Source organism: Lepidochelys kempii, chromosome 2 (assembly GCF_965140265.1).
Source record: "Lepidochelys kempii isolate rLepKem1 chromosome 2, rLepKem1.hap2, whole genome shotgun sequence".
Taxonomy (NCBI): domain Eukaryota; kingdom Metazoa; phylum Chordata; order Testudines; family Cheloniidae; genus Lepidochelys; species Lepidochelys kempii.
In genome coordinates this window covers 31,356,095-31,500,273 of record NC_133257.1, presented here as the reverse complement: position 1 = coordinate 31,500,273, position 144,179 = coordinate 31,356,095, and positions in this window count along the sequence as shown.

The window sequence follows — 144,179 nt, the reverse complement described above, 5'->3', positions numbered from 1 at the left end:
ACTCTCAGTGGTGGCAGATGACAGAACAAGGAGCAATGGTCTCAAGTTACAGTGGGGGAGGTCTAGGTTGGATATTAGGAAAAACTTTTTCACTAGGAGGGTGGTGAAGCACTGGAATGGGTTACCTAGGGAGGTGTTGGAATCTCCAGCCTTAGAGGTTTTTGGGGCCCGGCTTGACAAAGCCCTGGCTGGGATGATTTAATTGGGGTTGGTCCTGCTTTGAGCAGGGGTTTAGACTAGATGACCTCCTAAGGTCTCTTCCAACCCTGATATTCTATGATTCTATGATTCTAAGACAGGATGCAGGACTAGATGGACTATTGGTCTGACCCTGTACGGTTGTTATCTTGTTTTTATGTACCAGTGCTTCTACTACATTTAGAACATTCCAGGCTCAGTACCTGGAGAACAGAATTTGGCCCCGTTTTCTTCTGTTCTCAAAGTTGCTTTTTCACATAAAACAAAATTCCAAATATCCTAAAGAGGCCCCTGAGAGGTCCTTCTCTTGCTGAGGGAGTCCAGAAAGCAGCTACATGATAAGCATGTGAGGCTATCTGAGTCACTCAGTGGAAGCCTCAGAACTTCAGGACATTTTTCAAGAGATAGCTATGGATTTTCTTTTTAATGCTTTTCATTATCTGAATTGTCTATTGCCCTCAACTAGTCACATGCATTGCTTCAGGTGACTCTGCTTGCCTCTGTTATGTTGTTTCACAAGGTTTTCACTTCAAGGTATGTTAAGTATTGGAAGAGTGGGGAACAACTTGGTGGTAGGCCTCGGACCTAATCAACCACATTAAAACAGCATTGGATGAAACTCAGGGAGATCACCACTAAAATTTAAAAAAAAAAAATAATGTTCTGCTCCTAATAAAGCACCCCCGCCTAACAAGAGTAATTACTACAGAGGTATGTAAAGTAAAGACACCCAGGTGCTCGGAAGTTTTAGGAAGAATACAAAAAGACTCAACAAATGATAAATAAATAAAATAAACTCTGATCAGCGAATTTGTGCTATCTGTACAAACACAGAAGGTCACAAATAAGTTACAATTCTAGCATAAAAAATAAAATGTAAAAAAATACTTGGGCAGGAAGGAAGACACATAGGTTCCAGTGTGTAATTGATTTAAAAATTGTGGCATAATATGATAGTTTTAGGAAATTTAAAAAAGGTAGTTCTTTTTACTTATATAATGGAAATAAAAAGCAAAGCTTTTTGGACATCAACTCTGGACTGCAGTACAACAACAAGCTACTAGACATCATACAATGCATAACTGTGATGTATAAGCGTGCTGGGCAAAGCCCCAAATGAGTAGATCCTGACTGGCCATTGGGTGAAATTTGTCTATGTATTGAAAGTGGTGAGCATAATCGATTTACTTGTTACATGTATTCTCTGTGTGTTGCTAATAAATAGATGTTTAAAGCATAGCTGTATAAGGTTCTTTCACTGGGAAAATGTCCTGCAGACCCATAGAGCCCTGAGCCCCATGGTTAAGGATGGGTACTTAAATTAACCAAGTTTCTACCTGAGCCTTATAAGTAAGTGCCTTATGCCCTGATCCCTTTGAAGAGAAAGGATGGGGGTGCCTAAATTGACCAGGTTGTGCCTTGAGCCCTCGGTAGGGTATAGCTGGGATGCCCCAGATTTTGTGGGTAGCAAATTTGGTGGAGAACACGGGTAACCTAGGTCATTTGGACCGAACAGATTGAGCCTAATACAGCAGTCAGACAGAATATTGGTGTCCTTATGTAAACAAGGACTTAAATACTCTCTACAAAGTACTGCTGCATTAAAAGAAAAGGCAGTGAACACAATGGAAGAGAAAGACAGAAGGATCAAGTGAGGAAATAGGGATATTAAGCTTGAAATTGAGGGATGCCCGGGTAGCTGTCAGAACGATCCTGCAAGAAAAAACAGGATCGGGCCAGGCAAACGGCGATCACTCCATCTGCATACAGCAGATTAAAGAATTGAAATATAAGATGGGAATCTGGTGGGGTATGGTGGCTGCTGTATTGGGGAGAGGGGAAGAGAGGCTCAGTACAATATGGATTTATACAGGGAAATGGGGGAAAGGAGCATTTCGAGTAACCTCAAGCAGGGAGACTCTGAATGGCCTGATTTCCCCCCTTCCCGCCACCCCCCACATGTTTCCCAGTAGAGCCCTTGTGACAGGAATTATACGCACTGGAGCTAGAGACTCCACGAGCGCACCCTGTGGACCCCCATTGTAAGTGAGGAAGTCGTAAAGAGGGAATTAGCCCCAATGGATGCAGACCCCAGAGCTAAAACGCAGGTTCAGGAAGAGGTAAAAATTACAACACAGCTGAGCCCTGCGCAAATATGAGCAGCTGAAAAAGGTCTGGGACCCTTAAACCAGGATACATGCCTGGATTGAATGGCAATGGCTATTCAGAGACTTGGGTGGAGGGTAAAAGATTATATAGCAGTGGCCCAGGCCTATACTAGCATCTTGGACTGGGCTGTTATTGCCAATGCCCTGAACACATACAGGACCAGAGGGATAGGTGGGACTGGATCAAGGAAGCTTTGAAGTTTATAATGTCTGCAAAGCAATTGAGGAAGTTATTTTATTTAAACGAACAGGGCCCCACAGAATATCCCGAGTTGTATCTTACTAAAAAGGAAACGTTAGCTATAGCAGCTGGCACCATCCAACCCCCAGGAGTTGCGGACAATGGATTTAATGTACTAAGCTTTAAGACTGCCCCAGTGGATGGATTAAATGAAGGCGATTTTAGAACCAATTAATACTACCCAAGATTATGCTGAATTAAAACAAACAATTTTGGGGGGAGGGGCAGTGCTATTTTCCAGAAGGGCCCAAACAAACAAACACACAAAACACAAATAACAAGCTGAAACTGGTCAGGCAGTAACTTTTCCTAATAACAGACCACCCGGTTACCAGGGTTACCAGGAGGAAAAACAGGGACAAAAATGTGTATAAAAAGCATATATATATTCAACCCCAAAATAAAAAATAGTAAAAATAAATTGAAAGCCAAAGCATTAAAAACGCTAAAAAGGGCAAAAAAAGCCATACAACAAATAAAACAAGAAGCCTACAAACTATTACAGCAAGTCTCAAAGCTAAAAAGCTAAAAAAGGGGGGAAAAAAAAGCCAAAAAAGCCCCTTTAAATCTGGTTAGCCCTATAGTAAATCAAGTACCTTTGACACCTCCCCCATCTCCCATAAAATGCCCACCTCGCCAGACTAAGATCCCTCTGGTAATAACCCAACTGCTTTATAATAAATAGGGGAATCCAATTGTAGGGAGTATTATAAATATAATTTAAAAGAATATTGCCCCACCATATTAATTAACACTGGCACTTCAATGTGTATATTAAAAAAGCAGTGGCTGCCCAAAAGTGCCAACAAAACAAAAACCAATTAGTTATTGAAATAATTAAAAATATGTTTAAAACTACCACTAAAAATTAAAAATGATATACAATATCACTATAACAATTAATGTCCGAGGAAAAATTAGTAAATTTTACTTTTTATAAAAACGAATAGCCTTCAAGCATATGTTATAACTATTTACCCTAGCCACATCATTAACATATACCCAATACTACCTATAAAAATTCAAGTAACCAAAAATTTAGTAATGTATTCAGTAAACCACTTTCCAAGGGTATACCAAAAACATAAGCAATAAAAACCCATAAATGCATCCCAACGTACAGCTCATAAAAATTGAAAATATATATGTAAAAAACAAAACTTGCAAACAAAAAATACGTGCTTTTACACTAAAACCAATGACATGCAGAGGTGCATGTTTAATGTATTTACAAAACAAAAATTGTCGATAATGTACGCAAGCAAAATCTGTATGTGTTAAAACTCCTTATCCAAACTTATTTTGAATAATAATGTTTTATAGTATATATATTTCATAATTATTTTTATAATATTAATAAAATTTAAACAAATAATTTTAAATATGTACCATTTTAAATTATAAAACATGTGCAGCACAATATCCCTGTGTTTAATAAACTGTTAATGTAAATATAAATATACATTTAGTTCAACAATTGCAAATTCACACTATACTGCAAAATCATTTGCAATACATAAAACGCACTAAAAACCAAATTAAAGTACAGCACAGCAATTTACAAGTAACTAAACGTTTAAAAAAACAAAAATCACTCTTGGTAAAAAACATTACTAAAATGTTTATGGCGACTAAAGCTTAAATATAATAATTCACCCCATTGTAATAATAATTAAAATCCCATTGTGTTTACTTTTGGGCATGATAATACTAGTGGTGTAACTAAAAAAAATCATCCAAAAATACAAACAGCCAACATGCAAAATCAAGTAATACCATTGCTGACCATACCCAAAATAAATAAATCCCCAATCGCTCCTATTGAACTGCACACACAATCTTTCAAAGTCTAATACAATGGACCCTGTGGATGCCATTTAAAAGTAAGCTTTTAAAGTCTAATTCACTGTCCTGGGTATCTGAGGTACATTTAGAAACTCCAGTGTCTTTCTAGACTTGGACCAGGAGAAACGGTATGGTACCATAACAGCTGAGGAATAGCAAATGTTTAGTTTTTCATGATGACCACTGTCAGTCTTACACTGACTCCTAAATCTGACTAACCTGTAGTTTTCATGGGACACTGGAATGAGCAAATTCTAGAAATGTGAGCCTTCCATTGAGAATACCCTGTCACCAGTCAGGCAGAGTGTAATTGTAGGAACCAGTAGGTGAGAGTGACCAAGACGGGAACAGATGATCTCTCAGAAAACTGATGCCAGCCCTACTGGGGATGTTTACATAGACTCAAACAGTATTACAAAATCAAATCAAAATAGCTGTCAGCTAATTGAAGCTGTCTTCTGAAACTAGCAAAACATTTTTATTTAAATCTAAAGACTTCTATATTTATTTTTATATTTATTTTATCATAGTGGTAATAACTAATAGTATAAAATAGTGATATAAAAATAAGTAAAAAGTAAATATGAAATTATTAAATAGCATCTTCATTACATAGCAATTTAATATTTGATATCTGATAGCTGCTCACTTAAGAAATTGAGTGAGCCTTGCTATAATTGTTATCATTCATTTTCAAAAATGGTGTATCAATAGGGAGCAAGTGAGGTTGTAGCTTTCTCTTGGTTTGCTACAGCAAAGTATTGAGAGCATCAGACTAATGGGACCCATCATCATCCTGTCATGTTTCTTTTTGCATTATGACTCCTGCCATCTCAAGTGTATTCCTGACAAAGTCCTGCATTATAACATGCAGCTTGCTGAAACATATGAGGTGTTTGTCTTCTAAAATACAGCTAGAAGCACAACTTGCCTACAGCAGCATTCAAAAGAGCGTTTCAAAAGAGAGAGAAAACTATTTAGTAAAAATGTTATTTAGTTAATGTGTTAACTTTTTTCTCTTAATCATCCACATTTAAATTATGTGCATTCATTTTTATTACAAATTTAATACCAGTTCTTTTTTTTATTTAATTCAGACTTCTTCCAGGAAAAAAATGTGTTTGTGGGAGACAGAATGTTGACAAATATAACCTTGTCTTCTCTATAGGAGGGCAGGCGTGCCAGCTTCCATTAAGGAAACACTTGTTAGGCCCCTGCTCAAGAAAACCACCTTTTGACATAGACTCTTCTCACCACTTCTTAAGTAATAATTTCTGCTCCTGTTAGAAAAACTCATAGCACAATGTCATCGCTAATATATAAATTATTAGAAATAAATAAATAACTACTTATTTTGAACTTTTTTTATACAGGTCTTTGAAAGATTCTGACAAGACATTTTTGATAATGTATGGAATGCTTAGATTTCCTTTACTCTAGTCAGTTGGGGCTCAGGCCTGGGTATGGTCCAGAAAGTGTGACATGCATTATTGTTTAAACTCCTACTGTTGCTGAATTATGGTAAAGTATCCATTGAGATTCTAAGTAGCTTATTTCCATTCCCCAGAGATAGAAAAAGTCCTCTTTGGAATATCTTTTCTCCTTTCTGCCTGAAAGGACACAGAGTGGTGGTAGGTGACTTCTCCCAGGATACTATGGGTGGGGACAGGTTGATGTGCGGTGACGGAATGTTCCATCTTGTAACCATTCCTCTTCTGCTCAATTTGTACATGAGGTCAGTAGTGGAATTATAGTGAGGAGATGAGGGCTGCTGTGTCTGCAAATCTCCTGACCTAGGTGATGCAGTTGATCAACTTAATATCTGATTATGACGGGGATTGACTGAGGGATAGGTCACTGATATTCAACTTGGAAAAGACTGAGGTAATGCTTGTATTTTGTGGAAAGCATCCAGAAGAATCAGTGGAGATTGTATCAACCTTTTAAAATTTGTTTGATAGTTAGCTCAACATTAAAATGATTGAACTTGTTGAAGCAATTAGTTTGGAACCTGGGTAAAACCATGAGGGCCAAAATGTTCTTATATAGTGCTTCTTATAGAAGAAGAAGACAAGGGGAATGGCAGGCATTTTAAGATCCATTATGGACTAAACTTAATATGGTGTGTAGTTGATAACTGGTATAAGTATCACTTAAACATCATTCTGGGATGTATTAGCAGGAGTGTTGTAAGCAAGACACAAGAAGTAATTCTTCCACTCTATTCTGTGCTGATAAGGCCTCAGCTGAAGTATTGTGTCAGTTCTGGGTGCCACATTTTTTGAAAGATGTGGACCAATTTGAGAAAGAAGAGAGTAATAAAAAAAGAGTAAAGGTCTAGAAAACATGACCTATGATGAAACATTGAAAAAAATGGGTTTGTTTAGTCTGGAGAAGAGAAGACTGATGGGGGACAGGGTAACAGTTTTCAAGTACATAAAAAGCTGTTACAAGGAGGAGCGAGAATAATTATTCTCTGAAACCTCTGAGGAGTGAACAAGAAGCAATGGGCTTAAATTGCAGCCAGGGAGGTTTAGGCTGGACATTAGGAAAAAAATTCCTATCAGGGGAGTTAAGCACTGAAACAAATTGCCTAGGGAGGTTGTGGTATCTCTGTCATTGGAGGTTTTTAAGAACAGGTTAGACAAACACCTGTCAAGAATGGTCTAGTTATTATTTACTCCTGCCTTGATTGCCGGGGACTGGACTAGATGACCTACAAAGGTCCCTTCCAGTCCTACACCTCTATGATTACATATAAATTTGGATGTTTTTGCCCTGATTTGGTTCAGTTAATAAGAGTTCTGGTAAAAACATAAATGAAACATATGACTCAAAATCAAATTGTTAAACTAGGGGGATGGAGAACATATTCTGTCTAAAGTCAGACCCGGTCTTCTTATTGGGCTAAGATGATGATATAAACACTGGGTCACTGTGAAAACTGGCACACAGGGTACGCTCATAGTGCAAGAACTGAAGATGGCTAGCCTCTGACAAGGGATCCAAGCCCCAACTCTCCTTGTATTTGGCAAAAGGAGCTGGCTAGATAAAAGGGAGTGTGCAGTGTTCCTTCTTTTGTAGTGGCATGGCTACTCTGATACCTGGGAGATCAAGGAGACACTGTTCCTATTTGAGGAAGAATATCTCTCAAAGCTCTCACTGAAGCACATCCCCAGTGCAGAGTTATGCATCTGCCTATTTAGTCCTAGCCACGCCAAAACTAGTTTTCTAAATGCCAACATAATATATTTTTCTGGCCTGGTTATTTATTAAACACCATGTGACAGGGTGTATCTGGCCTTTCATGGTCCTCTTCTTAAAGACTTGTGGTCCTACTATGCCCACCGTAGGAAAAGAGCAGCAAAGGTGGTTCCCCCAGGCCTGCCTAGAAAGGTTACATTGAAGCAGTCAATCAGAGCACAGCAGGCTCAGCTAAAAGGAGCAGCAGGGCCTGAGCAGGTCAGTTTGTGGCTGGGACCAGAGAGGTGAAGAAGGATGCTCATCTCTGGACAAAGAAGGTCAATGGACAGTATTTTCCAGACCTAAGAACGCTAACCCTAAGATAATCGGACCAGGTAGGAAGAGGACCAGGAAATGCAGTGGTTACTAATTAAAGGAAGCAGTATATGGCTGCTGTATACAGGCTTCCTGGGTTGGAATGCAGAGTAGTGGGCAGGCCTGCGTTCCCCCACCAGACACTAGCGAAGTGGCCCAAGCCCTGAGAAGGGCACAAGGATCCTTTTGTAATTCATACAAAGCGCTGGATTTAAAATGCCCAGAGATGGGGCTAAAGACACTGCTGAGGGCGGACAGTTTAGTGAACTCTTTGCTACCCCATAAGGCATTCATTTTTCATTGTGTGACTTGGCCAGAAGGCTGAACCATTGAAGACTTGCCTAGAGATGTTGCAAACCTACAGGGGAGCCAGGAACAGGAAAAGGATTGTAGTACCATACCGAGATTCAAGAGGTGAGTGCCCCCCGCTACAGACTATTTATGGCTTCTTAACTTCCTTGTTGTTATAATTGTTTTATGATGCTGTATGGGTTTTCAAATATCTTGTCTTATCAAACTTCAACGTCATATAATAGTGAGACTACTAGGCCACTGCAAGTATATCTGAATATTTTAAGCTCTAGGTTAAAATCTACAGTATAGCTGCTGGGGCAGTAGTTCCACATGTGTTTTATAACTACAAATGAGGCTGAGGCTTTTAGAATTACAGGCCCTGCTCTCAGAGGACTATGGGGGGCTGTTCCCTAACTAGTACCCAGAGTGGCATGACAAACCAAAGGGGCTTGGAAGAGCAGAGAGTAGGAAGACCTGTGGTTCTACCCCTGTATATGTGCTGCATCTCTGAAGGGAAGTGGTGTGAGGACTTTCCTTGAGACAGAATGCCAGCTATATGTTCCCTGGGACAGTGTGACTCCACACCACCCCAGCACAGGGCGGTGCTCAACAGGCGCCATCCAGGCTGAATTTGTATGGCTAGCACCATTACTTCCTTGCCCAGCAGTTCTTCTGGCTGCTCCCCAGCTGCCCTGATCCCCACACATTCCTCCTCAAACCTTAGCTTTGCTGTCTCTTGGTGAGTGGCAGTTGAGTTGGTGATCGCCTTTTCTCCCTCCTCAGTTCTCTCTTGTGGCCTGGTGACCATCTCTCCCTAAGTTACCTTCAGTGATGCTGGATTATCACAAAACTGTGTCTGGGGGAGGGAGAAAGGGGAAGGCAACGAGACACTATTCTCAATATTAGAGGGTTTTGTGGTGGCAGGAAATGATCTGGTCTCATCCCCTGACAGCACATGTGGAAGAACACTACTCCTCCTTCTGCTGGGGTACAGGCACCCTAGCCTCAGCTAGCGGTACTGCCTCCATTTCAGATTAGTGCTTTCCCTGTAAGACATTGTTGCTTGGGAACTGAAGGGGGTGCTTTGTCTACAGTGCTGATGCTTATGGACTGCTTTCGGCCCTGAAGTCAGTGTAAAAGCTGGCTGCAGGACAGAAGTGAGATTTGTCTCTCCTCATATCTAATGGCTATTATATGTGTCATGGCCACTTTTCAACATCTCAGGTCCTTTGGCTTGGAGGCAACTTCCCCTTATCTGGCAGACTGCCATCCCCCAAAGACACAAGAGAAGGGTGTGGCCTCTGGCTCCCCTACATGAAGGAGTCACATGGCTTCAGGAAAGTGCAAGGAAGCATACACAAGTAAGGAGGTCCCTGGTCATACAGAATGGAAGAAGTTGAGGGCTAGGGAAGGAGGAAGCTGTAGGGGTAGAGGGAGGTTTGGGGTTTCTTTTGTAAAAGATCTGGGTTCTGAAGAGACATGAGATGTTTGCTATGCCTATTTGTGTGATAATTTGCAGATGATACAAAACTACTCAAGGTAGTTAAGTCCCAAGCAGACTGCGAAAAGCTACACAGGGATTTCACAAAACTGGATGACAGGGCAACAAAATGGCAGATGAAATTCAATGTTGATAAATGCAAAGTAATGCAAATTGGAAAACACAATCCCAGCTACACATATAAAATGCTGGGGTCTAAATTAGCTGTTACCACTCAAGAAAGAGATCTTGGAGTCAGTGTGGATAGTTCTCTGCAAACATCCCCTCAATGTGCAGCGGTTGTCAAAAAAGTGAACACAATGTTGAGAATAATTAAGAAAGGGATAAATAATATGACATCAAATATCATGTGGTCTCTACCACATCCATGGTATGCCCACATATTGAATACTACGTGCAGATGTGGTTGCCCCATCTCAAAAAAGATATATTGGAATTGGAAAAGGTTCAGAAAAGGGCAATAAAAATGATTTGGGGTATGGAACAGCTTCCATATGAGATTAATAAGACTGGGTCTTTTCAGCTTGGAAAAGAGATGACTCAGGGGGGATATGATAGAGGTCTATAAAATCATGACTGGTGTGGGGAAAGTAAATAAGGAAGTTTTATTTACTCCTTCTCATAACTCAAGAACTAGGGATCACAAAATGAAATTAATAGGCAGCAGTTTTAAAACAAAGAAAAGGAAGTATTTTTTCACACAACGCACAGTCAACCTGTGGAACTCCTTGCTAGAAGATATTGTGAAGGCCAAGACTATAACAGGGTTCAAAAAAGAACTAGATAAGTTCATGGAGGATAGGTCCATCTATGGCTATTAGCCAAGATGGGTAGGGATGGTGTCCCTAGCCTCTGTTTAAAGAAGCTGGGAATGGGCGACAGGGGATGGGTGGATCACTTGATGATTACCTGTTCTGTTCTTTCCCTCTGGAGCAACTGGCATTGGCCACTGTCAGAAGACTGGGCTAGATGGACCTTTGATATGACCCAGTATGGCTATTCTTATGTTCTTAATACTCTGAACACTCTTGCAGTTCACTGCTATTTCAAAAATGTGGTAAGTCTGAGGAGGTCAAAGCCTTTTTGCTGGTTTCCAGAGTCAGGCTTACCTTCTCTGTGAAATACCAATGTGCTGCAAAAGCATTCCAGCTAGATATAGCATGCAGGGTTCTCACAATTACCTCACCTCATAGAGAGCACTATGTTAATACTGTGAATAACACTGCAAAAGGTGCTTGGTTGTATTTCAAATTTCAATTACAGATACTTTAGCTAAGGGCCTCAAAGTCTGTGTTTTATTTGCATTCTTTTCTGAAAGTCCCGATTAAGGGAAATATAGTACAAAGAATACAAACTGATTCCTTTTCATGAGGTAGTATATTACTAAAATATGTTAGTTGGAAGCATAAATCTGTGCTTTTTCCTTCTGTTTTATTTGAATATTCCATTTTTATACAATATTCTATTATGCAATAAAGATAGCTGAAAAGCAAAATCCCTGGAAAGAGAGATGTATGAAAGACTCTGTAAGGCACATGAAGGAACTCTGCATTGTAATAAAATGCTTCCTGCAGAAGAGGTGGTCTCAAAATCTGAAACCATCCTTTTTCAGTGGTCTGACTAGTGACAAAATGCCACAGAGGTTTTTACTGTTTATCGGTTGACTGTTTGCCTATTTAAAAAAATACTCTAATAAATTACATTGTTAATCATTATGGCTTGAGTATGGGATTGATTTCTAAAATAATATTTTAGCTTTTTATTTTCTGGAAATTACCATAGTGTCATTATGGGAGGATCTTTCAGTAAAAATTAGAGAGCAGATATGATTTAGCTGTTGTGATGATGGTATCCTCATTATATACATGATAGTTTATTGAAGGTTCCATAATTAACTAATAGACATTTTTTTGGAGTGGCTTTAATTTTGTATGCACAGTCAACTGTATCCCTAGTGATAGAATGTAGATAACTCTCTGTGTAAGGCAATTAGACATCTAAATTCTTCATATCTAATCCCATGATTGTGGATGCAAAAGTTGAAAGCTGTTTACACAAGATAGCCCATAGTATTTAAGCTCCTGTTTGCCTCTTAACCTCTCCATTCTTTTTTCCTTGAATAGAAAGATCAGACTTTCTAATGGTGAAAATGAGTGTAACTCCACTGAAATCAGCAGAGCTGCAGTCATTTACACCAAGACATCATTTACACCAAATCTATTAGCATTCTCCTAAACGATACTGCAATGTACAACAGTAATTAGCAGACTATTAAGTTTAAGTGTTTTTCATCCTTGTACTGACACTTTGGGTGAAATATAAGAAAATCCTACGGGACAAATGCACTAATTGCATTCGATATCTTCAGTCAGAAGTTCTGTGGCTTTGCACGCTAGGAATTATCCAAATTTAGGATTCTATTCATCTTAGATTCTCAACTAAATTTTAACTACACAAAGAAGTGAACTGCCTTTCTACCAGTGGCAGAACCACCCCATAAATCAAGAGCTTAAAAATATTTCTCCTGTGTGTGTGTTTCCCTCTCTCACACACACACACAGACACATACATACTTTCAGTGTTGTTCTGAGGAATATTCCTATAACATTGACAAAATAAATTTATTAGAAGGTGTCAAAATCCATAACTGAGCATGTAGTATCACCATCCAGATCTGGGACTCGCTTCAGCTTGCTGAAAGGAGTGAGAGGATCAATTCTGACAAATCTTTAGATTCCAATAAATCATATCACTGCCATGAGATCAATGGGACCTAATGATGCTCTGCACTTCTGAAGGAGGCCTATAGTGAACCAGAGTGGCTTCACTCCAGTACAGAGGGTACTCTTGGGGGTAGCTAACCCTGCCCCACCACCTCTTCAGGAAGTGCCAAGTTGGGGCAGGAAGTATAAAAGCAAAGTCATGGAGCTCAGTTGCGGCCTGACCAGAGAAGGAGGCAGATGTCCCTCCCAGGGAGCTGTGCCACCAGCAGAGCCCACATCCGGCAGTGGGGAAAAAAGGCAAACCACCACTCTCAGAGGTGGACAACTCCATGGAAGAAGAAGGAGAAGGGCTGCCCGACAGCAACACTGGGAGCCAGGCTCCAGCGATGACAGAGCAGCCCCGCCAAGAAACAGTAGGAAGAATGCCAGGGAAATGAAACTTTGGTCCTGTTGTGCTACCAGGGAGTGAGGCAGTGACCCCATGTTTTTTCCGCTGATCCAAAGATGGAACTGCCCATCCAATGTTTTTCCCGCTGATCCAAAGATGGAACTTCAAGAGCCCTCGGCTGGTACCTGGTGGACCAGAGTGGACCTGGGTCCCCCCACCTCCAGCCCTTTAGGCAAGAAGGCCAGAGATACTGACTTTATTTGCTCAGCCTTCAACCAAGTGGCCCAAGCCATTGACTGTGAGCAGCTCAGGCCTCATCCTAGAAGGCCTGAATCATAGACTATTGTTTGTTCCAGCCAGGAGGCTGGAACTATAGACCATTTCATTGCTCAGCCTATCCAGGAGGCCTAAGCCCCAGATGGTGTTGCTTTTATTCACCTTTCCCTGGGAGGTCTGAGCTAATTAACTGTTTAACTGTGTAGCTCTGTACCCGGAGGCTGGAGCCATAAACTATAGTTGTTTACTCCAGCCAGAAGGCCTGAGAGACTGTTTAATCTCTCAGCACCCCCCCCCACCTAGAATCCAAGAGCCACAGACATCTTGACTGCACAGTCCATGAGCAGGCTGGAGCTATAAACTGCCTTCCTGTTTATTTGTTGAACCCTCATCCAGGAGGTTTGAACTGTCATTTGTGCAGGTGCATAACCCTCAGCCAGGCTGCCTGATGGCTTAATCCAGCAGATGTACTGATCGCCGAATGCTACCACAGGGGGTGCCATGGCCCTGAGCTAGAGAAGGTTACACGGCCACTTTTATTTAGGTGCCTAACTATAGATTTTGGTACCTTACATTAGGTATCCAAAGTAAAAAATAATACATAGTAATTGATGGAGATTTAGGAAGAAACTTTCCTGGTAAATAGATAATTCATAAATCATTTGCTACAGGCTGCTGCCAGAGGTGGGATATTTGAATTAGATAGACTACTGGTCTGATCCAGTATGGCATTTGCTAGGTTCATATGGTGATACCTGCTGGTATTCAGGGAGGGATGTGAGGTCATGACTGTACCCAGCCACAACTCTGTTGGGGCTGCAAATGATCCAGCTAGTACTGCTGCAAAAAACCTCTTTCTACTCCCTACTGCTTCTAGGTATATTATAGGCACCTCATTTTAGGAGTGCACTGATAGAAGGATAGAGCCCCCTTTTCCCTTTGTGTTCTCTACCGTTCTAACACACCAGCCCAGAGCTACTCTTCATTTGTCTTTTTGAAGGCCTGGTTGTGTACATCTCTTGTCTGGTGAGCTCTTAATTACACAAGCAGTGGCATTAAAAGTCAGTGGAACCCACTCACCAATGTGAATAAGGGTTGCATGATTGGCATCCAAATGTGCATAAAGTGGCAATTTTTTTAATCTTCAAATGGTTTCTACATATTTCCATGAGATCAGGTATTGAATGTATTGCAGCTTATTTGATTTATGGTGAGCGGTCATTAAGGTGCCACCAATGTAGACAATGTCAGTGCTTTCAACATCTGTGTAAATGTTTTTTTTTTCCTTTTTAAGAACATTAGTATAACAGAGCACAGTTTTCCAAAGTATTAAATCTATGTCCTTCTGTACTGTGATTGAGAACGTCATTTTGATTTGCAGTAGCTAATGTGGCACTGCAATAGTGTTAGGAAACAGTATACAAATGAGAATTTTTGTGACAAATGGGCCTACAAATTTACCTTAATTAAGAATTTAATTAGAAAAATTGACTGTAAATTCATAAAGTGTCATACTCAATAATGGAAACAGGTGCAAAAAAACCAGACAGAAGAACTGGATTACTCTAAACAAAGAAAGCCATGTTGATCTAAAAAACAGATGTAAAACTGAAATTGATATGTCAGATATTAAAACCATTAGTGCTGGGACTAGCAGTCCTGGGGATGCTGCTGCACCCCCTGGCTTGGCGTGGTTTCCATCATATACAGGGTGCACAGTTTGGTTCAATGGCTCTCAGCACCCCCACTATAAACATTATTCCAGCACCCCTAATTAAGCCTAATTTCTGGGCAAAATAATGAGGATGGGCTATTCCACCCATCACTCCCTTTTGGGGTCCTTAACAGAGGTTTTGGGGAATGGGGGAACAAAAAAAAACAAAAACAAAAACCCAGACACTACTGGAGTAAGCTCCACTTTTTCTAAAATTTGACTTTAACAACAACATCAGCAGCGACATCTCCAGTCCATAACTTCTCTCGTCCCCCAAAGGACAGTATTACCATCTCTGATACCATCAAAGAGACTGTCAAACGGGAAATCCTTCTAAACTGTTTACAGCTAGAGGGAAAGGGAACAAGAGATGTTGTTAAAATGAGCCTCTTTTAATACTCTACATTTCAAATGTTTTAACTGTTTTTCTTTGCTGTTACTTTAATTAAAAAAGTTTTAAAAAGGATTCATAATGGTGTATTTGCCAAGGTGCTAAGCAGACTCAGGTCTCTGTTTTCCAGGACCTGCACCTTATTTAACACTGTTAGTGTTAGACAGCAAGTGAGTTATGTTAACACCTCGGGCCCATTTTTTTCATCTAAAGAAAACAGTTGACGGGATACTTTTCACTCTCTGAAACTTTGTCTATCCATGGGAAAAAATGATTTTGACCAGGTAAATCAGCTTAATGTCCAAACATGTAAAAAAAGTTTTGCATCTGTTATTCTGAAGCTACTGGTTACATGTAAAAGCAGCAGTAACGTCAATGAAGGTAGCACAGCTAGCTGATTTGAGAGCAGAATGGCCTTCAGTGAATGATACACTACAGAGTGGTGTGTTTAAGGACTAACTGTTACCCACACAAACAGGAAAGCTATCAAAACGGGTGTGAACGGTTATCATCCATTGTACAGTTAAGAATATTTTTAGTGCACACTGAAGGCTAAAAACAGAAAAACACCTCAGCAGAATATGTCTGATGAATGGTCATACCAAGAGATATAAAAAGTGATCTTAGACAAGGTTATCAATATATTTTCTGAAAACAGTGTTTACAACTGGCTTTAGTGTTGTAAGCATAAAGACAACAACCATGACCATATATAATATTAATTATGCCTGTCTGATTTCCACTTTTTCTTATGTGGGTAATGCCCTTGTCATCAATATGAATTATATCACACCATGTTGCTGAAGTTATTTAAAAGTGACACTAAAGTAGAATCTGACTCCAGTTGAGATATGGTTAATGCCGTACATCATAATTGTGACAAGTTTACCATAGCTGTTATAAAACATGAAAAATACTTGTCAGTTACTGATACTTCTGTATTCTAAAGTAATTAGGTTTGTGAACTGGGAAATACAAGACTTTGGGACAACATGATCTATGCCATGCCTTGATTTGGAATTTCAGGGAATTACAAATTAATCCTTTCTGAGTTTGAGATTGATTTATTGCTACTGTATAATAGTTAGGTGGAAGAGTTTAGGACAAGATGTGGGCAGTAATATGAATGATTTTGGATCAGGAAGTCTAACTTTGCTATTTTTTTCTTTCCTCTATTTTCCTTGAGGTAGACCCTTAATCATATTACCACAGGATATGTGGCTTCTATGAAAGACAATCCTAATTACTAAAAAAAGTATCCTTCACACCTCTTACCGGTTACAACTGGTGACAGCAGTTATACTAACATTACTAGACTATCTGTTAAAAGTAGTTGTTATGCCTGCTATAATTTGAACACTATGTGTTCAACATAGTAGTATAGGCTAACACAGCCATCTTTCCAAGTCCTTTGCATAATATATATCTTTCCTCTTCACCATCCGCACAACCAAGAGACTTGCACTGAAAATATATTGAGCCTGATATTTCTTTCCTGTACTTAAAATTCCAACCTCTGTCACCAGTCTACCTAACAAGAACATTGTAACTAACTCTGCATCGTGAAATGTCATTTATCTTGTTCAAGAAATAGATTATTTTCAAACTTCCTCCCTTTATGAACCTGTGCCTGCATCCACAATGATTTTCAGTCTTCTCTAGCCAATGCCTTGGGCCGAATTACAAGTTATCCCATTCAACTCACTGAATTAACTTCAGTGAAATGCATGTGATGTAAGTCGGGGCAGAATTTGGCCACAAAGGTATATCTTTTTCTGTGCTGTACATCAGAAAGAAAATTAAAAGACTGAGGATCCTTGTTTAATTGTTCATGACTTATTTCCTCTGTCCACTACATAGTCTGTTTTCTATTTCTCTTCCACAGCTATGACACAGAGGCTCTTTTTGGTGATGTTTTTTGTTTTTACTATTTTCATTTGCCTGCACTCCAATTAGAGAAAAAAATCCTTTCCTTCTCCTGTCAATGGATCATTCCACATTTTTATTTATTATAACTTAATTATTTTCTTATTTGTTATGTACCAACAATGCACTTGGACTTCTACAAGAAAGAAATCAAGACGGGTCCCTATCCCACACAGCTTGCAATCTAAATAAAGCAACTCAGCCAGCCAGGAAGGCTTCTTGCTGTCATAGAGTTTACTACTATGTTTTCTAGAACAGCTGCCCAGCTCCCTTCCATTGCTGGAGTTGCACTCTGCTAATGTACTTTCTGATGGTGTGAGCAGAAAGCTGAGTATTTGAAGAGAAGGGTGGGTTGAGAGGAACATGTAGGCACAAAAACACTTACATGAAGACTTGAACCTTTATTGGAATAGGATGGAAGCAGTCACTTTAAAGAATTTCTGCTGCTCCTTAACGTCTCTGGGGAGTGATTGTGATTCTGCATAGAGCTCTTATGAACTTTCATTTGGCTGAACCCGCTTTAGATTGGGGTTTGACTATCCAACATTTTCCCAGTCATGCTGAACAGGCCACTTGTCTTCAGACAGCAGTGCTAGACCGCAGTCTCACTCCCTATCATACATGACTAAGTGAAGATGCTGACCTGCCCATTTTGATCAGCTCTCTTTGGTGGTCTGGGTTGCAGCTATATTAGGGTTGCCAGGCATCTGGTTTTCTACCAGAATGCCAGGTCGAAAAGGGACCCTGGCGGCTCCAGTCAGCACCACCAACCGGGCCATTAAAAGTCTGGTCAGTGATGCGACAGCTCTAAAGCAGGCTAGTCCCTACCTATCCTGGCACCGCGCTACACCCCAGAAGAGGCTACAGGTCTGGCTTCTAGGTGGTGGGCGGGGGCACGGGGCTCCATGTGCTGCCCCCACCCTGAGCACCGGCTCTGCATTCCCATTGGCCAGGAACCACAGCCAATGGGAGCTGGGGGGATGGTGCTGTGGGCAAGAGCAGTGTGCAGAGTCCTGTGCGCCCCCCCCCCCCCCCGCCTAGGAGCTGGACATGCTGGCCACTTCCAGGGCGCAATGCAGAGCCAGGACAGGCAGGGAGCCTGCCTTAGCCCTGCTGGGCCTCTGACCAGGAGCCATCCAAGGTAAGCCTGTGCCCCAACCCCGTGCCCCAGCCCTGAGTCTCTCCAAACCCAGAGCCCCCTCCTGCACCCCAAACATCTCATCCCCAGCCCCAGCCCAGAGCCCGCACCCCCAACCCAGAGCCCACTCCTCCCACATCCCAACCCCCTGCCTCAACCTGTGGTCCCCTCCCATATTCTGAGTCTCTCAGCCCCACCCTCCCAGCCTGGAGCCCTCTCCTGCACTCCAAACCCCTCATCCCAGCCCTACCCCAGAGCTTGCACCCCCAACCGGAGCCCTCACCCCCTCCCGCACTCCCACTTTCTGCCCCAGCCCTGTGAAAGTGAGTGAGGGTGGGGGAGAGTGAGCCACTGAGGGAGGGGGAATGTAGTGAGCAGGGGCAGAGCCTTGGGGCCGGGGCAGGGTAGTGGTAGGGCCCTGGGGAAGGGCCAGGGCTAGGGTGTTCAGTTTTGTACAATTAGAAAGTTGGCAACCCTAAGCTATACCTTCTCCCTACGTTTTCTCTGTGAACAAAACACAATCACTGTTTTCAACAGTCTTCTACAATAAACATTTCTTACTCTACGTATATAAACATAAGTATAAAAAAACCTGTGGCCTTGTTTTTCCACAACCCTGCTCTGTCGTCCATTCTGCTGTGCCAATACTGGCTCCTTTGCCATGGTTTCATTAAACTTAAATGTCACTTCTTTTTTTGCTTAACATGTTCTCCTTTCTCACTTGCACTCAGAATTTTATCTGTCTTATCTCAAGAAAAGACTAACCAGCTTTATCAAGGCATCTATATACTCTTTAGTTTATCCCAAAGCAGCAGTGGATTGAGTTCCACCTATTCCTTTGCAGAAGAATATCTTACAATGCTAATGGCAAAGCAACTTCTCAGTTTCCTAGGTTGATCAGTTGGAGGATGTATAAGTCAACTCTCATTTAGTCTCTTCATCTCCTATTGCTAATTTTCCTGGATAAAATGAGTCATGGCCGAGACCAGCTTGGAAATTGGTGTCAATAAATGGAAGAGAAATACGAAGCAACTGCCATGTTATATCAGCTTCTCCCCTTCAGTCCTCTGGGATATACTCTCAATAATTAGTCCGTAATCAGTTCATGTTCTTAATTAAATAGCAGCCAAGTCTCATGGGGAAAATTACTTTTTCTTGCTCTGGACAAATAAAAGATGGAGAGAAGTATCCATATAGGCATGGTACCTCCTTTAATAGAAGTCACTGAAAGCTTTGGGAAAAATCAAGACTTTCAGGGTTTTTTTCCAGGTAGAATCCACTTTCCATTTTTTTAAAGTTCAATTTTTAAAAGTTCAGCACTTATCCACAAGAACTGCCAGTAGCTCTATTTAAAAAAAAAAAGGGACACAATTTTAAATACAATGATTTTTACTAGGGATAGAAAGGCAGAGCTTGTCACCAGATATGAGGCTCTAGCAGTGCAGGGAAGAAAGCGCTAAAAACAACCTCTGAAGACAAAGTCAGTCATGTGGATATTTTATTATCTGTCCCAAGCAGTTTAGGAATAGCTGCCGTGTCTGCTCTATAAGTCAGTCAACATTATTAAAAACTGAGTTTCTACCCCTGGTCTTTAAACTGTATGGGATTAAAACTATAGATGGAATGCCATCCAAACAAAGGAATGCCAGTCTGCCAGTCTAAAGTGTATCACCAATTTATTAGGGAACTTTTGCCTCCATATAGTTACATGTTTTAGTCCTTATTTTCATCCAGCTCAAGTACTGGGATTTTGAGGAAAGAGCTCCAAAGCTAGAACATGTTGTTGTTTTGATATAAATAAGAACATATCACTCTTTCCCCCCCCAAATCATGACAATTGATCATCACAGAAGCTATATTAAAAAGATAAAACATTTTTGTTGCAAAATCTTTTAGTGGTTTTTCTCAGCAGAATTTTTCATGTTCAGTATTATGAAAGTGTCAGTAGATGTCTCTGTTGCTCTATTTTCACAAAGAGTGTTAAAAAAACAACAACAGTCCTTTAATATTTGTGGAACTGTCAGCAAAGAGGAGCCGATGCCTTTTTTCATTCTATTTTTTTCAAGTGAAAGTAACCAGATCACTATACTCCTTGTCACTTTTAGTGCACAACTCGTAAATCAGATCCTCTGTAAAAAAACAATTTGTAAAAGATCAAATATTTGAATTAGGACTATTTTTATTAATCTAATGATCATCACATGTTCTCTAGTGCTTTGATCACAGGATATGGCATCAGCAGTGCCTGCAATCTGATGCCATTTCTCACAGTAATTCGGTCTCTGAACGTGAACAAGTCACATACCCATCTCTATTTCAGTTTCTATATAGTATAATATTTACCTACATCGCAGGGTGTTGTGACGATAAATATTGATATTTTAAAATATTTCGAAGTTCAAGAATGTTATGTCAGTGCTTAGAATTATTATTCATGTATACAAGTCCCATTATAATGAGTGGAACCACTTATTTTATTTTCCTGATAACTTTGTGTTAGTGTTTTACTGGAGGGGTATAGGGAAAACTGTTTTGAGAACTTGTCTATATGAAAGGTGCAGGATAGACAAATGATCCTCAATAGCACACTAATACTAAAGATGGTCACCCTTAGGAAATTAAAATCTCAGACTCGACCCTCTTAACTTGTTCAACCTGCAAGAGGTTATCTAGTACTGAATAGGAAAGGGAAACATGATGAAATGGGAGAAAATCGAAAGATTCATTTAATAAAGAACCATAAGCCTGTAACAATGAGCTAAAGTGTAGCTTATTGCACTCTAGATTCTGCATTCATCATTGTCCTCCAATTTTGGGATTTGTTCACAAATCTTGGGTAGGTGTCTCCATGAACAAAATTATTTTTTATTAACTATTCTTTACATGCAAACATGAGTTTGATTTTTCTAATACTGTACTGCATTAAACAGGAATAGTCCATTGTAATTTCCAAATGCAAAGAAAGAGGAGAAGAGAGCCAGATGTTATCAAACAGCTTCCAAAGATTCCTATCTGTTTGTCTTATTTTTATATGGATGTGTTTCTGTGTATCTCTTGCCATGTAATTTTCTTTCCTTGCAGAAGATATTGTACTGATACAAATAAAATGTCTAGTCCAAATTCTGCCCTACCATATAGATTGTGCAGCTCTACTGAAGTCAATACTTGTAAAAACTTATATGATCGAGCATACAATTTTCAAAAGTGTTTTGAAAACACATTTTCAGAACACATTGTCAGTGAGGAGAACCATAACAACACAAATGAAATAAAGTGAAAACAACACATACCCCTTACTTTGACATCTATGCTCTAACTTGAAGTACCACAGCTAGTGGGTACATCTACACTGCAGTTATACACCTATGGCTGGCCCATGCCAGCTGACTCAGACTGAGTCTATGGGGTTGTAAAATTGCAGTGTAGATGTTTAGGCTGGAACCTGGGCTTTGGAACCCTGCAAGTGAGGAGGGTTCCAGAGCCCAGGCTCCAGCCTGAGCTTGACCATCTATACTGCAATTTTACAACCCAGCAGCCTGAGTCAGCTGACATGGGAATTTTCAAATATCAAGGCTTAAGTCCAAGATTTGTGGTGTCAAAGTATTAGCTGACTTGTCCTTCTGCCTCCGCTCCAGTTTTTCCCTTTTCCATTTTTACCAGCTTTTTAATGTTTTTTTAAAGACGTTCAATAATTCTGAAACCAGCCTATGATCCCAGAGTAGGTTTCCGATAGGGGCAGTACTACAGGCAGGTGAGCAGATGGCTGAGGCAGCATAGGTGAGGCCAGCAGAAAGTTTGAATTTTGTACCGTCCACTGAATCTCGCGGGTCATGTAGGAAAATAGTGGGCAGGACCACTGGGTGTAGGGGTGTGTGTGGTGGGGTGTCCTCTCTTCTCTCTTCTTCCCTTATTGCCTTCCCATATTTCTATTCCTCCTCTTTCACTCTTTACCACTCAACCTTCAAAACCTGCCCTCTCCAACACACCATCACCATCTCTCAGCACATACCTCTTTGCACAGGCTAGTGGAAGAGAGTGGCATCTTCTTGTGGGTGTGTGAGTGTTCTCCACAGAGCTATGGTTTCTCCTCCTCTGTTAGCAGTCTGAGTGAAGGATTCTTTTTCTTCTTCTCTTCTGACTGTTTAGGCCTGAGAGGGGTCTCAAGAAGTATAGTTTAGCATTTTAGGCTTCTGTCGTGCTGAACTTGGGCCAACTTTTCCAATTCCTTCCTCTGTCCACTCTAAGCGCAGGTCCCACCCCTACAAGGGCTCACAAAAAAAGGGTGACACAGGGGCCTGTTCCGGGGGAGGAAAGGGGGGAGGAGGGAATGAAGTGCCTGAAGCTGCAGCATAAATTTACAAACAGCAGTTTAAAAATATTCCCAGAAAACTATACAGACTCAGGACCTGGGGCAATATTACACCTTCACCTTCCTTTCCTTGCATATACCTTCTCTCCTCCCGGTTATGGCCCCGGTCCTGAAATACTTGGCCACTTTACTCGGGAAAAGATAGAAGGGCACCCAAAACACCCATAAGGTAGCCTGAAACTCCTTGTTTTCCCCACAATATATGGGTCTGGCTTGTGTTACTCAAATATATCATTTGAAAGAATAGTGCTATAGTGCTTGGTAATGCTATTGAATTCAAAGGGAGTTTTCCCTTGGAGTGGATTGAAGATGAAATCTTCATAGAGTTATTGTCCTTGCCATTATGTATCACTTCCATCGCTTGAGAAGAGGGGGAAAAGTCAAACAATCGGAGGGGAGAACAGCAAAAGAGTCAGAAGAAGAAAAAATCACTTAATCCCCCTTTTATGCTCCACTATACCCTGAATTCATTGAAATATCTGCTTTTATTTTAATGAAATATGGCTTATTCTTTCTCTTTTGTTCATGAATCCATTTAACAGGTTCCTCTTTTTTCCCCAAAAATGTTTTTATTTTAGAACTAAAATGTAGGCAGAAGGCATTGGGGGAAGGGGCACAGAAAAGAATATACACATTGAAGAAAAAAATCTATGTACTGACTTACCACTAAATTCAAGAAAATGCTTAGAGGAACTACAAGTGGAGTACTTTTTTTTTAAAGCCAAAATAAGATTCATGGCCAATTAATCACACATTTCTAGGAACAAGGACTGTGTCACATTAAAGTTTACTCCCCTTTTTAATTCAGAATACCATTATCAAGGAACAGGATAGTCTAGTGCCATTTCTCCCCAAAGTGTCAAGTGCTCTGAGCTCACGGTTAGAAAGACGGCTCCCTTGCGTTTAGAGCTATCAATTTATCCTTTGGTATAGAGTTATGTTCTTTAGCTACAGCGAGCAGAGCTGGGATTTAATTCTGACCTACTGTATGGTCAACGCATACAGAACATACTGTCGTGTTGACAGGATTTGCTATTTTTATGCACAATGTTTACAATGAAGAATATTGTTGGTAACAAATAACGATCTAATTTTAAAATTAGGAATATTTTCCCTAGCTATTCAGGACCAAATTTCTGTTCTCTGCTGCACTTATGCAACCTCCCTAATATTAATAGGATTTAAATCATTTGCTTGTATGGAACTCAGATGCCACGGTGACAAACCTAATATGAATACCTAACGAGGTATACAGACTCCATGGGAAGAACTCAGTGCAAAACAGAGCCTATGATCTCAGTTACTCCATTCCCCCACCCAATTTAACTATAAGTATTCCTTTCCTTTTTGTGCACACAAAAAACAGTCTGGGAACTTTTCAAATACAATTCCTTTGTGATAATCCACTTCACAGTATGAAACATATTGCTGGTAGAATTATATGCAATAATCTTATTTTCACTGTGAAAGGAAATATAATATGGTCACGAAGCAGCTGAACAGTCCTTATGAGTCCTTTTTGGCATTCCAAATAAAGCCGCAGGCAGAAATTCTTTTCTTCTCAGCTTTTATTTAAAACTAATTAAAGCATGCAAGCAGTCAAATAAACACCCAAGGCTGAGGAACCTTTCTGGACTTTCAAACTGATAGGGTCACAAGTACATATGTCTCTGGTTATTTATACAAGCACATCAAGTGAATTAGACTTACAGTAGTGTCAGCATTTAAGTACTCTCTAGGCCTTTAATGTAATCTAGCATGCTTTGCCTGTTTTTTTCCTTGAGGGGAAAAAAAAAAGAACAAAAACTGTGAAATTCAAAAATACCACAATGGCTGAATAGACCTGGTATACTCTTCTCTTAAAAGGATATTGCCATATATCTGCAAAGTAACATTCTAGATTATTCCCAAATGGGAGAATTATATGGAATTTAATAGAAAAATATATTTTTTATAGGTTATTGGAAACATTCTATAGAATTTAATAGTTATACTCCTGCTATAGAATTATTCTATTGTTTGCTTCAAAACACCTACAGACAGATATAAATCTATATTACATTCAGTAAGTTTTAATATATTTTCTATAGAAATGTGTTCAGTTGTTATAGAAATGTTCCTATTATATCCTATAGGATATTATTCCCCAGGAATGGTTGAAGCAAAATATGTTTTTTTAAAATCCAATTTACAAGCTTTTCACAATTTCTGCTATTTGTTCCTTCTTTATACTTCTCTTAGCCAGGACAATAAAAACAGATTAAACTATTTTAGTTATGTTTCTGATCAGTTTCTAGTAAATTTCATTTTCAAGTTCTCAGGCATTAACTTTCACAACACTCTATCATTTGGGTTACAAATTTTATAAAGCAATGTTTTGGGACAGATTTTTTTTTTAACCCTCCCCCCTACAGGTTTACAACCTATTTCTATGGGAATCTCAAGAAATTAATAATGGAAACATTTCCTTTGGTCTTAACATTTTGTGAAAGTTATATATTTTTTTAAAATCCAAGCTCTAGAGCAAATTTTATCTGATAGTGTCCTTTTAACAACATAATGATATAGTAAACTGTGAAGCTTTAGATGTTCACAGCTGCAGACAAACTGGATGATGTCTTTCAACTATCTGCATTTCAATGTGCGAATGTTCTGATGCAAAAACATTTGTTTACATTTACCATTGGACACATGGTACTGGACCTGGGGTTGTTTCTAGACATCATGCAGTACATTTATGAGTATTCTGAATAATTTGTGACTTATTTATGCTGAGCACAGCTCAAAACCCTCTTTCTTTAACACAGACCAAGCTCTATAATTCATAATATTTTAAAATCACATAATAAGAAGCATATTCATATAATGATTTTGCAACAATGCGTGCTTTTGTGGGTTGAATACATTATAGGAATTACAGTAATTTGCCACTGATGAGGTTGGGTACTTGAAAGAGGATGAGTTTCCAATGAAGCTGTATTCTCAAAGCTTCGTCAGCCTGCCACTGCCCTTAATATTTCCCTTAGAGATGTTTCACGGTGCAGGATGTCTCTGCAGAACTGTTAAGACAGAATCAGTCTGCAATAATTTTTGGACTGGGTTGGTGGGGATCCCCAGCTCAGGTCCCAGTCCTGGCCCTGGCTTGCTCCGCCACATGGTTGGATTTCAGACCCAGGAGACAGCCCTTTTCTGGAGATTAGGGACAGTAGGAGGTCCCACAGCAGGAATCAGGAAGGTCCTCCATTGCATTTAGGGAAATGGGAAAAGAGTCCAATGGAAGTAACTGATTTATCCTTCTTCTTCATTGAAACAGGAAACTCATGCAAGTATTATCCCCAACACATGTGGATCTGTGGGTTAGGAGCAACGCTATATTTCACTTGTTCTTAAATGTGACAGGCATGACTGCTCTTTATTTTATACTACATTTTATTGTAGGTAGTGAAATAGTGGTATTACTATGCACATGACTGAGTTTGACACCTGATGCAGTTATATAATTCCCGAGAGCTTCAGTGAATACAGTAATAACAACAAGTTAATTCCTCAGCTATATCACTGTGAGATGTGATTTTTGGCAGATCTCAGAAGCTAAGTAAAAATGGGCTTAGTTAGTACATGGATAAGAGACCTACATGAATAGCATTTGCTATTTATTTTCCTCTATAATCTGTCTCTGGTCATCTGCTTACACTTTCCCCTTCACCTTAATGTATTTTTTAGAAATATATACTCTTCCAATATTTTCAATTTTGTTTTAATTAAAAAAAAAGTAGGGATGATGGGTAGTTGGCTCAGAAACTCTTTCCCCTGCTGGTCACTGAGGTTAGCAAAGGATAAGTTGTTACAATGTTATAATTAATTGGTTACTTTACAACAGGTTACATTGGAGTTTGTAAGGAACAGGTGTCAGTCCCCAAAACAGTCGCAACAATTGGAAACTCTGATAATGAGTTAAATTGAGAGGCCAAAGAGTAGGTGTTAGAATTGGTTCATTCAGCCCAGCTCAAATGCACATTGGGATGGTGGTGTAAAGAAGCTGGTGGTACTACTTGTGGTGTTATGTTATACGGCTTGAGACAACTTCAGCTACTGGGGACATTGATAGAGCATTTGTCACAAACAGTCTGGTATTTTAAAATGTGGATCCCTATACTTAGGCATCTAAATCCCTTTTTAGAGCCTTGGGCCCCAATTCATGTATGTGCTGAAGTCTATGGACCTTAAGTACATGCTTAAGTTCTTTTCTGAATCAGGTTCCTAAATAGAAGTTGCCAGGCTTTCAGAGCAGTTGTGCAGTCACGTGCAGAGCCAGTTGAAAAATGAAAAATTACCGTGGAGAAAAAAATTCACAAAGTTGATTTTGTTTCAAAAGGTTTGAAATGGACAATTTTCATTTTTAGAGACTTGTATTTTTTTCAATGTTTTATTAAAAGTGAGATAGAAAGCATTGTGGTGCTTATAGACAGTTGTCGTATACTGAAAACCATTGTTAGTTAAAACCAATTCTTAAGATTTGGGAGGGAGAAGTTTGAGGAAGAGAAAAGGCATGATACTTATGGAAAACAAATTATATTTATAAAAGGCCATTTTTCAAAAAAGTTGTGTGTTTGTTTGTTTTTGCCTATTACTTTCACTGAAGACAACAGGACCTCTGAGGGCTCTACAACCCTCATCTTATCTAAGTACCTATTTCTGGATTTAGGTTCTTAGCTTTAGACCCTGATGTTTAAAAAAATAGCCTTACATTTTGTGGAAAATATGACTGAATTATGTTCCCTTCTCCCACCCCATCTCCCAAAAGCCCTACAACAGCTTGCTTCTCTTGCAATTTCATTTAAATTATTCATGTCATATGACTAATGAGCTCATACTCATAGGAGCTCCAGACAAAAGGACTATAGCAAGCAGGTCCTAACATAGTAAAGCAGCTGAGAAACTACCCAAAGTCTGGGAGGGACAGAGCGGCCAACTGGGATGCCCCGGGACAGGAGCCAGGATGAGCACTGTGCCAGCGAGGAATTGCCCAAGAAGAATAAACCAGAGCTGGACCTAGTATCACTGTTGCCCAGAGCTGTATGGGTCTGTGAGTGCGGGGGCTTGTGACCTTTCATTGGGAGTAAGGAGGGAAGCTCTAGCTAGCTAAATCGGAGAGGTTGTCATTCTGTGGGGTTGTCAGAGAACAACCAAAGAGGGTACCAGAGGGGTTTGTTGGGAAAGCTTACTGACACTGAAGACCAGGAGCATCCAAGACTCATGTTTGGACTGGAACTTTGCCCAGAACTCCTGAACTCGAAGTGTAGATGCATTGCCCGGTGTCTGCCGTTTCGCATTATGGTACCACTAAGCCTGTGAGGCCTGGTGTTGGCTGTAACTCTATTTTACCACTCCCACTATTTCTTCCCCTGTTGTTTTTCTCCGTTCGTCCCTCTTTAAATAAATATTTCCCTTTCCTGTATTCATTGTACTGTTCCAGAGTGTGTGTGTTTATTCCAGGGAATGTGGAACAGGTGCCCCTGGGGTAGAAGGAGTTTCTCTGCTGTATGTTCCTGTCTATGCCTTTTCTTGGCTAAAACTGCCTGCAGAGAAGACTCCCTCTTGGCAACAAGAGCACTAAAGTTACATTTATAAAGCAAAAAGGTGAAGTGCTGTAAACAAATATCAGTGATACATCTTATTTACCTTGGAAAGACAGCTGAATGGAGCATCTGGTTTTCAGCAAGGCTCTAATTTTGAAGCTAAATTGATATATCACAAGTATTTCAAATGATTTGTCTAAAGTTACATTTAACCCAGGATGTTAAGAGTTTTCAGCCCTTTAATCTGAATACCAGATGAGCTCTTCGATCTAAATAGAGGATCATCTCACTGCTTTCCTGCATGATTGGCCTGTAAAAGAGCTCATTTTTTGGAATTGTTACCTTCTGTGAGACAACTGTTTTTAGATCACTATAGCAGCTGCATTGTTTAAAATAAACAAACAAGAACCCACCGTAATGTTTTAATCGTGTCTCTCCTGTCTGTGTTGGATCATGTTTTCCCAAGAGAACAACCATGAGATTTTTACAGTCTGAATTGCTACCTTCATATATGTGTGGCATTTGTTGTAACTGTCATTTCTCATTAATTTTGGGCTGTTTATTTCCTAAAGTAACCAGACATTTTTTTTTAGATAGAAGCTCAAATCTTCGACTGAACAATCATGAGCAATAAATGAACATTCCTTGCATTCTACCGCATACACACACACTTACTTTCAAGGGATTTCAAGAAGACAACAGTGGGGTAATAGGAGATAACACATGAACAATGCTGTTCGAAGAACAGTAGATGGATGAAGTGAATACCTTCCAGAAGGTCAGTTGATGAGAAAAGAAGATTCATCCTATCCTGTCTTACATTCATGTAACTTCCCTTTGTAATTATTTTTTATCTATAACCACAGAATTCTTTTTTCTCTGTAGGGTTTTCTCAGTCCATTTTAGCATCTTTAGGTTTCCATCCCATTTTCTCTCTCTCTCTCTGTCTTCCTTTTTTTTTTTTAACCTTCCAGTATCCTCAGTGCGCCACATCTTGAAAAAACCTTCCTTAGGAGGAAATAAATATTCTGACAGTTTCTTTAAAAAAATTTCATTTGAATGTATATATCCAGATTTTTTAAACTCTTCATAGGCCCAATTGTGTGAGGCTGTGGACATCACCAACTCCCATTTGGGGCCTGTGTGAACTGAAGGTTGGTACTACCTTTCTGGTTTTTGAGGTACTAATGCTAAATTTCTATGGAGTTCCTGGGGATTATGTAATTCATGCACATAATCCAATATAAAAAACCATGATCAGTGCTCCTGCAAGAATAGCATAGGAACTAATTGCACAGACAATCCAGGGAGTTTTTGGAAAGTGTAGGGGACAATTTCCTGGTGCAAGTGCTGGAGGAACCAACTAGAGGCAGAGCTCTTCTTGACCTGCTGCTCACAAACTGTGAAGAATTAGTAGGGGAAGCAAAAGTGGATGGGAACCTGGGTGGCAGTGACCATGAGATGGTCTAGTTCAGGATCCTGACACAGGGAAGAAAGGAGAGCAGCAGAATACAGACCCTGGACTTCAGAAAAGCAGACTTTGACAACCTCAGGGAACTGATTTGCAGGATCCCCTGGGAGAATAACATGAGGGGGAAAGGAGTCCAGGAGAGCTGGCTGTATTTTAAAGAATCCTTATTGAGGTTACAGGGACAAACCATCCCAATGTGTAGAAAGAATAGTAAATATGGCAGGCGACCAGCTTGGCTTAACAGTTAATTCCTTGCTGATCTTAAACAGAAAAAAGAAGCTTACAAGAAGTGGAAGATTGGACAGATGACCAGGAAAGAGTATAAAAATATTGCCTGGGCATGCAGGAGTGAAATCAGGAAGGCCAAATCACACATGGAGGTGCAGCTAGCAAGAGATGTAAGAGTAACATGAAGGGTTTCTTCAGGTATGTTAGCAACAAGAAGAAAGTCAAGGAAAGTGTGGGCCCCTTACTGAATGAGGGAGGCAACCTAGTGACAGAGGATGTGGAAAAAGCTAACGTACTCAATGCTTTTTTTGCCTCTGTCTTCACGAACAAGGTCAGCTCCCAGACTGCTGCACTGGGCAGCACAGCATGGGGAGGAGGTGACCAGCCCTCTGTGGAGAAAGAAGTGGTTTGGGACTATTTAGAAAGGCTGGACGTGCACAAGTCCATGGGGCCAGATGTGTTGCATCCGAGAGTGCTAAAGGAGTTGGCGGCTGTGTCAAGGTTCCTCCCCCACCTGCATGAAAAACCTCCTAAGCTTATCTTTAGCAGCTTAGGTCAAAACTTCCCCAAGGTACAAAATATTCCACCCGTCGTCCTTGGATTGGCCGCTACCACCACCAAACTAATACTGGTTACTGGGGAAGAGCTGTTTGGACGTATCTTTCCCCCCAAAATACTTCCCAAAACCTTGCACCCCACTTCCTGGACAAGGTTTGGTAAAAAGCCTCACCAATTTGCCTAGGTGACTACAGACCCAGACCCTTGGATCTTAAGAACAATGAACAATCCTCCCAACACTTGCACCCCCCCTTTCCTGGGAAATGTTGGATAAAAAGCCTCACCAATTTGCATAGGTGACCACAGACCCAAACCCTTGGATCTGAGAACAATGAAAAAGCATTCAGTTTCTTACAAGAAGACTTTTAATAAAAATAGAAGTAAATAGAAATAAAGAAATCCCCCCTGTAAAATCAGGATGGTAGATATCTTACAGGGTAATTAGATTCAAAAACATAGAGAACCCCTCTAGGCCAAAACCTTAAGTTACAAAAAAGATACACCGACAGAAATAGTTATTCTATTCAGCACAATTCTTTTCTCAGCCATTTAAAGAAATCATAATCTAACACATACCTAGCTAGATTACTTACTAAAAGTTCTAAGACTCCATTCCTGGTCTATTCCTGGCAGAAAACCCCAGCATAAAGACAGACACACAGACCCTTTGTTTCTGTCCCTCCTCCCAGCTTTTGAAAGTATCTTGTCTCCTCATTGGTCATTTTGGTCAGGTGCCAGTGAGGTTACCTTTAGCTTCTTAACCCTTTACAGGTGAGAGGAGCTTTCCCCTGGCCAGGAGGGATTTCAAAGGGGTTTACCCTTCCCTTTATATTTATGACAGGCTGTGATTGCAGAGCCATTGGCCATTATCTTTGAAAACTCATGGTGATCGGGGGAGGTCCCAGATGACTGGAAAAAGGCTAAAGTAGTGCCCATCTTTTAAAAAGGGAAGAAGGAGGATCCTGGGAACTACAGGCCAGTCAGCCTCACCTCAGTCCCTGGAAAAATCATGGAGCAGGTCCTCAAGGAATCAATTCTGAAGCACTTAGAGGAGAGGAAAGAGATCAGGAACAGTCAGCATGGATTCACCAAGGGCAAGTCATGCCTGACTAATCTAATTGCCTTCTATGATGAGATAACTGGCTCTGTGGATGAGGGAAAAGCGGTGGATGTGTTGTTCCTTGACTTTAGCAAAGCTTTTGACATGGTCTCCCACAGTATTCTTGCCAATAAGTTAAAGAAGTATGGGCTGGATGAATGGACGATAAGGTGGATAGAAAGCTGGTTAGATTATTGGGCTCAAACGGTAGTGATCAATGGCTCCATGTCTAGTTGGCAGCCAGTATCAAGTGGAGTGCCCCAAGGGTCAGTCCTCGGGCCGGTTTTGTTCAATATCTTCATTAATGATCTGGAGGATGGTGTTGATTGCACCCTCAGGAAGTTTGCAGATGACACTAAACTGGGAGGAGAAGTAGATACACTGGAGGGTAGGGATAGGATACAGAGGGACCTAGACAAATTAGAGGATCGGGCCAAAATAAATCTGATGAGGTTCAACAAGGACAAGTGCAGAGTCCTGCACTTAGGACGGAAGAATCCCATGCACTGCTACAGGCTGGGGACCGAATGGCCAGGCAGCAGTTCTGCAGAAAAGGACCGAGGGGTTACAGTGGACGAGAAGGTGGATATCAGTCAACAGTGTGCCGTTGTTGCCAAGAAGGCCAACGGCATTTTGGGATGTATAAGTAGGGGCATTGCCAGCAGATCGAGGGATGTGATTGTTTCCCTCTATTCGACATTGGTGAGGCCTCATCTGGAGTACTGTGTCCAATTTTGGGCCCCACACTAGAAGAAGGATGTGGAAAAATAGGAAAACGTCCAGTGGAGGGCAACAAAAATGCTTAGGGGACTGGAGCACATGACTTATGAGGAGAGGCTGAGGGAACTGGGATTGTTTAATCTACGGAAGAGAAGACTGTGGGGGGGGGGTATTTGATAGCTGCTTTCAAGTACCTGAAAGGGGGTTCCAAAGAGGATGGATCTATACTGATCTCAGTGGTAGTGGATAACATAACGAGGAGTAATGGTCTCAAGTTGCAGTGGGGGAGGTTTAGGTTGGATATTAGGAAAAACTTTTTCACTAGGAGGGTGGTAAAACACTGGAATGTGTTACCTAGGGAGGTGGTGGAATCTCCTTCCTTAGAAGTTTTTAAGGTCAGGCTTGACAAAGCCCTGGCTGGGATGTTTTAGTTGGGGATTGGTCCTGCTTTGAGCAGGGGGTTGGACTAGATGACCTCCTGAGGTCCCTTCCAACCCTGATAGTCTATGATTCTATGATTAGAAAGTGTTATTCACAAGTGTTAAACCATTTGGTTATGTACTTTTTGAGCTAGCTTAACTGAATCCCATTGTGATTATTTTATTTACATTTTACCATCTACAAAGTGCAAACACTTGATCATCATTCCGGATTATTTAGGTTTAGGTTTAAATGAAACAGCCTTGTGTTGATTTTTGACCATTCTCCCCAGACCACTTGTAGTCCATAGGCCACAGTTTGAGGACTGCAGCCTTACAGCCTCAAGCATTTCCGTTCCAATTCTTCTCAGCATTGAAAAATCATTAGACCGGTAAGATGTGGAGTAGAGCTAGTCAATTTAAAAAAATGATAAAAAAATAAACTTTTCTCCCCTATTTTTTTCACAGTGTACCAATTTTACAACAAAACCTTGGAAACCAAAAATTCAGTTTTTGGTTTGTGTGGGTGTTTTTCCTCTCACTACTTTCGCTTCCTTTCCCCCACTTTTTGTGGAAAGTTGAAAATGAGGGGGTGAAAGGGGAGGACAAAGGTTAAAAATGAGAACCAAAAGTTTGGCAAACTGGAAAATTAAAAGATAATGGAAAAATTTAAATTTAATAATTGCTCCTTTTCAATACCTGAATAATTAATTTGTTTTTGAATTTTTGAATTCTTTAAAAAATCATTAGAGAAAAAAATTACAGACCTCTACAGAAGCATGAACCTGTGGTTAGAGTGCTTAGGAAAAACGACAGTGCACACATTTGATGACCGCAACTAAACAAAACAGTTGAAATAGAGAGGGACATTCTGCTCACTAGCAACATCCTTTTGAGAATCTTAGGTTTCCAAATATTTTCACTTCTACATTCCACAGGTTGGTTTTGGTTGGTTCTTCCACAGTCAGACAGCAACATGGTAACCCCTTATCATAGCACTTGGATGATACTATTTCCACAGATTTCCGCTTGGCATTACTATTGCATCTGAGATCTTATAGAGGAAAATGACAGAGCTATGAAAGAGGTGCTTTCTTACATGAACAATATCCTTATGGCATATGGTCATGCAGAAATGAAATATGTCAAAAGTCTGTCTAGTATATTGGAAACAATCAAGTCTTCAGATATAAAGCTCAACAAAAAAGAAATTCTTGCTTGGCAGAAACAATTAGACTTCCCAGGACAACATATAAATAAGCAAAGTAGAAGCCCTGATCTGAAGAAATTAAAAACTGTGAAGGAAATGCAGCCTCTTGAGATGATTCACTATCTAGGCAGTTGTGCATCCAACCTGTCAGAAACACAAAATTTTGGGCAGAGGGTAGGCTATGGGTAGACTGAATTTTGAGCCTGCTGCTGCCAATTTCTGTGTATGGGTTAGCATGAAGCAGGTGTAGAACCAGTCTGGGGCCTTTTCCAGAAGTCTAAATGTTAATCTGAGGTCAGCTGCATTTAAACTTTTTGCTTCTTTCTTCATATTGGTGATAGAAAAGCAGTTTTCTAGATCATAGCTGCTTATGCCACACTGATGGTCTGTCACAGAAAGAGAGAGGCTCAGGGAAATAAGGAGGAACTCATGGACTTGTGACTTGACAAGGAATGACTTGACAAGGGGCCCACCAAGGAATGTGTGGGCCCCTTACTGAATGAGGGAGGCAACCTAGTGACAGAGGATGTGGAAAAAGCTAATGTACTCAATGCTTTTTTTGCCTCTGTTTTCACTAACAAGGTCAGCTCCCAGACTGCTGCGCTGGGCATCACAAAATGCGGAAGAGATGGCCAGCCCTCTGTGGAGATAGAGGCGGTTAGGGACTATTTAGAAAAGCTGGACGTGCACAAGTCCATGGGGCCGGACGAGTTGCATCCGAGAGTGCTGAAGGAATTGGCGGCTGTGATTGCAGAGCCACTGGCCATTATCTTTGAAAACTCGTGGCGAACCGGGGAAGTCCCGGATGACTGGAAAAAGGCTAATGTAGTGCCAATCTTTAAAAAAGGGAAGAAGGAAGATCCTGGGAACTACAGGCCAGTCAGCCTCACCTCAGTCCCTGGAAAAATCATGGAGCAGGTCCTCAAAGAATCAATCCTGAAGCACTTGCATGAGAGGAAAGTGATCAGGAACAGCCAGCATGGATTCACCAAGGGAAGGTCATGCCTGACTAATCTAATCGCCTTTTATGATGAGATTACTGGTTCTGTGGATGAAGGGAAAGCAGTGGATGTATTGTTTCTTGACTTTAGCAAAGCTTTTGACACGGTCTCCCATAGTATTCTTGTCAGCAAGTTAAGGAAGTATGGGCTGGATGAATGCACCATAAGGTGGGTAGAAAGCTGGCTAAATTGTCGGGCTCAACGGGTAGTGATCAATGGCTCCATGTCTAGTTGGCAGCCGGTATCAAGTGGAGTGCCCCAGGGGTCGGTCCTGGGGCCGGTTTTATTCAATATCTTCATAAATGATCTGGAGGATGGTGTGGATTGCACTCTCAGCAAATTTGCGGATGATACTAACCTGGGAGGAGTGGTAGATACGCTGGAGGGGAGGGATAGGATACAGAAGGACCTAGACCAATTGGAAGATTGGGCCAAAAGGAATCTGATGAGGTTCAATAAGGATAAGTGCAGGGTCCTGCACTTAGGACGGAAGAACCCAATGCACAGCTACAGACTAGGGACCGAATGGCTAGGCAGCAGTTCTGCAGAAAAGGACCTAGGGGTGACAGTGGACGAGAAGCTGGATATGAGTCAGCAGTGTGCCCTTGTTGCCAAGAAGGCCAATGGCATTTTGGGATGTATAAGTAGGGGCATAGCGAGCAGATCGAGGGACGTGATCGTTCCCCTCTATTCAACATTGGTGAGGCCTCATCTGGAGTACTGTGTCCAGTTTTGGGCCCCACACTTCAAGAAGGATGTGGATAAATTGGAGAGAGTCCAGCGAAGGGCAACAAAAATGATTAGGGGACTGGAACACATGAGTTATGAGGAGAGGCTGAGGGAGCTGGGATTGTTTAGCCTGCAGAAGAGAAGAATGAGGGGGGATTTGATAGCTGCTTTCAACTACCTGAAAGGGGGTTCCAAAGAGGATGGCTCTAGACTGTTCTCAATGGTAGCAGATGACAGAACGAGGAGTAATGGTCTCAAGTTGCAGTGGGGGAGGTTTAGATTGGATATTAGGAAAAACTTTTTCACTAAGAGGGTGGTGAAACACTGGAATGCGTTACCTAGGGAGGTGGTAGAATCTCCTTCCTTAGAGGTTTTTAAGGTCAGGCTTGACAAAGCCCTGGCTGGGATGATTTAACTGGGAATTGGTCCTGCTTTGAGCAGGGGGTTGGACTAGATGACCTTCTGGGGTCCCTTCCAACCCTGATATTCTATGATTCTATGATTCTATGACTTCATCCTAGTTGTTTTCTGTCCAGTGCCTTCACAGACAACCTCTTAGCTCCCACCTAATGTTATTGGCTGTGAGAATAGATAATCTATTTCCCCATGTTAAGTATCCTCATACCTTCTCGTCAACTGTCTAAATGGGCCATGTTGATTATCACTACAAAAGTTTTTTTCTCCTGCTAATAGCTCACCTTAATTAATTAGTCTCTTACACCACTTTTTCATGTTCTCTGTATGTATGTATATATATATATATATATATATATATATATATATATATATATATATATATATATATATTCTTACTATATGTTCCATTCTATGCATCCGATGAAGTGGGCTGTAGCCAGGAAAGCTTATGCTCTAATAAATTTGTTAGTCTCTAAGGTGCCACAAGTACTCCTGTTCTTTTTAGTGAAAGTTTAGCAACTGATTCCAACATTTCACTAGCTATACAATTTGACAAATTCTGTTAATAAAATGGAAAAGATTACTCTGGATTATTTGTAAGATTCCTTTTTAATTAGGCTTGCATTTAGGCACAGTGGAGGTATCGTTTGACATCTTGAAAAAAATGGACTAATAGTGATGGGATCATTAGAACGGAAGAAAGCAGAGAACATTAGAAGTGGCAGTAGAAATGCTTCTTAAAAACCGTATTTAGCTATGAAGGAATGGAAAGTCAAAACACATTTAAGACTATAAATATATCAGGGAAACTAAGAATTCATAAATCATTGTCAGTGTCCTTAGATTTTGTTAGAAAAATATCTGCAGGAAGCGTAGGTATTCAAGAGGAATTTACTTCCTCTAATAAAAGTTGTATCTCTTGTCAAAGGTTTGTAGGATATCAGTGCCCTCTGTCACCACTGAATCCTTTCTTTCCAGATTAATCTTTGGAGCAGACCTTGAGTGTAACTTTGTTTGTTTTCATTCTTTCAAGGATAAACAAATGTTGTCCTTACTGGCAGTATCAAAATATACTTTTATGTGGTGAATATTTGCTAATGTTGCTCATATTTTTGAGGCAACACAACTCCATAGGTATTATTTTTATTAGATTATTAGGAAATCATATATCTTGGTACAGAATTTTCCCTCTGTACATGTCACAAAAGGATTCAAAGCAATCTGCATGTTTTCTATGATTCTGGTCAATTGGAATCATTTATTAAAAGTAAAGCAAATCAAATTCGATTGGATAATCCCTCTGTTCTCACTACAGAGGAAATCTTCTGATCAAAATGATAATTAATGTTGTGACACATGCAACTTTAAGTGCTTTATTTTGGTGGTTAATTCAATAAGATATTTGTACTCGGTAGTATTTTGAAGTGTTGCTGAAAGTTACTGAATATTTTTATTTGAATTTCCCTAGCTATGTATCCACTTGTGAGTTTGAGTTCATGTAGAACTAAGTCTATTTAGAATTAATGGATTTCAATGCATATATTATTCAACACATTTTAATGTTTTTCATTTAACATTTTTTTGCTAAATATGTCCTGGTAATCAATTAGTTTTATAGTTGGCCAGACATCATTTGGCAAATATATTATTTAAGAAATGCAAGTGAAATTAATCAAATAATAAATTGATAAATATTTTACTACTATTCAAGAAGCTTTAATTTTTATAACAACATTTTGCTTTTAAGAGGTTGCGCTATGAAAGTATTCTTGTTGTATCTAAAAGATTGCTTACTTGCTTCAAACTTCCTTTCCTTTCTTTTTTATGGTTAATTCATTTGATAACATTTTCTAAAAGGTTGGATCATTTTATCTTTTTTAAATCATAGAAGTGTAGGTCTAGAAGAGACCTTAAGTGGCCTTCTAATCCAGTACCATGCTGAGGCAGGACCAAGTATACCTACACCATCCCTGGCAGATGTTTGCGTAACCTGTTCTTAAAAACCTCCAATGACTCCCTTGGAAGTTTATTCTAGTGCTTAAATTATCCTCAGAGTTTTTCTTCAAATCTAACCTAAATCTCCCTTGCTGCAGATTAAAGGATTACTTCTTGTTCTACCGTCCGTGTGCATGGAGAACACTTGATCTCTCCTCATTATAACCATCTTTTACGTATTTGAAGAATAAGTCCTTCCCTCAGTCTACTTTTTCTTAAAATTAAACATGCCCAGTTTTTATAACCTTTTCTCATAGGTCATGTTTTCCAAATAGGTCATGTTTTAGAGTGTGTTCAGTAAAAGAAGAATACTACCCTTGAATCAACTCATGAAAGTATCATCAGGTACACATGGAACACATTGCAAGAACAGGCATTCAGATAAGGATTCATACCTGCAGCATAATTTCTTATCTTCAATTGTACCAGTTAGCCAACTAGAATAAGCACAAATGCCATTCACTAAATACTAGAGGCAGTATTACTGGAAGGTCATGATAGTCAGCTGAAGCCAGTTGCCTATTGTTCCAGAACAATGATTGCTGCTGAGGATAGTTATGTGCAGAGTGAGATGGGGGTCTCACTGCAGGATGGCCATGTAAAACATTGGTAAAATACATATATGAGCTAGATTCTTTTAAATTTTGACTGATCACTACTAATTAGACCCCTGATGTAAAGATGTAATACCATATGAATTAGTAACGACTACTGTTTACTGCCGCTATAAAATGAAGCACAATCTGCAAACAGACAATTTCCCTGGCAAGGCCCTGGTTGGTTGCTGATACATCATATCAGCTGTTATGAATGTGACTAATGCAGAACATTGCAAATGGTTCAGGAAATTGACGTTTCTGAAAGGACTGCAGTCTTTAAAAAACAAAGTCTGATTTACTGTTGTCACAAATCACATAGGGCACTTCTGGAATTCCAGATAATGTTACTTTAGTGAAAAGTAGTAGGCCTAAATATTTAGAATTGTACTTAACTGTATAATGACTCTTTTCCTGGAGAGGAGTAGCATTATAGAATTTGATGGAATGTTACTTCATGAAGAAGGTAGAGTTATCCCAGTATCTTCATGAGACTCAGTGATGCACTTAGGAATTTAAAGAGGTTGTGAAAGAGGAAATATAACTATTTGATGACCTAGAATTTAAATAGCATCCAAATGATTGTAGCTAATTATGTTATGTCAAGAAACCAAGTTTATCCAGTTTGCAGTACCATTACTAATTACTCAGCTGCCAAGGAAACTCTGGAAAATTATTGGGGCTGACATCTGAGTTACAGGAATAGAAGAATTTGGCTTCAGTTGACCACTTTTCTAGATTCTCAGAAACTTCATGCTTGTTACATTTACCAGTTTGAGCGTCATGATTTGCCTGAAGATATGTTTGCCCACAAGTTGTGAGGAAAGAATTAATAAAACTTATGGACAAGTAAAACTTGATGTGATGGGATTTTCACCCCACAATAGTCCTTGAAGGGGTTAAAGTGACTAGGTGGGGCAATTAACCCCTTGTGCTGCAACTGGAGGGGGAGCCAGGGAATAACGAGGACTGATTAAAGGCTGGAGCTCACCTGGACGGGAAAAGGTGAGGCTTGTATAAAGCCAAGTAGCTGAGGGCAGAATGGGGCTTCAGGGAGGAGGTCTGCAGTTATTCTCTCTGAGGCTAGGGAGAGAAGGAAGCTTGGCCCAGAGGAGAGTGGGGAAGGAACCTTATAGGGACAACATAGGAAAGAGACCAGGGAAACAGCAGCAATGTGTGGCACAGTGTAGACATTAGCTGCTGATAGTATGGTCCCTGGGCTGGAACCTGGAGAAGAAGGCAGGCCTGTGTTCCCCTACCAGCCACTCGGGAAGTGGCACCAGTGGGGGGCACTGAATTGGAAGACTTCCTAGGACAGTTGGCAAAGAGAGACTTTGCTACACAATTCTTCCCCCCTCCCACCACAGAAGGGGAAAACTACAGGGACCAGCTACAAAGAGAAAACCATCAAGTTCTGAGAAAGAGAGGGAGAGCGAGCGAGAGTGCATCTGCAGGAAGTGGTGTCAGACTGGCAGAGCTGATCCCCAGCTGTGGACGCAAGAAGGTGCTCAGGTAGTGAGTAGAGCACCCCATGACACTTCTATCGCATTATAAACATCCCATGTTCTCCTCAAGCTAATGTCAAAACTGAAAGGGACATGCAAACTGCAGAGTGGATTTTCAAAAAAAAATTGGATTGGAAGAGAGACTGTGCCTTTCTATGTCCTCTGAAATGCCTAACACACTTTTGGACACTTTTACAATAATAATACATGTGTAACTTTATTCTGTCACTAGCTGGTAGCCATCTGCCATTGATGTGGGCGTGGCTATCAGTATCGGTACCTGTAGCCTTGGTACTCATTCTTTGACAACACTGCTATTGTAGTGCTGCAACATTATTTAGTTATTTTATAATAGGCAGTGCAGGTAGCATGGCCTGTACTTGAGGTTGCCCAACACTTTTCATTATGAGACCCCGTCTTCAGTTATTTATAACTTTGCCAAACGTTATCTGTTCATTTTTACATATGTTACATATCTATATTGCAGAGAGCAATCTTCAGCAGAGACTGGGGGCGGGGGGAGGGTAGCAGAGCTGAGGCAACCTCGTGAGTCCCTCCCTACTCGGCACTTAAACTGAGCTGAATCACAAAGCTGGGTCAGGTAAAGGTGTCTCGGGGTGGGACTGGCTTAGCAGCAGGGTGGAAGCCAGATCTGCAGAAAGCACCTTTAACACCTGGACTACCATTATTCACTGACCTGCACCATGAGTGGTGTTTGCAGTGGGTAAAGTGAAGTGTCCAAGGCACTTTTGCCTGTTGGCAATGACAATGATTGACTGTGAGGGAGCTGAATGGACTATTGCAGATATATCGAGTATAAAGAATTATACTATATTGTTTTAAACCCACTGAATGATCTCACCGGGGATACCAGTCAACAAATTAAAAGGAACCATAAGGCAGAAGTTAAGAAGTCCAAAAGCCTTCTGAACAGAAACATTATGATCCCTTAAAAGTCTGTAGGAATTGATGGGAAAACAAAATGTGAAAAAGGCCATTAGGGAGATCATTAATTGCTTAACTCATATCTCAGTCTTAGTCTTTGCTAAGCAAGCCTCTTATTCTATACCGATGCCAGTTTGGAAGGTTGGAGTGCACTGTTGTACCAAGAAGTTGAAGGAAAATGGAAACCTGTGGCCTTTGCTAGCCAAGGACTCTCTGACAGTGAGATTTGCTACCCTGTACACAAACTGGAGTTCTTGGCCTTAAAGGGTATGTCTACACAGCTGCCAGGATCATCAGTATGGGAAGTTAGAAGCATCTAGGGCCTGGGGGCAGAGTCCTTGCTGCTTGGAGATGAGTTTCTCTCAACAAGAAGAGATATCTTTCCCCTTCTCCCTCTCAAGGTTCAAACTTCACCAGAATGGAAGTTTGGTACCATTAGGTTAATTTCCAAATACAACTGGTCGATTTAGGGATATACAACATATGTAAGAGAGGTTCCCTGTAGCTGGTACCTTTGTACTCACAGGGAGAAGAGAGTTTCTGCCACTCAGAAGCTTCTGAATATCGTCTAACATTCTCTTTCCAACCAGAAATTTGTCATCCTGGCAAATCATATCACATAATTACACTACTTCAGTTATACCCCCCCACCTTTCCATTGGTCTTAGGATGCCAACCATTGCTGCCACAAAGCTTCAAGCTATATATACAGATTTTTCCACTTACAACCTCTGATTAATTGTATATTAGGGTGATTAGTCGGTAAAATAGTTATCACACCTATTAACTATAGGTATCATAGGTGGAGGTTGGATTGCTCGTTGGTCTAATGTCCTGATGGGTCCCAAGAATTCTTTGGATACCAACATTGATTACTCTGTGTCTTGCTTTAGTGAAAAAGGTTCCAAGACTCTACAGGTACTCTATGCATGTGTGTCAGAGCTATCCAAACAAACAGAAATTTAATCAAAGTCCTTCCTTTCCTCAGGGGGATCTGGAGTAGAACTGGTTCCTTATGCACAGGCCCTGCTGGAAGCATTGGCAGGATAGCCAATGGCATGTATGTTTCCACCTCTAGGTTTAAAATGTTAGGAGCTGGGCTCTCTTCACTTCTCATGGGTTTTGATTACCAAGGTTGGAAGCTTGTGGCCTGATTAGGATCACATAGTAATCAGGACTGAGTCCCTAACTCTACTAGTTTCTTCTTCCTTGGATTCACTACTATAGCCATCTGTGCAAGGCAGTGACTGATTGTCTCCCGGGGGCTACTGCGAACCTTAGCTTGATGTTCCTGGCCATGGCCTTCTTGATGCTCAGGCACATCTATTAATACTCCTACAAGTAAAAGACGATTCCTATGTACTGTTTTTATTTGACCAGACCCAATCTCATATTTTATATTATAAATCAGCAGGCTTCCTAAATTTTCCACTACAAGGTAAGATGAAGCCTTCCAGCCATCAGTTATTTTGTGTTTGCCAGTCACACCCAGATTTTGTAGCAAAATTCTATCCCCCAGCAGGAGTTCTCGAGAACACACCTTATTGTCATACCAATGCTTGTTCCTATCTGAGTTCTCATGGGCTGCTGCTATGGAAAGTTATTTCTAAATTTCTCTCTCAATTTTGCAATATATTGAGGGTAAGTCTCATGGTTGTCTCCATTCTCCAATACACCAAAACAAAAGTCTATGGGTAATCAGAGTTCTCACACAACCATCAGACAATATCATGTAACTCCCATAGCATTGTTCTTCGTGGCATTGCATGCATGAGCCAAAAATGCAATGCGCTGGGTCCAATCTGAAGTCTCCTTTGGACATAAAGTCCCCAGCATGTTCAGAAGTTCTGATTAAATCTTTCTGGCTGAGGATCATCTTGTGGCTGATAAGTCCTGGACTTATTTCTAGTCATTCTCAGCACTGCTGACTTTCAAAGTTTTTTTTTTGTTCCCCTGGTCTAAGTGTATCTGAACCATAAATCCATACATTAAAAAGTATTTCTCTCACAGCACTTGTGCAACTGTAGTGTTCCCAACATTCTGTCTATATGTTTCTAGGGACAGGAAATCAATGCATATCAGCTCCAAAGGTTTGCTGCTGGTGATGTTCTGATGAGTAAGGCTTTCCTCTGAACACACTCACATTTCTTTGAAATGTCCTCAGTCATTATTGAGCCAATAGAATTGACTCTGAATGACTTCCTGGGTTCTCTCAATTCCCAAATATCTGAAACTATCATTCAAGCATGTCATGGTGAGGACTTTGTAGTTCCTTGGTAGCACTAATTGCTTCAGATTTTGTAAAGTGTCTGCTGTTATTCTGTGCAACATGCCATTAATCAGCTTCCATTTACTCCAGTCCCTTAATAGCAGTTTAGCCTCTGAAAAGTGGAATAATCCTTGCCGGATTTCACTCCTTTCTTTTTGTAATCACAGTGTCATGGATATCACTATCCTGCAGTAGGGCCCCTTGCCAGTCAGCGGCATTGAGACAGGGCAGTGGAGACTGATCCAATACAATATGATTTACCAAGGCTAAAGGAACACTTTCAGCGTGCAGGCCTAAAGTGCAACACAGCTAGGATGCCTTAGAAGAGGGAGACTGGTGGGGCGGTAGCAGAGCTGAGGTGACTTCAGTGAATACCTTTCATTGAGCTGAATCACAAAGCTGAGTCAGGTGATGGTGCCTCAAAGTCAGACTGGGCAAGTCAGCTTCAGATCTGCTGAGAACATTACCCTCATATTCCCAGACTCCTGCTACTCACGGACCCAAAGTGTAAGTGGGCTTGGGGTGTGTGGAGTGATATGGCTAGGTGTTGAAATGCCCCTAGGATTAAGCCCCAGCATTACTCACACTGAGGAGTGGGGACCTGAGACTGCCTGTGGGACGTTAGATTCTGCTTTCCACTTGCTTGCATGAGAAAGGAAGTTGGGGAAGTATTTTCCTTTTGTTTGGACTGCTTTATATCCCCTAAAAGTGGGTGGACTCATTAAAAGGCACAGCTGAAGGACTGTATATCATACTTCAGAACTGGACCACAGAGTTGCAGCTGCCCAGAGAACAATACAGGAGGTAAATGAGGTACCTGCTCTCACTCCAATGGGGTTACCTTGAGACATTAGCCTTTGACAAGACTACTGCAGATTTACAGAGTGCTTTAATCTTTATTTTAATGTGATTTTATTTCTGAGTTTTTCCAGATTCTATGTCCCGTTTTTTCCCCAAACTCCCTCATTTTTCATATAGACTTGGAGTGCTTGTGAAAGAGGAAGTTCTAGCTACTAAGGGCAACCTCGGGAGAATTTATTTATTTTCCCCTGTATTCTGGGTGGAGGCTCAAGCCAGATTTTTTGTTCTTCAAGAGGTATGCTAGATAGATTTAACCCAGTCCTTACTGCTGCTGGGAACCATGTGGCAGATGGGATTACATTTATGTATCTTATTGATTTCTCAGAGTGTGTAGTTTTTTCTTGATGGCGCTCACACAAACCTTTTAGTTTAACAATCCATGTGACAAATGTATACATTTTCATTTCCAAACAGTTGATAGCAGATGATATCATTTAAAAGACACTTTCATAGACATTTCTTTCATTATATAGGATTATAGGGCTAAGATGAAGAAAGAGGAGACATGGTGGGGATATGGGGGAGGATAAAATAGAGATGGTGTGATTCCTTTCTGCAAAAAATGTTCACGGCAGAATTTAGGAATTAAATAACTATTTCTCTGGAATATTCTGCCTTGGTGTCAAACACCTTAAAAAAATCTTCAGACAGGCAAAGACAGCCAAAGTAATCTCTAAAAATATCCCCAGTTCACCAGTAGGCAGAGTTCTGGTAACTTTAATCAGGAGAATAAAGCAGAACAGAAGCAACAAACTCAAACTTCCATCATCCTGGTAGCTCCTTTCCTCCGTTGTTTAGAGGGAAATATTCCTCTCTGTTCTTTCCCCAGGGGATTCTGACCATCAAACTTCACAAACAAAACCACTGTGTTATTTAATTAGGAGACTTCCAAAGGAGCCCTAGGGAGATAGGGACTCAACTCCTTTAGACCACTTTGAAACTTCCACCCTTTTTTGTCCTCTACTATCTGTGCAGTTCGTTACCACCACCACCATATTATTAGCTCCAGGTGCTATTAGTCTAGAAACATAACATGAATATAAGAAACTGCAAACACAATATAATCAACTGTGAGAATATCTGACTCATCTAAAAGAGATGTATGTTAACTGTTGACAATTCTAGGCTTCAGGTTCCCTGGTTTATATTTATCTATATTCAAAACTATACCCCAAAACTTGTGTTTAACAAGTCCCTGAACCTGCAAAATCTTTCACACATGCTTATCTTCAAGCAATATTGAAATCAGCAGAACTGTTCCCCTTTAATGATAGATTGTGGAACTATTTTATGTAGCCTTATCAAATATTATCCTTAAATTAGTGAAATGGACACAAATATGAGATACAATTGTAAATAAGGAAACAGGAGACCAATCTGTGATTGTATCTAAAAGTGCAAGAATAATCTGGAATCAAACTCTATTCTAAAGTTGGTAGAGTTTCAAATGGCTTTTACAGTAGTATGCACTTGGCAGGAACTGTGCATAATTTTCATATTGTACTTGCATATAATTTCAAATTTTGGCAGGAAATCAAATTCTGGGAAACCATCACTTCTTTCCTATTGAAACCAGTGCCCTAATGATTATCTAATAAAAAATCAGAACAGCAGTTGGAAATTAGAGAGACATTTGTCAAACTGTTATTTGAAAAATAAAATATTGTGGCCTGAAGTTTTCAGATGTGGGTGCCCAAAATTAGACTCTTAAATCCATATTCAGACTCTTAAATATCAGTGGCCTTCTACACAGGAGGGCTCAGTCCTACAAATTTGATTGTATTCAATGGGAGTTTCTGCTGCCATTGCTTTTATTTACATGCCTGAACATGGATTTAGGAGCCTAGCTTTAAGCAGCCAGGTTTGAAAAATCTTTAAAATGTATATTTTTGATTTCTCAAAAATCCTCAAACAAAGATTTGCCATAGCAGATAAAAGATGTGATGAGGTTGTATATATTATTATCTCAAGATTTGCTTAGGGAGTAGAGTCCTCAGATGAACAATATCCTACAGATGATAAAATGATGCATTGCCAACAAACACCAGATGGTTGTTAAATGACAGATGAGGATCTACATTCAACAGAGTCAACAAACCCGTCTGTAGCATATAGAAAACTATAATTTGTACGTGCATTTCAGAGACCATGTGCCAACTGCTGGTTAAACAAAGTTAGTTTAAAAAAAGTTTATCACTCTAAATTTAGTTGGTCTCAAGATTTTCCTAGTTGAAACTAGATCATGATTAGAGCTGTAGAGAACTGTTTAACTGTTTAAGTGGTGTAACTCAGCCTCATAATTGATGTGACGTTGCACCCCATAATGCTTTATAGAAATATGTTTATAAGTGTATATATGACATAACTGGAATATATTTTATGCTAGATATGCCATGTAACATATCCTTGCAAAGATTATGTTCTACTGCATGTATTCATCCTATTCATATGCATGTATCATTTTTATATCTGAAGTTATGAACGTTGGCTCAATGCTTGTATATAAAACATTTGCTGTAGAAAGCACCTAAAGCAGATTTGGTCAACATAGTGTGAAGGGGTTATTCAAGTAAGTGGAAGTACTTGGTAACAATGGACCTTGATAGACTCTAATCCACATCTGAGCTTTCCTGGGAACATTTGGGCTAACATGTGGGGCATGTTAAGAACTGTAAAGAACTGAGTCATGTATGGACATGTGACTTGCCCATGTGACTCCAAAACTCCATCTTGTAGCTATGATTCTACACAGGGGGAGAGAGGGGTTTCCACCCACAAGAGAGAGACTATATAATCCCCTGGAAACCCCTCTATTTGGTCTTCAACTGGCTCAAGGGATAGTCTTTTCACCCCAAAGAGATTCCTGAAAGAAACTGGAACAAGGGACAGTAACTACAGAGCTGTGAGTGATTTCTGGACCCAGACTAGGAGGAAGTCTAGTCTGTAAAAGAAGCTTATTGGAACATCTCTGAGGGTGAGATTTACCTGCATTTAGTTTTTTACTGTATTAGGCTTAGACTTGCATGCTTTACTTTATTTTGTTTAGTAGTTTTATTTATTTATTTATTTATTTGTTTGTTTAGTTTATTATTTAATAGTTTTATTTATTTATTTATTTGTTTATTTAGTTTTATTTTGTTTAGTAGTTGTTTAGACTTGCATGCTTTACTTTATTTTGTTTAGTAGTTCACTTTGTTCTGTCTGTTATTACTTAAATGCTAATTTTTATATTTAATAAAATCACTTTTTACTTATTAATTAATCCAGAGCAAGCAGTTAATTCCTGGGGGAGCAAGTAGTTGTTCATATCTCTCTATCAGTATTACAGAGGGCAAACAATTTGAGTTTACCCTGTATAAGCTTTATACAAAATAAAGAAGATTTGTTTGGAGTTTGGATCTATTGGGAACTGGGTATCTGGGTGTTGCAGCCAGAAGCACTTCTTAAGCTGTTTTCAGTTAAGCCTGCAGCTTTTGCGGGGTGTGGTTCAGACCTGGGTCTGTGTTTGTAGCAGGCTAGCATGTCTGGCACAAGCAGGCAAGGTAATGAAGTCTCAAGCTGCCAGGGAAAACGGGCTCAGAGGTAGTTCCAGCACATCAGGTGGCAGTCCCAGGAGGGTTTCTGTGACCCAACCCTTCATGATCTGTCACCCAAGAAGGCTCATTCTTCATGGTGAGTATTAGGTCTCAATAAAGGGACAAATTCTGTTCTTCTAATTCAAGTGGGAGTTATAACCCAAATTAATTAGTTGACTAAGGTGAGCAGGATTCCAGTGGGACTGCTTTTGTGAAAAAGGAAAATATGGTCTGATCCAAACAATATGACAACAACAAAATCATGTTACCCAAGTGATGTGTTGTGAATTTTAGACAGCTCCAAGCAACAGGGAGGCCAGAAATAAAACTAACATTATGAAAGGAGTATTGCCATGCACATGCATGGATTGGAGACCTGAGTCTATGGTTAGGTTCTCCAGCAAAACTAGCAAAAATATGTAATAGTAGTGCAATGGTCTTAAGTAATGTCCAATAGATATTATCTACTATGATTCATCTTTGTTTCTATAGAGAAAGGAGTGTAGGGGTAGATTTTTGCTCCTTGCTCCGGCCCATCAATGACAATTCAGCAGCATATGGGTGCTATAAATGAGCTGCAAGGGGTCAGGGGAGAATTACCTTAGTATAGGGAACTAACATAAGTGGATCTATGTTGCCCTCACTCACAAGCCTCAGCTCACGAGTTGTGCCAGGGTGAGTGAGATCAGGGACAGGAAGTGGTGTGTTGGAGACAGGATGGTGGGTACCCATAAATCTCAGGGATGCTCATAAATCTAGAATCTTGTCCTGAGGAAGTGATGGCAGTGCGGTGACGAGAGTGATGAGGACATGGACACAGACTTCTCTCAAAGCACGGGCCCGGCAATTTGGACATCCTGTTGGCAATGAGGCAGGCTCATACAGTGGAATGCCAATTCTGGGCCTGAGAAACAAGCACAGACTGGTGAGACTGCATAGTGTTGCAGGTCTGGGATGATTCCCAGTGGCTACAAAACTTTCACATTGGTAAGGGCACTTTAATGGAACTTTGTGACTTGCTTTCCTCTGCCCTGAAGTGCAAGAATACCAAGATGAGAGCAGCCCTGACAGTTCACAAGTGAGTGGTGATAGCCCTCTGGAAGCTTGCAATGCCAGACAGCTACCAGTCAGTTAGTAATCAATTTGGAGTGGGGCTGCTGTGATGCAAGTAGCCAACACTATCACTGAGCTGCTGATATTAAGGGTAGTGACTCTGGGAAATGTGCAGGTCATAGTGGATGGCTTTGCACTAATGGGATTCCCTAACTGTGGTGGGGCAATACATGGAATGCATATCCCTATCTTGGGAACGGACCACCTTGGCAGCCAGTACATAAACTGCAAGGCATACTTTTCAATGGTGCTGCAAGCACTGGTGGATCACAAAGGACGTTTCACCAACATCAACGTGGGATGGCCGGGAAGGGTACATGGTGCTCGCATCTTCAGGAACTCTGGTCTGTTTGAACAGCTGCAGGAAGGGACTTACTTCCCAGATCAGAAAATAACTGTTGGGGATGTTGAAATGCCTATAGTTATCCTTGGAGACCCAGCCTACCCCTTAATGCCATGGCTCATGAAGCCATACACAGGCACCCTGGACAGTAGTAAGGAGCTGTTCAACTATAGGCTGAGCAAGTGCAGAATGGTGGTAGAATGTGCATTTGGACATTTAAATGCATGCTGGTGCAATTTACTAACTTGGTTGGACCTCAGCGAAACCAATATTCCCATTTTATTGCTGCTTGCTGTGTGCTCCACAATATCTGTGAGAATAAGGGGGAGACGTTTATGGCGGGGTGGGAGGTTGAGGCCAATTGCCCGGCCACTGATTACACACCGCCAGACACCATGGTGGTTAGAACACAGGAGGGCGTGGTGCGCATCAGAGAAGCTTTGAAAAACAGTTTCATGACTGGCCAGGCTACGGTGTGATAGTTCTGTTTGTTTCTCCTGATGAAAACCCGCCCCCTTGGTTTGCTCTACTTCCCTGTAAGCCAACCGCACTCCCCCCTTCGATCACCACTAGCAGAGGCAATAAAGTAATTGTTGTTTCAAAATCATGCATTCTTTATTAATTCATCACACAAATAGGGGGATAACTGCCAAGGTAGCCCGGGAGGGGTGGGGGAGGAAGGAAGCACCTGGTGGGGTGGTGGATGAGGGGAGAAGGGAAGGACAAGGCCACACTGCACTTCAAAACTTATTGAATGCCAGCCTTCTGTTGCTTGGGCAGTGGGCAGTTGAAAACTTCAAAACTTATTGAATGCCAGTCTTCTGTTGCTCGGGCAGTGGTTGGGTTCCCAGAACCCTCCCCTCATTCTTGGGCATTTGGGTGAGGAGGCTATGGAACTTGGGGAGGACGGCGGGCAGTTACACAGGGGAAGCAGCGGCGGTCTGGACTCCTGTTGTATTTCCTGTAGCTCCACCAAACGCCAGAGCATATCATTTTGATCCCTCCATAGCCTCAGCATTGCATCCTGCCTCCTCTCATCACGCTGCCGCCACCTCTCCTCTTGATCCCTCAGCCTCTCATCTTGCTCGTCCCTCCTGTCCTCACGTTCATTTTCTGCTTTCCTGGACTCTGCCATTGTTTGCCTCCATACATTCTGCTGAGCTCTTTCAGTGAGGGAGGACTGCATGAGCTCAGAGAACATTTCATCGCGAGTGCGGTTTTTTCACCTTCTTATCTACGCTAGCCTCTGGGGTGGAGATGATGGGAAAGCATTGAAACATTTGCAGCTGCAGGAGGAAAAAATGGGAGAGTAGTAGTAAAAGACACATTTTAATAGACTCTTTCACCGTGAACCAAGCTGTTAACATTTCATAGCACATGTGCTTTCGGTACAAGGTCGCATTTTCCCTCTTATATTGAGGGCCTGCCGGTTTGGTGTGAGATCACACACGCAGGGCTGGGCAACAGAATTCAGCTTGCAGGCAGCCATGGTAAGCCACAGTCTTCTGGCTTCTTCAACCTTCATGACGTGGGAATGGTTTCAAACAGCAGCACCCTCCTTTCCCATACCAAGGACCCATTGGGTTGGCCATTTAAAAGGAGGGGCTGCGGTTTTTGGGTTAACGCACAGCGCAAACCCAACTAAACCCCATCCCAATTCTCTGGGATGATTGCTTTACCCCTTCTCCCACTGAGTGACTAGTATCGGGAAAATTCCGGCCAGCCAAACGTGAACAGCTCAGCGTGAACGGCCTCCATACCACGTGGCTAAAAGTGGGGATGATTTCTTTTCAGCCACAGGCAAACAGCCCAGCAGGAACGGCCACCTCTGAATGTCCCCTTAATAATGTCCCTGGAGGATTTCCACTCAATCCCCAGACACGTTAACAGACTTTTCCAGTAGCTGTACTGGCTTCAAATGCACCCCAAGTCTTCACAGCAAAATAATCATTAAACACGCTTGCTTTTAAACCATGTATTATATTTACAAAGGTACACTCACCAGAGGTGCCTTCTCTGGCTTCATGGTCTGGGAGCCCACCTTGGGAGGGTTGGGAGGGTATTGGCTCCAGGGTGATAAACAGTTCCTGGCTGTCAGAGAAAACAGTTTCTCCGCTTGCCTGTTGTGCGCTATCCTCCTCCTCATCTTCCTCGTCCCCCAAATCCTCATCCTTGTGTGAGACTCCCCCCTTGCAGGTGTCCATGGACAAGGGTGGGATAGTGGTAGGGGCACCCCCTAGAATTGCATGCAGCTTATAGTAGAAGCGGTGTGTCTGGGGCTCTGACCCGGAGCGGCTGTTTGCCTCTTTGTTTTTTTTGGTAGGCTTGCCTGAGCTCTTTAATTTTCACGCGGCACTGCTGCGGGTCCCTGTTATAGCCTCTGTCCATCATGCCCTTGGAGATTTTTTCAAATATATTGGCATTTTGTCTTTTGTAACGGAGTTCTGATTGCACAGATTCATCTCCCCATAAAGTGATCAGATCCAGTACCTCCTGTTCAGTCCATGCTGGAGCTTTTTTGCGATTCTGGGACTCCATGGTCACTTCTGCTGATGAGCTCACCGAGCTGGCCAAACAGGAAATGAAATTCAAAAGTTCCCGGTGCTTTTCCTGTGTACCTGGCTAGTGCATCTGCGTTGAAAGTGCTGTCTAGAGCAGTCACAATGGAGTACTCTGGGATAGCTCCCGTAGGCCAATACCGTTGAATTGCATACACATTACCCCAAATTCAACCCGGCGATGTTGATTTCAGCACTAATCCCCTCATCGGGGAGGAGTACAGAAATCAATTTTAAGAGCCCTTGAAATCAACAAAAATGGCTTCATCATGTGGATGGGTGCAGGGTTAAATCCATCTAGCACTGCTAAATTCGACCTAAACTCGTAGTGTAGACCAGGGCTAAGTATTAATTGTCTCAAAGACTCATGCTTCTCTGCAAGAGGTCACACAATTTCAACACAGTCCTTAAGGGCTTTTTGACTTCCACATATACTTGTGGGACATGGCAGCCTTATGATTTTTTCCCGATCAGACTTTACTTCTTCCACTGTCAAATGTGTGATGTATGGCACTTCTTTCTTTTCTTAAGACAAAGACAATGCAGTTCCAGACTATCCAGGTTCAATTTGATATTTCTCTGCCTATATCTTTCCCAAAATGTTACTTTCTGCCCATGATCTCTTCACATAGCCTTCTTCTCCAATAATGAAAGCATCTACAGCTATGATGATAATAGGCAGGCACGCCTTCAGGACCTTAGTTTAGTTTTGGTTAAGTCTCCTCTGGAGCCAAATGTATTCTTATTAATATGCACCTGAGTCCCTTCAAAGTGTCCCCCAGTGGTGTCCAGCCCAGGACACCATATATCCATAGAAATCCCAGATCCTCTGTTCCCAAAGGAACAGTGTACTACAGTTTACCAGTTTCACTTTAGACCACTGCGCATGTATCACACACAGCAGTTGAGTTCAATTATAAAACAAAAGGACATTTGTTTAAGAAAGAATAGTTTTTCAAATAAAAATACTAGTGTGAGAGCTGTGAACAAAGGGCTACATATAAAACAATGTCATAACACGTTTTTGAGAGACTAAACTAATAAGGTGTTCCCCTATGTCCTATAAAATAGCTTACCGCAAGTTTTTTCTCCAGCATTTTCAATCTGCTGGTTGAGACCCCTTCTTATAAGATCACACCTCCTGACAGCTTGTCCTCACAGACTGAAGGAATACCTAGGGGTTCATCAATACCGCAGATATAGTTCCAAAAATTCATTCTTACACCTAAACAGGATAGCTTCTGCTGTTTACTTCTTTCTGTTAACTGCTTCTCTCTCAAAATTTCATAATCTTTCATTAGCATTCAGCTAAGACTTGTGAGTGGATGCTCACTGTGAACCATACAATACTCAGGTTTCAGAGTAGCAGCCACGTTAGTCTGTATCCGCAAAAAGAAAAGGAGGACTTGTGGCACCTTGGAGACTAACAAATTAAATTTGTTAGTCTCCAAGGTGCCACAAGTCCTCCTTTTCTTTATACAATGCTTAGTTTGCATATGACCAGCAAGAGTAAGATAAGCATCTCTTTCTCTCTTCCTGACTTAACTCACAGACCTAGAGAACATATTTTTAGTACATATACATAACTCCTTACATATTACTTGAACATACATCTCACTGTGATTAAGAGGACCAAAATGTCACAGGTTTTCATGAGAGACTTTATATGACAATCTTTGGTGAACTAGACTGTAAATATCGAAGGGATTCCTGTAACCCCTTAAGGCCTCTGCCAGTTGGCATCCAAAAGTCCCCAGGTCTCACCCCTTATTAACCAAGCTATGCAGCTCTTCCTTTTTAAAGCTTAACTACAGGCACTCTCATTTTGAGGCATTGGGTGGGCTCCACACTTGTATACACTTCCAATTTGTATTTTTCATCTAAATATCCTTCATCCTGAAACACATCAACATACCTCTGTAGGATGGCATCCACACTCAAAAGTATTCCAATACAAACCTCATCCTTCAGGTCATTGCTCATAATCAAGATATGCTGAAATTTCACTCTCACCGTAACCTTTTCCTACAATGCTTTTCTCACTAAAAGTGGTACTGTATGTGTAAATCATCTACAACTACCACATATTCCAGTCTGTATGACTTCTAATGCCCGGAATTCTTTTTTTATAATTATTATTTTTGCATTTACTCACTCGTAACATTGTACTTTTATTATACATTACCAGTACTTAGTTTGTTTCCATTCTTTTTGTTCCTCTTTTCAGTGAAATTACCAGGATTATACTGCAGCCAAACCTACAATCCATCTGAAACGTTATTAAATATCACTATTTTAACCTTAACAGCTAGTTTATTGACTTGCATTCACCTTTTCTTCTGGATGTAGATACATCCACAAGATATCCTCACATTTCTTTCCTTTGTCACCATGTGTGCCTTTGACTTCCAGCCTATTTTATTTTTTTTAATCTTGAACTGTAAGAAGAAGTAATTGTACTTCATACTAGCCTTCTACTTTTGTCCACATATTAGCCCCCACAGATTTCCTCCTGCTAAATTTGCCACCATATTAACCGTCTCTCCTTGACAGTTCTGTCTTTATGCCAATATAATATATGGATGCAGTTCTAATATAAGAACAAGAAAGGTAAATTTAGGTCCAAATTTTTAAAGGTATTTAGGCTTCGTAAATACGATTTAGGCTCCTAAGTGCCTAAATGCCCTTTTAAATTCAGATTTAGGCTCCTAAATTAGTTAGGCATTGCAATGCTGAGTGCAGCAACGTCTAAATACCTTTAAAACTCTGGACCTTAGTGTCCTGATATTCACAGATCATGCCTCAGGTTTCCCTGAGTGACGAGCAACTTGAAGAACTAGTATTAAACCAAATGGCTTAAGATGCCTGATGCTGTTGACTTGATGTTCACGAGCACTAAATACACAGTTATGAGATGTTGTTGTCTATATAGTGCAAATATCATACTTCATAATACATAATATCAGGAGAGCTAATTCTGACTTAAAGGTGATGGTGACTTTATCTTCTGAGCACCTTATTATATCAGCTGTTTAATCGTCAGACATAGACAGTGGTTACAGGAATATTTATTTCATTTGCCCATGTATTAAAAGAACAATTGAGGTGAGATTGCCCATGGCAGTGTTTCACTGGTCCTTCAGCACTGCTGGGAGTTTCCCATTGGTTTATTTTGATTTCTTCCCTGAGCCATCATCAATGTGTTATTGCATTTTACCCTTCTTACTATGCTTATGGGGGAAAAAAATTCCAGGAATCTTTAATAATTTTATCTTTTGGCATTCTGTTTCTTCAGCCGATGGTTAGAACTCTGAAAGGAACTTTGTTGCAACTTTCTTTTTATTTAATATCGTTTATATATCTGAATATAGACAGCACAAAAAGGTTCTTTTTGTGGTGTTTCTGACGGCAATTTTGATTATAGTTTATCTCACTAGCTTGGGATAATCATTGGAAATTTTTTTTTGTATAGATGAACTTATCTTTTGATAAGATAAGATAAGATAAACTGATACTGTTCCATAGGCCTGCTTTAGAAATCAACCCAGTTAAAGCATTTACAACATTGGAGTGAACATGGAAAAAATGAGACACGGACACCATAAAAAATAAAACATCATAAAATCTGGCAGCAACAGTAGGTGGCACAGGTCCCAGATGCAGCATGTGACATCTGCTAGGGGAGGAGGAGAAACTGGAGGGGAGGTTACAGTTCAGAGGTGCTGGGGGGTATGTATTACTAAGAGGGTGTATGGGGGGGTTCCAAAGCGGGTATTTGGGGGGTACTGGAGCGGTGTCTGTGTATTAGGAGCAGTGGCAGATTAGCCATTGTGCTCATGGGACCCAGTGGCTAAGGGGCCCTAGTCAATTGCAGCCCCTGGAAAAATGGGCATCCCTGTGCCTCATCCGCTCTGCCCACCTAGCACTCCTGCCAGGGAGTGGGTCTCAGGGCACAGAGGGTTGCCCTGCTCAGCCTCCCAGACACCCATTAGAGGTGGGAGCAGTGTCATGCTCCCTGTCACAGTGGCAGGGCCAGCCCATCAGTCAGTACTTCCCGGTGGGAGCTGGTGAAACTCAGTGTCCTGCCCATCTGCTGCCATGGTCCTAGCACTATGGGGAGAGCTTGCTCCGGCTGGGCTCATTGGTTCTGCGATCCTGTGGGGAAGAGGGGTTCTGAGCAGCCTGGGCTCCACCTGATCATCCTGGGCCCAACTCTGCAGGGGTTTGGGGCCTATGCAGCTGGGCCGACACTGCTAGGCCTGATCCTGCTCCACCCCATTTTTTTGACCCCCTCTGGCTTTGTGCGCTGGGCAGCTGTCCTGCTTGCCCCGCCTTAGTTATGACCCTGATTTGTAGTACACCTAGTTCAACTGCAAATGGTTCAGTTCTCTAAAGTAGGAAAAGCTTTTAGCATGGATGTTGACACAGTTAAACGTTATCCCAATATACAGAGAAATTGTAATGGCTAATCTTGAGAAATGTCTCCAGAAGTAATTGAGAGGAGTAAGTGACAATTCCAAACACTGGTGTCTGGGTTTTTTTTCTGCCTGCAATTTGTGGGCTTTAGATATCAAAGTACATGATAGGTGGGTACGATGACATTAATTGTTCCCACAAATCACTATGGGTGTAAAAGAGTGCCTGCGGAGTTACAAGTGCAAAACTGGATGACTGGTTAAAGCTAGCATGGTATATAATTCGGCAATTCATCTTGCATTTTATGTATTGTGTAGGAAGACCTTTAACACTATTGCAAACAATGGTACCGGAACAAATTCATGACCTTGAAGTATCAAAATTGTGATTGGGGATGTGTCTACAAGGGAAATATTGTGTTACCTTTGCAACAGGTAAATGTTGATGGCAACAAGAAATGTCTTAATGACCTAAATCTCCAGTTTAAAATACCTAGACTCCCTGGAATCACAAGTTCAAATCCAAGAACAGAGCTCACCCCTTTGTCCTTCCTATACTACTATTTCCATGCAATTTAACGTGTGAGGCTCTTTCAAACTGGCACACAGGTAGTTAAATGAACAATATAATGGGCTGGTCAAACTCTCCATGATTATGATCTTGCATATATATATATATATATATGCAATACTTGGTGATAAGAGGTCACAACATTTCAAGTCTTCCAAACAGTGAATGAATCTGGTTTATATCTTTTTCTCTCAATCAGTCAGAAAGCAACCCAGCTATTTTAAAGTCAATTCATTGAACAAACACGATTGATTATATTCTTCAGAAAAGATAAGGGAGATATATTAATTTAAGTACTAGTGACAAATTCTTTGTCCATCTCCAGTAAAAGTATCTTGCCACCAGGAACTAAACTGTTTGCAGCATCCCTTCATTGCTATTCTAACTTTTTTATTGTTCTATATTAAATAACTCCTAGTTCTGCTAATTGCTAGGGCCAAAATCCAATATGTACATTAGAATAGCTCCCCATTTGCACCAACTAAGGATCTGGCCCTTTGAGTATAACACTTCAAATTTGGAATGTGATCAAATTCTAGTAGGATCTGATTTTCAAAAGTGCTGAGCAACCACGGCTCCTGTTATGGCTTGAAAATCAATGGGAGCTGTGGTCCCTCGGCATCTCTCAACTTTGGTGTAATTGTTTCAAATCTGTAGGCCAAATTCTGCGTTGGTGTAAGCTTTTTGTTTTTTTAAATGTCCTCATTCCAGGCCTGAATTTATTCCACTCTGTTCCTGTGATAATCCAGTACTGGCTGGCCTCTCTTTATCTAGCAATCCTCACAGCAAATTTGTCAGCTCCTCCCCATACACTCAGCTCTCCTAGTCAGAAGAATCAGTATAATTATCTCAGTTCACATTCCAATTCAGAGCACAAATAGCTGCACCAATTTCATAGGCTGAGCACACACATGAACTGAGGACCAGTTGTAACATTGCTATCAGAGTTTCTATTCTAGATAAGAATAAAAGACAGACTTTTGAGAGCAGAAAGATGGGAAAGCAGAAAACCAAAAACTATCAATAAATGATCCAACTCTGCAAAATTAGTATATTCTATTAAATCTGTTCATTTTTATGACGCAAGAAATAAGCTATTCACAATCAAAAAACTTTTAGTTAAATGCTAAGGTTGAGAAGTGCTACTCTCAACAATGCAAATTATGATAACACACTTTTTTAAAAAGTGTGTAAAGTGTGGTGTGAGAACTGTATACAGTAGGACCTCAAAGTTATGAACACCTCAGGATTGTATATTTCCGGTTCCAAATGACGTGTGTGGTTGACCAGTGAGTTCCTAACTCTGGTGTTCATAACTCTGAGGGTCTACAGTATTAAATCTTAGTTGGTGGTTTCCATGGTTCTAATTTTTTGTATATATAGCTCCCCTGCTTCTCTGTTTGAGGTTATTCAAGATAAGGGAAGTCCACCTTGACTTTTGCACAACTTTGGGAAACTGGGCCTGAGGCTCCTCTATGTGCTCTGCGTTGTGTGTCAGTGTGTATTCACCTCAGACCAGACCCACTCAGACAAACCACCAGGAGCAAGGTTTTAGAATCATAGAATAGAATCATAGAATCATAGAATATCAGGGTTGGAAGGGACCCCTGAAGGTCTTCTAGTCCAACCCCCTGCTCAAAGCAGGACCAATTCTCAGTTAAATCATCCCAGCCAGGGCTTTGTCAAGCCTGACCTTAAAAACCTCTAAGGAAGGAGATTCTACCACCTCCCTAGGTAACGCATTCCAGTGTTTCACCACCCTCTTAGTGAAAAAGTTTTTCCTAATATCCAATCTAAACCTCCCCCACTGCAACTTGAGACCATTACTCCTCGTTCTGTCATCTGCTACCATTGAGAACAGTCTAGAGCCATCCTCTTTGGAACCCCCTTTCAGGTAGTTGAAAGCAGCTATCAAATCCCCCCTCATTCTTCTCTTCTGCAGGCTAAACAATCCCAGCTCCCTCAGCCTCTCCTCATAAATCATGTGTTCTAGACCTCTAATAATTTTTGTTGCCCTTCGCTGGACTCTCTCCAATTTATCCACATCCTTCTTGTAGTGTGGGGCCCAAAACTGGACACAGTACTCCAGATGAGGCCTCACCAATGTCGAATAGAGGGGAACGATCACGTCCCTCGATCTGCTCGCTATGCCCCTACTTATACATCCCAAAATGCCATTGGCCTTCTTGGCAACAAGGGCACACTGCTGACTCATATCCAGCTTCTCGTCCACTGTCACCCCTAGGTCCTTTTCCGCAGAACTGCTGCCTAGCCATTCGGTCCCTAGTCTGTAGCGGTGCATTGGATTCTTCCATCCTAAGTGCAGGACCCTGCACTTTTTTATTTTTTTTTATTTTATTTTATTTTTTTTATTCCATAAGGAAGCATAGAACAGGATTACAGTCCAGCAGCCTCCTCTCTGCTTGCCTGCTTATGCTCCCAGCTTCAGTCAGTGCTGAAACTTCCTGCTGGGAGGGGCAGAAGGTACATCCTGGCAAGAACCAGGACGTTCTCCCAACATGCCACAGCTTGTAGTCCACAACTTGTAACTCCCATGGCTGCTGTTGAAGCACACTGTACCTTGGGCTACATATATTTATTAATATAAGGTGCACTATTACATGTTCAAAGTTGTAGTTCTCAATCCTAAGTGTTCAGTTAGATTTCTTCTCTTTCCCCTCCTTTTGTTTATTTTTTTACATCTTGTCTCTTCATGTTCACCCTGCCTCTCCCCTTACCTCCTAAAAACTACATTACCCTCTCTAATCCCCCTCCCACTCAATGCACTTTTGTCCATCATCACGTCTCATTTTACTCCCCTGTAACCTCATCTTGTAACCCTTGATTCCTTTCGCCAGTCCCCATCTTCCCCCCACTTAACTTTGGTTTCTGTTCTCTAGTCCCTAAGTTCTTATTGTTTGTATTATAGTAGTGTCTAGCGGGTCTGCTGTGATGGATATTATACAAATATCTAGTAAGAGATAGGCCTTGCTCCTACAAGCTTTCCCTGTATAGACAAAAGAGAAAAAGAGAAGAGAAAACTATTACCTTCATTTTACCAACATAAACTGAGGTACATCAAGGTTAAGTGACTTGCAAAAGTCACCCAGGAAGTCTGTGGCAGAACCAGGAATAGACTCTCTTTTCCTGAGACCTGCTCTAATGCAACAGCTACAAAACCATCTAACAGGTTTCAGAGTAGCAGCCGTGTTAGTCTGTATCCACAGAAAGAAAAGAAGAACTTTTGGCACCTTAGAGACTAACAAATTTATTTGAGCATAAGCTTTCATGAGCTACAGCTCACTTCATCAGATGCATTCAGTGGAAAATACAGGGGGAGATTAATATACATAGAGAACATGAAACAATGGGTGTTACCATACACAATGTAACGAGAGTGATCAGGTAAGGTAAGCTATTACCAGCAGGAGAACCATCTAACATCTCATTCATTTAGTTCCCAATGAGAATGTCTCTCATTCTCTAATTCTGGAAGACCCTATCATCCTCAAGAGTCATAGAGAATAGTGGCTAAGAGGCATCATGCTTCTCGGGCTAATGAAACTGTCTTGTCTAACCTGATCCCATCCTATCTCCAGTCAGTAAGGCTGAAGATGTCTAAATGTCTCTCTCCTGGAAAATGTCCCATGTATGAATATCACACTGTTCAAAATGTGTAAATAGCTGACTCTGTGGGACATTGGGAGGTGTGAAAACCTGCTGCTGCTGAGAGTTTACAGAATGAAAAGCATGAGCTGAGGGAAAATATTTTGATTAATCAAATTAATATAAGTACTTTTGAATAAATAGCATATAAACATCATTAAATCTATTTCTTCCCAGTCTCAAACCTTTCTACCCTATTTGAACTAAACAAATATGCCCAAGAGAAGTTAGAGGGAGTTGAAAAATGAGGTTTATAACAGAAATTTGAAGACAATCTGCATTATATATGTGAATGACACACAGTTCTGTTTAGTTTTTTAGTTGCCATTCTTGCTTTTAAACCCCTGTGTTTTTTTCCAGCCAAATAATTCAGGCATTGTGAAATTTTCTTTATTGTGAACTTCTTGTCAAACTATAATATTGTTTCTTCTTACATTTTGCTTCAGTTCTGTTTGCCTGTGATGAACCAGGTTTTTGCATCTGTGTTTACTTTATGACCTGTGGCTAAGAGATATTTTCCCCTTGGCTTAGGATTTAGCCTCTAGATGCCTGCCCTGTGTGTTTATTCACTCCGATATGAACATCTTTCTTGGTTTCAGCAACATATTCAGAATTAGAAACCCTATGTTATTTTTAAAACGCATCTCTAAGCTGCAGCTCAGCCTTTATATCCAAATAACATGAAGTTAACCAGGTTTCATGAGCTTCAAACTTTGTCATAGCCTCCGATCCTTTAGACAGAACATCTTCGGCAGCATTAACTCCCCATTATTTCACTACAGACAGGCGGATTGTGTAACTGGGATTATCTGTTCAAACTCTAGAATGTGTCTGAATGATATAAAACACTTTTCCTTACCTCCAAAGTCAGCCCATCTGAGCTCACTGTGACTGTCACTGCCAGCAGCACTACAGGGCGTGTGACTCTGAGACAAGCTACGTCAGTGCCACATCAATGGGATATATAATATTATTTATATTCGATTCAAATTTGTGTTTAACAATAGCTTTGAAGAGTGCATCCTCAAAGAGATGCCAATGTCACAGATACTGTGCAGGTGTTTTAATGAGAATTTGAAAGGGATCTAAGGATTTTCTTGATGCGGGGGAGGGGATGCAGTGCTGCTTTCCAAAACTAAGCTGACTGCCTCTTGATGTGGGAATGAAGAACAGAAACATATAAATAGCAAAGGGGGGGAGGGGACTTTCACAACCTGCCCCCTGCCTTTTAGCCGCGGTTCTGCTAGTTCTTGTGGAGAGTGTAGGGAGAGAAGTTTCAGAGTAACAGCCGTGTTAGTCTGTATTCGCAAAAAGAAAAGGAGTACTTGTGGCACCTTAGAGACTAACCCATTTCTTTGAGCATAAGTTTTCATGAGCTACAACTCACTTCATTGGATGCATACTGTGGAAAGTACAGAAAATCTGGAGCTGTAGCTCACGAAAGCTCATGCTCAAATAAATTGGTTAGTCTCTAAGGTGCCACAAGTACTCCTTTCTTTTTAGGGAGAGAAGGTACACTGCTTTGCCTCTCTTTCAGGATCCCTAAAGAATTAGGAGCCTGATCCTGCCAGATGATGAATGCCTTTTGAACTCACTGAGTGCCTGCAACACCTTTTGTGACCAGTCCTTCTCAGGCCTGCACCCTCTTTCTACATTTCTGTCCTGGGTGGTGCTCATCGCTGTTCAGAAGGTGCTCAGCACTTTGCAGAATCAGGCCTTAGTAGCACAACTGGCATTAATAAAAGCAAAGATGCTTGGCTGCTTCTCCATTTATCCCATAATATCTAAACAAATAATATCTTGAGGGAGAGGTGGACTGGTTCAGAAGCAACCCAAGCCTTCACCCAAAACCTAAATTCCGATCTGAGGCTCAAACAAGTTCAGTTGACTTTTTTTTAATTTGCACTTCTGTGTAATTCTTTATCATTTCCCTCTACTTGGGAGTCTTAGGCACATAACTAGGGGCTGAACAACAAGCTGAAATTGCATTGATTTGTTGTCAAGCTAAGCTGCATCAATATCTGCTATTCTTAAACCAAGTTCAATAATGGCTGGGCAAGGGAGTTGTGTCACTTTAACTCAATCCAATTAGAAAGCAATTTAGATAAACTGATTTAATTTCTGGATGTAACATGGGCTTAGGCTGTAGCAGTCACTCAGCCATAGTGTACAAGTACCAGCCCAGAAGGGTCATGTATGACTGGACTGCTATGTAACTCTTAATAAAGGGAACTTCTGTGGAAACCTCTGCCTCTGTGTCTAAGTAAAGGAACTGTAAGTAGGTAGGGGCCTTGACTAATACCTAAATCTTCACCATGTAGCTGCTTAGATGAGTCAATAGGAAGAATAAAGGGGACCAATAAGGGCTTGAATTGATTGAGCTGGTTGGGACTTTTCACTAGAAAATGCTAATTGGTCAAAACTGAAAGTTTTTGTGCAAGCATATCAGTTTTTTTTTTAAATTAAACTTTCATCATTGGGAAGGTTTCTCATTTCCAGGATTTTTCTTTGGAGGGAGGTGGAGTGAGGAGGAGAAACTGCCCCCCTCACCCGAAGTTACCCAATGTTCTGGGGTTAGGGCACTGGCCTGGGATGTGAAAGCCCCTGTGTGGCGGTTCAATACAAGACAGGACACGGCTTTAGGTAAGCAAGCAGGCTGGTCTGCTGATGGGATTACCCCTGTCAGCTTTTCCACCTCTTTTATTTCTCTCCCTCCTGCGCATCACATACCCCAACCGACCGCAAAAGGCATCAACAAAGGAAATAATATGACTTCTATTAATATTCCTATTTACTAGCCTCTATCTACTACAATCTTTATTCTCAGGCCTTGAGCTTCGGCCGAGGAAGCTTCCCACAGCTGATGTCCTTATTTTGAGTTCCCAGATGGTCCATGTTTTCATGGTCCATGCCCTTGGATAGAACAGAGCAATGTGTGCATTGCTCCTACACAACAGTCAGGGTGTGCCCTGACTGTTTCCAGGTGCATGAACGCTACATGAACCCTTCATCCCCCCTTTTGTTATTATTATGCTCGGCCATCTCATGGTAGCCATCAATTTGCTTTTGTAAGTGATTCAACTCCCGGACAGACAAGGACATAACTCGGGGAGCCTACCAGGGCAGATCTCTGCAAAGCCTTAGCAAGGAGGGAATACATTGTATACAGCAGCAGCAAAATATAAGCCCAACAATTACAAACACAGCATAACCGAAAAGTTGTCGCAGCCATCCTGTAAGCCAATTCCAAAAGCCCTCAAACCCCAGATCTTGGCGTATGTGTGCTGTAAGATTGGCCAATTCGGCCAGTCTAGTTTCTATGGAGTGACTATTATCAGTTAAATTAAAGCAACACGTGCTGAAACGTGGAGCAGCCTAGATGGTGTTTCAGGAGCAAAAAATCAATGGCTGCTCTGTTATCCAAAATTGCATCCCTTAATTCGTGTTGCTCTGTGTTAAGTAGGGCAATTGCCTGGGATGTTGTATTAATTGCCTTTGCCGCAAAGCATGCCAGGTTATTTAAAGTTCTGGCTATATAAATGGCAAGCGCGGTGACCCCAACAATAGAGGCTGCTAAAGCAGTATATTCAGCACGACTAAAAAGCTCAACATCTGCAATGCAATCATCTGAAAGGGGTACACTTCTTCTACTACGTTTTTGACCAGCAAAAGGCAATATAAGTGTCATTCTGCTAAGACAGCAAAGGGTGCCATCACTTAAATTTGCAGGAAAATAATTAAAGGTGCATGAACCACAGGTAAAAAACCATCCTGATGGTAGGATGATATGGCCATAATTGTATGAAACATTTACGGCGTGGGAACAATTTAAAAAGGGTTGAGAAACTTGCCGACAGCCCAAGGGCACCCTTGTAATAGTGCAGTTAACCACACGTGCACAGGTGACATTGTTGGCCCCGGCCGGGTACGGTGTGTGGAGGGATATGGCCGTGTGAGACAAAGTATAATTGGCCGGGCCCCAATTAGCCATACCAGAGAATTGGGAAGAGAGATTCGCGTAAGCAGCGAGCATCGTCTCATTCCCTATTTCTTCAGGGTGATGACATACTGGGATAAGGCATGTACCCAACAATTCTCCAGCTTCTACAGAATTAGATAAACAAAAGTGGGTAACATTTGCTATTGAAGCCAATCTTTCCCATAGGTTATATGTCATTCGGGCTCGTAACGGAGAAAGCGCTCCTGAGCCAACCCCTACAGGAAATAGCAGGCACAAAAGGCATACAATCAATACAGAATTAGCAGTAATTTCGGCAAGAATTGCCACAAACAAAGTCTCAGGAGTTTCTGGCTGTTGGTTTGCTGCCAGCCGTCGTTGAGCCGCGGCGACCAATGCTTTTACTGCTCCCCATGTCACGGGCTGGCTTGGGACACTACGCATCTTCCGTTTCCGTCCCTTCGTTGTCGACCCAGGAGGCACCGCTCCCTCCTCCAGGGTCAGCTGAAACTCCGGTATGGGGTTCGATAGTCCCTGGTGCCACGCCATGCTGCTTCAGTGCCGGTCGCACACACCGGGCCGGAACCCACAATGGTCCCGCCGGGAGAGACACAGCAGCATATCCCCGACCCCAAGTGATTAGAGGTACTGGGCCCTGCCATTGCGGATCAGGCAGCTGACGGTAATAGACATGTGGTCTTTCCAGCACCTCGGATTTATGAAAATGCCGATCCGCGGGGGTCTGCTGATCTGCGTTTAGCGTTAAGTTATTTAAAGTGAACAAAAGGATATGCAATTGTTGCTGAATGTCTCCCAAGGTTCGGAGACGCAGCTCCCCTTGTTTTAATTGTTTGTCAAGCAAGGTTTTTAGTGTGCGATTTGCACGTTCAACAATGGCTTGGCCCGTGGAGTTATAAGGGATCCCGTATGTGAGACGGACGTCCCATTGGACACAAAAGGCGGAAAGGGCTGTGGAGCAGTAGGCTGGGGCATTATCTGTTTTTATTTGGCTCGGGCGGCCCATAATAGCAAAACAGGCTAGCAGATGGTGAATAACTTTAGGAGTGGCTTCCCCACGCTGTGGGGTTGCCCAGAGGAATCCCAAATAGGTATCAATGGAGACATGTAAAAACGAATAGGGGCGGAATTGTGGCACATGAGTAACATCCATTTGCCACAGCTGATTTGCTGTGGTACCTCGGGGGTTAACGGCATAAGAGAAAGTAGGAGCAGCAGCAGCACAGTGGGGGCAGGAACGAACAATGGAACGTGCATGATCAGCAGGAATGTGAAACTGCCGGGCCAAAACAGAGGCAGACTGATGAAAAAAGGAATGGCTTTCAATGGGGTCAGAAAAAAGAGAATTTACCTCACCACGTAACGCGCGATCGGCGCATGCATTGCCTTCAGTGAGTAGCCCAGGCAGAGGGGTATGACTGCGAATATGAGCAACAAAGTATGGGAAATTACGAGTGGTGATGAGATACTGTAAAGACAAAAACAGGCGAAGGAGGTCTGCATCGACCTGAGGGGTAATGAGGGCAAGGGGTAAATGATCAATTACTTGATAAACATAATGGGTGTCCACAATCAAATTAAAGGGACAATCAGCAAAAAGTTGAAAGGCCAAAACAACAGCAGCCAATTCTGAGCGCTGCGCAGAACGCTGAGGCAGCGTAAAGCGAGAATGCCAACGAGGGGGGTCACCTAATTGATAGGTGACAACACCGCAACGTGGAGAGCCATCAGTAAAAAGAGTGACGGCTGAAACAATGGGTTGAGAGCGACTAAGACGATGGACAACCAGGGGCACCTGTTGGGTAATTACCAATCGGGGATCTTTAGGGGGATTATAAGAGATCTCTCCCACATAATCACAAAGAGCAACCTGCCAGGCCAAGGAGGTGTGGCACAAAGAGTCAAATTCAGTACAGGACAAGGGGAGCACAATGGCAACTAAATCAGTGCCAGTAAGTTGCATTGCACGGTGGCGAGCTTTACGAACAAGATCAGATAGGGCATCTAAATACGGGTAAATATTTCGAGGGGGGGTGGATGAAAGGTACAGCCACTCTATAATAGAGACGGCTGTGTCTGTACGGGGTACAAACAGAGCCGCAGTTGGCGTATGAGGGGTGGCAAGAAGAACCAACCGTAAGGGACGGACCTCTGGGAGTCTGTCCACAAACTGCTGACTCAATGCTGCATTGATTTGTCGAATGCAGGCAATATGCTTTTCAGTGATAGCAATAACCGCACCCGGTGCCCGGGCTCCATGCAGGAGCTCGAACAACGGCTGCAGCATTGAAGTGGGGAGACGAAAGTAGGGCCGAATCCAATTTAAATGACCCAAAACTTGTTGTAATTTAACAAGGGTTAGGGGTTGAGGTAGAATTAATTCCGGATGAACCAGAGCAGCATAGGTTTGTAAAACCTTATGTCCGAGGTAGTGGTAGGGATAAGAGCGTTGGATTTTTTCTGGTGCCACTAATAGGCCATTTTGGCTGAGAATCTCGGACAGAGATTCAAGTTGTTCTGCCGTAACCTGGGGACCACTAAGCAAAATGTCATCCATATAATGGTAGACCTTTAGTGTGGGGTACCGGGCACGAAAAGGGGCGAGGGCCCGATCCACAAAGAGCTGACACAAGGTCGGACTATTTTGCATTCCCTGGGGCAAGACTTTCCATTGATACCTGTGAGAGGGTCGCTGATTATTATATTGTGGCACCGTAAACGCGAATTTTTCGCGGTCTTGTGGGCAAAGGGGGATGGTGAAAAAACAATCCTTTAAATCTAACACACAAAGCTGGTCGGTTTGAGGAATTAAATTCGGGTTTGGCAACCCAAACTGCAAGGGGCCCATGGGTTGGATGCATTTATTTATTTCCCTTAGATCATGTAGCAGCCGCCATGCACCCGATTTTTTCTTAATAACGAGCACCGGGGTGTTCCAGGGACTAGTGGAGCGTTCCAAGCGCTGCGCATGCAAATGTTGCTGCACCAGCGACTGAAGTGCTCTCAGCTTCTCTAGAGGGAGGGGCCACTGGTCAATCCATACGGGCTCTAAGGATTGCCACACCAAGGGTAATGCTGAAGGCATGGCGGGTGCGGGAGGGTTTTGAGCCATTAGATATTAATATCGAGGGTGGTGTCCAGCTTTGTAAGCAAGTCACGGCCCCAAATATTGAGGTGGACAGCCAGCACAAAAGGACGGATTGTAGCAAGGGCACGGCCTCCCGGTTTAGAGACCATGACCCAAGACAAACTTTGGAGCCCGGGTTTACTACCCCCAAACCCCCACAACTCCTTAGAAGGAACTGTTGGCCAACTGACCGGCCACTCCAGATCACGAATCACCATAACGTCAGCTCCAGTGTCCACCAGTCCTGTAAAGGGAACATCATTTAAGAGAAGTGTTAACTGAGGTTTCGAGGGGCGAACCGACATTGTTAGAGCAACAAGTGGAGAGGACATGTTGTGAGATGGCGACTGAGCCAGCGTCGATCCAAAGCCGCCTCCACCCCGGTCTCGATCCTCCGCAGCTGGCACCTGATCGGGGACTAAAATCAATTGTGCAATTGACCGTCCACACGGGAGTGACTGTGGAAGATGAGTCCATACCTGAACCTTAATAATGCCTGTGTAGTCAGCATCAATGACCCCTGGAATGACAAAAAGCCCTGTTTCCCAGCATGTGAGCAAGGGAGAACGAGACCTACAAAGCCGGCAGGGAGAGGTCCGTCACCTGTGTAGGTATAGCACAGACCTCCCCTGGCATCCGAAAGTCAGTGTCCTCCTGCATGATCAAATCAAGCCCTGCACTTCCAGCAGTCGCCGCCCTCATAGAGTCTATGGATTTTAAGGCAGAGGAGCGGTTGTCTGAGTGGGAAACACCCCCGTTTGGCCCTGGGTTTGGAGGGGACCCGTCGCGCGGTTTCCCGACCCGCTATGACACTGATTAGCCCAGTGATAACCTTTCCCACACTTGGGGCACTTCTTGGAGGGTCGGGCTGGTGCCTTAGATGAGCGGCACTCCCGCTGAAAATGACCCTCCTTACCACAGCAGTAACAGCGCTTCCCCTCCTTCCCGGTTTTTCTCAGGGTGGCAGCCAGAACTCCAGCCTTGTGGGCTTGTGTGCCGATGTTCTGGCACGCCCGCAGCATGTCTGAGAGCTCTAAAATACCAGAGGCTTGCGCTGCCTGGAGAGCACGGCGGCAATCCTCATTTGCATTTTCAACTGCCAATTTTAACAGGAGCTCGTGAGCTGCCTCAGTGTTATCCACCTGTCGGAGGATAGCCTCATGCAATCTGTTGGTAAAATCCAAAAAGGACTCTGAGGCACCCTGACGGATACTGACAAAGCTTTTGGTAGGCTTGCCTGAATCCGGGACCTTCTTGAAAGCATGCTGGGCACAGGTGGAAATAATGGGGAAGAGGGCCTGAGGGAGTTGAGACTGCATCTCAATAGTAGCAAACGGGCCCTCCCCTGCCAAATGCTCATAAATGATACCGTGCTCTCTATGTACCTGAGCTTGGCGTTCTGCCATCTGCCGATACTCACTAATCCAAATAACATACTGACTGGGTGATAACATCATGCGCTGCAGCATTTTCCAATCCTCAGGGATTAGGGAGTACCCAGTACCTATCCCCTCAATGAGACCACGCACAAAGGTGCTAGTCAGGCCAAACTCACAAATTGTTTTCTTTACCTCTCTAACCACCGAGTATGGCAAAGTGGTCCAGGTGCCCACGGGATTGCCCTGGTCATCATTCTGCCAGGTCACTGGGCAAACTGAGACCAGATCAGCCAGCTCCTCCGCTGTAAGATCTGAGCGAGTCTTCGCTGCATGGACCATTCGTTGCACCAGCGAAAGCCCCTGAGGAGACACGGATGACCCTCCGGGGGGCCCCACGGGGGGAGGGTGATCACACACCGGCTCCGGTGGGGAAGGCCAGGGAGGCGGTGGTAATAGAGGCCCTGGGGGCGAAGCAGGGGGAGGGATGGTTGCAGGAGCGGACGGGGGTGGCGAGATCACCAACCTCGCGAGGGATGGTCTGTCCGAGGCGACACGCTGTATCACGTTGCGGCAGAGGTGCCAGGCATGTAAAGCCTGCACGGGCGCCCGAGGCTCCTCGTGCAATGTCTGGCCCAACCGCTCCCAGTCCGCTAAGTTAAGGGTTCCAGCTTCAGGGTACCACGGGCACTGGGCACTCACCTCCTGTAGCAGGAGAGTGAGCTCTCTAGTGGGACAGTCATGCTGAGCCTTACGCAACAAATACTGTAGCTCACAGCGGTGTTGCACTTGCAAAGCAGAGAGGGAACTTCCCATACTTACCAGAATGAAAAATACTCACCGGGATCCGCGAAGCGGATGAGTGACGCGTCTGAAACCCTTGCCGGGCGAGGTGAGTGCTGCGGGCCCCACGTTTGGGCGCCAGTTGTGGCGGTTCAATACAAGACAGGACATGGCTTTAGGCAAGCAAGCAGGCTGGTCTGCTGATGGGATTACCCCTGTCAGCTTTTCCACCTCTTTTATTTCTCTCCCCCCTGCGCATCACATACCCCAACCGACCGCAAAAGGCATCAACAAAGGAAATAATATGACTTTGATTAATATTCCTATTTACTAGCCTCTATCTACTACAATCTTTATTCTCAGGCCTTGAGCTTCGGCCGAGGAAGCTTCCCACGGCTGATGTTCTTATTTTGACTTCCCAGATGGTCCATGTTTTCAGGGTCCATGTCCTTGGACAGAACAGAGCAATGTGTGCATTGCTCCTACACAACAGTCAGGGTGTGCCCTGACTGTTTCCAGGTGCATGAACGCTACATGAACCCTTCACCCATGTTTATGTTGCTACTCTGCCTGCTCCAAATCTCTCTTTTTCTGTGTTTTTGAAAACATTTCAAAAGGAAAATTCTTGATGAGCTCTTACTGGCATCTGTTTCAGCAGCACTTTCTAGATAAATGCTTGTTTGAGAGAATAGGGGAAAGAATTACTTGTAGCTGTTGAACAAAGATAAAGAAATAATAATAATTTATAGTTTTGATTGAGCCAGACCATGCTTTCAGTTCCCACCTCTGACTCAGACTTTACTTTCCTGCCTGAAATCTGAGCAGATCTCACTAGCTTAAACTAGGGTTGGGGAGGTAAGTATTTGAATAGAGCAAAGCCAGAATTTAAGGGTGAAACCCATACCTGTACCCTCCCCTCTCCCATAAATGTGGATGACTAATTGTAAAAGGTAATCTCAGCTTTCATTTTAAAGGAAAAAGTAGTTTCCTAGCCCTTTTAACTGCAAGGAGAACCTTGCTAGAGTAGAAAATTTGCAAGTGTGATTTTTTTTTTTTGTAGAGAGGATAGATTATGAATGGTTCCCCCATGACAACAAGCTATTGGCCCTGTGCAACCTTTGGGTGCTTGCTGAAAGCAGGAATCATTGGAATTTACTGGTAATACATTAGGGAGGGTTCTAGCTATGACACTCCCATTGCACTCCATGCATAATTTTGAAAATATCAGGCATATTTACCTCTATCCAGTTGTAAATTTACATTTGATGATCTACCTACAAAAATACCCTTTAGACCTCAACTAGTTAAATGAAAGAGGTGAAGTATTAACTGTGTGTGTGTCCCTCTTGTTTAGCCAACACAAGTTTCAATTAAAACAACTTTCTCCTCTTTTTTTCACATTTGTTGACAGAGCTATCAGATCTTAACATTAAAAACAAGCAAATATTTTCAGACAGAGGTGTGTAAATCCATATTAAAACATGTAAATGTAGGTGGCCTGGTTTTGAAACATACTGAGCTCCTATTATGCTCATTGACATCAGTGAAAATTGTGGATGCTCAGTATTTCCAAGCCCCAGGCCACCTATTTTAGTCATCTAACTTTAACGCCTGAATTTGCAAATGTTGGCCTAAATCTGTTTCCAAGGCACTTTTTAAAAAGTAACAAAGGTGTTTTAAGGTTTTGTCATCTCAGTGCTCTGAAGGAGAATCTATTTCAAAGTTAAAAGAACAGGAGTACTTGTGGCACCTTAGAGACTAACAAATTTATTTGAGCAAGTATTTTTCTGAGCTTCCTATTCCATTTTGGCCTTGGGTTCCTCTTTCCCAAAGCCAAATCCTGTTTCACCTACCCCCATTACATTGCATGTTTTTTTGAAAAGCAACAGAAGCTATGGCTACAGCTACACTTGGAGGTGGGGTGTGAGTCCCATCTCGCGTAAACATATTTGCACTAGCTCTCATTGAGCTAGCATGCTAAAAATAGTAGTGCAGCTTGGGTATGATAGGCAGTGGTGAGCAGTGGCATGGCTAGCTGTGCCAAGTACATACCCATGGGGTTCAGGCAAGTTTGCACTCTACATGGCTAGCCTGTGCCACCACTTGCTGCTGCCTTTGCTACAAGGTCCAAGTGTAGACATCCCTATGTAGCCCTGCTGCATTTGGGAAGGGGGAGAGGAATGTCATGGGTCTGTGGACTCCCAGTGCTATGCAGAATGTTGTTCTGGGATATTTTCAGCTACCTTATCAGAAAAGGGGTTAAGATTCCTGTCATAAATATAAAGGGAAGGGTAAACACCTTTAAATCCCTCCTGGCCAGAGGAAAAACCCTTTCACCTGTAAAGGGTTAAGAAGCTAAGATAACCTCGCTGGCACCTGACCAAAATGACCAATGAGGAGACGAGATACTTTCAAAGGTGGTGGTGGGGGGGGACAAAGGGTTCTCTCTGTCTGTGTGTTGGCTTTGCTGGGACTAGAGCAGGAATGCAGGTCAGAACTCCTGTAAAAAGTCAGTAAGTAATCTAGTTACATAAGCATTATATTCTGTTTTGTTTAAATGGCTGATAAAATAAGTTGTGTTGAATGGAATGTATATTTCTGTTTTCCTTTTTGTAACTTAAGGTTTAGCCTAGAGGGATTCTCTATATTTTGAATCTGATTACCCTGTAAGGTATTTACCATCCTGATTTTACAGAGGTGATTCTTTTACTTTTTCTTCAATTAAAATTCTTCTTTTAAGAACCTAATTGCTTTTTCATTGTTCTTAAGATCCAAGGGTTTGGGTCTGTGTTCACCTATGCAAATTGGTGAGGATTTTTATCAAGCCTTCCCCAGGAAAGGGGGTGTAGGGCTTGGGGGGATTTTGGGGGGAAAGACGTTTCCAAGTGGGCTTTTTCCCGGTTATATTTGTTAGACGCTTGGTGGTGGCAGCAATAAAGTCCAGGGACAAAAGGAAAAATAGTTTGTACCTTGGGGAAGTTTTAACCTAAACTGGTAAAAATAAGCGTAGGGTTTTTTTTCATACAGGTCCCTACATCTGTACCCTAGAGTTCAGAGTGGGGAAGGAACCTTGACAATTCCATACTCAGGGGATTTGTGGATCCACTCACCAAACATCCCTCTTTACAGAGATGAGGGGGCTGGCTACAGAGACTACAGTAACCTGTGCCTGCATTAGGCTTGAATTCAGCAAAGACTCCCTATTCAACAAATTATTTAGACGTGCTTAACACCCATTAAAGCCAATAGGACATATTCACGTGCTTAGCTGAATAGGGATGGACTTAACCAAATACTTAAACATTTTGCTGAACTTGTATTTTCCTGGTCATGACATTCCCATGAACTGAAGGAAGAATTCAGGCCTTTTGACTCTTGAAGTACACCTAGATGTAAAGCCTGTTGGATAGAGGAGAGGACTAATAAGGAGGATGAGGAGATATATCATTTCCAATCCTGAGTCTCTCTTATTAATGTTTGTGATATGTTCCTTTATTCTCCCCATCATCCTTTTTTTACACATATCAGTAAGTATACTACCCTTCATAAAAACCCAACATTACCATTCAAAGTAGATGATGGTGCAGTGATCCCATGCAGAAAGATATTTCACTGAATTGGCAACATTGGATCTCATGACAAATGTATACATTTCCCCTGTCTCCAAGAGATTCAGCTGGGTGTTTACTTCAGGTTCATCATGCTTTATCCCCAGTACATTGTCTGAATATTAGAAAATGAATAAGTTTTGAGAGAGACTACTTACCAAACTTCACTGGTTGATCTGTGTTTGACTCATTCAGTGATTTGAATCATTCACTGATGGTCTGCTTTAACTTTGTTTAATGTTAACATTAACAGTATGAAAATATCAATTGACTAGAAAGCGAAAGTTGCTAGGAGAAGGAGTTTTTCAAAAGTACATGTGGGAGTGAGATGCTCAATTTTCATGTGTGCCTATGGGGAAAAAAAACCCACATTCTTGGGATTGTTGTACTTTTAATTGTGTTTAACAAACCTGTTCTATGATGTTTACTCATACTAATTAAACAGCTTCATTGTAAACATCAGATGCTGTTTTTTTAATTTGCAAAATTAGTCCTTCACGCAAGGGAAAAAAACCCACTAAATTAACTGTTATGAAGTCTTTCATGTATTATAGACATTGACAGTTTGACAAGAACTTCAATTTTAGAATGTCTAGTATCCATCAAATGCCAGTTCTACCAATTCTACTAATTTAATGCAAATTTAATGGTTACATTTCCTAGAAATGCTTTCAGTGTTCCACTTAATGATGTTGGCTTTGACAATCAGAGGTCACAAGATAATGTCTGTGTTTACCAGCAGACGCCTCACAGAGTCTCAGTGATTACTTATAGCAGATTGTCAAAATCTCCACTGTTGGTAATTGTATTTAACATCACTTTAAATAAAAACTGACTTCTTATGATGTAGATTTTCTCCCAAACTATGCATTAAAAATCTCACCCCGGTACCCTAACATATGAATCTGAATTCATGTATTATTTCTTAAGAAATAGATTCGTATGCTTAATAATTGTCAAAATGTTTGATTAGTATCAAGTAATTTAAAGGCTGCTTCTCTCCATTGTAATGTAATGGAAGGATAATGAAAACATGCATTATGCGTAACAGAAACTGAAGAGAGTTTACCAAGGGTTGGGTGGATTTGTTTGAATGATATAAGAGGCAACCCATCCTTCTGAACAAATTTGAAATGAAATAGCCAGATTCTCAGCTAGTGTAAATAGGCATAACTCCATTGAAGTAATGGAACAACACCAGTTTGTGGCAGCTGAGAATCTGGGCCAACAGTTTTACAAGCCTGAAAACATATGATAAACTTAAATGCATTTATAGATAGCTGTCATTACTCCAAAAAATGCTGTTCTTGAGGTGTTTTTGAGAACGACCAGCTGGTTGGAACCTCACAATCAAGCTTGTTATCTTGATGATTCAAGCTTACTCTGCAGTTTTTGTTTCTGTTCTGAGATGACAAAGGTTAGTTGATTTAGAAGGTGTATTAGCTATAAGGAGTCACTGTTGGTAGTTGAGGGAGAGCAGGACTGGCCCTAGGACAAATGACACCCCAGGTGAGAAGCAAATTTGGCGCCACCCCCTCCATTTGTTAAACTTTTGAATACCTTAGGTTTTTTTTAATTTGTAGCCCATTTCACAACTTTGATGCACAATTTGCATGCATGAATTATCCTTGTGTGGCAAAATGTGATGGATGTTGTCCAATTTGACATAGAGGTCTTTATCATTGGCCTCTGAACATTCCCCATGTCAGTATCCGGTGAAGGTCTGTATAATTGTTCAAGAGTATTTTCCTGTCTGCTGGCAGCTTACTAAGGTCATTCAACCCTCCCCCCCCCCCCCCCGGTCTTTTCATGGTACTTCATTTGTATGAACCCTTCTTCAGTGGACACTCAAGCAGTGTCAACAAGCGAGTAGAAATACCTCCCTCTTGGTTTTTCTTCTGAGCATCCCATCACCTCATCTCTGCCCTCATAACCAAACTGTCTCTTCTTCCTCTGAATACCAGTTTCCTTGAAGACAGGCTCAACTCCTATGTTTTCTGCCATTTCTTTGGCAGCAGTGATGGCATCTTCAAATCTGTTGGCTCTGTGGCCACAACAAAATCAAGACAGCTTCCCATCAAAGTAGTAGTGGTCATGATGTCCATTGACTATGTTTGTAATGCCTTCCTTACATCATTAACTTGGAACAGGCTATTGTGCCAAACCACAATTGAGGCCAGAAATTTGAAGTCAGTGATCTGGTTTGCCAAGCTTTGCGCCTCATGTCAGATTCCGGCCTTGGCTTTACTTGACTGTGCCAGTTCCTTCAGGGCATCGTAAACCTCAGTCACTTGGTACATCACTGGCCTTACGCTGTCAATGCAGCTCTCCCAACAAGTGTCACTTAGTGGCTTTATGGTCAGATTTGTAACATTCTCCGTGAGGATCTTCCGCCTGATAGTTGATGCTGAAAACAGGAGGTATATTCTTTGTAGTACTCCAAAGAGAGACATTGAGTCTAAAGAAGATGATGCTGCATCTGACAAAATCAAGTTGAGGGAATGGCAGCCACAAGGCATGAAGAAAGCTCTTGGATTCAGTGCAAGGAGCCTTGCCAGGACACCACTATTTCTTCCCTTCATGTTTGCGCCATTGTCATAGCCTTGTGCGTGGCAGTCCTGAAGCTTTATTTTATTCTCATTCAAAACATTTATAAACAGTTCTGTTATGCTTTTCCAAGAGAGTTGTCCACAGGCCGGAAACATTTTACTTCAAATTTTTCCTTTTGTTGCTAACAAAAAAACCCAGCTCCCCGATCCCAGCGTCTGCGAAGCCTGACACTCCAGGCAGTTGCCTGGGTTGGCTGCCCCTAAATCCGGCCTTGGGGGAGAGACGTAAGATTGCTCGGGTAATTCCTCATCTTTCTGAATAGCTTCTTAATGAGCTAACTTCATGCAGTGGAATCTCTCCATCTCCCCAAAAAAAGCCAGTTTTGTTTTGACAGTAATAAACTTAATTTGTGGCGGGGGGATTTATTTTCAGTGACTATGCTAGCGTGAATATTAAACAAGATACCACGTGCTGTCTCTCAGAGCTGCGGGATGGGAGAAGTTTTATTTTCTTTGCTTGTACTTGAATTTAGTGTATGTGTCAGTTCTAGGCATTGAGAGAGATTAAAAAAAAATCTAATGCAGGTAAAATACAAGCACAATGATTCTCAGACAGGCCACAATTTAACACACCCCAATAACATAACATACTCACCTCAAACATCATCAAGTAACTGGTAACATCATGTCCCCATATAAACTAAGTCTCCCTTAAAGAATAAGAGCCCATAGTGAGTTAGTTCAGATACCTCTCCCTGCTCTTGCTGACAGAGAAGGGAAGGTTAACAGATTCAGGCACTGTCAAAGTAAGGGAGAGATCTCCAGAATGGAGAAACCGTGTTAAAGTGCCCCTTTACCTTTAAAGAAGGGACCTGTAAGCTGAAGCTAATGACAAGTGTTTTGGTATCACTCCAAGAGAGAGGAGATAGTCAAGGACCAAGCTATTTATGGTGTTAAAGGTTAAAATCAATACCTAAATTTGCAGATCTTTGAATACTGGTATAATGTTCTCTCAGTGTGAAGCACTGCTCAATAAAGCAGGGGCAACATTCCACACCAGCTGCAGATTCCAAGTCTACTTAAAGTGTAGCTCTATGTAGTGTGCACACAGGTACAAATAATAAGAAGCAATTTTCACCACCATCGCTGTTGGGGCATCTGGGTACAGGTGAGTATCTAATAAGATCCCCAAAATGTGAACCTGAACAATATTAGCCTCCTTTTGTATTGTTATTTCCAGTTGTTATTTGTACTGGTATAAGATCCCAGTAAAATTTATACGTAAAAAATATTTGAAGACCTCCCTACCAAAAGCTTTTTATTGGTAGCTAGTGGGTCTTTAGTCCCCACAATTAATTATCTATCATCAACCTTGTCCTCAGATCGCATCAAGTCCAACCCTCCATCTAGGACCACCTGCTGCCAAGGTCAGGCTGGTGGGTCAAGGTATAAGAGAGATGGGGGCAAAAGCATGTTCCCCAAATAATAAACACACACTAAATAGAATCATAAAAGTTTCACTGACTGTAACAATCCATCCCTCTCTCAAGCTCTACTCTCCCTGGGGGCATCCAACACTCACCTATAAACCCCTACATATGTAGATAGCACCAAGCCAAAGAACTATACTGTGTATATCTTGTACTTTCTTTGCATGGTAGTTCTACTCTTTTAGTACAGCTTCTCTTAGCACAAAATTGCCTTCCCAGAACTCTTCCGTCTTGCCATTCTCCACGTATATATCAAGATAGCTATAAAAATAACTTTAAGGCAATTCCAGGTCCTAGAATTGACAGGATTATTACCATACTTTTCTTCCTGCCTGCTAGACATCATTCAGTGCATTAGAGGAGAGGCTTGTTTTAGAATCCTTTTATTGAAAATACCATGAGAGTAGCTGTTCTGATATAATTTTCACTAAGACTTGCACCGCCCTCTATAGGATGAGAAGGCCACAGGGAGAGCTCTGGGGTGGGGGTAGCATTACTGATTCTGAGTAGGTCATCTCATCTTCTATCTGAAGATCACAGGGAGGAGAAAACAGACTAGATCCACATCACAAAATAGTGATGTTTCACTGGGTTAATTTAAGTGTTCCTTGAGAGACCTGGGGCATAGCAGGCAAAGGGAAGGACCATGGCTTAAATTTAATAATTTACATTAAAAATAATAATTTAATAATCATTTGTGTGCATGTGCACACTGAAGTCTGTTGCAAAACTTTTATTGACTTCAGTGCGAGCAGCACTGGGACATAATTACTCAGAGAGTGGATAAAGATATGAGATGAGTACACTTAGAGAAGCTCGAGCCCATCCAAAAGCGAGGCCATTCAGGGCTCCCTCTGCCAATCCCTTGGCTGGTTGTTCCACCATCTATTTTAAAATAGCTTGTACTCAAGCGTTTGTCATATCTGACAAACTCATCAACTCCCAGAGAAATGAATGGATGAATATGGGAGCCAAGTCTTTCTACAATCCTTAGGAATGTATTCTTTATTATCATCATTAGTACCTACCATCACAGAACTCCTCATTAAAACAGACTGTGAAATGAGAAATATAAAGTACAAATAGTCAAGTGTTTAAATAGTTGAAAATCTACCAGGAAAGAGAGTACCTAGGTATCGGATAACTATCTTGCATTTATTTAGCACCTTCCAAAAGTGTTTTTTAAAGCAATTGTTTTAAGACTATATTAATTGGGGATTACTTCACCTACCTTTGAGATATAGCTCTCTTTGAAGTGTAATAAGACCACTTAAGAAAGGGAATGAAGACTATCATCCAGCTCTTACTGCCGAGGTATTTATCAGAAGCAAGCACACATACACTGACAGAATGTAATTTACCATAAGCCTGCATACATAATATGTAAAAGGCAATTATCCAACTTGAAATTTGGCCCAAGTGTCTTTGTTAAAAGTGTCATGGGTGCTTTAATAACCATAACTGATCATTGACTGGTCAGGACAATTGCATATCTCTTTTGAAATGTCAGACTTTTAACAGCCCCACACCATGCTGGGATACTAAATCAGTTCCAGCCCAGAGGGAAGAATACAACTTTTTGTCTCACCAAAACCAATTCCCGCAGGCTCTTAAATGTTTCTTTGCATGTATCCTATAAAAGTTCTGAACCAATATACAATCTAATAACTGATGGGCAATACACTAGGTATCTTCAGGGACAATATGAATAATTGCTCACAACCTTGTGTTTTTTGTTTATTTAGTAGAACTGGTATGAAGGGCATCAGAATTATGCATCTGTATTACTAATGTATCTATGAGCATTAAGGTAGATCAGTGTTTGGGTTTTTTTCAGCCCGCATATTGCTAAAAGGAGAGGGTTATGATTGAGATAGTGAGTAGTGGATGATTTGGTTCAACAGGGAATACACAATCAAATGTCTGATTTTTCTTTAATACAGCTGTCGTCAAAGTTCTCTATCACAGTCCAAAAGTATAAGCACAAGGCTGTGTTTATCTCTGAAGCAGTACGTTCCTCTGCAAGCGGGAGACAGCGCTTAACGAGTTGAAAATATGCAGTGATCTGAAACTTAAAGCACTGCATCTTTAACCATCATCAATGTACTGACAGTGCTGTGCTGATTCACAGAACAGACAGTATTCCCTTCACAGAATGTTAACCGCAGGATTCTGTCTAGAGCTGACTGGAAACTGGAATTTCCATTCCATGGGAAATTCCGACATTTTGGGGGGGAAACCATTTAGAATCAGATGAGAAGCTGAGGTGTCCTACAAAATTCTGGAAAAAAATATTGATGTGGGACCACTGAAATGTTGAGCTTGAGAGGTGAGGCGAATCCCCTGTGCAATGGCAGAGGAATATGTATAGGTGTTTAAGAACTTGAAAAATGGAAACAAGAGAAAGGCAACGGAAGAAAAAAATAATGCATTTAATCAAAGCTACATGATCTGAGACACTGATATACACTCCACACTGTATGGAGTGATCCCTGTGTTACATTTCACTATGGATCAGTTTATTGTGTCTTCCCTACAACTATACATTGTAATGATAACAGCGAGCAAAAGTTCATTTTGGAATATCCCATCTATTATTTGTTTTCAGTCATCGTGTTGCAGCCAGTTAATGTACTGCCTGTACAAATACAGTGACAGTGATAATGATGGGATTAGTTTAGGAAAGGGGCAAATACATTACAGGCCATTAACAATGTGTTTGTTCACTTTGATCACATTAAGCATTAGCCCACATAACATCCTGAAAAAAAATAAAGATGTGCTTCATAAAGCTTTTTGACAAGAGGCATAATATCTAACCTTATTCATCCTTCATTATCATATTGCCTACTTGTTCAGTCCAATGCAGGATGATGGACTTATCAGGATGTCAGTATACACTGGCCCAAACTGGACCCACTATGCATATCCTACAAAAATCTCCTGGCTCATTTGTCCGTTTATTATTAGTGACACATGCAGAATCTGAACATTTGAATTGCTTTTGTAAAAAACAAACAAAAAAAACCAGAAATTGCTACTTCCTTGATTATTAACACTGTATATTCTTCTCTGGTTAAAAGTCAAATTATTTCATTCTGATATTTCAACATTAACTTTGTGGATTCCTGTTGTAGAAGATAACGGAGGGGTGGGAATTCATAACTTAGTATGATGAGCAGCAGCTGGAAAGATGAGAAGGGGGCAAATAATCTGTGTAAATGACTATAGTACCAAGCTGATTTTTAAAAGAGCTTCAAAAATTACACCTGCAGAACATACATCTGTAAGTACAAATTGGTAAGTATTGAACAAATACAGGTTTGCTTGGCCAAATTATGCACATGCCATACAAGACAGAAACTTGATCCAGAGGGCCAAATGCAGAGATGTGTAAATTAAAGTCCTGTCACCAATTCAGCCTCTTATATATTAAGTTGTCTTTATCTTATGAGACTTCCTTTGAACCTGTTACACTTGTTGCAAATTGCAACAGTTTATATTATCTGACTCCCTGTTAGATTCAGATCGTAGGGGCTGCAATCCTGCATTCTCCTTATGTGGCCTATGAAAGGAGATGAGGGAAAGGAATCCTAGTGCCCTCTCCTGCACTGTACAGCTGCATATTAGGAAATTCAAAATTAGGAAATTAACTCTAGGCAAACAAGCATTAAAATAATGAAAAGAAAAAGGGGGAAATGTTTCTCTTTGAATGACAAGCAATGTGCTTCAGAAGCACTAATATAAAATATATCTTTTGACTGTGTAATGCACCAGGTTGCTCCAAACATCATGTATTTTAAAACATGTTGAAAATGGGATTGGGGTCTCCTGGACCCCCACATGAGGTCTTTATCCTCTCCTTGGTAAAATATTGTGTGGTTGTTCATACATATAATGCAAACCACTTAGCATTGTCAGTCCAGTCCTTAAAAAAACAAAACTTGCTCATAGCCGGAATTTCTGCAACAGCATAACTGATGCTCGATTAGCATGACAAAACACACATGATGAGGAGGTCTGCATCTCTGGGGGGAAATGGTGTGAGGTCTGTAGGCTCAGTAAGTTTGAGAGCCTCTGTGTTCATGAATTGCTGCTGCAGAATCATCCCGAGATATTGTTGGTGGGGAGGAGATAAGGATTCAAAAGTTTGTGATTTGACTTTTCCCTCAGCAATTGAGTAGTAGATTGTTTCAAAACCCAGAGCAAATTCCCCACTGGCCTAAAGCAATATTAGCATGTGCCAAATTCAGGGCCTGGACTTTAAAAAAATGTTATTCTACATGAGTCATTTATTATTGAACAATTCATCAAAAGGCATTAAAAAAGGATTTTTGTTACTCATTCACTGATGAAATATCTGCCTTGAATACTTTTCAAGGGCCCTCGTAAAAGCTAAATGTTCTTGCAGCTGGATCTTTCAAAGTAATTTAATGACAGAAATTGAGCTTATTGAATGTAAAATTAACCCAGTTAAAAAGAAAGCAAACTTAATTTTAAATATCACCCTTCATACAATGGCAAATAGTGCTTTATGGTCCAGAACTACTACATTTTGAAAGCAATGGGTAGGGATTTACTCTTATCACTCCAAAGGAGTTTAACTGGAGCTACACACCTACATTCCTGTGCCCTGCTTTTAAAAAGTTGGGATGTCCAACTGCTTTGATGTCCTGGTATCTTGCAGTAGGATGATGAGTGTAGTTTTGAGAGCACTGTACATACAGTTTTCCCTATGTACCAACTAGTAATGAAGCAGTTTAAAGCATTTCTACAATGGACAATTAAATCACTTTGCCTCACATAGTAGTCGTGGTGTAGAGAGGCAAAAGGCTCTATCATGAGATGTTTTTACTACACAGCTCAGCCATTGAACACTGAAATGGGAGGAAAAAAGAAAATATTCGAGAAACAGATGTAGGACTGGAATTTTTAATGATTACATTAAAATGTCATTGGATTATGCAACACAAAGATATGCAGATTGACATGAAAATCTAAAATTGCCACCTTAAAACACACTTCTTTTAAAGCTTTTCTATGGGAACTTTTATTCTCTTATAAAGCACTCTGGAACTGTAAGTGGCTATCCTAATAAGTGATAAGTTATTCCTATATTTAGTAACTGCAAGTATATTAGGATCTAGGATGAATGAGTGAAAGGAGCTGAACATGTAGGCTCCTTCATTTTTATTTTGAAACTATAGATAGCTTTGCAACACCAAAGAGACAGCAAAAGGCAAAAGTTCCTTTATCTCATGCCCTTGTGAGTCCACCCTTTTTTCCGACAGTATTCTTCCTAGATGCCCTGAGTAAACATAAACGTCAAGAGGCTAGTCTGTTGGATTGTCTCCCCAGGTTCTATGATTCATTCTGCTAAAAGGGATTTTGGCTTTAGTGGACACTACTCACACTCTTCTCTTAAGTGATGCTGAATTGAAACCCTGAATACTAGTTATAACTAAATGAAGCTACCAGGCTTTTTCTCCCTTGGGGAGACTCTGCATATGAAAACTGAAAAAATGTCTTTTGATGGTTTTTTTTTTTGTTCTATGTTGTAGCATTGAATTGTACAGAATTTGAATATTTAATCAAATGATTTTATTTTCAGATATTTAGTGAAATCAGAGCTATGAAATTCCCTTTATCATCTACTGCAACAGCAAAAACTTACCATACAGTAGGATTCTGTGCCATCTGTGCACCAGGGAACAACGCTTCCAGTTGTCCCTTTGCACAAGCACAGGGAAGGGCACAGGTGGTGGTTTAACCACAAAGCTTGTGAACTGTGTGGCTTCTCTGTCCCAGAAGGACATATAAGGGGATGGGAGATGAACAGGCTCCTGGTTACTATTCCAGCCAGTAATGGATACACAATTGTTGCACACCAGCTACTGCAGATTGGGCCTAAGGATTCCTTTCCTTCAAGTCAGCAGCACTGTTATGGGTACCCGCATGGTCCCAGAGAATGCCAACATTTTTATGGCTGACTTAGAACAACACTTCCTTAGCTCTTGTCCCCTAATGCCCGTACTCTACTTGTGCTACACTGATGACATCTTCATCTTCTGGACCCATGGAAAAGAAGCCCATGAGGAATTCCACCATGATTTCAACAATTTCCATCCCACCATCAACCTCAGCCTAGACCAATCCACACAAGTGGTACATTTCCTGGACACTACTGTGCTAATAAGCGATGGTCACATAAACACCACCCTATAGTGGAAACCTACTGACCGCTATACTTACCTACATGCCTTCAGCTTCCATCCAGGACACACCACACGATCCATTGTCTACAGCCAAGCTCTAAGATACAACTGCATTTGCTCCAATCCCTCAGACAGAGACAAACACCTACAAGATCTCTATCAAGCATTCTTAAAACTGCAATACCTACCTGCTGAAGTGAAAAAACAGATTGACAGAGACAGAAGAGTACCCAGAAGTCACCTACAACAGGACAGGCCCAACAAAGAAAATAACAGAATGCCATTAGCTGTCACCTTCAGCCCCCAACTAAAACCTCTCCAGTGCATCATCAAAATTTACAACCTATCCTGAAAAATGATCTCTCACTCTCACAGATCTTGGGAGACAGACCAGTCCTCGCTTACAGACAGCACCCCCAACCTGAAGCAAATACTCACCAGCAACCACAGACCACACAACAAAAACACTAACCCAGGAACCTATCCTTGCAACAAAGCCTGTTGCCAACTCTGTCCACATATTTATTGAAGTGACACATAGGACCTAATCACATTAGCCACACCATCAGGGGCTTGTTCACCTGCACATCTACCAATGTGATATATGCCATCATGTGCCAGCAATGCCCCTCTGCCATGTACATTGACCAAACCGGACAGTCTCTACGCAAAACAATAAATGGACACAGATCTGACATCAGGAATCATAACATTCAAAAACCAGTAGGAGAACACTTCAACCTCTCTGGCCACTCAGTAAAAGATTTAAGGGTGGCAATTTTGCAACAGAAAAGCTTCAAAAACAGACTCCCAAGAGAAACTGCTGAGTTTGACTTAATATGCAAACTAGATACCATTAACTTGGGTTTGAATAGAGATTGGGAGTGGCTGGGTCATTACACATATTGAATCTATTTCCTTAAGTTAAGTACCCTGACACCTTCTTGTCAACTGTCTAAATGGGCCATCTTGATCATCACTACAAAAGTTTTTTTTCTCCTGCTGATAATAGCTCAACTTAACTAATTAGCCTCTCACAGTTTGTATGATAACTTCCAACTGATCTGTATGTGTATGTGTGTATTACTATATGTTCTATTCTATGCATCCAATGAAGTGGGCTGTAGCCCACGAAAGCTTATGCTCTAATAAATTTGTTAGTCGCTAAGGTTCCACAAGTACTTCTGTTCTTTTTCCTCATACCTGTGCACATGTACAACCTGAGTGTACAACCTAGTGTCTCAGGCTCTTTGCTCTCTACCAGGATTTCACTCTCAAAGCACCAAAGAACAATCAAAAGTTGGGCTTGGATTAGGGAAATTTCTCGTTTTTAGATTTTGAAATTCACAACATTCCACCAATAATTGTAAGGTGACTGCATTTTTTTTCAGTCATTGTCCACTTTTAATTGGAGGTAGTACCATGCCTGGACTTGATGTAGACACACTGTAGATCAGTGGAAGGGTGCTGCATTGCTATTGTTTTCTCTTTCTGACTCTATGCCTTTGATTGTTAGGCATCACCTTTATGGCAGTGGTGGATTTAGAGTTAGTGAGGACCTGTGCGCAGCTTCATTTTTGGGGCACCCGTCGGGACCCAGCCAAGAAAAAGAACATTCTCTATCTACCCCCGCCCCCATTTATCACTCTCTTTTTCTTCATCCTCCTCCTATATTATAAGTAAAGGTAAAGGTACCTCGATTGGGGCAGGAGATTGAGGTGCAGGAGAGGGTATGGGGGCCGGCTCTGGGAGGATGTTTGGGTGCGGGCTCTGGTCTGGGGCAGGGGGTTGGGGTGTGGGAGGGGGTGAGGGGTATGGGCTCTGGGAGGAAATTTGGGTGCAGCGTGCAGGCTCTGGGCTTGGGCAGGGGGTTGGGTGCAGGATGGGGGAAGGGGGGCAGTGCTTACCTTGGGCAGCTCAGCTCCAAAAGCGACCTGCGCACCCGGCCCTCTGGCAGCAGCTCCTAGATGGGAGAGGGTTAGGGAGTCTCCGTGTGCCACTGCCTGCAAGCACCACCAGGAACTGCGTCCAATGGGAGCTGTGGAGTCAGTGCTCAGGGTGGGGGCAGCGTGTGGAGACCCCCCCCAGGGTCTGTAGGGACATGCTAGCTGCTTCTGGGAGTGAAGCAGCATGGAGGGAGGGAAGCAGAGTGTGCAGGGAGCTGCCGTAGCCCTACTGCTGGCACATCTCTGCGTGCCCCTTGGTGGGAGGGGGGCAGCGGGTCTCCGTGTGCTGCCCGGGGTGGGGGCAGCATGCGGAGCCACCTCCCCCCGTGCCAGGGGCATGCAGAGGCGTGCCAACTTCCAGGAGTAGTGTGGGGCCATCGGCCATGGCATGCAGGCAGGCTGCCTGCCTGAGCCCTGTTGCGCCGCAGGCTTGGACTCAGGGGCAGGTTGTCAGATATTTGCCCTGCATTTTGGGGTGCCCCCTGTTGTTGGGGGTCCCGTGCCACCGCACGGTTTCTTTCATGGTAAATCTGCTCCTGCTTTATGGCCCTTCTGGTTTGTTCTGTCTCCCTGCCATCAGTTTCCATCTCCATCCTAGAAGTTATTATAAACTGTTGGAATGGCTCCTTCTTCAAAGATAACAGCCAAAGCTAGAGCAACTGGTCCCCAAAGAGCACGCTGTGAACAGGTGACAACTGCTGTGAACAGGTGCTGGCCTTAACCAGCTCCATAGAATCCCCCAGTTACCAGAGAAAATTGTAAAAAGCCACAGCATTCTTTGATCTTTCAGCTACATATGATACTGTATGGTGCACAGGTTTCCTGCTGAAGTTATCATTGTCTTTCCCATGTCCATCAACATAGACTCATCACCAAGATGCTGAGTAACACAAGATTAACAATACACCTTGGTGAATCTTCCAGCAAGTTATAGACAGTGATCAACAGCATCCCACACGGATCCGTGTTAACACATACACCGTTCAGTCTCTAGAGCAGTGACATTCCAGGCACATTATACCATAAATTCATATATGTAGATGACATTGTGCTAGCAAAGCATCCTCACTGAAGGCCACAGAAACGGTAGTGAACAACAACATCCGGACTCCTGAGACATATTTCAAAGCTTGGTGATGAAACCCAACACTTCAAAAGCGCTTTTCTCTGGCTTCCACTTGAATAACCATGAGGCCAAAATGTTGCTGAAAGTGTACTTTTGTGGTCTGTCTCTTTTTCATGACCGCAATCCATGGTACTTTGCAGTTACCGTCAGCTCACCAATACCTCAAGAACACATAAAAGAAGATGATAAAGAGAAGGATTGACATCATCCAGAAGCTCTCTGGCACACCCTGGTGATGTGAAGCATACATCCTTCAAACATCAGTACAAGCCCTGGTCAACAGCAGAGTATTGTGCACCAGTTTGATGCAACAGCTCCCACACCAGTCTCATTGACACTGAAATCAGTGCTGTGTTGAGGATTGTTAGCAGCTCTCCTAAATCAATGGCAAAACTGTGGCTCCCAGTCTTGGTGAGCATTGTGACAGCCAATATCAGTTGTGGGCCTCCTGTGATGTCCCAAACAGACCTGATTGAAAATCCAATGGAAGAAGTCCTGTGATTCTGCCTTCCAAGTAGGTAGTGGACTGCACTCAATTGCATTTGGACAATACACAGAAAGTGTGGCTATCTCCTCCACAAATGGAAAATTAAAGAATCACTAAATTGTGACTGTGGTGAGGTACAAATCATGTAAACCATCATGGATAATGGACCCATTCATGCCTACAGTGGTGGCACAAGGGGGATCCACCTATCTACCCCAGAAGCATTAGAACATCTTCAAATCTTAAGATTCAACTGAAATCTCAGCCCATTTCTTTTTAAATGCCATACAGAAGAAGAAGATCAGGACACACCAACTCAAAACAACACCAGATCCTGCCAGAACAATAGATGCGAAACGTGTAGATACATCTCTACCGTTACAAAGATCAATACACCACAATACACATTTGAAGATCTATGGGAATTACACTTGCCTGTCACAACGTGGTGTACCTCATCCAATGCATCAAATACCCCAGCAATAACTATATGGGTGAAACCAATCACTACCCTCTTAAATGAACTCACACAGAAAAATGAGACAAAAACATTGCATCACCCACGGCCAAACACTTTTCACAAAGCAATCACTCCACATCTGAACTTTCAGTCCTTGTCCTCAAAAGAAATCTGCACTATACCTTCAAAAGATAAGCTTGGGAATTTAAATTCATAACTCTGCTAGACACTGTCAGACACACAGATGGATATGATATGTTGGGTAAGAGTCCACATGGCCTATGTAAAGGGTAGTCATGCCTCACCAGTTTAGAATTTTTTCAGGGTTTCAACAAACACCAGGGCAAGGGTAAAGCAGATTATATAGTATACTTGGATTTTCAGAAAGCCTTTGACAAGATCCCACACCAAAGGCTCTTATGCAAAGTAGGGAGTCATGGGATTAGATAATGTCCTCTCATGGATCAGTAATTGTTTAAAAGATATGAAACAAAGGTACGAATAAATAGTCAGTTTTCACAGTGGAGAGAGAGAAATAGTGGGATCCCTCAAGGAGCCGTATTGGATCAACGCTGCTCAACATATTCCTTGAAGATCTGGAAAAGAGCGTAAACAGTGAGGTGGGAAAGTTTGCAGATGATATAAAATTACTCAAGATAGTTAAGACCAAATTTGAGTGTGAGGAGTAACAAAGGGGTCTCACTAAACTGGGTGAAGGCAACAAAATGGCAGATGAAATTAATTGTTGATAAATGCAAAGTAATGCACATATGAAAACATAATCTCAACTATACATACAAAATGATGGGGTCTAAATTAGCTGTTACCACTCAAGAAAAAGATTGTGGAAACATTACGCAGAGTTCTCTGAGAAGATCTGCTCAGTTGCAGCAGCAGTAAATAAATAAATAAAATAACACAATATTAGAAACCATTAGGAAAGACATAGATGAAAGACAGAAAATATAATAATGCTACTGTATAAATCTATGTAATGCCCACACTTTGAATACTGCATGCAGTTCTTGTCTCCCCATCTCAAAGAGGATTCAAGAGAACAGAAAAAAGTACAGAGAAGGGCAAGAAATAAGATTGGGATATGGAACAACTTCTATATGAGAAAAGATTAAAGAGACTGGCACTGTTCATCTTAGACAATAGATGACTAAGGAGGAATATGACAGAGCTGTATAAATATTACGGGGTGTTTGGGGGCCAGGTGATGTAGTGGTTGGTGTGCTTGACTTCTGGTCCGTTGTTTACCTGGTCAGGGTGGCTCAGATTTTCAGGCAGCTGGGATAGGAGGACCCAAGCCCTCCCACTTCACTGGGTCCCAGTCCTGGGACATGAGTGAGTTGATCTCTGAACAGGGAGCACTCCAAGCATGGAATCTAAATCTACTGCCCTGATCTACTTTCTAGCAGCGTCCCTTCAGTTTGGGGTGTGGCCCTATAATCCAATTTGCTGGAGTGGCTTGCCTCCCATGGCCCCTCTTGGGGATCTTGGGTGGCACCGTGCCTTGGTCCCAGGCTTCTTCAGGCATGGCAGACATAAGTTTGGTGAAGCTGAACCCCACAATGTCTCTAGGCTTCAGTCACCCACATACCTCAGTTGCTGAAGACAACCTGTCTCTTTCCTGCCTTGGCTAGCAGGCTGGTGATCCTTCCATTTGGGTAGGGCAATAGCTGTCTCCAGCCTCTTCACCCCCTCAGCCCTGAATGGGGCTTGACTCTCTCCTTGTCTTCCCCCTCAGGCTTGGCACTGGTTGCAGGTATAACGAGGCAGGGCTAGCTGAGCCCAAAGCCTCTCCTTAACCCCTGCCGTGCTAGGGTAGTTTCTCCATTTCATCTCAATAAAATCATGAACGATGTGGAGAAAGTAAATAAGGAAGTGATATTTACCCCTTCACATAAACACACATAAGAACTAAGGGTCACCCAATGAAATTAATAGGCAGCCGGTTTGAAATAAACATAAGGAAGTACTTCTTCACACAACACACAGTCAAACTGTGGAACTCATTGCCATGGGATGTTGTGATGGCCAAAAGTATAACTGGGTTAAAAAAATAGATAACTTCATGGAGAATAGGTCCGTCAATAGATATTAGCCAGGATCATCAGGGGTGCAGCCCTATGCTTGGGTTTCCCTAAACCTCTGACTGACTGCCAGAAGCTGGTACTGGATGATAGGGGATGGATTACTTGACAATTGCCCTATCTGTTCATTCCCTCTGTAGCATCTGGCACTGGCCACTGTTAGAAGACAGGACAATGGGCTAGGTGAACCATTGGTTTGACTCAGTATGGCTCTTCTTATGTTCTTACTAGAAAACTTGAACTAAACAGAGACAGTCACAGGACTCTTTGCCGCTTTTACAGATCCAGACTAACACGGCTACCCTCTGATACTAAATAGAGACATTGTTTTTTGGCTCATTACATCCTGCTGCCTGCTAACTTTTAATTGCCAGCTTCATTTGAAGTGGTCTCCTTCAGCATGTGTCAGCCCCTTATGCTTAACAATCTGTTCCAATTTGTATTTAGTTCAGACACTCTGGTTACCTTCCGCAGACTGGATGAAGTTCTCTGTGAAGCTCAAAAGTGTGTCCCTTCCACCAACAGAAGCTGATCAATAAAAGATATTACCTCACCTATGTTATCTCATCAAATATCTGGTATTCATTTTTTCAGGTGCTAGATATATCTTCAGATTATTTGTTGGTGAATATGGAATTTACCTGTTTTAGTTCTGCCCATCTCTCTCTGGAGTATAATTTTGAAATTCTCAGTTGCCCTTTATCTATGAAACTTTGATGTTCATTAATAGGTGTCATGATCTCATCACAAAAATTGTTTTCAAAGAGAAAGAAAAGGAGAGTCTAATTAGTCTTTATCACAATTAATTAACCTCTGCTTAAACAGCAGAATTAATCAGCACTTTCACTCATTTGCTCAGGCTTTGAAAGCTCAGTATATGAGTTTATAACTTTTTTTTTTATCACATGTATAACAGAAAAATCAGACAACAAGAAAACTAGGCTAAAGCCAGGTATTATCAGACATTCAATAGTCATTTGTAGTGATGAAATATTAAACATTACAATGACAGTGATGGTAATAGCAGCACTTGTACCCACAAAAGATTTTTTTTAACTTGTGCCCATTGGAAGACAGATGTCTAGATACTGCCATTTCAAAACTTTGAACTTAAATGTTTTGGTTCAGAAAAACTGGACTTTATGTAGGCAATCCATAATCTAAATCTCTTTATAAAAATGGCTTTCATATTTGCCATTAGGAAGCACAGAACTGGACTAGGAGAAATCTACAATTGTTTTTTTTCAGATTGCATAATCCAGTGTTGTTCAATTCAAAATCAATTTACACCTCAAGTTTGTATTTTAGAGCAAATGGACACTTACTCATACTTATTATAGCTTCATCATACCCACATCATATCTATTCTGTTCTATATATGTTCTTATTCCACCCTTATTACTGTAATATCTGAGTACTTTTTTCACTAACATCTGTCATGTGTGGTTAGTTTTTTCTCTCATCCTTTCCCCAAAGGGATAATTTTGTGGGTTTTGTATTTTTTATTATGGTAAGGTTTTAATTTCTGGGATTTCTTTTAAATATACATATTACTTTGTGTCTGTGTTAGAAAAGGCAAGTTGAAGAACTGTGCTTTCCATTTGGGGTGCAAGGTGGTGAGGTTTGTGATGGATGTTAGTTCCTGTGAGAGTTTGTTCCACAATCTCAGCCCTAAGAAGGATCTGTCTCCCATAGAAGCAAACCTTACTCTCATGGTGGAAATTTCCTTTGTACAAGAAGAGCAGAGTTGTCAACCACAGCCTTCATTCCAGAGCTCTAAGTAATATTTTAGATATGTTTGGGCCCTGGACATTGAACACCTTGAAGATAAGGACTGAGACTTTGAACTCAATTTGCTATTCCACGGTAAACCAGTGTAGAGAGCTGAGGACACGTTGGATGTGTTTACAGTAGTCTGTGATGCTTAGGAGATGTGCCACAGTATTCTAAGCTAATTGGAATTTCCTACGATCTGAGGACTTCATACCTAGTGTAGCCTATAGAATAGTTTTGGTTAAGAAATAAGTAGAAGTTAAGTTTTGTGCCTAAGTTAGCCTACGTGTAGAGTGTGGAAAACTGAATTGCTAGTGTGAGAAAGTTAGAGATAAGTTGAAGAGAGAGTATTATAAATAATAAGAGTTAGCAAGGACCTAAAGTTATGTTACCATTATGTTTTGGTTATAACTGAATTGAGCAAGATTTTTAATCTGTTTAAGGAATTGTGAATATTTTAATAAAATACTACACTGATAATACTTTTAATAATAAATAATGTAAAAAGTAATAAAAAATATCAAAATGTCAGTATGGTAAAAACTGTTTAATGTTCATTAGTATTATACTAAATGTTAATTAATATAATACAGTTAGTATAATAATGTTAATTAGTATATGAGTTTATAACTTTTTTAAAGGAGTAGCCTTGCTGAGTTTCAAGAGAGCTCCAATTATTGTCAAAGGATACTGTTAGGTTCCAGAATTATAAGACTGAACTTCATTCTGTTCTCAGTAGACTGATCATCCATTGATACACTATTTCATCTTTATGTGGAAGGTATAATTGTAGTATTGTATAAGTGGTAATTGCTTTCCTGTTGGCTCAAATAATATTTTTTTATTTTTCAATAAAATGTAGTTGTATCATACGAAGTACTCTAGTGATTCTTTTCTAAATTTTTCAGTAACTGACCTAGAGGCTCAAACCTGCAAACTAAGTTGAATTTTATTGCACACTTATCATTTAACACTTAATATAAATTGAGAACATTTCAACATAACAGTTACAAAAAGGTTACATCAGATATATTGTACTGGTATAGTCCAAATGGGAGGTGACGGTGGTATGAATAATTGAAGCCGGATCATCATCCATGAAGATAAAATGGAGTCTCCTAGCTGACCAGAAATGGTGGAAAGCATGACTCATGGATGCTGTTACATGATAGTTTAGTGTCAGCAAGGAATCCAGGATCACTCCTAAACTACAGTCTGAATTGACCTATGTCAAGGTTCCTCCCCCACTCTGAACTCTAGGGTACAGATGTGGGGACCTGCATGAAAAACCTCCTAAGCTTATCTTTACCAGCTTAGGTCAAAACTTCCCCAAGGTACAAAATATTACACCCGTTATCCTTGGACTGGCCGCTACCACCACCAAACTAATACTGGTTACTGGGGAAGAGCTGTTTGGACGCGTCCTTCCCCCCAAAATACTTCCCAAAACCTTGCACCCCACTTCCTGGACAAGGTTTGGTAAAAAGCCTCACCAATTTGCCTAGGTGACTACAGACCCAGACCCTTGGATCTTAAGAACAATGAACAATCCTCCCAACACTTGCACCCCCCCTTTCCTGGGAAATGTTGGATAAAAAGCCTCACCAATTTGCATAGGTGACCACAGACCCAAACCCTTGGATCTGAGAACAATGAAAAAGCATTCAGTGTTTTACAAGAAGACTTTTAATAAAAAATAGAAGTAAATAGAAATAAAGAAATCCCCCCTGTAAAATCAGGATGGTAGATATCTTACAGGGTAATTAGATTCAAAAACATAGAGAACCCCTCTAGGCAAAACCTTAAGTTACAAAAAAGATACACAGACAGAAATAGTTATTCTATTCAGCACAATTCTTTTCTCAGCCATTTAAAGAAATCATAATCTAACACATACCTAGCTAGATTACTTACTAAAAGTTCTAAGACTCCATTCCTGTTCTGTCCCTGGCCAAGACGACTACAGACAGACACACAAACCCTTTGTTTCTCTCCCTCCTCCCAGCTTTTGAAAGTATCTTGTCTCCTCATTGGTCATTTTGGTCAGGTGCCAGCGAGGTTACCTTTAGCTTCTTAACCCTTTACAGGTGAGAGGAGCTTTCCCCTGGCCAGGAGGGATTTCAAAGGGGTTTACCCTTCCCTTTATATTTATGACACGCCCCCCAAATCTCAGCTAGGGTGAAACACTGGCTGGGATTTCTTCCTGGAGCTCTAGGAAAACAGAGTTAATAAGACACATGCATCTCTAAATATACTACCAAGTACATAAAGACTAACAATATTTTCCACATCTCAAGGACGATTTTAACCAGTTGATTCTGGGAAACTTTCACGGGAGAGTGCATCAGCCACTTTGTTAGAAGCTCCTGAGATGTGTTGGATGTCGAAATCAAAATCTTGGAGAGCTAAACTCCACCGAAGAAGTTTTCTGTTAGTTTCTTTGACGGTGTGAAGCCACTTTAGTGCAGCATGGTCGGTTTGCAGGTGGAAACGCCGTCCCCAAACATATGGGCGTAGCTTTTCCAGAGCGTAGACAATGGCATAACATTCTTTTTCAGTGACTGACCAGTTGCTTTCCCTCTCAGACAGTTTTTTGCTGAGAAACACTACAGGGTGGAATTCTTGATCAGGTCCTTTCTGCATTAAAACTGCTCCCACACCACGCTCGGATGCATCTGTGGTTACTAGGAACGGTTTGTCAAAGTCTGGGGCCCTTAGTACAGGGTCAGACATGAGTGTCGCTTTAAGCTTGTTAAAGGCCTTCTGACACTTTCCGGTCCACTGAACAGCATTTGGCTGTTTCTTTTTGGTTAGGTCTGTCAGTGGGGCAGCGATTTGGCTGTAGTGCGGTACAAATCGTCTGTAATAACCGGCCAAGCCTAAGAAGGATTGAACCTGTTTCTTTGACTTTGGGACAGGCCACTTTTGGATAGCATCCACTTTGGCCTGTAGGGGGCTGATAGTTCCTTGACCCACCTGGTGTCCAAGGTAAGTCACTCTGTTTAGGCCTATTTGACACTTCTTAGCCTTAACAGTTAGTCCTGCCTCCCTTATGCGCTCAAGGACTTTTTGTAGATGTTCCAGGTGGTCTGCCCAGGAATCCGAAAATATGGCCACATCGTCAAGGTAGGCGACTGCATATTCTCCTAATCCCGCTAGGAGACCATCTACAAGTCTTTGGAAAGTGGCGGGTGCATTTCGCAGCCCGAAAGGGAGTACATTAAATTCATACAGCCCGAGATGTGTGATGAAGGCTGACCTTTCCTTGGCAGATTCATCTAGCGGTACCTGCCAGCACCCCTTGGTTAAGTCCAAGGTAGAGATGAACTGGGCCCGTCCCAGTTTCTCTAATAGTTCATCTGTGCGTGGCATGGGATAGTTGTCTGGGCGAGTTACAGCATTTAGCTTACGGTAGTCCACACAAAAACGTATTTCCCCATCTGGTTTGGGAACTAGAACCACTGGAGATGCCCATGCACTTTCAGAGGGGCGGATTACACCCATCTGTAACATATCCTGGATCTCCCGTTCTATAGCAGTTTTAGCTTGAGGAGACACCCGGTAAGGGTGGACCCTAATTGGGTGAGCATTACCTGTGTCAATGGAGTGGTATGCCCGTTCAGTCAGTCCTGGGGTGGCTGAGAACGTTGGCGCGTAGCTAGTGCACAGCTCCTGGATCTGCTGTCGCTGCATACGCCCAAGGGTCATGGAGAGGTTCACCTCTTCCACACCACCAGCACATTTCCCTTCGTAATAGACACCTTCAGGCCACTCAGCGTCGTCTCCTCCCTGGGCTGTAAACTGACAAACCTTTAATTCTCTGGAATAAAAGGGCTTTAGATAATTAATATGATACACCTTAGGCTTTCGGTTGGAGGTGGGGAATGCTATGAGATAATTAACAGCTCCCAGGCGCTCCTGGACCACGAATGGCCCTTCCCACGATGCTTCCATTTTATGGGCCTGGAGCGCCTTTAAGACCATGACCTGGTCTCCTACTTTGAAGGAACGCTCTTTGGCATGTTTATCATACCAGGCTTTTTGCTCTTTTTGAGCATCCTGTAAGTTTTCTCTAGCAAGGGCTAAAGAGGTTCAGAGGGTGTTTTGTAGGTTGGTTACAAAGTCCAGAATGTTAGTTCCTGGAGAAGGTGTAAATCCCTCCCATTGCTGCTTCACCAACTGCAATGGCCCCTTAACCTCACGGCCATATACAAGTTCAAATGGGGAAAACCCTAAACTGGGATGTGGTACAGCTCTGTAGGCAAAGAGCAACTGCTGCAACACTAGGTCCCAATCATTGGAGTGCTCATTTACGAATTTACGTATCATGGCCCCCAAAGTTCCATTAAACTTCTCCACCATGCCATTTGTTTGATGATGGTAAGGAGTGGCAACCAAGTAATTTACCCCAGGAGCTTCCCAAAGGTTTTTCATAGTTCCTGCCAGGAAATTAGTCCCTGCATCTGTGAGGATGTCGGAGGGCCAACCTACCCTGGCAAAAATGTCTGCTAGTGCCTGGCACACACTTTTAGCCCTGGTGTTGCTTAGAGCTACTGCTTCCGGCCATCGGGTGGCAAAATCCATGAAAGTCAGTATGTACTGCTTTCCTCTGGGTGTCTTTTTCGGAAAAGGACCCAGAATATCCACAGCTACTCGCTGAAATGGAACTTCAATGATGGGGAGTGGCTGGAGAGGGGCTTTGACCTGGTCTTGGGGTTTTCCCACTCTTTGGCACACCTCACAAGACTGGACATAGGTAGAAACATCCTTGCCCATTCCCTCCCAGTGGAATGATCCCCCCAAACGGTCTTTGGTCCTGTTCACCCCAGCATGGCCACTAGGGTGATCATGGGCTAAGCTCAAGAGCTTGGCCCGGTATTTAGTTGGAACTACCAACTGTCTCTGAGGATGCCAGTCTTCCTGGTGTCCCCCAGAAAGAGTTTCCTTGTATAAAAGTCCTCTTTCTACAACAAACCTGGATCGATTAGAAGAGCTGAGAGGCGGTGGGTTGCTCCGTGCCGCCGTCCAAGCTCTCTGGAGGCTTTCATCTGCTTCCTGTTCGGTCTGGAACTGTTCCCTTGATGCTGGAGACATCAGTTCCTCATGGGATTGTGGACCTAGGCTTGGTCCCTCTGGAAGCGATATAGGGGATGGAGCTGTTTCTGTTGACTGTGAACCGCTCTCCGCTGGTGCACTATGTTGGGATTCAGGCTCCGGCTGAGCCTCTTGTGTAGGGTTATCGGCGGCTGCCAGTTCAGGTTCAGTGGGGCCCTCTGGTGTTGAGGTTGCAAGTACTGGATTCAGTGCTGACACGGGGTCTGGTGTTGGTTGTTCGGCTGGTTCCGGTTCTGGGACTGGTTCCGTCTGGGTCTCTGGGACTGGATCCACTACTGCTGTTGCAGACATTGGCCTGGGGTCCAGGTCCATCACCTCTGACTGGGTCCTGATAGAAGTTTCCGGAACAGAGCTAGGCCTCACGGCTTGTTTAGCCTGGTTGCGGGTGACCATTCCCACCCTCTTGGCCTGCTTCACATGATTGGCCAAGTCTTCCCCCAACAGCATGGGGATGGGATAATCATCATAGACTGCAAAAGTCCACATTCCTGACCAGCCCTTGTACTGGACAGGCAACTTGGCTGTAGGCAAATTGAAAGAGTTGGACTTGAAGGGTTGAATCGTCACTTGGATCTCTGGGTTGATTAAATTGGGGTCCACTAAGGAAGCATGGATAGCTGACACTTGTGCTCCGGTGTCCCTCCACGCGGTGACCTTCTTCCCACCCACACTCACAGTTTCCCTCCGCTCCAAGGGTATCTGGGAGGTATCTGGGCCTGTGGACCTCTGGTGTGATTCCGGTGCAATGAACTGTAATCTGTTGGGGTTCTTGGGGCAGTTGGCCTTTACATGCCCCAGCTCGTTACACTTAAAACATCGTCCAGCTGACGGGTCACTGGGGCGAGGAGGGTTGCTGGAGAACGGGGTGGTGGGACGATAAGGGGTCTGGAGGGTTCTTTGGGAGGTAGGTGGGGCTTTGGGCGGCCCCCGGTAATAGGGTGTGGTCTGGGGTGGTCCCTTCTGGTCTCCGCTCCAACTGCGACCAGTTTTCTTCTTCTCTGCCACCTCCACCCATCTGGCTCCAATCTCTCCTGCCTCAATTACAGTTTTGGGTTTCCCATCTAGGATGTATCTTTCTATTTCCTCAGGAACACCCTCTAAGAATTGTTCCATTTGCATTAGGAAGGGCAAATTTACTGGAGATTCAACACTTGCTCCTGATATCCAGGCATCCCAATGTTTTACAATGTGGTAGGCATGTCGGGTAAATGACATGTCTGGTTTCCACCTTAGGGCTCTGAACCTCCGACGAGACTGCTCGGGTGTTATCCCCATTCTGACTCTCGCCTTGGATTTAAACAGTTCATACTTGTTCATGTGTTCTTTAGGCATTTCAGCTGCCACCTCAGCTAAGGGTCCACTGAGCTGCGGCCTCAGCTCTACCATGTATTGGTCAGTAGAGATGTTGTACCCAAGGCAGGCCCTTTCGAAGTTTTCTAAGAAGGCCTCAGTATCATCACCTGCCTTGTAGGTGGGGAACTTTCTGGGATGGGAAGTGGTACCTGGAGAAGGATTGCTAGGGTTTGTTGGTATATTCTGCTGGGCCTTTATCCTCTCCATCTCCTCCACATGCTTCCTCTCTTTTTCCTTCTCCTCCTCCACATGCTTCCTCTCTTTTTCCCTCTCCTCCTCCACATGCTTCCTTGCCTCCATTTCCCTCTTGTGGGCAGCCTCTTGGTGTTGTTCTGCCTCCCTTTCTTGTTCCTTCTTCAGCTGCATGAGTTCTATCTGTCTTTCATGTTCCCTTTGTTTTTCCTCAGCCTGAAATTTGGCTAATTCCAGCTGTAGTCGAGCTGAGGATTTGGCCATTCTAACCTCTCTGTTTTTAACTAACTTTACACCCGAGGTTTAGAAATAAACAAACAAAACTTGGCTGTAAAATTTTGCTGTGCTGGAATAGAATACCTATTCTCTGATAGTGATTGTCAGCCTACAGAAAAAGACAATTCCCTTGTCTCTGCTCTGGGCCCAAATTAAAGCAAAAAACCTCCAACTACTTGGAAACCTGCTTACCCAGCCCAAAGAAGAAAAAAATTTCTTTTCAAACCTGTGCTCCTTGTAAAACAAACAAAAAAAAAAAATCAAAATCCTAAAAAAAAACCCTGCCACTTTTGTCTCCAGGCAAATGGGTAGAGCACACACCCCCTATTTACTTTTAGGAAGAAAAGAGAAAAAAAAAAAAACCTCTGGGTCGGAAGACTGTGACTTTCCCTGCAGGAGTTAAGTACCCTGCCTCCAGGCAAAGAAAATCTGCAATTCACAAGATAATCCCCTTTTGTCTCTGCTTGGCCACAAAGCAGAGAGAAACCAAGCTGCTTTCAGTTTCAAAGCTGCCTTCTGGACTTCCTAAAAATTCCTTTTTAAAATCTGTATTTCTAGTTCAAAAAATCTCAACTGGATCTCAAAATGATTTCAGGTTAATCCCACCACTGTGCCACCATGTCAAGGTTCCTCCCCCACTCTGAACTCTAGGGTACAGATGTGGGGACCTGCATGAAAAACCTCCTAAGCTTATCTTTACCAGCTTAGGTCAAAACTTCCCCAAGGTACAAAATATTACACCCGTTATCCTTGGACTGGCCGCTACCACCACCAAACTAATACTGGTTACTGGGGAAGAGCTGTTTGGACGCGTCCTTCCCCCCAAAATACTTCCCAAAACCTTGCACCCCACTTCCTGGACAAGGTTTGGTAAAAAGCCTCACCAATTTGCCTAGGTGACTACAGACCCAGACCCTTGGATCTTAAGAACAATGAACAATCCTCCCAACACTTGCACCCCCCCTTTCCTGGGAAATGTTGGATAAAAAGCCTCACCAATTTGCATAGGTGACCACAGACCCAAACCCTTGGATCTGAGAACAATGAAAAAGCATTCAGTGTTTTACAAGAAGACTTTTAATAAAAAATAGAAGTAAATAGAAATAAAGAAATCCCCCCTGTAAAATCAGGATGGTAGATATCTTACAGGGTAATTAGATTCAAAAACATAGAGAACCCCTCTAGGCAAAACCTTAAGTTACAAAAAAGATACACAGACAGAAATAGTTATTCTATTCAGCACAATTCTTTTCTCAGCCATTTAAAGAAATCATAATCTAACACATACCTAGCTAGATTACTTACTAAAAGTTCTAAGACTCCATTCCTGTTCTGTCCCTGGCCAAGACGACTACAGACAGACACACAAACCCTTTGTTTCTCTCCCTCCTCCCAGCTTTTGAAAGTATCTTGTCTCCTCATTGGTCATTTTGGTCAGGTGCCAGCGAGGTTACCTTTAGCTTCTTAACCCTTTACAGGTGAGAAGAGCTTTCCCCTGGCCAGGAGGGATTTCAAAGGGGTTTACCCTTCCCTTTATATTTATGACAACCTATTGTGGGTGGGAACCTTCAAATAAAAGAGAAGGTGCTGTGGCTGCAAACTCTCCTAGTGCTTTCCTTTGTTCCACCAGCATCACCTCTGTTTTCCAAGGGTTCAGCTACAGCCAGCTGTTCTTCAACCACAAGCTTTTTTCATTTAATCACTGGATCATCTTGGAGATAGTGGCATGGTCATATGTGGTGAAGGATAAGTACAGCTGTGGTAACAACTGTACTTATCAGGAAGGGTAACATACAAAAGCCAGTAAGAGAACACTTCGATCTTCCTAGACTTTCTATAACAGATTTAAAGGTAGCTATACTTGAACAAAAAAACTTCAGAAACAGACTTCAAAGAGAAACTGCAGAAGTAAAATTCATTTGCAAATATAACACCATTAATTTAGGCTTGACTAGGGACTGGGAGTGGCTGGCTCACTACAAAAGCAGCTTTGTGTCTCCTGGAATTGACACCTTCTCATCAGTTATTGGGAGTGGATTACATCCACCCTGATTGTATTGGCCCTGTCAACACTGGTTCTCCACTTGTGAGATAACTCCCTTCTCTTCATATGTCAGTATATAATGCCTGCATCTGTAATTTTCATTCCATGCATCTGAAGAAGTGGTTTTTTACTCCGAAAACTTATGCCCAAATAAATCTGTTAGTCTTTAAGGTGCCACAAGACTCCTCGTTGTTTTTGTGGATACAGACTAACACGGCTACCCCTGATACTTAAGTACAGGTGTGTGTCATCTGCACATTACTGGTACTTGAGTCCATGTTATCTTACCAGTTCACTTAATGGCAGCATATAGATGTTGAATAGGACAGGAGAGAGTAGTCAAGGAGAGTAGGACTCCACAAGTGTTGGGTATAATAGTGGAGATGCAGTTTTCCATCACTAGCCTCCCTGCTTGAAATCTTAGCTGAAAACCCTCTCTTGGTGGTAGGCTCCTATGCTGTTTTGGGAGAAGAGGTCCCTCAGAACTTTTAGCCCAGGGGTGAGAGTACAAACATGGAATGTGGGAGGCTCCCATTTCAAATCCCTTCTCCCTATCAGATGGAGAGGGAATTTGAACAACAAACTGCTACTTCTCAAGTGCATGCCTTAGCTAGTTGGCTAGAGGATATTCTACTGTGAGGCTCCCTCAGTCTCATTTGTTGAAATTGTTTTTACTGTGGACAAATAATTTTTAAAAAGTCACTGGAGCAGGGGGATTGGATCATGATCTGCCACATCCCAGGTGAGTGCCTTAACCATTGGGCTAAGAGTTAGGAGGCAGGCTCTTCCCCTTGTCCCAGTCATTTTGGGTAAATTCTTCTGCAGGGCTGCAATCCAGTGAGTGGGTTCAGAGGTTGCCTATTAGATTGGCCCTGTCAAATGAGCTAGGCAGAGAAACACCTATTTTCCCCTGGTTCTTGCATCACTCTGGGACTTAGGTGTCCAGACGCCTGGTGTAGGGCTGCAGTGTGCATGCTCAGAGGCAGGAACGCAGGTGGCTATGGAAATTTTCCTGCAAACATGTAGATACCATGGGTTTAGGTCCCTACAGGGTTGGGGGGATGGGCTGCTGAGGGTGTGCATGAGATGTTAGGACCTGATTCTGGGATTTAGGTGCTGAAAGCTGCAGTTAGATGCCTAAGTCCTTTTCTGAATCTAACCCACATTGCCTAGCACAATGGAGTCCTGATCCATGACTGGGGCTCCTAGGTGCTAGGATAATAATAATAATAATAATTAATAAATAATTAATAATAATAAGTGTAAAATTCCATCAGGTAGGTCTCTCCCCCCACATCCAGTACGGAGGGAGGGAGGGAGATGGAGGGAGAGTGGGCCATGGATTTCTTCTTTGATTACAGAATGAAATATACCTGTTTTTCTAAAGCTTTGAAATTTGTGCTCATTTGCCTTCCTATGTTATGATAGACGAGTAGCCTTACAAAGGTGGTTGTTGTGTTCTGTTGCAGATTTAAATAGTCAGGCATGCAATTCACTCAGAGAGAAAATCCTCCAGCTCCCTGAATAATTATGGTGAAGCCCACAACATTTTTTTTTCTGAAATTGAATATCTGATCCCTTTTTTGCCTCGAAGAACCATTGAAATCAGCAAACATTGTGTTTGACTGTATTATATATTGCTATAAAGGTGATAAAACTAAGCGCTCAGCGAAAAACCATACAATTATCATTCCAGTTATGAGATGCTAATTTGACTTTTTAAAGCTAGAATTGCATAATTAATTTTAATTTTGGATGCTCCTCACATTTTTTTCTTTCGACATTATCAGTGTAGAATTATAAGCATGATATTTTTCTCCCTTCAGCCATACAGTATCTTGAATAACAGAATTCTATTAGCATGAATATTTGGATTTTTCCAGATGGGTGCATTTGAAGAATAGTATCCACTGAATTTCAGAGCCATTTGGACTTCTTTCCAAATAGGCTGGGTGAAATTAATGAGGAGTGCTTCTTTTTGCCTGAATGGTTTCTTTAGGCAACAGATTGATTCGGAGGAGAGATTGTTTAAAAAGTTCTTTTGTATTCTTACTTAATCTCATGTCACCTCTTCAAAGGGGTTTCTATAATAGAGATCCAGGACAATATGTAATAGCTAAAATATATGCATAAATAATTAAATTGAACAAAATAATATCATTGTGATATATTTCATATACTGTTATTGTAAGTAGTGTTCCACCGTACTGTGAAAACAACATAGTACAGAGCCCAGATATATCTACTTCCTGAGGCTGAGGTTTACTGGAAACTTAAACAAAAAAATAACAAAATATAAACTTCAGCCTAGGATTTCTCCCCAAGCTCTTACTAAAATTTCCCTACAGGTCCTTCTCAATTCAAGCTCTTAATTCCTTCTACCTCAGAGAAAAATATCAGCCCCCTTACATTATGGATGCAGCTAAGAGGATTCACCAGCCAACATGAATTAGCAGTAATAACTCGACATCTTAGTACAGGATTCTACCAGCTGATCTAAGAGTAACTTAGGGAGACTTAGTGATCTAATGGGGAGAGCAGTGGATTGGGATTCAGGAGATGGGTTCTATACCTAGCTTTGCCACTCTTGTGCTGGATGACCTTAGGGGCAAGGATGTTCACTTAGGTGCCACAGTTTCACACCTGTAAAATTGAGATAATGATACTTATCTCCTTTGTGAAGCGCTTAGAGACCTACTGATGAATAGCACTGTATAAGAACAATGAATCATTTTTATTGTTTTATTAATAGAAGAAAGACCTGCATCCTTATGCAGTATTCCAGAAACTGCTGTCTCGATGTGCAGAAGCAGGGCTCAGATACACTCAATGAAGCCACAGCAGGTGTATAAGTATAACCAGTTTTATTGCCAAAATATAATAAGCTTTCCAGCCTTTATGCATTATTAAATATGTGCTTTTTAGCAATCAAGCAGGCAAGCAAGAATCAATGCTTACGCCCCTTCTGCTACGGATAGTCCCAGACCCGCCAGCCTTGTCCTTGAGGGCTCGTAGCAGGTATTGCTCCAGCGTGGGGAGTTTCTGGGCACCCACAAGGCCAAGGTCCACAGGTGAGACTGTTCGTTAAAAGCTATTTTTATAGCCGTTTTTATTATTATTATTATTTTTTAGGGGGCCTATACATCCACAAGCAGGCTCTGGCAGGAAACACTATTGCTTTTTATTTTTGCACTTAACATTTTTGGGCCCCGCTTATCTCTTCACTTGTTTATTTAGTCGGAGTGGCTGCAAGCCAACCAGACTAGTCAAAGCCAGTTCACGACTAGCTCCACCCGGACCATTTTGTAATAACAGGCCAAGGTAACTTGCTGTCAGTCCCAACACAGGTACATAGATAAAGAACAGAGTAATGCCAATTTTGAACATGGCAATTTTCTTAATGCACATTTGAGGACTTAGGCCTGAAAGAGCCACAGGAACCTGATTAACTGCTACATGCTTATGCTATTGAATATTCAGCCTAATTATTGCTTTTACACTTAGAGCTCACATTGGAGAAACAGGAATGTGTGAATGATCCATCAGAGCTGTTGTCACTAAAGTCAGTACGAGTCAGTCAGAACATCTCCAGAACCCTAAGAGAGTGGATGACAGAGTTGGGAGCCCTGACGTAAGGCAAAGGTACTGTCCGTTCTCTGGCCCTGCACTCTTCCCCTTGTTGATGTAGAAGGGGGATGAAGTCATAGCAATAGCTTCATGCGTCCCCCTTCGGGGTGTTGAGCAAAGAAGATCCAGCATCTATTCATATGATAGATGTTTTCTTTTCTTCCATTGCTTGTTTTTTACCTTTTAAAAAACCCTGACCTTCCATAAAAAAATTAAAGGTAGCAGATGCCAAACCTCACCGAAGTGAATTATTATTGAACATCTGCCTTCAACCTACATAAGGCAGGACATTCATATTTAAAGTTAAAAATCTGGGCCACCATTTAGTGTTTGTGCCACTGGTAATAAAGGTGAGAAGGAAGGCATGCAGATGTTCAGAACGGAGCGATAAGCTCCATTTTTATTGTTACTTTTTTGTTCAAATGCTAGTAGTAAAGGATTACTAAATTTAGTCATGCGGTGCTCACCTAAGTAGTCCCATTCATTTCTATGGCCCATGATTGAGTAGCCTTCAGAAGGATTGCTCCCATGAGTAAAGCAAGCAGAAATAGACCTCATGTCTTTAACGGTTCTTTCCTTTCTTGGGAAAGAAATGGTGGGAAGAATTAGCATCAGAACTGACCTCATTGTTTTGTCATTATACTTTCTGTCTTCATGTATGTTTTCATAAAAACAAGGGAACCATTAAGCTGAAAATCATTTCCCTTGTATTTAGCATCATCTTCATGTCTATGCCTTTAAGATGTTAGACTGGAATGTGAAGGTATTGGTGTCAGAATACACTCACCTAGTATATACTGTAAAGACAAATTGGGATTGATGGCTTTTTCAAGCAATTTTAGATAGGAAAGGCTCTGTGATACATAATCCATATTTTAGTTTGCTTACTGCTCAAATCATTGTTTTGTTTGTTTTATAAATCACTTGCTACCTGCGTATCTTTGCTAGTTCTTAGGGTTGATGGTTAGCTATATGGCAAAGGAAGAAAGAATGTTCAACCTTATCAGCTCAATGTCATTTTCATTGGTGCTTAATACTAGAAGCTTTATTTAAAGCTAAATTTGCAGTCTAGTTAATAAACACATCTCTCTGTGTTTCCTAGGTCTCCTAAAGGTCTCTGTCTCTGCTGTATGAACACATTTAGTGTGATGCCAGAACTGCATAGGAAATTAGAGTTACCATCTTCACCAAATAATTTTTACTCCAGTTTTAACACAGAAAATTTCAGGTGAATGAAGAAGGCAAGTCAGTCCTTTTTACTGTCTCCTTCCTGCTACCATAATGAAGCAACTTCCCATACTTTTCCATTCTACACGACCTTTTCCCTCCCTTCACAGCTTCCTCTAATATTGGGCTCCTATATCGCCTATATTTAATCCAAATGCTAAACTAGATATCATTGTTGTCATTGTTTATGCTACAGTGTTGGTCACCAATATGAGAACCTAGCCAGATTAATTTCAGAGTAGCAGCTGTGTTCGTCTGTATCCATAAAAAGAAAAGGAGTACATGTGCCACCTTAGAGACTGACAAATTTATTAGCGCATGCTCTAATAAATTTGTCAGTCTCTAAGGTGCCACAAGTACTCCTTTTCTTTCTAGCCAGATTAAATAACTTGAACCTGATGTAGTTGCATACGTACATAACCAAGTCAACTAGCAATAGTTGCAAGCATTCTGTCTATCAAATGGATCAGAATACAATAACATGACTGCTCAAAAAGATGCAGCCTTCAGAAACATTTATAATTGAACAAGATAATTTTGTGACAATCCCTGTATTATAGCCTCCTTATGCACTCCTTTGCTTAGCTTACTCCCACACTTTTTTTGTCTCAAATTTGCCTGTGCCACCTTCTTCCATGGCTAACTCCATTGTATGTCAAATCATTACCTTCTGGAGGAGAGGCCTGATTCTTCATTGCCCTCCACCTTGTTCACTGATGTCAGAGCAAAGTGGGTGCAAAACACCACTAAATCAAAATGGAAATTTTCACTCACTTTGCGCTCATTTTGCACAGATGTAATTGGCTTCACAAGGTGAAAGGCAATGGAGAATGTGACCCAACTTGTCCACTATATTATGTGCTTTAATCTGTTTTTCCTCAAGAAATGTATGCGTATATACAAAGTACATAGAAATAGTGAACTACAAAAAGAAGGACCTCATCACTTCCGTATCAACTGATTACAAAATTTCAGGGAGTACTTTGTTTGTTTCTATGTTTAGAGGCAGGGGTGAAGGGAACAAACAAACTGTGATGGTATCCCCGGGGTGCAGCCTGGGACTGTGGGACCACTGCGTCCCTTTAACTCTCCAGCCTGGGCTGTCTCTCATAATGCTTTGCTAGTGACAAGCAGCAAACCTCTCCAGGCACTGTGATCACTCAGCACTACAGCACATGCAGCCCCACCCCCAGCTAGATTGCATGAATGCTCTCAGAGCCACTCATGAATCACACAGTGAAAGGCACCAGCCAAATCTCCCCAACCCCCAACCCCCAACCTTGTGCCTCAGGAATATGCTGTCTTGCACTGCTCAAGACGAACAGTGCAAATTTATTAATTAGTTCACCACTTCATCAATGGAAAGTGGATATACACTAATCTTTGCAAACCTGAGCAGATTTACTACACACTTCAGTCAAACTCACTGGCAAAGATAAACAGTAAAACAAATGTATTGACTACAAAACAGATTTTAAGTGATTATAAGTGATAGGCAAAAAATCAGAGTTAGTTACCAAAATAAAATATAAGCACATAGTCTAAACTCTCAACCCTATTAGACTGAGCTACATCTAGATTAAGCTGTTTTTCTCACCCCACTGGATATTGCAGTCATTAATATACAGGTTTGTCCCTTAAATCTGGGCCAGTCTCCTCTGTTAGAGTCATCAGTCTTCTTCTGAGTGTCTTTTTTGCTTGCAGCATAGATAGGGGCAGGACAAAGGCATAGAATATAGCCACTGTATTCCATTTTATACCTTTAGTCCATGTGCTTGGAGAACACAAGTCCAGGCATGTCTGCTGGCCATTGCTGAGTCCCTAGGTAAGGTTGAGCAATTCCCCTGGTATGGTCTCATGCAAGTGAGTCATTGAATTGTAGCTCCCTTCCTGGACAATGGCTGTTAATGGTTTTTTGACACCCCTCCCGGGCATTGATTGCTTTCCTTGTTGTTGTCTCTGGGGAGCTAATATCTGGCTGATTCCCCAATTTACAGCCTGGTTTAGTGACAACCATACAATACAACCTCATAACTTCATGTGCATTAAAGATATACATATTTAGATAGAACAGTGACTTTCAGCCAATCATAGCCTTTTCCCTGATACCTCACATGGCATGCTTTATATGCAATATCACAATTATATACAGATGAGGAATATGGGGGTTACAATATATTCCCCCTAGGTATAATATGTCACACAAACCGCAAAGCCATCACAACAATATTGCATTATATGTTTTGGATTCAAGAAGTGCACGCACTACAGTAACATTAGGAAGTTGGTTTCAGTTGGGAAAGAGATAAATGGGGCTGTGTCCAGAGGATCTGGAGAAAGCCAATATATATACTAGAAGGGAAGTTGATAAGGTTAGTATTTAGCAAGCTCGTTATGGGGAGAAAAAACAAAGGGGGAGAGAGGTCGCTTGGGTTGCTCCTGTAGATGAGGTTTGGCATTAAGAGTTGCCAAGTATGTGGTTAGTAGAGTCAATGTTCCCACAAAAGAAACCCCCCCACAAAGAGTTGGAAAGAAGAGCTCTTATAGAATTATGCTTTCTCCCCAGACGATAAGCATCTGGTTATCAAGAGCATTGTGCCGCTCTGCTTTAGAGGAGTCGCTGCCAGAACTAACAAAGCTTACTTTTAAATGCTGACATTTTGATGCTAAAAATATTTAGGGTGTTGTCTCCTGACTCCTGGTTCTTTCCTAATAAACATGGTTTTGCTTTTCTTCCTCTCAATGGAGTGGTGGGTGTACAGAGGTAATGAGGGAAAGCAATCAGCTAAGTAGCAAAAAAATCTTTTGAATAGCATAGTTCTACAAAATAAAGCTAAAGTAAAATCAAATATCATGTAAATTATTGGTGTGGGTTGTACTGTGATACAATAATATTAAATCATATTAACTGAGATGCACTGTAGTTTAACTGAGGAACTGCAGTGGCCTTTTCCACTACCAGCTAACTTCTCTTAGGGCAGATTAATGTTAGAGAGTATATGCTGTAAGAATGACAGTTTAATCAAACACAGCTACATATAAAACTTGGTTCTAATCACAGCTTTAGGGCAATAACACCATGAACTAATGCTTTTACTAAGATTTAAGGAGGGTTAATTCTAATTGATTTCACATTAGCAATGCCCTGATTCACTTTCTGAGATAGTTATTCCTGATTGTAGAAAGAACATTTTTCTTTTTAGTGCATTGAGTTTGAGAATAGGGTGGTTTTTGTTAAGAATACAGGTTCATGTAGCACATCTGGAGCAAAAGAAACTGTAATGACTAAATTAGCACTCTGTCAGGGTGACTAAATTAGCACGCTGTCAGGCAATACGGTAGGAGAAGTCTAAAATGATCAACCACATTATGTTCTAGGTTTCAGAGTAGCAGCCGTGTTAGTCTGTATTCGGAAAAAGAAAAGGAGTACTTGTGGCACCTTAGAGACTAACAAATTGATTTGAGCACAAGCTTTCGTGAGCTACAGCTCACTTCATCGGATGCATTGTTATACAGACTGGGCTCCCATTACATCACATGGAGCCCTCACTGTGTAGCTGAGAGAAGAATCTGGACCAATAAGTACACATTTGTTTATATATAAGAATTTATGTTTTCTTCATTTGAAATCGTTAATCTTAAAGGTGTATGCTAACCAAGGTTCCCTCTAATTTTTGACAGGCCGTGTGCGCAAAAAATTTCTTCTGTGTAAATTGTTTTGCTTCTGTGCAAATTTTTGTGCGTTTTGCTGTGTGCGCAGGGTTTAGGATCTGTGTGTGCATGCACACATGTTCACAGCTTAGAGGGAACAATGACGCTAACCCTGAACATCCAGGTATAGGCAAGCTCCTGACGCCTCTCACCACCATCGTCACCAGCAACTCTACTCACTGAGAAAGAGCCTTTCCAGAAAGCACCAGCCACACCGCATATCTCTATTTGGGGAAAGAAAACTGGGAACAGGGGTGCACAAGATCTTTTCCACTTCTTGGTTAATCTTTAAGGAGGTGGACATTTTCAAAGATGCTGAGCACCTGCAACTCCTATTCACTTTTGTGGGAATTTTGGGTGTTCAGCAATTTCCAAATCAGGACACATTTGGTTAAGGTGTGCAAATATGGATTCAGGAGTATAATGTTTTGTACCTGAGTTTGAAAATGTTGGCCACTATTGGGTAATAAGAGTAGGTAAGTGGAGAAAGCATTGGACAGGGACTCAGGATACCTGATTTTGCTTCCTGGTTCAGCCACAAATCTCTGTGTATCCTTGGACAAGGTATTGAATCTACTGTGTGCCTCTCTTCCCAGTCTATAAAATGGTACAATATCTCTGTATCTCACAAGGGTGTTGTGAAGATAAAGTTCACTCACTTTGAGATGGGCTCAGGTGCTACAGTGCTGAGGCCCATAAAAATACTTAGCAGATAGAGGTTCCAGGAGGGGAAAATGTCTCATTTCTGCTTAAAACCAATATTCCGAGTGAAAGCAACCTCCATTGTCCATATAGTAATGTGGTGTCACTATAACAGGCTCAATAGACCTGCTGCATTTTTAATAGCCTTCCAAAAATGACACTGAAAAATAAAACCCTCTACCTATGTGGTAGGGGAAACATAAGCTTCCTAAATTATATGCTACCTGAACAGAACCTCTGAATCAAGTAAAAGAGTTAAGCAAAACATTTAAAAAACTTTTTAAAACTCTTTACCTCCTCCTGTACTTTGATTTGTACTGTTTCATATTTAATGACACTGTGAGTAACATGACCTAATGCAACACGGCACACTTTCATTGTCTTTTGAAAATGGAACAAGGCAATATGGTAAAGCGTGAAATACCCTGGTGTGCGCCCTTGATTAATCACTACTCAAATTCACTTTATACTAGTTACAGTCTCTCCGACCCCTTGCACTGCATTTACAGACTTGTGCTTTTTAACTGGGTCTTTTTGTTTCATCCTCATATGTTGTAAATCTTCCTGCTATATTAATCAGAATTCACCACTACTGCTTTATCTGAGAGTGAGCTAAGGTCATCCTTTCAGATACACAACTGTACTTCCTTTACAACAGTCTTCTTAATCACGTTTCCCATAGTTTTAATTGGTTTTAAGACCAGAAGGGAACATGATGATCATCTAGTCTGATCCCTTGCTAACACAGGCCATAGAACTACAACCAGTAATTCCTGCATCTAGCCCATATCATCTGTTTGAGCTGTATCTTTCAGTAAGAGATCCTATCTCTATTTAGAAAGCTTCAAGTGATGGAGAATCAATGACATCCCTAGGTAAGTTGATCCAGTGGTTAATTACCCTCACTATAAATAGGATAATTAACTCTTCTCTCTCTCTCTCTCTCTCTCTCTCTCTCTCTCTAGTGTGTGTGTGTGTATATATTTATATTATTTATAGCTGACTTTTTTTCTAGCTTCAGCTTCTAGACATAGGATATTGTTATGCTTTTGTCTGCTATGTAGAAGAGACCTCTATTATCAGAAATCTTCTCCCCATATAGCTACTCATTGACCATGATCAAGTCAATTCTTAATCTTCTCTTGTATAAACTAAATCTGTTGGGCTTTTTTTTTAGATTCCTCTTGTAAAGTAAATTTTCCAGACAAAGATTATTCTTATAGCTCTTTTCTGAACCCTTTTCAATTTTTCAACACCCTTTCTGAAGTGTTGAACCAGTATTCCAATAATGATCCCAATAATGCCATGCACAGTGGGAATAACCTATCCCTTCTTCTGTTTACACATCCATGAATGACATTTGCTTTCTTAGCAATGGGTCACACTGGGAGCTTATGTTCAGTTGGTTATGAACCATATCCACTAAATCCTTTAATGAGTGAATGTTTCCCAGCATATATATGAGCACCCCTTAAGGGTTTAGTTTTCTGTAAGAAGCGTTTGGTATCCTGATGTCTTGTGAGATGCTAAGCCAGTTCAGGGAATATCAGGTGGTTGCACACCTGGGGAAGGGACTCCATAACTCCATGTGGAGGGTCACGCTTATACAAAGGTATTGATTACCTTTATCTGGTAGGCCATATTTTTTTTTAACTGGCCCTGGAGGAATTAGTGATTTAAGGGTGAAGGAAGATTTTCTGCTTAAGTAAATGTTTCTTGTTGATACTGAAACCACTCCTGTCATAAATATAAAGGGAAGGGTAAACCCCTTTGAAATCCCTCTTGGCCAGAGGAAAAACTCCTCTCACCTGTAAAGGGTTAAGAAGCTAAGGGTAACCTCGCTGGCACCTGACCAAAATGACCAAGGAGGAGACAAGATACTTTCAAAAGCTAGGAGGAGGGAGAGAAACAAAGGGTCTCTGTCTGTCTATATGCTGTTTCTGCCGGGGATAGACCAGGAATGGAGTCTTAGAACTTTTAGTAAGTAATCTACCTAGGTACATAGAATCATAGAATCATAGAATATCAGGGTTGGAAGGGACCCCAGAAGGTCATCTAGTCCAACCCCCTGCTCGAAGCAGGACCGATTCCCAGTTAAATCATCCCAGCCAGGGCTTTGTCAAGCCTGACCTTAAAAACCTCTAAGGAAGGAGATTCCACCACCTCCCTAGGTAATGCATTCCAGTGTTTCACCACCCTCTTAGTGAAAAAGTTTTTCCTAATATCCAATCTAAACCTCCCCCACTGCAACTTGAGACCATTACTCCTCGTTCTGTCATCTGCTACCATTGAGAACAGTCTAGAGCCATCCTCTTTGGAACCCCCTTTCAGGTAGTTGAAAGCAGCTACCAAATCCCCCCTCATTCTTCTCTTCTGCAGGCTAAACAATCCCAGCTCCCTCAGCCTCTCCTCATAAGTCATGTGTTCCAGATCCCTAATCATTTTTGTTGCCCTTCGCTGGACTCTCTCCAATTTATCCACATCCTTCTTGAAGTGTGGGGCCCAAAACTGGACACAGTACTCCAGATGAGGCCTCACCAATGTCGAATAGAGGGGAACGATCACGTCCCTCGATCTGCTGGCAATGCCCCTACTTATACATCCCAAAATGCCATTGGCCTTCTTGGCAACAAAGGCACACTGCTGACTCATATCCAGCTTCTCGTCCACTGTCACCCCTAGGTCCTTTTCTGCAGAACTGCTGCCTAGCCATTCGGTCCCTAGTCTGTAGCTGTGCATTGGGTTCTTCCGTCCTAAGTGCAGGACCCTGCACTTATCCTTATTGAACCTCATCAGATTTCTTTTGGCCCAATCCTCCAATTTGTCTAGGTTCTTCTGTAACCTATCCCTCCCCTCCAGAGTATCTACCACTCCTCCCAGTTTAGTATCATCCACAAATTTGCTGAGAGTGCAATCCACACCATCCTCCAGATCATTTATGAAGATATTGAACAAAACCGGCCCCAGGACCGACCCTTGGGGTACTCCACTTGATACCGGCTGCCAACTAGACATGGAGCCATTGATCACTACCCGTTGAGCCCGACAATCTAGCCAGCTTTCTACCCACCTTATAGTGCATTCGTCCAGCCCATACTTCCTTAACTTGCTGACAAGAATACTGTGGGAGACCGTGTCAAAAGCTTTGCTAAAGTCAAGAAACAATACATCCACTGCTTTCCCTTCATCCACAGAACCAGTAATCTCATCATAAAAGGCGATTAGATTAGTCAGGCATGACCTTCCCTTGGTGAATCCATGCTGGCTGTTCCTGATCACTTTCCTCTCATGCAAGTGCTTGATTAGATTATGATTTCTTTAAATGGCTGAGAAAAGAATTGTGCTGAATAGAATAACTATTTCTGTCTGTGTATCTTTTTTGTAACTTAAGGTTTTGCCTAGAGGGATTCTCTATATTTTGAATCTAATTACCCTGTAAGGTATCTGCCATCCTGATTTTACAGAGGTGATTTCTTTACTTCTATTTACTTCTATTTCTATTAAAAGTCTTCTTGTAAGAAAACTGAATGCTTTTTCATTGTTCTCAGATCCAAGGGTTTGGGTCTGTGGTCACCTATGCAAATTGGTGAGGCTTTTTATCCAAGATGTCCCAGGAAAGGGGGGGTGCAAGTGTTGGGAGGATTGTTCATTGTTCTTAAGATCCAAGGGTCTGGGTCTGTAGTCACCTAGGCAAATTGGTGAGGCTTTTTACCAAACCTTGTCCAGGAAGTGGGGTGCAAGGTTTTGGGAAGTATTTTGCGGGGAAAGACGTTTCCAAACAGCTCTTCCCCAGTAACCAGTATTAGTTTGGTGGTGGTAGCGGCCAATCCAAGGGCAAAGAGTGGAATATTTTGTACCTTGGGGAAGTTTAAAGATAAGCTTAGGAGGTTTTTCATGCAGGTCCCCACATCTGTACCCTAGCGTTCAGAGTGGGGGAGGAACCTTGACAACTCCAAGTAAAACTCATCCCTTTTGATGTATTGGCACTGCCAACATCAGTTTCAGCCTGCTCCAGAGAAGGTCAGTCATTATATCCCTGATCCTGCATTGACTTGTTCAACTACTTAACTTTATATACTGAGAATAATCCCACTGATTTTGTTTGGGCTTCTCGAAGTGTGTAAAGTTAAGCGCATGTGTACATCTTTTCAATATTGGAACTTATGTTTGGTGTTTGATGGAGGGAAAATAAGCTACAAAAATATATCAAACTATTTAAGATTCTTCCATTAGGTGCTCCTATGAGTCTCCCATGAACTTTAGTGGAAGTACCATATGTATCTTCAGGAGCAGGATTTAGCTCTAAATGTTTTTAAAGCACTTCATATGTATGTTAAAGAGGGCTGAGGTGTCTTAATTGAAATTTTAAGGTCCTATTTCCACAGGTTCAGAATCATTTTACAGGGATAAAGTGGGAAAGAGAAGAAAGAGTGAGAAAAGGAGGAATAAATGGGGGACAAAGCAAACATTTTATTAGTATTATTTATTTATCTATTAGTATAATTATTGGATATGTGAGAAATTTTTGAAAAACACTGAAAATGCTTCAAGTTTTCACTTTTGGGGTTGTGATGCATATGCTAAAATGCACTGTTTCCTGTGATTTTGCATTAGCAAAAATGACTGATTTGATGACAACATCATCAAAAAGTCAGCACAATTAGTGCTGATGCATTTTCAAATTCTGAGATAGGTTATGGTTATTTTTGTCCCATGATTCAAGTTGTGTTATTTCTTCAGGTTTCCTGGTTGAATGAGCATAGCTTGTACGCAGAGGCAGGTCTGCAGAAGACATCTGAATGTGTTTGTTCACAGCACATATTAGGAATGAGATGTTTCAATTACCAGAGTGAGCCTTCACCAAACACATCAGAGGGCAGTAACAGCCCATCCATTCTCCTCACCTGCAATAACAAAACATAGGGGGCATTGGGGTTATCTGGTAAAGATAAAGGGAATTTGTGTGGATGGAGGGATTTGTGGCCTGGTGAAGTCATCCAGGTTTAGATGTTTTGGGGTATATCTGGGTACCAAACTCTTGTTACTGATCCAATCCAAACTACTGTATGAACACTTTAAAGTTACCACATGACTAGATTTATATGAACTTTTCTAAAGTTGAGAATATTTTACTGTCAAGGTTCCTCCCCCACTCTGAACTCTAGGGTACAGATGTGGGGACCTGCATGAAAAACCTCCCAAGCTTATCTTTACCAGCTTAGGTCAAAACTTCCCCAAGGTACAAAATATTACCCCCGTTATCCTTGGACTGGCCGCTACCACCACCAAACTAATACTGGTTACTGGGGAAGAGCTGTTTGGACGCGTCCTTCCCCCCAAAATACTTCCCAAAACCTTGCACCCCACTTCCTGGACAAGGTTTGGTAAAAAGCCTCACCAATTTGCCTAGGTGACTACAGACCCAGACCCTTGGATCTTAAAAACAATGAACAATCCTCCCAACACTTGCACTCCCCCTTTCCTGGGAAATGTTGGATAAAAAGCCTCACCAATTTGCATAGGTGACCACAGACCCAAACCCTTGGATCTGAAAATAATGAAAAAGCATTCAGTGTTTTACAAGAAGACTTTTAATAAAAAATAGAAGTAAATAGAAATAAAGAAATCCCCCCTGTAAAATCAGGATGGTAGATATCTTACAGGGTAATTAGATTCAAAAACATAGAGAACCCCTCTAGGCAAAACCTTAAGTTACAAAAAAGATACACAGACAGAAATAGTTATTCTATTCAGCACAATTCTTTTCTCAGCCATTTAAAGAAATCATAATCTAACACATACCTAGCTAGATTACTTACTAAAAGTTCTAAGACTCCATTCCTGTTCTGTCCCTGGCCAAGACGACTACAGACAGACACAGACCCTTTGTTTCTCTCCCTCCTCCCAGCTTTTGAAAGTATCTTGTCTCCTCATTGGTCATTTTGGTCAGGTGCCAGCGAGGTTACCTTTAGCTTCTTAACCCTTTACAGGTGAGAGGAGCTTTCCCCTGGCCAGGAGGGATTTCAAAGGGGTTTACCCTTCCCTTTATATTTATGACATTTACTATGAGCTGACAGCATTCAGTATTATTTTTGCAGTATTCAACATGCATAGTAGTGATACCAGCAGAACTAGTAGGTGGGAGTATATCCAACACCTTTAAATTAGAGGGGAAGATGCTGTAAGAAAAGGAGAACGAGGAGGAATATGCTAGAAAAAACCTTAAGAGATGTCAGAAGCAACTCCAAAGTCCTCAATCTTTGATGTGTGAATCTTCTTGACTCTGCATCTTCAGTGTTGTCTTCTATTTGCAGAATAAAACAGTAAGCTGTAGCATGGCTGGGACTCATGTTCACACAGAGGTATTCAGGCCCATGTACCTATGAACTAAAATGTTTGACTGTGGAGGCATGTCGTTATGAGGCCATTTTTAAATACTAAATCTATTTTAAAAGTATCAGTACCGGACAAGGATAATTTCTGATCCTGAGTCAGTCAGCAGAGCAACAGGGGAAGAAATGGGAAAGAGTGAGGACAGTTGGGGGCAAAACTTCATGGATGAATCCTCAGCTACACCAAGCTCATGCTGAACACACCTAAGGAGAAGGGTGTGAGGCTGAGGACTGCTCTGAGATAGCTTGGCTGCACCACTATGGACCAAACTCTCCTCCTTCCCTCCCCATTCCTTTCACATTCCCTGTGTGAAATGGAAGGGAGCAGATGGCTATGCTGGGCTTATGATATCTGAAGATTTCTACAAAGTAGGAGAACCTTTAAGGCAATCTTCAAGCTGCTTCACCTCAGCAATGCAAAGTAGTCAGAATGGTGGCTGAGGATTTGTTTCTCCAAGTTGATCATGAAACAAAAATTATCCTTTTCAGTACAAGTGAATACATAATTTTCTCTCTGTGTCCCTCATTCTGTCCCTTTTCCTTCTTCCTGCCAATTCCTCCAAGCTGTCAAGAATTAATATTTCTTCTGTATAATATGCATACCTGTCTGTCATATGTGTATAATGTGAGTGTGCTTAAGGGGTGAAGGTGGGTGTGCATGTATGTGTGTGTATACACACTACTCATGATCCACATACAATGCTTGTCACATGGTATTTCTCTCCTCAGAGTGCATTTTTTATGGCTGTCTATTCAAATGACATAAAAATGACATCACAACTGGGAAAAATGGCTTTATGGATACTTTGAAGGTTGCTGTACCTGTCTCTGTCTAATTTCTACCAAAACCATCTGTCATCCAGTTGGACAAATTGGCAGAGCTTCTGACTGACTCAAATTGGAGAGATAAAGTAGTATGTGGAAAAGAATATTGTGAAGGGAAGGTGGGGGGACAAGAGAAGGAATGCTAGTTAGGGTAATGCTAGTTAGGGTAGTCACATTAACATTAGCAGTAGTGTTTGCATAGGTAACCCAATGATCTGTGTACTGATTGCAACACAGTGGATAGCATCCAAACTTATTTAATTCATTTCCAAATGTGGTATCAAAATATGCATGACTGAAAATGTTCATGATACAATTAATCCCCAGTAGACCCAGTCCAGAAGGAGTCTTCCACCTAACACAAGTTTTTTAGTCATGAATTGACTGTATTGGGTGACCACAGTATGTGAAAAAAATAAAACAAAAAACATACAACAGTGGTACTAATTAAACTCTCATGTAATATTATGCCTCACACAAAACTAAATCTGACCCAATATTTGATGAGACCTCAGGCAGTTACTTTGAAATAATTTCTGATGGTCAAAACTATAACTGGGTTCAAAAAGAATTAGATATATTTATGGAGGATAGGTCCATTAGCCAAGATTGTTAGGGACACAAGCACATGCTCTGGGTGTCCCTAAATCTCTGACTGCAAGACTCTGCGACAGGATGACAGGAGATGAATCACTCGATAATTGCCCTGTTCTGTTTGTTCCTTCTGAAGCATCTGGCACTGGTCACTGTCAGAAGAGACGATGCTGGGCTAGATGGACCATATGGTCTGACCAAGTGTGGCAATTTATACTTTTATGTTGTTAGCTAAAATATCTGGCAAAAGTGTAGATTTGTTTTACAGAAGGCTATCTGAAACCCTAAAGCTAAATTGGTGGTACACCCCTATAATAAGACCTATAATTCCAGACCATATATTCCTTCAAATTATTTTGATATTTTGAGTATTCCCAACTAATTATAACCACCTTCTCTTGTCTTTTCCTTGTATTTGCTCCTGAGAGATTAACTTGCAGCTAGGAAAAACAACAAGGAGTCCTTGTGGCACCCTAGAGACAAACAAATTTATCTGGGCATAAGCTTTCGTGGGCTAGAACCCACTTAATCAGATGCATGGAGTGGATAATGCAGGAGCAGGTATAAATATATGAAAAGATGTGAGTTGCTTATGTATTTATACCTGCTCCTGCATTTTCCACTCCATGCATCTGAGGAAGTGGGTTCTAGCCCACGAAAGCTTATGGCCAAATAAATTTGTTTGTCTCTAAGGTGCCACAAGGACTCCTCGTTGTTTTTGCTGATACAGACTAACATGGCTACCACTCTGAAACTTGCAGCTAGGAGTTTTCTAGACTTTCATTATGTAGCAATCTGTTTGTGACTCTAACAACATCCAAATGCAACAGGGCAAGGGGCTCGCTGATGTCTGGTAGTAAGTTTCATCTGGTCTGACCAATTCAGTGTACCCCAACTCATTGGTGTCATAACCTATATCTAAAAGGTGTCATGTAAGACATCAATGGAAGGCTAATAACATAATGATCATTAAGATTATTACATGATGTACATATGGAGGACAAATGCAAAATTAAAAGCATACTGGAAATTATTTTATCAAAGCATATCTATCAGGCAAGGCTAAAGTTACTTCACCCTAGAAGAACATAGTTCTGGCACTTGGAAGGTACTTTAAGAGACAATGGGAATGCAATTTACACAGAAGGTAAAGAGGACCATCAAGCTAACAATGGGAGGAGGTAACACTAAAGCATCACAACAGGGGGAGGCGATTTCAGGAAACAGAATAATTTGCATTTTAGCAAACAACAGTGGGATAAGAAATTAGCAGAAATCACCAGACTCCATGTTGCCTTCCTCATACCTTGAATGAACTTTACTTTGTGGGGCAATAGTCAGAAGGTTGACCAGATGTAAAAGAAACGGGCGAAGAACCACAAGGGATCTTTCTCTAAGAAGACAAAGGAACCAAGCACTTTGGACTTGGTGAGAGATCCTGACCAAAGGGTTGGTCAGTCACTTTACTGGAAGGTAGTATGATAAAAAATCTCACCTTGGACAAAGACCGTAGTTTTCTTAAGTCTTATGCTATAGAAAGCATGTTTTCACTTTTATGTCCTTGTAGCTATTCCTAATTCTACCCTTTATACCTGAACTCTCTTAAAAGCATATCTCCTTTTGTTAATAAACAACTACAGGAATACCTCACTGCTAAGTGTAGCAGGAAAAGTTTTCGCAAAATTCATCTTATAGACTCATAGAATCATAGAACTGGAAGGGAACTCGAGAAGCATTAGTAGGGGAAGCAAAAGTGGATGGGAACCTGGGAGGCAGTGACCATGAGATGGTCGAGTTCGGGATCCTGACACAAGGAAGAAAGGGAAGCAGCAGAATACGGATCCTGGACTTCAGAAAAGCAGACTTTGACTGCCTCAGGGAACTGATGCGCAAGATCCCCTGGGAGAATAACATGAGGGGGAAGGAGTCGAGGAGAGCTGTCTGTATTTTAAAGAATCCTTATTGAGGTTACAGGGACAAACCATCCCGATGTGTAGAAAGAATAGTAAATATGGCAGGCGACCAGCTTGGCTTAACAGTGAAATCCTTGCTGATCTTAAACACAAAAAAGAGGCTTACAAGAAGTGGGAGATTGGACAAATGACCAGGCATGAGTATATAAATATTGCTCGGGCATGTAGGAATGAAATCAGGAAGGCTAAATCACACCTGGAGTTGCAGCTAGCGAGGGATGTTAAGAGTAACAAGAAGGGTTTCTTCAGGTATGTTGGCAATAAGAAGAAAGCCAAGGAAAGTGCGGGCCCCTTACTGAATGAGGGGGGCAACCTAGTGACAGAGGATGTGGAAAAAGCTAATGTACTCAATGCTTTTTTGCCTCTGTCTTCACAAACAAGGTCAGCTCCCAGACTACTGCACTGGGCAGCACAGCATGGGGAGGAGGTGACCAGCCCTCTGTGAAGGAAGAAGTGATTTGGGACTATTTAGAAAAACCGGACATGCACAAGTCCATGGAGCCGGATGCGTTGCATCCGAGAGTGCTAAAGGAATTGACGGATGTGATTGCAGAGCCATTGGCCATTATCTTTGAAAACTCATGGCGATCAGGGGAAGTCCCGGAAGACTGGAAAAAGGCTAATGTAGTGCCAATCTTTAAAAAAGGGAAGAAAGAGGATCCTGGGAACTACAGGCCGGTCAGCCTCACCTTAGTCCCTGGAAAAATCATGGAGCATGTCCTCAAGGAATCAATTCTGAAGCACTTAGAGGAGAGGAAAGTGATCAGGAACAGTCAGCATGGATTCACCAAGGGCAAGTCATGCCTGACTAATCTAATTGCCTTCTATGATGAGATAACTGGTTCTGTGGATGAAGGGAAAGCAGTGGACGTGTTATTCCTCGACTTTAGCAAAGATGTTGACACGGTCTCCCACAGTATTCTTGCCAATAAGTTAAAGAAGTATGGGCTGGATGGATGTACTACAAGGTGGGTAGAAAGTTGGCTAGATTTTCGGGCTCAATGGGTAGTGACCAATGGCTCCATGTCTAGTTGGCAGCTGGTATCTAGCGGAGTGACCCAAGGGTGAGTCCTGGGGCTGGTTTTGTTCAATATCTTCATTAATGATCTGGAGGATGGTGTGGATTGCACCCTCAGCAAGTTTGCAGATGACACTAAACTGGGAGGAGTGGTAGATACGCTGGAGGGTAGGGATAGGATCCGGAGGTACCTCGACAAATTAGAGGATTGGGCCAAAAGAAATCTGATGAGGTTCAACAAGGACAAGTGCAGAGTCCTGCACTTAGGACGGAAGAATCCAATGCACCGCTACAGACTAGGGACTGAATGGCTAGGCAGCAGTTCTGCAGAGAAGGACCTAGGGGTGACAGTGGATGAGAAGCTGGATATAAGTCAACAGTGTGCCCTTGTTGCCAAGAAGGCTAATGGCATTTTGGGCTGTATAAGTAGGGGCATTGCCAGCAGATCGAGGGACGTGATCGTTCCCCTCTATTCGACACTGGTGAGGCCTCATCTGGAATACTGTGTCCAGTTTTGGGCCCCACACTACAAGAAGGATGTGGATAAATTGGAGAGAGTCCAGCGAAGGGCAACAAAAATGATTAGAGGTCTGGAACACATGACTTATGAGGAGAGGCTGAGAGAACTGGGATTGTTTAGTCTACGGAAGAGAAGAATGAGGGGGGATTTGATATCTGCTTTTAACTACCTGAAAGGTGGATCCAAAGAGGATGGCTCTAGACTATTCTCAGTGATAGCAGATGACAGGACAAGGAGTAATGGTCTCAAGTTGCAGTGGGGGAGATTTAGGTTGGATACTAGGAAAAACGTTTTCACTAGGAGGGTGGTGAAACACTGGAATGCGTTACCTAGGGAGGTGGTGGAATCCCCTTCCTTAGAAGTTTTTAAGGTCAGGCTTGACAAAGCCCTGGCTGAGATGATTTAGTTGGGATTGGTCCTGCTCTAGGCAGGGGGTTGGACTAGATGGCCTCCAGAGGTCCCTTCCAACTCTGTTATTCTATGATTCTATGTCATCTAGTCCAGTCTGCTGCCCTCAAGGCAGGACTAAATATTATCTAGGCAATCCCTGACAGGTGTTTGTCCAACCTGCTCTTAAAAATCCCCAATGATGGAGATTCCACCACCTACCTAGGCAAGTTATTCCAGTGCTTAACTTCTCTGACAGTTAGGAAGTTTTTCCTAATGTCCAACCTAAACTGCCCTTGCTGCAATTTAAGCCCATTGCTTCTTGTCTTATCCTCAGAGGTTAAGAAGAACAATTTTTCTCCCTTCTCCTTGTAACAACCTTTTATGTACTTGAAAACTGTTATTATGTCCCCTCTCGATCTTCCCTTCTCCAGACTAAACAAACCCAATTTTTTCAATCTTCCTTCATAGGTCATGTTTTCCAGACCTTTAATCATTTTTGTTGCTCTTCTCTGGACTTTCTCCAATTTATCCACATCTTTCCTGAAATGTGCGCCCAGAACAGGACACAATACTCCAGTTGAGGCCTAATTAGTGCAGAGTACAGCGGAAGAATTACTTCTCGTGTCTTGCTTACAATAATCCTGCTAATACATCCCAGAATGATGTTTGCTTTTTTTGCAACAGCATTACACTGTTGACTCATAATTAGGTTGTGATCCACTATGACCCCCAGATTCCTTTCTGCAGCTCTCCTTCCTTGGCAGTCATTTCCCATTTTGTATGTATGTTTGTATGATTGTTCCTTCCTAAGTGGAGTACTTTGCATTTGTTCTTATTGAATTTCATCCTATTTACTTCAGACCATTTCTCCAGTTTGTCCAGATCATTTTGAATGTTAATCCTCTCTTCCAAAGCACTTGCAACCCCACCCAGCTTGGTATCATCCGCAAACTTTATAAGTGTACTCTGTATGCCATTATCTAAATCATTAATGAAGATATTGAACAGAACTGGACCCTGAACTGATCCCTGCGAGACCCCACTCATTGTGCCCTTCCAGCATAACTGTGAACCACTACTCTCTGGGAACAATTTTCCAACCAGTTATGCACCGACCTTATAGTAGCTCCATCTGGGTTGCATTTCCCTAGTTTGTTTATGAGAAGGTCATGCCAGACAGTATCAAAAGCCTTACTAAAGTCAAGGTATACCACATCTACTGCTTCCCCCCCATCCACAAGGCTTGTTACCCTGTCAAAGAAAGCTATCAGGTTGGTTTAACAGGATATGTTCTTGACAAGTCCATGCTGACTGTTATTTATTATCTTCTAGGTATTTGCAAATTGATTGCTTAATTATTTGCTCCATTATCTTTTTGGGTACAGAAGTTAAGCTGACTGGTCTGTATTTTCCCGAGTTTTCCTTATTTCCCTTTTTATAGATGAGAGCTATATTTGCCCTTTTTCAGTCTTCTGGAATGTCTCCCGTCTTCCATGACTTTTCAAAGATAATTGCTAATGGCTCAGATATCTCCTCAGTCAGCTCCTTGAGTATTCTAGGATGCATTTCATCAGGCTCTGGTGATTTCAAGAAATCTAACTTGTAGTAGCCCTGGTCTACACTGGGGGGCGGGGGGAGATTGATCTAAATTACGCAACTTCAGGCATGTGAATAATGTAGCTGAAGTTGAGGTACTTAGATCGACTTACCGTGGTCTCTCCACGGTGAGTTGACTGCTGCCGCTCCCCCGTCGACTCTGCCTGTGCCTCTTGTGGTGCTGGAGTACAGGAGTCAATGGGAGGGCGCTTGGGGATCGATTTATTGCGTCTAGACTAGACGCGATAAATGCATCCCCACTGGATCGATCACTGCCCACCGATCCGGCGGGTAGTGAAGACATACCTGAAGTAATGTTTGACTTGTTCTTTCCCTATTTTAGACTCTGATCCCCCTATCTCATTTTCACTGGCATTCACTATTTTAGACATCCAATCACCACCAACCTTCTTGGTGAAAACCGAAAAAAAGAAGTTATTAAGCACCTCTGTCATTTCCACATTTTCTGTTATTGTTTTTCCCCCTCATTGAGTAATGGGCCTACTCTGTCCTTGGTCTTCCTCTTACTTCTAATGTATTTGTAGACTGTTTTCTTGTTTCCTTTTATGTCCCAAGCTAGTTTGATCTCGTTTTGTGCCTTGGCTTTTTTAATTTTGTCCCTACGTATTTATGTTGTTTGTTTATATTCATCCTTTGTAATTTGATCAACTTTCCACTTTCTGTAGGACTTTTTTTAGTTTTAGATCATTGAAGATCTTCTGGTTAAGTGAGGGTGGTCTCTTGCTGTACTTCCTATCTTTCCTATGCAATGGGATAGTTTGCTCTTGTGTCCTTAATAATGTCTCTTTGAAAAACTGCCAACTGTCTTAAATTGTTTTTCCCTTTAAATTTGCTTCCCATGGGATTTTAACCTACTAACTCCCTGAGTTTGCTAAAGCTTGCCATCTTAAAATCCATTGTCTTTACTTTGCTTTTCTCCCTCCTACCATTCCTTAGAATCTACCATTTCATGATCACTTTTACTCAAGTTCCCTTCCACTTTCAAATTCTCAGCCAGTTCTTCCCTATTTGTCAAAATCAAATCTAGAACAGCCTCCTCCCTAGTAGCTTTCTCCACCTTCTGAAATAAAAAAAAATGTCCCCAATACATTCCATGAACTTGTTGGATAATCTGTGCCCTGCTGTGTTATTTTCTCAACAGATGTCTGGGTAGTTGAAGTCCCCCATGACCACTAAATCCTATGCTTTGGCTGCTTTTGTTAGTTGTTTAAAAAAATCCTCACCTGCCTCTTCTTCCTGGTTTGGTGGTATGTAGTAGACCCCTACCATGACATCAACCTTGGTTTTTATCCCTTTTATCCTTACCCAGAGACTTTCAACATGTCGGTCTCTTATTTCTATCTCAATCTCAGTCCTAGTGTATACATTTTTAATATATAAGGCAACACCTTCTACCTTTTTACCATGACTGTCCTTCCTGAGCAAGCTGTACCCTTCTATACTCATATTCCAGTCATGTGTATTATTCCATCAAGTCTCTCTGATGCCAACTATGTCATAGTTGTGTTCATTTACTAGCATTTCAAGTTCTTCCTGCTTATTCCCCATACTTCTCACATTAATATACAGACATCTAAGATACCAATTTGATTCCCCCCAAGTTGTCTTGTCTCTCCCTATCCCTTCTATAACAGCCCATTCTCCCCCCAGATTCTGATCCTTCTCCCAGGTCTCCATGTTTTTGACTTACCTGTGGGCTTTGGTCACCTGCCCCTGTTGAACCTAGTTTAAAGCCCTCCTCACTAGATTAGCCAGTCTGTAGCTAAATATGCTTTTCCCCTTCCTCAATAGGTGGACCCCATCTCTGTTTAGCAGTCCTTCTTCCTGGAACAGCATCCCATGGTCAAGGAAACCTAAGCCCTCCTGGCGACATCATCCTTGCAGACAGGTATTCACCTCCAGGATGCATTTGTCTCTGCCAAGACCCCTACCCTTGACTTGAAGGACTGAAGAGAACACCACCTGCACTCCCAACTCCCTCACCCGTACTCCCAGAGCCCTATAGTCACTTCTGATCTGCTGAGGGTCATACCTTGCAGTATCATTAGTGCCCACATGGATGAGTAGTATGGGGTAGTATTCAGAAGGCTGGACGATCCTTGCATCTTAGTGCAACTGTGACATTGAGAAACCCCAGTCGTCATCGGCAGGATTGAACCTGAGGCTTCTGGAGCTTAGTGTATGAGCCTCTACTGCATGAGCTAAAAGCCATATGGCTCTTGGTAAGGCTTTAGTGCAGACACATTAATCTCTCTAAGTCATCTCTGTGCCACTAGATGGGACAGAACACCACACCCAGGAAGGGTGTGGGTTACACAACTACAACAGTTAGCTAATCATGTCTATCCTGAATCACAGTGCAGATTCAGGGCTGGAAGATCAACCATAGACATGATATTTTGTCTGCATCAACGCCAAGAAAAGTGAAGAACAGCAAAACGAGCCATTGCACATCACCTTTCTGGACCTAACCAAAGCATTTGACATAGTCAGCAGAGCAGGTCTATTTGCAGTACTATAAAAGTTAGGGTGCCCACCAACACTGTTAAGCCTTATACGTTCATTCCATGACAACATGAGAGCAATTGTCCAGTTTGACGGATCCACTTTGGACATCTTTGAGATGAAAAGAGGAGTGAAGCAAAGATATGTTCTTGCCCCTACACTCTTTGGAATCTTCTTCTTGGTACTCCTGAAATGCACATTTAAGGACATGAAAGATGGAGTGTATCTCCACACAAGATCAGATGGGAAACTCTTCAAACTGTCATGACCTCAGTCAAAGACTAAAGTCAAAAAGGTGCCAATCAAGGAACTTCTATTCACTAATGATGCTGCCCTTAATGCCCATGATAAAGATCTACAACAAGAACTCATGGACTTTCAAGTGCTTGTTAGCCATTTGCTCTCACCATCAGCATTAAGAAAACGGTTGTATTAGGACAGGGAGGTTCACAAGATTCTTCAATTAGCTTAAACCAAACCAGCTAGAAATAGTCCAGAAGTTCAGCTACTTAAGTTCTACAGTGACCTCCGACCTCTCTCTGGATGAAGAACCAAATGTTCACGTTGGAAAGGCTGCCACCACCTTTAGCAGACTAACTGAAAGAGCATGGAACAACTCAAAGCTTACCATCAAGACCAAAATGCTATTGTGCCAAGGTTGTGTCCTCAGCACTCTCATGTATGGCGTGGAAACATGGACAACTTGTGCTCATCGGGGAAAAGGTTAAACAGTTTCCATCTACATTGTTTATGCCACATACTCAACACCAAATGGCAAGATAAAATCACCAATGCACAGGCCCTTCAAATGGCAAATTTACTAAGTGTGACAGCCCTGCTCAAGCAAAGATGACTGCACTTGCTGGGCCATCTGAGTAGGTTGGAAGACGGATGCATACCCAAGGACATGCTATACGGGAAGCTATCAGAGGGAACAAGAACAACAGGACATCCCAAGCTTTGCTGTAAAGACACATGCAAGCAAGATATGAAAGAATTTGGAATTGGTCCTGACCGATGGGAAATCTTGGCAAGTGATCATAACAAGAGGCGCCATTGTCTCCATCAGGCATCAAAACCATGGCAGGAGCTGGCTCTTACAGCTTGAAGAGAAAAGAGCTTGTAGGAACCAAGCAGCCCCCAAACAAGATACATACATTTGCAATAACTGCCAAAGATCATGCAAATCTCAAATTGGACTATTCAGTCACATGAGACATTGAAAACCATCTACATCATAGGCTGCAATTCCCACCATCTCTAGCAGATGAAAGGATGCCAACAACTTTTTAATTAAACCAATCTAGTACTGTGTTTGATTTAAAGTGAATGTTAATTCCAGTTAATGTGGCAGGAACAAACAAATGTTAATATGTCTCTGAAAGGTCTAGGAGAGGGCTGGACATTGCAGACCAGATGGCTTTGAGACAATTCAAGACTGGGGGTGTTTGAGTCATCTTGCTAAGTGTAACTAGAATGTGGCTGGGTTGTAACAAACAGGCTGCTGGAATCAGAGCTGTTTAACACACACACACTCAGTCCAGGCTTGTATGCTGGCTGGGAGCAGCCAGGCAAGGGCTATGCAGCAGCAGAGCAATTTAAGGCATCCAGGGTAACAAGGCAGCGAGTGACACAACCCATCACTGGTCTGGATTGCCCCCCAGAACATGACAATGTTCCATTTAATTTCTCATCATTTGTATGTCTCTCTTTTTCATCCAAATGGCCGTCTCTCTTAAATAAAAGTTGTGTCATAAGAACAAAAAGTAATATTCTTCCCCCCTTTGCCCTGGTAGATCCCTGAAAGATGATAATTTGACAGTCTAATGAAAAATCAAGTAAGACAGCAGGGCAGGGTTTCTTTTTAATTGCTATCATAGGATATGGCTTTTTGGTTTCTTGTCAGTAATGTGTCAGTGCTTAAAATCTAAATGAAATGCTGACTTCTGATAGCATGAGAAACTTCTAGCTGGGGAGTAATGGAATGAAAATGTGTGGGAGAGACTTAACTAGCTCAATTATTTGAGGAGGCTGTCAGCTTTCTTAATTCCACAATACATCAGGCATGAATCCACTTTAACAACTGGAGGAGGAAGCAGTGGTAGCTAATTTTAAGACTCCATACAATCAGATTGAAATAAGTCCTCTTATTTCTGACCTCCGGAATGTGTACTTAGCAGTCCACACCAAAGCCTGTGCAGGAAACAGTGCTAAGAAGTAATAAAATGGCAACCATCAAAGTGTTAGTTATGTGTTTATTCTACAAAATTATTTTTGGATTTTTTTTCTTTGAGTATCCTTGTGTGAAGGACAGTCTGAAAAGGTGCTTGAGAATACCTTATTGACATTTCCTGTAGGCTGTCAAGGCTAGGCCTACAGTGCTATCATTTTTTTCCCTTTATGTGCTTCTTAAAATGGATATATTTTAATAGCTTACTGAATTTATTTAACTATGATTTTGCTAAGATTTTAGCCATCAGCTGTAAAATCACAAGACCATTTAGTAAATGACAGAACTGATCACAATCTGCAGGGTCACCATTTGATTAAATTATTTCACAAGATTTTTCTTACATTTGCAAGCCAGGCATAAATCTGTGTTCTCTGTACCATCTCCTCAGTAAAGTTGTTCTGAAAGTGTCAGGAGGCACTTTATAGCTGATCTACACCTCAATCTTTTGCAAACCTGTTCGCTGACTTCATAAATAAAATGAATTCTCTCTCACTGACTCTGGTTCTGATATTAAGTTCTGTGCAGTTTTCCTCTGATATCTTTTTTATAGTCAGAGACAGGGTTGGGGCTAACACACATGCAATGCAATCTAAATATATACACAAACAAGCAAGACCGCCTAAGGTTTTTGGAGAATGATTTCCAATCAGCAATATGGTTACCAATAGTTTAAAGGGGAATTGATTCTATTTCAGTCTTATTTACTCTATTCTACATAAGTTCTTATATCAGCCAAGTACCTTCCAATATCACATGAAGTGATGTGACTAACATCTGTCATGTGTGGTTCATTTTCTTTCATTATGGCTGATCACATTCTGAGTATCTGTGTGGTTGTGGCATAACCTTCTTATTGAAGTTTACATTGCACATTTATGTCAAAGTGTGAGTTTTTGCTGGCATTTCAATTGCTCAATTACAAAAAGAGATATAGCTTTCCTCTGTGTGTAGGTAGCATGTGCTTACACACATTTCGTATGTGAAAGTGAGAGCCATGTGTTACATTACAAAGGCATGTGACACATTTATTCATCATTCACCTATGTGCATTCATTTGCTCTTCATCCACGAATCCACCACAGCAGTATTTACTCTAACATTCTAGATCACTGAGCAACTTCATGCAGCTGCTATTAAAAAAAATAGACACAGAAATCTTTCTTCCTCTTCCCTGCAAAAGTGGAATTTCTCCCCAAAAATTATACTTGCCTGAGTCCCAGGATGGGCAAAATCCAGTCCTTCAGCAACAGATTTTCTACACATAAAATAATCAGATCTTTAAATCTGTGATATGTCACCAACCTCAGAGATGGAAATAAGGGGGCTTTTCAAGCGGACGAGAGGATTTAGACACACACATTTACAACCTATCCTGAAAGATGACCCAACACTCTCACAAATCTTGGGAGACAGGCCAGTCCTTGCCTACAGACAGCCTCCCAACCTGAAGCCAGTACTCACCAGCAACCACATACCACACAACAGAACCACTAACCCAGGAACCTATCCTTGCAACAAAGCCCGTTGCCAAATGTGCCCACATATCTATTCAAGGGATACCATCACAGGGCCTAATAACATCAGCCACACTATCAGAGGCTCGTTTACCTGCACATCTACCAATGTGATATATGCCATCATGTGCCAGCAATGCCCCTCTGCCATGTACATTGGTCAAACTGGACAGTCTCTACGTAAAAGAGTAAATGGACACAAATCAGATGTCAAAAATTATAACATTCATAAACCAGTCAGAGAACACTTCAATCTCTCTGGTCACACGATTACAGACATGAAAGTTGCGATATTACAACAGAAAAACTTCAAAACCAGACTCCAGTGAGAGACTGTTGAATTGGAATTCATTTGCAAATTGGATACAATTAACTTAGGCTTGAATAGAGACTGGGAGTGGCTAAGTCATTATGCAAGGTAACCTATTTCCCCTTGTTTTTTCCTACCCCCTGCCTCCCCCTCCACCCCCGTTCCTCAGACGTTCTTGTTAAACCCTGGATTTGTGCTGGAAATGGCCCATCTTGATTATCATACACATTGTAAGGAGAGTGATCACTTTAGATAAGCTATTACCAGCAGGAGAGTGGGGTGGGGGGAGAGAAAACCTTTTGTAGTGGTAAACACCCATTTTTTCATGGTTTGTATGTATAAGAACATCTTCTGTATTTTCCACAGTATGCATCCGATGAAGTGAGCTGTAGCTCATGAAAGCTTATGCTCAAATAAATTGGTTAGTCTAAGGTGCCATAAGTACTCCTTTACATTTCCCATAGTCAGGAAGTAGCCATAAGGAAGGTCTCAGTCATCCAGTTCTTTCATGGCACTAGTAGGCACCAGAATGGGGACCAAGAACATGGGTTTTTTGAAGAGCTGGAGGCCAGGAGGTTAGATGGAGGCAGGAGACTGTGTGGTGGATGGTTTTACAGAACTGAGGCTTGGGGAGGGGACTTGCAGGGCTTGGGGGACTGGTATCCAGAGGATTTAAGGTTACGGTAGCAGATGCAGTTAGGGCAGCTAGAGCTAGGGGGGATTTGGGGAATGTGGAAGACGATATGTTTGGACTGAGGATGGGAGGAGTTGGGGAGATTGTAGGTTGAACTGAAGTATGAAAAGGGGTTTGGGATAGCTGAAGATCATGGAAGTTTGGGTCTCAACTTTTATTAAACTAGAAACGAGATTTGGGGCCCGGCTTGTGGAGACACTTGGTCGTTGGAAATGCCTTTCAGAGCAAGGAGCATGGTCCAGGTGGAGCTTCACACTCGTGAAATGAAGCACAAACAAGACCCCTGACTTTCTGATGTTTGGGATCCAAACCAAATATAAAAAGTGGTTTCCCTGAAGTTTGGCTCTGAATTCAGATTTGATAGTGTGCTTCAAATTGTGCTGGTGTGGTGGTCTGTATTTCTGGTTCAGGCTAATCCGCACATTTTATTTTTAAAAGTTCTTTCTTTCTCTTTCTCTCTTTCTCTCTTTCCCTCCAAAATAGTTAAGATTTTGCTTAACTATTCAAATATGATTTGAAAGCTTCTTTGGTTCTTTCCACTCTGTATAAGATCCTTGCAACAACATCTGAGAGAATAAGCAACAGTGTCTTGACAGCTCAAGTTGGAGCAGCACAAAAAAAAAAAAGGAGCATTGAACTAATTTGTCAACAGTTCTAATTCCACTGTTATTCATTTTGTTCTGATGAGACAGCCCCAGTGAAATCAAATTGTATTCCATGATTCAGTGGTTAACTTAAATGCATGAAAACGCAAGGCTGTGGCCTTGAATGTCAGTGTGGCATAAATCCATTCCACATGTTGATTACCGGGTTATAAGAAGCATTGCGAATGCATAAATATTTAATTTTACTTGGTCAAACAGATACGCTTGTCAAATACATTTCAAAACATAGATAGCGTATGAAATTGTTTCAGACTTCTTTTCTCTTTTAAACTGCCTTTTGATAATTCCATCAGTAAAGATAAGATTATGTTATGACTGCACAGCAATAAATACCACGTGCATTGCTGTACTATTTACACCATGTTGTTCTACTCCTGCGCCAAAAGCCATAATAGAATAATCAAATGCATCCATTGATTTTTACCATAGATGCATTTGATCTATTGTGTATTAAGGGGCGTGAACTGACAGAAGGAAGGATCAATGCATGTAAAGTAGGATTTTCAGAAGTCTTCAGTTGCCATTAACTTCAGTGGGACCAGAGTTAGGCTGATGCTAAGCATATATTAAAAGACTACCATTAAGGTCCTTAGTCTAATTTTTTTGCATCAGTTTTCCAGACAACCCTGTCCTGACCTTTTATGACTTCTGCATGGATGGCGCAACAAAGTTAAATAAAATGGTTTTTCATTTAAGGTGGCTTCAGAGTTACGGTTTCCATGGTTTTTTTGTTTGTTTGTTTTTTGTTTCATAGTAGACTAGAGTTGTAAAGCACAGAAGGATTTTTGTGAAGTTTTAATGCATATGGTTCTCTAAAGATCTTAGATACCAGAGAAGAAAATTTCTTCAAATAACATTTTTTTAAAAATATTTCCCTGTATCTTTCCTAAAAACTCCACCTGTCCCATAATAGTAATCTATTAAGGCATTGGCTCTCAAAAATGGATACTCTCATAAAAAAACAACCTTCCACACAAACTTCCTCGTGGCTGGACTTTACTAAAACTAGACAAGCCATTTACAACACACACTTTGCTTCTCTACAAAAGAAAAAGGACACTAAACTTTCTAAACTACTACATGCCACAAGGGGCCACAGCAATGGTTCCCTCAACCCACCCAGCAATATTGTTAACCTATCCAACTATACTCTCAGCCCAGCAGAAGCAGCTGTCCTATCTCGGGGCCTCTCCTTCTGCCCCTCCACCCCCACGAACATGATACAGTTCTGTGGTGACCTAGAATCCTATTTTCGACGCCTCCGACTCAAGGAATATTTCCAACATACCTCTGAACAACATACTAATCCACAGAGACCTCCCTACCAACACTATAAAAAGAAGGATTCTAGGTGGACTCCTCCTGAAGGTCGAAACAGCAGACTGGACTTCTACATAGAGTGCTTCTGCCGACGTGCACGGGCTGAAATTGTGGAAAAGCAGCATCACTTGCCCCATAACCTCAGCCGTGCGGAACACAATGCCATCCACAGAATGCCATCCACAGCCAGCCTCAGAAACAACTCTGATGTCATAATCAAAAAGGTTGACAAAGGAGGTGCTGTTGTCATCATGAATAGGTAGGAATATGAACAAGAGGCTGCTCGGCAGCTCTCCAACACCACTTTCTACAAGCCATTACCCTCTGATCCCACTGAGAGTTACCAAAAGAAACTACAGCATTTGCTCAAGAAACTCCTTGAAAAAGCACAAGATCAAATCTGCACAGACACACCCCTGGAGCCCTGACCTGGGATATTCTATCTACTACCCAAGATCCATAAACTTGGAAATCCTGGGCACCCCATCATCTCAGGCATTGGCACCCTGACAGCAGGATTGTCTGGCTATGTAGACTCCCTCCTCAGGCCCTACGCTACAAGCACTCCCAGCTACCTTCGAGACACCTGACTTCCTGAGGAAACTACAATCCATCGGTGATCTTCCTGATAACACCATCCTGGCCACTATGGATGTAGAAGCTCTCTACACCAACATTCCACACAAAGATGGACTACAAGCCGTCAAGAACACTATCCCCGATAATGTCACGGTGGCTGAACTTTGTGACTTTGTCCTTACCCATAACTATTTTACATTTGGGGACAATGTATACCTTCAGATCAGCGGCACTGCTATGGGTACCTGCGTGGCCCCACAGTATGCCAACATTTTTATGGCTGACTTAGAACAACGCTTCCTCAGCTCTCATCCCCTAACGCCCCTACTCTACTTGCGCTATATTGATGACATCTTCATCATCTGGACTCACGGAAAAAAAGCCCTTGAGGAATTCCACCATGATTTCAAAAATTTCCATCCCACCATCAACCTCAGCCTGGACCAGTCCACACAAGAGATCCACTTCCTGGACACTACAGTGCTAATAAACGATGGTCACATAAACACCACCCTATACGAGAAACCTACTGACCGCTATTCCTACCTACATGCCTCCAGCTTTCACCCTGACCACACCACACGATCCATCGTCTACAGCCAAGCTCTGCGATACAACCACATTTGCTCCAACCCCTCAGACAGAGACAAACACCTACAAGATCTCTATCAAGCATTCTTACAACTACAATACCCACCTGCGGAAGTGAAGAATCAGATTGATAGAGCCAGAAGAGTTCCCAGAAGTCACCTACTACAGGACAGGCCTAACAAAGAAAATAACAGAACGCCACTAGCCGTCACCTTCAGCCCCCAACTAAAACCCCTCCAACGCATTATTAAGGATCTACAACCTATCCTGAAGGATGACCCAACACTCTCACAAATCTTGGGAGACAGGCCAGTCCTTGCCTACAGACAGCCCCCCAACCTGAAGCCAATACTCACCAGCAACCACATACCACACAACAGAACCACTAACCCAGGAACCTATCCTTGCAACAAAGCCCGTTGCCAACTGTGCTCACATATCTATTCAGGGGACACCATCACAGGGCCTAATAACATCAGCCACACTATCAGAGGTTCGTTCACCTGCACATCTACCAATGTGATATATGCCATCATGTGCCAGCAATGCCCCTCTGCCATGTACATTGGTCAAACTGGACAGTCTCTACATAAAAGAATAAATGGACGCAAATCAAATGTCAAGAATTATAACATTCATAAACCAGTTGGAGAACACTTCAATCTCTCTGGTCACGCGATTACAGACATGAAAGTTGCGATATTACAACAGAAAAACTTCAAATCCAGACTCCAGCGAGAAACTGTTGAATTGGAATTCATTTGCAAATTGGATACAATTAACTTAGGCTTGAATAGAGACTGGGAGTGGCTAAGTCATTATGCAAGGTAACCTATTTCCCCTTGTTTTTTCCTACTCTCCCTCCTCCTCCCCCAGACGTTCTTGTTAAACCCTGGATTTGTGCTGCAAATGGCCCACCTTGATTATCATACACATTGTAAGGAGAGTGGTCACTTTAGATAAGCTATTACCAGCAGGAGAGTGGGGTGGGAGGAGGTATTTTTTCATGCTTTGTGTGTATATAAAAAGATCTTCTACACTTTCCACAGTATGCATCCGATGAAGTGAGCTGTAGCTCATGAAAGCTTATGCTCAAATAAATTGGTTAGTCTAAGGTGCCACAAGAACTCCTTTTCTTTTTGCGAATACAGACTAACATGGCTGTTACTCTGAAACCTGTGTTTGAGTTGAGATTCTGCCTCTGAGAGGAACGGGTCCTTCCTCAACCTCCCTATGTGCATAGGGAGTGTACAAAGCTACACCATCCTACGTCTGGTCCATTTCTCCCTTACCCTATGGGGAACCCTGGGGAAGTAGTCCACACCCCAGGGTTTCCATGGGGCCCACAACAGTGGAGAAGCTCCTTCCTTTATCCTTCCATGTGCATCTCACAAAGGCAAGTTAGAAGCTGGCCCTGGGTGTGTTAATTTTGATTGTGACAAACACTGGTTTTCATGAGTCGCAGGAAAATTGAGGCTGTTATAACTGTACATAAACACACTGCAAACATCATGTAAAGGCTTCCACTGGTATGAACATTTAATTGTTTTTCATATTTTGTGGTGTTTTAAAGCTAGGAAGTAGAGCTACATTGACAGAAGATGACACAAAGAGGTCACCCAAAGCAAGTGATGTGTTCATCAATAGCTAACCTTGAGGTTAAGTGGTAAGCATCAGTGGCATTCAGCTCGACAGACATAGCAAGAGATCATCTCACACTGCTGCAGTTTCAGAGATGTGCTCTCCAAAGCAGATCAAAGAAAAAGACAGACGTACCAAAAATATGTTTTAAACTATAAAAACGTTTTAGTCACTTTATCATTTATCACCTGGCCACTGGATATTTCTGTCACTTGTGCCATGTTCTCAATGAGGACAATCCTGTTCCACAAGTCTTATTCAATTCTCATATTTACAGGTATGACATAAAGCTGTTTCTGCTGGAATCTTTATTGCCTAGAAAAAAGGGATAGCCACACTCTTAATTTTCAGAAATGGCAGAGTTTTAATTGGGAAAAATTGTGTCAATGGCATCTCATTATGGGGAATAAACTGTTTGCATACATTTCTGTAAGGTTTTTTTCATTGCTGGCTTTCTCTTCCCCGCCCGCCCTTAAATGAAGTTAGTTTTCATGGAAGTTGCCTGACTGACAGATCAGGAGAGACAAGGAGCATGAGGAAATATCTTTTATTGAACCAACTTCTGTTGGTAAAAGAGACAAGCTTTCAAACAGGAGAATTAATTACTTTGTTTATGCAGAGAAGTAGGACAGCAGAGGTAGTAGAAGTACAAGCTTCTCCAGAGCTCTTTGGGGCAGCAAGTGTTTCTTACTATGTATTTGTGTAGTGCTTAGCACAATGGGGCCGTGATCACTGTTAGGCCTCCAGGTGCTACTATTATACAAATACTGGTAGAAAAACAATAAGGTACCCCAATCCTAGACATTCACTATAAGAATGGCCCTGTCTCTGAGGGGCATAAAAGACATTCAGTAAGATTTAATTCTGTCATTGTAGAAATGTATTTCAAGAACAAAAAACTACTTGTACCTACCTACATGTAGCATCTGTCTAGGATACTTGGTTCAGGGACTAAAATAGTCATTTTTTAAAAGTTCTTCTGCTCCAGAGTAAGGTATCAGAGTGATAAGAAGAAAGGTGGACAGATTACCACCCATTATCTGTGTCATGCCTGCACACTTCTGCAGCAAGAGATTATTAAACACAAAGCTCCTAAAAATGACTTGAATTAATTACAGTGGCAACTCTCCCTGATACACACTCACTCTTCAAGGATGAAGGTTGCATTATAGGCATCTTCCTGCTGGGGTTTAGGGTGGAATAGATTGGTAAAAGGAATGACCATGAAAAGAAAATTAGTATGTCAGCATTTGACACCCATTCTGTTCAAATGTAGATAACTAAACTAGGTGCAAGGTAGTGAGTATTAGACCCCATCGTCTTACTTTGGATGTGATGTCATGAAGTTATACTTGCTCCTATTTTTCTGTGTTGTGATATCCCTGCTGTGTGACTAATGAACAGGCTCAGGGAATGAAATTTAAATGATTTGCTGAGGGTAAAGCCCTTTGGACTTGACAAATGCCTGAATCTGGATATTATTTGTTGTGTATGTCCAGTCTAGTCAGAACAGTCATTCCAATATCAAAAACAGTTTCACTTATTATTATACCATGTCTGTTAAGTTCCATTCTTATTATCAGCATTGTCATCAGTGCTGCTATTAGCATAACCTATCTTTGAGTTACTAACACTTGCCCACAGGTTTTTGGTGATCATTTAGTGGAAACATCATGTGATTTTTGCTTTGTTCAGATAGGTTACAACAAATCCTCTTTCCCCTACTCCCCCTTCATATTGTTGCTGCTCCTAAAGTGTGCTGGATTTTCCTACAAAACGTTTATAGAATCCATCTGTAACTCACCGGCCAGTATGTGTTGTGTCCCCTCTGTGCCAGATCCACTCCACAAATCCTCATCAATAAAGCCTGGCTTTTTATCTCAAGCTGTAAATATTTATACATTTCACTTTAGAGGTTTCCAGTTCGGTCCCTGGTGTCAGTCAAGAAGACAGCTGTCATGCATCCATTTTGCTGTGAAAACCTTTGTCCAGGACCTGGTTATTTCTTACTTCAGTCACTGTGTTCTCTTCCTTTTTGACCACCTGGATTCTCACCTGGTCCCTGATGAGGGCAAAATAATTTGATGCAAATGATGCAAAATAATTTATTTAAAAATGTATTCAGTTTATCTAAAGAACATAAGAGCTGCCACACTAGGCTGACCCAGTAGATGATATGAGAGAAAGCCTATTCACCCTTGATGACTTTGCACTCACTGCTGATCTAAGACACTTCACAAGAGATGGGGCTCTGATTCAGAGTTGCCCTCTGTCTTTCAGAAACACCTGCAGTTCTGTGGATTGATGCTGTGAGTGCAGATGCTCCTGATGAACCCTTTCTTCTGTGACCATCTCACTGTCTTTCTTATCCATCAAGCCCAAGACTAAATGGTCTTGTGTGCACAGGCTGTTCAGCTTTAGTCTGAGTTAATCAGCTCTTTTGCTGTATTCTGGCTCATTGTAAATCTGATCATTCCCAGCACTGACTTCTCACTCCTCAATTACCGTGTCAAACAAGTGTAATTTAATCTAGTTATTGACTGACTAACTCTATAATCCATAATCTTTTCTATCTTTCTCATGCTCCCTTGCTCTGTTGCTTGGAGTAAAATCTGTTCAGTGTCAGGCTAGGGAGGCAAAGGCCTCCAGCGAAAGCATAAAAGAAAGGGCTCTGTTGATGATCGGGACAGAGCAAGCTCATAATGTATTTATCCACTGATACCATTGCCAAGGCTCAGGAGAATGGTTTTTTCTCTGTTCAGATAAGGAGGTTGAAAGTGCTGCCACCCTTCAAACTGTGCTGATGGTACCAGAACTTAGCACTGCAGCCTCAGCATTAGGCCTGCCCCACGCTGTCCGTTGTGTTTATATTTAGCATGCCAGTGTGCATTGCATCATGAAGTATATCCAATGATCTCTCATAACATAACGCAACACAGTAACATGCTAAATTCAAACAGAAGGGGAACTGGGGCCAGACTAGGCCTCCACCTGCACCGCCTGGTTCAGCTTTGTCCTAAATTCAAGCGCCCCTCAGATGCAATTGTGGGTTCAACTACTGTTGGCCCAGACCCTCTGTAAGCCAGGACTCTGCTGAATTTTCCATCCACTATTTGGATGGAATTTTTGAGCATTGAAGTGCTAAAGGCCTCCTGGAAGATTTCTTTGTACTCTTGTAGGTCCGTGAGAATCTTTTCTGACGCTTATCTGATCGAACCACAACCCAGGCAGTCTGAGCATTGCTCCTTCTCACCACTTCTTCTTGGCATGACAAAGTTATTTGTAACTCTTACTCAGATTTCTCTCTTTTGGGACAAATTGTAAAAGAAAATTGCCTGTGAAACAATGATTTACTTTTACAAACACTTCAGTGGTTAATGAAATAGGTATTCTTACACAGACCATTAACATCAGAAAATATTTGCTCAAGTTCATTAGTGTTGCAAGTTGGCAATAAATTCTAGTTTGTTCCTTTTAGTCTACTCCTCACTACCTTGGAACTGTTTCTGAGCCCATGCCTTTTTCTAAGCCTGTAAATAGTTTTTTTTTTTTTCCTAATTGCTAAATTGAAATATGAGGCGTTTTCACTATAGTTCCTTAACATTAACATAAACAATAATGCACTGACTACATATACAAAAAACTAAAGATTTTAAGGTATAACTGGTTAATATTTTCTTTTTTAATGTTTAATTTCTCTATCTGCCTGGGTTCTTTTGTGTGTGCTCCACCCTTGCCTCGCACAGACTGCCACCTTATCAGGACTGTTACCGGTTACCTACAGACCAATGCAGCAGAGAGCATACAGTTGGCTTATGCATGCCACTGGAAGTTCTGCAGTCAAAAGGTCAGTCCCAAAGGAGGAAAAGACTAAGAGCTTTACATGCTGCACAGCTGGTAAGCCACTTCTCTGCACACAATGCATTTTAATAATAAGAAAAGGTAAGACATGGCCTTGAAAGGCTTTTTATAATTTGTTCTCTCAGAGGTGAAGTATCCAGCAACATAGGCTGAATTCACACTAGAATGCGCTTCACGTAGCACTTGTTACTAAACCACTCCTAGAATACAGGTACAATCTGTTTCTTTTGCATACTTTATCCTGGTAACAAACCTGTCTATTCAGTGGCAGAAAAATAATATATTTTCCTTTTCTCTTGTTCTCCTGGTTTGTCGTTTCTTTTTTTCCTGTACCTTAGTGCATTGTCTGTTCAATTAGTCTTCATTCTCATTTCAAGAGTATTGTCTATACTTCCCCTCACCCCTTACATTCTCCCTTTCCTCCTGATTTCCTTGTCATTTGCCTAGGCTGCCCAACTTCGTGGTGTTTTCTGAAGACTCAATATTGTTAAAGTCTGATAAATAGGTATTTTCACATGGGAGCATATTCCTTGTCCTCTAAATCCTCAGTCCATCTGCTTATGACAGTGACTCTTGACTACACAGCTCCACTGGCTTTTCTGTCAGCACTGTTTGACTGTACTGTGGTTGTGGACAGATTTACTATCTCACAATTTGGATTATGAATGTCTACACTGCAAAAAAAAAATCATGCAGCAGTGAGTCATAGAGCCTGGATCAACTGACTCAGGCTTGCACTATGGGACTAAAAATAGCAGTGTAGACAGTGATGAGCTGCCAGAAGCTGAAGAACCATTTCCTTCAGTCGCTCCGGGTCTTCGGCAGTACTTCAGCGGCACGTTCTTCAGTTGCTCTGGGTCTTCGGCGGCACTGAAGGACCTGCCCCCGAAGTACTGCCAAAGGCCCAGAGTGAGTGAAGGACCCACCGCCGAAGTGCCATCAAAGGCCCAGAGCGAGTGAAAGAGCTGCCGCCAAAGTGCCGCCAAAGGCTCGGAGCAAGTGAAAGACCCGCCGCCGAAGTGCCGCCGAAGGCCCAGAGTGCCGCTGGGTGAGTAAAAATTCTCAGGGGAGCTTCCCCAGCTGAGAGCTCAGGCATGATGGAAAGGACGGGCCCGCGGGCCGCGTGTGGCCTGCAGGCCACAGTTTGCCCACCCCTTTAACAACTGGTTCTAAACCGGCTTCAGAATTTAATAACCGGTTCGCGTGAACTGGTGCGAACCAGCTCCAGCTCACCACTGAGTGTAGACATTCCCAGTTGGAGTGGAGCCTGGGCTCTGACACCCTTCCTGCTCACTGTGTCTCAGAGCCCAGTCTCCAGCCCAAACAAAGACAGCTAAAGTGCTATTTTTACTGTAAGCATGTCAGCCCGAGTCATTTGACCTGGACTCTGAAAATCACTGTCATTTTTTTGAAGTATAGACATACTTTTGATATCTGTATAATTTTTAGCACTTTTATTCTAGCTTTGTAGGTTTGTAGGTGCACTAAAAAAATACGGCCACAATAATTCCTTAGTGATGCTGCTTTCTGAGCAAGCACATATTAACAGAACACTGACTCCTGCTACCCTTAAAAGAGACACTTTTTCCACATTAAGATATATATGTGTGCATAAACTGGAAAAAATACAAAGGATCAAATTAACTGCTGGTTCAAATCTGCTGACTTCACTGGATTTTAACCAGGAATTAATTTAACCTAATGTTTTTGTGTAATAGAAAACACACAGGAGAATACCTAAAAATGGATGATTGACCATTACAAACCACAACTCTTGTCTGAATCATGGTTATGTGTTTTTTTATTAATACCTACCTGTGGCAGGGCCAGTACCTCGATGGCCCCTTAAGTCAAGGGAACGGGAGGTAACACAGCCTCTCTACACGCAAGTCTGAGTTCTAAACCCCTCTGTAGTTAGCACAGTATGGCCCAAGGGCCAGAGTCCATCTACTTCCCCTTCCCTAGTGGGATAATGCAGCCATCCCGGCTCTTCTCCTGTCGGACTGTCATCTGGGGCTTGGCTTTCATTGGCTACTTTGGGGGTCTCCCGATGTGCCCGCCATGGGGTCCTGTGGCTCTGTTTGGCCTAACAATCCATGTCTCCCAGGGCGGATTCTCCCCTTCTTCATGGGCCGTCCGCTCCACCCCCAGAAAGGTCAACGAAACCCAGCCAGTCGTGCCCCAGAATCACAGGGTAGGCTAACCTAAGGGCCACCCCAACTAGGCACCACCCCTCCTGTTGGGCTGCTGCTAGTCAGACCCAGATGATGGGGTAAGATTTCACATCCCCATGTATACATTGCAGCCATATCGGTGCCCCAGTGAGGCCGGAGTGCTCTACTAGTCCAGTGAGGATGACAGTCTGGCTGCACCCCGAGTCCACCAATGCCACAGTTGGAGTTTCCTCTATTCTCACGAGGATCACAATCTCCGGGCTCTTCGGTCCACTGCTAGGGCCGGCTTGTAATTGCAGTCCATGTAAGGACACTCTCTCCTGAAGTGTCCTATTTGTCCACACTTGTAGCACTGGTCCTGGCTCCCCTCCATGGGTGGAGTGGTTTGTAGTAGGCCCAATCCTCTCAATGATTCCTACTGGGCCCAGGGCAGGCGTGCCTCCGAGGGGCCCCATGTTCTGGGGGTTGTCGGAGACCCCGTCTGCCCGGCGTATGACCCAGGGCTTCCCCTTCCTGTCTTACATAACCCTCCACCTGGGGGCCAGTCCCCCCTTCCTGAGCTCTTTGACTTGGGATCGCTCGCTTCTCCTGCTCGGCCGCCTTGTAGTCTTCGGCAAGGGATGTGGCCTCCGCGAGGGTCTTTGGGTGGTGCCACTGCACCCACTCCTTCCCTCTGGTGGGCAGGATCAGAAGGAACTGCTCCAGGGCCACAGCTTCGGCCACTTGGCAGCTAGTCCAGTGTTCCGGCTCTAGCTACCTCCAACAAAGGCTGCGGACCCACTGCGCCACTGCCCACGGTCTGGCTCCTGGCAAATATTTCTCTTGGCGGAGTCTCTGCCCGTATGTCTCTGGGTTGATACCTGTCTAGTCTAGGATAGTGGCCTTAACCTTCTCATAGTGCAGCACCTTCTTTGGATCAAGATTGCGGTAAGCGGCCTGAGCCGATCACATTAAGTATGGTGCTAGAATAGTGGCCCAGTATTTGGGGGGCCACTGATTGGCAGTAGCTACCTTCTCAGAAGTCACCAAGAAGGCCTCAGGGTCATCCCTGGGCCCCGTCTTTATAAGACACACCGGTGGTCGCCAAAGGCCATCCCCAGGCCCCGCTCCGGATTGGGTGGGTGAGGGACTTCGAGCTGTCCTCAACAAGGCTGCCATCTGTTGGAAGCTTTGGTCCTGATTTACTTGCTGCTGGGTGGCCAATTCCCAAAGCAGCTGTTGCTGTGATTGTTGTTGCTGTGCTGCCTGTAGTTGCCGCCTGCTGTTGCTGGGCAGCTTGTTGCTGCTGGTTTTCCAGCAGCCATTTCAGGAGCTTCTCCTTCCTGTAGGCGTGGGTCCTTCTAGCAGGCCCTGGTCAGTGCCCACATTCTCCACCATGTGTCGCGGGGCTAGTACCTCGACGGCCCCTTAAATCAAGGGGGCGGTAGGTAACACAGCCTCTTTATGCCCAAGTCCACGTTCTAAACCCCTCTGTAGTTATCACAGTGTGGCCCAAGGGCCAGAGTCAATCTACTTCCCCTTCCCTAGTGGGATAATGCAGCCTAGTGGCCAGAGTCCATACAATGCACCCCTAGGGCAACGTGGCCCAAGGGCCAGAGTCCATCTAATTCCCCTACTCTGGTGGGGTAATGCAGCCTAGTGGTCAGAGTCCATACAAGGCACCCTTGAAGTCAGGGCTATGCAACCTAGTGGCCAGAATCAAAGAAGTAGGCCGCCACCTGGGGGTGGGTGGTGGCAGAGTTGGTAGGGGGACGCAGCCTCTCCCTCTCGACCAGTTCCCAGACCAGGGCCCTGTCAACAGTGAGCATGGTCACCACCCAATCAGCAGGGATCCTTCCTCAACACACTGACCTTCTTCAGGTATGAGGTATCACTCACTCCACCCCCCTGGGCCACTTCCTACCATGTGTCCTGAAGACAGGGTCCATTTGTCATCGGGGACTCCAAGCTCTCTGGTGCAGGTAACTTGTTGGGACTCCGACTCCTGCCAACTAACTGTGGGCAATCGGTCTCTGGTCTGGGCCTCAGACTCTCTGGTTTCTGCCGTCTGGGGCTGAAGGGGCTCCCGGGCTGGAGCCCCCACCAAGCGTCCTTCTTCCCTGGCAGTCAGCCCTGACTGAACAGCTTTGCAGGCTTTTATACCTGATTTCCAGGTGGAGCATACCCAGCGGAGCCTCAGGGGCGGGGTTTCTTCTGTTAGGAGGGAAGGATTAACCCCTGCCATACCACTGTGTGACCGATCTGCTCCATCACACTACCCCACAAAACAAAAATTTCATCCCAGGAAAACACTTGGAAATTTAATTAATGTGATATTTTTTTTGTTTTGATTGTGGCTATACAACAATTTGCAGACTGATTTATCAGACTGCCCTGCAATTGGCTCCAGAAAGCAAACCAATTAAAGAAGCATATAAAAGCCAGAACATATTTTTATACTTCACTGAAATATTCCTAAATTTATATATCAAATATCTTTTACTGCAGTGAAGTCCCACTGCAGCTTTGTTGCAGTAAAGATAAAATTACAATATGCTATAAAGAGTGCTTCTATTCAATTTTAATTCACGGGACAGACAGGTAACTATGAGGCAAGGCACTTTAGCAGTAAATATGGGGTGACAGGTCATTAGACCAAATTTACTGCAATAGCAGATTGTAAGGAAGTGGTACAGTTGAAACACAGTAGCACTTTGTTAGATGACTACCTCAATTGTTAGCTTGAGACTAGTTATCACAAAGCACACTAGGCCACAGAATTTTTATATGTATTTTTTGCATATGCTTGTGAATATAAGGAGAGAGAGGGATATGGACGTATTGTGCATATGTCCATAAAATTTACTGCGGAAATGTATACTTATTTTTTAGCTGTTTGGGGTTTTTGTAAGCACATTTCACCTCTGCAAGGGACCCTTTCTCTTTTTG